At 38.2% G+C, this 143539-nt stretch overlaps 9 protein-coding genes across 9 annotated transcripts; 7 read left to right on the forward strand and 2 right to left on the reverse strand.

Annotated features, from left to right (window-relative positions):
• Positions 1–9478: 9478 nt before the first annotated feature.
• Positions 9479–13349, forward strand: LOC131854758 (pupal cuticle protein G1A-like). The gene is made up of 2 exons (XM_059205902.1): positions 9479–9493; positions 12840–13349. The coding sequence occupies exons 1-2, from the start codon at positions 9479–9481 to the stop codon at positions 13347–13349; spliced, it is 525 nt and encodes a 174-aa protein (XP_059061885.1).
• A 9885-nt stretch (positions 13350–23234) lies between these two features.
• Positions 23235–25736, forward strand: LOC131855733 (uncharacterized). The gene is made up of 2 exons (XM_059207035.1): positions 23235–23284; positions 25329–25736. The coding sequence occupies exons 1-2, from the start codon at positions 23273–23275 to the stop codon at positions 25602–25604; spliced, it is 288 nt and encodes a 95-aa protein (XP_059063018.1). The 5' UTR covers positions 23235–23272; the 3' UTR covers positions 25605–25736.
• Positions 25737–35583: 9847 nt separating this feature from the next.
• LOC131854767 (uncharacterized) lies at positions 35584–37037 on the forward strand. The gene is made up of 2 exons (XM_059205914.1): positions 35584–35595; positions 36588–37037. The coding sequence occupies exons 1-2, from the start codon at positions 35584–35586 to the stop codon at positions 37035–37037; spliced, it is 462 nt and encodes a 153-aa protein (XP_059061897.1).
• Positions 37038–46338: 9301 nt separating this feature from the next.
• LOC131854775 (uncharacterized) lies at positions 46339–47842 on the forward strand. The gene is made up of 2 exons (XM_059205926.1): positions 46339–46350; positions 47363–47842. The coding sequence occupies exons 1-2, from the start codon at positions 46339–46341 to the stop codon at positions 47840–47842; spliced, it is 492 nt and encodes a 163-aa protein (XP_059061909.1).
• Positions 47843–49023: 1181 nt separating this feature from the next.
• On the forward strand, positions 49024–62154 carry LOC131854782 (DNA repair protein XRCC1). Its single transcript, XM_059205938.1, is given in 12 exon segments — positions 49024–49224; positions 49867–49977; positions 54065–54151; positions 55343–55507; positions 56407–56575; positions 56957–57493; positions 58763–58898; positions 60594–60814; positions 61205–61350; positions 61352–61470; positions 61509–61542; positions 61987–62154. Coding segments are annotated over 12 exon segments (1944 nt in total). The 5' UTR covers positions 49024–49173.
• Positions 62155–70539: 8385 nt separating this feature from the next.
• On the reverse strand, positions 70540–76731 carry LOC131855169 (eukaryotic translation initiation factor 3 subunit F). Its single transcript, XM_059206415.1, has 6 exons — positions 76601–76731; positions 76200–76346; positions 75747–75970; positions 75162–75287; positions 71521–71673; positions 70540–70775 (listed from the first exon to the last, which is right to left on the reverse strand). The coding sequence occupies exons 1-6, from the start codon at positions 76707–76709 to the stop codon at positions 70701–70703; spliced, it is 834 nt and encodes a 277-aa protein (XP_059062398.1). The 5' UTR covers positions 76710–76731; the 3' UTR covers positions 70540–70700.
• Positions 76732–77106: 375 nt separating this feature from the next.
• LOC131855592 (bolA-like protein 3) lies at positions 77107–78385 on the reverse strand. The gene is made up of 3 exons (XM_059206876.1): positions 78199–78385; positions 77822–77995; positions 77107–77322 (listed from the first exon to the last, which is right to left on the reverse strand). The coding sequence occupies exons 1-3, from the start codon at positions 78244–78246 to the stop codon at positions 77188–77190; spliced, it is 357 nt and encodes a 118-aa protein (XP_059062859.1). The 5' UTR covers positions 78247–78385; the 3' UTR covers positions 77107–77187.
• A 510-nt stretch (positions 78386–78895) lies between these two features.
• Positions 78896–95775, forward strand: LOC131855159 (ribosome biogenesis protein BOP1 homolog). Its single transcript, XM_059206407.1, has 15 exons — positions 78896–79109; positions 79200–79325; positions 80071–80148; positions 80345–80648; positions 81193–81355; positions 81745–82069; positions 82477–82632; positions 91225–91392; positions 91694–91868; positions 92318–92536; positions 92884–92987; positions 93077–93250; positions 94687–94832; positions 95144–95293; positions 95606–95775. The coding sequence occupies exons 1-15, from the start codon at positions 79023–79025 to the stop codon at positions 95757–95759; spliced, it is 2529 nt and encodes an 842-aa protein (XP_059062390.1). The 5' UTR covers positions 78896–79022; the 3' UTR covers positions 95760–95775.
• A 24625-nt stretch (positions 95776–120400) lies between these two features.
• On the forward strand, positions 120401–138692 carry LOC131854788 (rho GTPase-activating protein 4-like). Its single transcript, XM_059205951.1, has 14 exons — positions 120401–120442; positions 121417–121690; positions 130515–130698; positions 130786–130964; positions 131053–131249; positions 131332–131460; positions 131538–132261; positions 132335–132459; positions 132817–133357; positions 133889–134048; positions 136708–136750; positions 137149–137360; positions 137811–137865; positions 137908–138692. The coding sequence occupies exons 1-14, from the start codon at positions 120401–120403 to the stop codon at positions 138112–138114; spliced, it is 3072 nt and encodes a 1023-aa protein (XP_059061934.1). The 3' UTR covers positions 138115–138692.
• Positions 138693–143539: the final 4847 nt, after the last annotated feature.

Raw genomic sequence — 143539 nt, forward strand, 5'->3', positions numbered from 1 at the left:
CATTTATACTGTCATTGTTTGGTGATTTTTACCCGCAATGATAAGTCTATTACCCCATCAAAGGGAGATATATAATATATATAGTTATATATATCAGTTATCTAGTACCCATAACACAAGCTTTAGCTAGCTTAACTTGGGTCTAGATGGCGCTGTGTGAATTGTCCCGAGATTATTATTGTTATATATATAAAATAAAATAATAATAGTTGCTACAATTATACATCAATATATAGCACATAAACATAAATCCATAGAAAGTAAAGTTCCATATTACAAATACAGCCCTATTAATGTATTAGAAAATGATCACTGTAAACTGTACTGGGTTAGAACAATAATTACTGACAAAACCGTATATCTCAATAGACCCGACATAACATTAGACGACAAAATCAACAAAAAAGTATATCTTGTAGATATAGCCATCCCAAACACACAATATACAAAGCAACGTCAATGAAAAAGTAACAATGTGTTATCTAGCAATAGAATTAAAAAAAACAATGAAAAGCACACACCATCCACATAGTTCTGTCATCCAGGGAATTGTACCAAGAAGTCTTAGCAAACACCTAGACACGTTGCAGATCCTCTACAATAGAACTATTACAAAGAGCCGTCATACAGGGACGGACAGACAGCGACAGCGACTTTGTTTTATTCTTTACGTAAAGAATATTTTTTATTTCTATCACATTTTTTGTATTTAAATTCATTAGGTTCTAAGTCCATCTAGTCCTATATGTTTACCCTAATATGGTAAAGTGTTGTCAGAATTGCTAATTACCTATATATAGTTAAAAGAACACGCTCCTACATTTCAAGTGTCGCAAGCGGAAACTGATATTTGCAGCGGAAAATTGCGAAAGGTGATCGTGTATTGACCGCCACCGCACCGTCGCACCGTCGCACCGTCGCAGGCTGCCACACAACGCTACATTTTGTAGTATTTTTAAATAGTGATTTGTATTGGTGAAATAGATTTTATTTGGTAAATAGTAATTTACTGTAAATAAAATCTATTCTAATCACTAAATATTCAATTAATTCCAGTTGTGAGTAATATAATAGGATTAATTGAGTTTCCTGAGTAAATTACTATTTACCAAATAAAATCTATTTCACCAATACAAATCACTAAATATTCAATTAATTCCAGTTGTGACTGATATAATAGGATTCATTGTCTTCCTGAGTAAATTGCTATTTATCAAATAAAATCTATTTCACCAATACAAAATATATTAAAGTTGTGAGTAATATAATATTCATTAGTTAATGAATCCTATTATATCACTCACAACTGGAATGAATCCTATTATATTACTCACAACTGACGTGGTCGCAACTATGGGCCCCATAGTAATTCTAATAGTAATAAATTTTCATAATTTTAATTAAATTTTAATAGTAGGACAGAATAAATCGGAAACAATATAAATAGTAATTTAATCAAGAAGATCTTTGGGGGACGCCTATGTCCAGCATGGATCCCTGCGATTATGATTGACTCACAGCTGGAATTAATTGAATGTTTAGTGTTTTAAAGCATGGCCATATATTATTTATATTGTGCATTAATTTTGAGAGTTATATGAATCTTTATCTTTTTAAAGTATAATAATCTTTTTATTATTATTATGTACATTAAATTGAAGAGTTAGGTACATAATTATGTCCATAACACTGCTTGAAGTTTAAACTTATAGACCCAGTTTAAACTTCAAGCAATGTTCCTAAACAACCACAAATGTTATATCACTTTTTAAATTCTAATAAATTAAATAAAACTTTATTGACTATTGTTTAAATGTTAAAATAATATTTAATTTTGCATACTATATCATTGGTACATTAAAAAATAACTATATAAATAGTTATGAAATCATCCGAGCATTTTATACATGGGTACGATTACCTACTGATGTTAGAAATTGACCAGTGCTAGTTTTATATGATCACTCCATGTTGGTAACTTACTCCTGTTATAAGCTAGCAAAACATTAATTCTTGACGGCCTCGGTGGTCTAGAAGTCTAGGCACACTGCTTTACTTCCGATAGTTGCGGGTTCGACTCCCCGTACGGCACAAATATTTGTATTCATGCGTAATATGATTGTTTGTATCGGTCTGGGTGTTTTCTATGTATAATATGTATTTACGAAAAAAAAATTATCTATATATTTGTATCAGGTATCTAGTGCCCGTAATACAAGCTTCAGCTAGCTTAACTTGGGTCTAGATGGCGCTGTGTGAATTGTCCTGAGATTATTATTATTAAAAAGGTTGCTCACCCCTGGTCTACATGATTGTATGAAATTATTTGATATCAGCGTTATCACAGATAACGGTTATCTATAATTAGAGAGGCACTGGTCACACGATATTGCGCTCTTAAAATAAGATTTTATTATTAATCATACTATAATATTTATTTAGATTACTTGCAATATTGACCAGATGTTCAATTATAATAAAAAGAAGAAAACAATTATACCATACCCATAACACAAGCTTTAGCTAGCTTAACTTGGGACTAGATGGCGCTGTGTGAATTGTCCTGAGATTATTATTATTATTATATGGTAAAACAACGTTTGCCGGGTCAGCTAGTAGTATATATACACAAAAGGTACATACTGTTACCTATAATAGTATCTGTTAATTACATTACATTTAACCAAATGGTTATGCCATAAAATAGTTTTCCTTATAAAGATCATGGACCCAGTACGGGCGACTGTATTAGTCAACGTAACAAATATAGTGTAGTTAAAAAGCTAGACACATTGCAAGAATTTTCTGTAGAAATGTCGCAAACGTGAAGTAAAAATATAATTACTTCATATACGAGTTATGTGCGAGTAGTTCCCTGCGACTTATTGTAAAAAGCAATTAAATTTCTTTTCTATTATAACATGTTAGATGGGGTCGAGTGGGACTTCGGCCTCGAGGTCTTTTACCCTCTATCTTCCCTGTCTTTCCCATTAGTCTCTCTACCTTTTATATATATATATATCTAGACATCTAAATAATACAAAATCTAGACCGCCACGCGGGGGGGAAGGGGATTGTTAGTAATGTGGTCTCATGACCCCATTGCTAGCAATGTACCGTGTCAGGTTGATCTCCACGCGGTTCCCCCTGGAAACCATCGTGATAAATTCTTGGTGAATTTGTCACGATGTGCTAACTGACCTGACCTCATGCTAATCTTATCATCCTCCACTGGTGCCCCGCCAGCGTAAGCCGTTAGCGCAGGCGGGAACATCATAGCATTATCATCCATAAAAAAAAAAAAAGACCGCCACGCGTAGATTTTCTTTTAAACGTAAACTGTGGGACTGCTATCTAAATTTGTAAGCTATTTATTTTTCTCTCATTTCTCTTTACCCTATATTTTGATTTTCTGTTGTTTGACTGTCAGATTGTTTAGTTTGTGTATTTATATAGTATATGTTCCCGCGACTTCGTCCGCGTGGAATTTAACTTTATTTTTCTAAAATCAAAGGAGCCTAAGTTACTCCTTATTACATTAACTGTCAAGAAAAGTCCCGTCAAAATCGGTCCAGCCATTTCAGAGATTAGCCGGAAACAGACAGACAGACAAAAATTGTAAAAAATGTTATTTTGGTGTATGTACCTTATTTGTATTAATAAAAAACTGTTATTTCAATATTATCTAGAAGCAGACACTTCAATTTTATTTATATGTATAGACTACAATATTAGACTATATATGTTATTTAAATGAAATGGTATTATTGTAAATATGTACAACATTAAAAAAAAATACGAGCTGAGTTTCTTGTCAGTTCTTCTCACCTCGAAATCATTCCGAACTGACGGTAGATTTGACAAATAAGAGTTTGTAATAGACATACTTGAATAAAGATATTTTGAATTTGAATTTGAATTGAATATGTGTCCCTTATATATTATCATATATTCATACGTCTCTCCTATATACATACAAGTGTAACAGTTTACGTCGATTATATACGTACGTACAGATAAGTAATTAAAAGCAACGTCTAGAGGTCATTTTCACTTCAAGTATGTTGATGTTAACAATGGAGGGGTAACAGATTTCGAAAAAAACAGCGGGACCACTGCGACCTCTACACATGGCGACATCTCGCGGTTACAACACCGCCATCAGGTAACATAATTATTATTAATTACTGTCACACCAGTTTATTACATTCGGTCTCTACCTGTTTCGTATAAGCACAGATAATATAATATTACATAGTATAAGTTATCTATCAAATTACCTAGCTCCATCTAGCGTATATTGAATGCGTCTATATATAATATAGATATATAATATATATAATATAGATCTTTTTTTTTTTATTGGGTTGTTTGGGCTATTGTCAGATGTTTGTAGCACCTGTAGCACTGCGACCTACATAGATCTATTGTGCTCGCCCTTTTCAGAGTTCGCTACCTAGACCCGTCAGGGACAAGAATTGAAGGATATTCTTAGGAGCGATCGTTTTTATCTCCTCGGGAAAGAGTGTAAACTTTCCAAAGGAGATATTTCGTTTATGCATGAGTGGGCTACAACCACATAGGATGTGATAATATAGATCTTGGGCATACATAGTGTTGGATTACAATCCAGTTTTATACTGAACTACACGCTCCTAGTTAAATTATTATATTTATTGTAATCTGTTTTATACGCTGATAAATAAATACTTAAATTTGCTATTAAAATAGATATATAATTCCAGTTTTTTAAATAATCCTTGTAAGTTTACATGTACAAGTCGAAACGTGTGAATACAAACTACCAACCAGCACTAATTTTTTTGGGTCAAATATAAATATACAATATGATTAAATCAGTCGTAGTGATAAGAGCAGACCAGTCCCCTACAAACAGCATTCGTCCCTACAAACAGCATTCGTTCACGAGTATGACGGATGAGCCAGCCATCACTGCGCTCGACCATATTTTAGAGAGCCCAATGACCTTTCGTTTTCGCCCAATTACATTCCGAATGAGTGGTAGAATAAAAAAAATATGACTATTCAAAAGTGTTATTTGTATTGAGTTTATTTGAATAAAAATTATTTCTATTTCTCTCAACCTCAAACGATAGAATAAAATAATATTACAAACGCGAAACTTTGTGAGTATGGACGGATGGGTGGATGTTTGTTTCTCTTTCACGCAAAACTACTGAACGGATTTAGATGAAACTTTACAGTAATATAGATTATGCATCAGCAATAGGATATAGGATAGATCAATAACACATAGGCTAATAACAAATAGGGGGTGCTGGAAGGGTAAAAATTTAGGGTTGTATGTATTTTCTAATTCTAAATAACAATAAAATGAAAATAAAATATTATGTCGAAAAAAAAACATATTTAGGGGTGGATATCCCTTATCACTTAGGGGTATGAAAAATAGATAGTAATCGATTCCCAGACCTACTGAATATGCATATAAAATTTCATAAAAATCGATCAAGCCGTTTGGGATACCATACTCCGATAACTAACATTTTGACACGAGAATTTTATATATAAGATATAACGGGTGAAACTGCGGCACAGCTAATAAACTATATACTTGTACGGACTGCAGTATATAGTAAACTATGAACTACATTTAGTGGACATAACTCGATACAGTATGGGAACAACATTTGATACCGTATCTACTTGCGAGTACACCTGCACCTTATATAATGCAACCAGCTCTCGACTGACATATGCTACATACGAGTATGTGTTATGTTGCTCTCATTGATATTAGATATATATACCTAAAGGTATTAATTAGGTCCTTGCAGGGGCGGATCGTGAATTTGTGGGGCCCTGGGCTAAATCTACTTAGGAGCCTACCTAAGTATATTACTCAACTAAAAGTATACACCGATAAAAAGAAGCGAAAGAAATTCCCCGTTCCTTTCGATAGACGCGCACTTGCGTGGGTTGATTGATCTCAAGGTTGCCAACGTTATGATACGTTTTTTAACATTCTATTAGATATTTTTTTATATTCTAAATATCGTTTTAGTGGGCACTGAGGCGATTTGTACCTTTGGGGCCCTGGGTTGCACCCCAAAATGCCCTTAGGTAGATCCGCCCCTGGGTACTTGACTGTAAAGGGCTGCCAGTATCTTAACACTGTCTCGATGTGGCGTTTGTAATAATTATTACCCATAACGTTGTTTTTTTATTGTATGTTATTAGATTGGATTAAATACATAATATTTACTAGCTGTGTCTGCGGTTTCAGACGCGTTAAATTTCAATGAAAAATATAGCCTGTATATTATTCTGGTGTATAAGCTATAATACTGTAAAGTTTCATCAAAATCCGTTAAGTAGTTTTAGCGTGGAAGAGTAAGAAACTTTCACTTTCCTATAATATTATTAAGATTAAGATTTGTTAATGAAATCTTCCAACAAAATTTTGTAACAATTAAAAAGACTAATAAAAATTAAACAAATAATTTTAATTAAACAATTTTTTTTGTCTCGCACATTGTGGAAAATATTTCAGAACCGATACGATATTGAAACCTTCAAGAAAAGAGCTTATTCCTTTTTAAAAGGCCGACAACGTACTTGCAATTCCCCTGGTGTTGCGAGTGCTCATGGGCGGCGGTAATCACTTACCATCAGGTGAGCCGCAAGCTCGTTTGTCCCCTGTGCTATAAAAAAAAAAAAACATTATATACACTGAAAGAAATTTGATTAGTAAATTAAATTAATAACTAATAGTCGACGGATGTTTATTTCTTTCAAATGGGCAGAGCACATAGCTCGTGGGACAGATGGCCGTTCAAGATCGCTGGAAGGCATTGGTTGCGAGCAGCGCAGGACCGATCGTCGTGGAGATCTTTGGGTGAGGCCTTTGTCCAGCTGTGGACGTCTTCCGGGCTGCGATGATGATGATGATGATGATTTTCCTTAAAAAATAATTAAATTATAATAATAAACTGTCCTGCATCCCGCTCTTCCATATATAACACCATTATATGTTTTATTCATGTTAGTTTATGAACTATCGTTAAGGTTTTATTAATAAAAACAATGAAATTTATAGAAGGCTTGTATATTCCTGCATTCACATCGCCGTTCCGTTGCAAATAGAGAAAAATGTTGCCATGTTACAGAATAAAAAAATATCTAAATAAAAAGTTAAGGTTTCCAATCACCACATATGTGTTTTAAAAAGAAAGTTTTAAAACATTAATATAAAAATAGAACTACAAATAATTCTAATTAAATTTGTTCTTTAAGAAAACAATCAAGAATAATACATGCCAAGTACACAATATACCAGTTGTGTTTCTTGCCTTCTTCTCGACTTAAGTAGCTACGAGAACTGGACGGTAGGGATGATAGTGATAACAGATATGACATGCACAAGAGATCAAAAGGTCCTACAAGAATAAATGAGTTTAAATGAGTACCGTAGAAACCTTACCTGAATTAGATGCACAAACTTATGGTGTACTGTATATATTTGTATTATAATCATTTCACATTATTACCTCTTTTCATGACAACTGGCCGCTTACAGACAACACAGACACGTTCCATATTTCAATTCTATAAAATTCCCTAATATACATTTTATCATTAGTTGAGGGTCTCTTTTATTTACATTACTATTACTACCGACCCCACAAACTCATCGTCATCTGCTTCATCTTTATCCCATTTATTTGTGGTCGTCGTAATATGTTTTTCTCTTCCATTCATCCCTGCTCTCAGTCATCTCGTTATTTACACCTTTTCTTATCATATCATCTTTCACACAGTCCATCCAGCTCCTTTTTTTTTATTTTTTTTTATACATAGACTGTAGTCAAATATTACAAACGTAAAATATGATACGAGGGCAACAGTTATTAGTAATAATTCAGTTTTAATTGCTTTCATTGTACGTGTAGGCAAACTTCCATTAATGAGAAATAATTGTTAGGATTCTGTCAGGCGTTTCTTGAGAAATAACATACAGACATATACAAATCGCTTAAAATGAAAGGCAATATTATATAAACTAACTAACACTTAAAATTTAATGATTCTTTTTGTAATTGATAGTGATTAGTTTTATGTTTATTTCATACTAGCTTTCGCTTAATTTATCCCCTTAGGGGTGGAATTTATCAAAATCCTTTCTTAGGGGATGCCTACGTCATGGTAGCTTTATGCATGCAAAGGCTCAGCCCTATCAGTTTAAAATTGACAAAGTTTCATCCCCTATTTCTGTCTGCCTGTTTGTTCCGGCTAATCTCTGAAATGGCTGGACCGATTTTGACGGGACTTTTATTGGCAGGTTGCTAATGTAATAAGGAGTAACTTAGTCTACTTTTATTTTAGAAAAATAAAGTTAAATTCCACGTGGACGAAGTCGCGGGTTCAGCTAATAGTAAATATGACTGGATACAAAGACAAATTTTTCTTTATTGGGAGTGTAGAAACGGGTAGCGCTTGAAAAGACATCAACGAGCGCACTATATCTACTGCATTGTAGTTTTAATTTTATTTAGTTAATTATTTCTTAAATGTTTAATATATATATGAAATAATATGATTATACTTGAATTAAATATTTATATAATAATAATAATAATCTCAATTCACACAGCGCCATCTAGACCCAAGTTAAGCAAGCTAAAGCTTGTGTTATGAGTACTAGATAACTGATACATATACATAGATATATTTTTTTGTAAATACATACATATTATACATAGAAAACACCCAGACCGATACAAACAATCGCACTCATGAATACAATTGTTTGTGCCGTGCGAGGAATCGAACCCGCGACCATCGGTCGTAAAGCGGTGTGCTAAACCGCTAGACCACCGAGGTCGTCAATATAATAATAAATATTAAAATATCGGACCATCAAAATTTAAATAATATAATTATACCTGAATTAAATATTAATATAATATAATATATTGGACTTTAAAAATGTATACCTGTACAGGTAAACTGATTACAACTGTACATAAATACTAAACTTACCATTAGTGAAAATACAATTTAAATTAGATAACAATATATCATTACATAGTATAACACAAAATCGCTGTCGCTGTCTGTCCTTATGTATGCTTAAATCTTTAAAACTACGCAACGGATTTTGAAGCGGTTTTTAATAGATAGAGTGATTCAAGAGGAAGGTTTATATGTATAATACATGTACATCCGGGTGAAGCCAGGGAAGGTAGTAAAGATTAAAAAATACTGGTCCCTATGTGAGAAATAAGATTTTTCAATGCGGTCTTCGATGTGCTAATAACGTTGAAACTTGTGATTGAAATAAATTTTTGTCGAATTTCGATCACTGAGCGACCACTAGTTTTAACAATGATTTATCAACTGTTATTTTTATAACACATTCAGAAACAGATCGAGGTTGTCTCTCTGGGTTGTCTTTCATCATAACTTTACTGACGCGTCCAAAAATTATTTGAAAATGCAAATGAGAACAGTAAGTATCATTTAACATTGGTCCATAAACGTACTTATGAGTTTATGATATGTCACAATGTGTTTCTTAACATTACCAGTTTGATGTGGTACATTGTGATCATCACAGAGTACATCTGAGGGACGGGATTACGTAACTGCACCTTTTTTAATTAATCAATGTGGTATAAATGGGATCGATGTTATGGTCCATCGCAATATCTCCGCAGCATCCACGGGTCGTACCAGCACCGATTCACATATCAACGAAAATAACATGAAATTCTTCGTAAGTATTTTATAACTGTTCACATTTTATAAAGTTTAAGAAGTGCAAATTTATGATCTATTTTTTTATGGTTCAACTGCCTGCGCTGTCGGTTTACGCTGGCGGGACACCAGTAAAAGCTTTTTGGCTGACATAGGTTTCTTTTCTGATAACTGATGATACTGTCTCCGATCGATCCCCCGTCCAATTCCAACGAGGACCGATGTTACGATGGCCTGAGCCGAATTTCGAACCCCTAGCGGTGCCCTCAGACGAAAGTCGTATCCTCCATAAGTCCTTCCTTTGGTTTGGAGTGCCATCTGCACTCGCCCCCTATCGTCCGGTGAAGCTGTAAAGGCCAGCTGCGGCCAACAGCTTTAGAGTAGTCCGAAAAAAAAAGTGGAGTATGATAAAATGAGCATGAGGTCACGTCAGTTAGCCCATTATGGTAAATTCACTAGTAATTTATCAAGATGGTTTCCAGGTCCACGTGAAGGTCAACTTGACATGGTACATTGCTAGCATTTGGGACACTAACCCCATTACTAACAATTCTCTTACCCCTGACTCCAATACTAGCAATGTACCATATCAGGTCCACGCGGTTCCTCCTGGAAACCATCATGGTTAAGTCCTGGTTATTTAATCACGATGGTCAAACTGCCCTGACCTGATGTTCACCTTATCATCCTCTACTGGTGCCCCGTCAGCGTAAACCGTTAGCGCAGGCGGGTGCACCATTCCATTATCATCCATGAAAAATATAAAAAAAGTAAAGTAATGGGGTCATCGGTCCACATTATTAACAACTACCTTCCTTCTCTTCGTTTTTGAGCATTCGAGATTGGTTATCTGATGCTGCGAGCTCGTGTTGTGTCGGTGAGGTCATAACAGAAGGTGGTGATCTTGATTAGGACCTGAATTTTGTAAGTTTGCTACCGTAATGAAACTGATAATGTTGCGAATGTATTTATGAAGCAATTTAGTTCAGGAGTTATCAGTAACAATATATACGTATCGCTACGACCGTAATCTCAGATGAGGTATGAGTAGCGCGACGTATCCTAGTGGTAAACATACCATCTCCCAAATTTAAATTAAAATTTAATCTGTATTATTGTAAACATGCACAACATTTATTTGAAAAGAATACGAGCTGAGTTTCTTGTCAGTTCTTCTTATCTCGAAATCATTCCGGTAGATTTGACATATCATATAAGTCTGTAATAGACCTACATGAATAAAGATATTTTGAATTTGAATTTGAAACTGATATACTGTCACATCCCTGAAACTAATTCGGTAGCGCTATCAGCGAGCCAACCTGCCGCGCCGTCACAAGTCCCTGTTTTTTTTATGGATGATAATGGAATGGTGCACCCGCTTGCGCTAATGGTTTACGCTGGCGCAGTACCAGTGGTGATAGGATAAGCATGAAGTCAGGTGAATGAGTTCGTCGTGGCAAATTCACCAGGAATTCATAACCATGGTATGAAGAGGGAACCGCGTGGAAGTCAATTCAACATGGGACATTGCTAGCAATGGGTACATTAGTCCACCTTCAAGCAGACACCTTCGTAGTCCTTCTCCCTTCAAGTACATATTAGTTTGATTAACTAACGGTGTTTATTATATGGTTCATAACCAGAGTGTTAGTTATAAATTTAAATAATTACTTAATGTTGTTGCATGTGGGAAAATTGAATTTGTAAATTAGGGTAGTTAAGATATTATAAACCTCAATATTATTAATTATTTAACTTCAAAATAAACAGGTCACAAGTTATCAAAATACGAGAATCTTAAGAAATATTTTATTAGGTACATGCGATTCCTCCGCGTGGAATTTTCCTTTATTTTTCTTAAATAAAAGTAGCCTAAGTTGTTCCTTATTATATCAGCTACTCGCCAAAAAAAGTCCCGTCAAAATCGGTCCACCCATTTCAGAGATTAGCCGGATCAAACAGTCAGACAAACATTTTTAAAAATATTATTTCGGTGTATGTCCCTTATTTATATTCATATGCATGTAGTAAAAAACGGTTATTTCAATATTACAAACAGACACTCCAATTTTATTTATATGTATAGATGAATAGATTGGCAACCATAACTGGTATAAGTGAGTACATTCCGTTGATGTCTGTATTAAATTCAATGTTTATAGTCGAGTTGTGTAGTCAGAACATCTCGTTACGTTTAATGATAAACCGATCGACTACTCCTCACGTTGAATTACATAAAATTGAATGTTAAAGTAATATAAGAGTATTTATTACAATTAGATGATACGGTTTCAATTATAAAGGTCAAAGGATCCTAAACAAAATACTTACACGCCCACTTTTTATACACACAACACAAGTGTAGTGGCGTGCTGTTTTTCTTTTTTCATAAATTATATTATTTGTTTCTTATTGTGGCAAATCTGTATTTATTAATAACTTTATATAAACTATCTGTCTGTCTTTATTAAATCCTAGGAGATGAGGGATTGTTAATAGTATTTCAATTATTTTTAGTTAATAAACATACAATGTCTCTGTAGGCGATAGAATGAGTGGACTGTATGTGCGATGTAAATCAAACAATGGATATAAAATGGTAAATACTTATAATGAAAATACCAGTACAAATGGTTGTAAAATCACTTTTACAACACTATAATAAAAATATGTGACAATTCTAAAAGAAAATACATTTAAAATTGGTATAAAAATAAATATATAAAAAAGTTCGCAACAGTCTCGATAACCTCTGTTAAAATTACTTCTTTTTTAACTTCTTTATTATTATGTTTTAAGCCTGGCAACACATATTTATAGGCTGCCAGTTATAATTTTATTTTTGTATATAATGTACAGTCTTTTTAAATAAAATCATACGTACTCAGTAATAATATTTATTTTACTAATCATTTTTCACAAGTTTTATTACTTATTATTATATATTTATATTAGTAACTGTTGTTCTTAACCAAATTGGGACAAAACGAAAATCTTTTAAATTTTTAACACGGACAAGGTTAGAAATTTACTCCACATTTAGAAATGTTCATGAGAGTCGAATCAACTAATATTAATATTATGTCATTATACAGATTGTGACCTTGGCTGTGGTAGCGGTGGCGAGCGCGTCACAACAGGTCCGAGAGAAGCGCGGTCTCCTTGGACAACCTCTAATCAGCTCACATGCACCACTCCACACCGCTCCTCTTCTGAGCACCCACTCTCTACAAGCTGCCCCATTGTTGAGCTCCCACTCCCTGCACGCACCTCTAGTAAGCTCCCACTCTCTCCATGCCCCCCTATTAAGCTCCCACTCTCTCAATGCCCCCCTATTGAGCTCCCACTCTCTCCACGGCCCCCTTATAAGCTCCCCCTCTCTCCACGCTCCCCTGTTGAGCTCTCACATCCACGAGCCTCTGCCCCTCGCGCACAGTTCCCTCTCAGCCCCCCTGCTGTCGGCTCCATTGCTCAGTTCCAGCCTCCACGCTCCCCTGCTCAGCTCTCACGTGCATTCAGCCCCACTGCTGCCCGCCGCTACCATCATAAGAGCAGCACCGATAACGAAATACGTGTCTGCACCCAGATACGCCGCTGGTTGGTAAATGCTCGTGTTATTGTTTGAACCAAATAAAATTAAAGTTTAAAACACAGAAGGTATTGTTTCACTCAACAATGTTGATGGTTATCTTGAACATTGTACTTCAAATAAATCCATATTCGTATAGTTTGAAGGTCGCAATTAGTATGTATCAGCGCAGTGCGGTGGAACGGATCCCACGGCGTCTGTGTCCATATCAAACATTGAAACTGTATATTTTTAATGCCAATGTTATCGATAGATATATAAATATTAAAAAACCATTGTATAAATTATCATAATATAATAGTAAATAACTATAATATATAAGTTAAAATTTTTCAAGAACTTATTATGGACCTATTTATATTCATTACTAGCTGTACCCGCGACTTCGTCCGCGTGGAATTTAACTTTATTTTTTCTAAAATAAAAGTAGCCTAAATAGACTTCTTATTATATCAGCTACAAATAAAAGTCCCATTAAAATCGGTCCAGCCATTTCAGTAATTAGCTGGAACAAACAGCCAGACAGACAAACATTGTAAAAAATGTTATTTCGGTGTATGTACCGTATTTATATTCATATGTACGTAGTAAAAACGGTTATTTCAATATTACAAACAGACACTCCAACTTTATTTATATGTATAGATGTATAGATAAGTTAACATGCGATGTTACGAAAGTTAATACCGAGGGAGGACACACTGTTATCGGTTTGACTAAAAGTGTGTCAAAATTTATTGAGGAAACTGAACCAAGCCAATATAAAGTTACACTGTGACTCTCAAACCATAACGTTCGCAAGATCACCCATCAAAATTGTGACAGCCATTTAAACTAAAGGAGAAGAAGACTTAAAGAAGAAAAATTGTGACGTACATACACACGAATCTATACATGTAAATAAAATTGGAGTGTCTGAGTGTGTTCAATATTACAAATATTGAAATAACAGTTTTTTACTACATGCCTATGAATATAAATACGGTACATACACCGAAATAACATTTTTTACAATTTTTTTCTGTCTGTCTAACTGTCTGTTTGTTCCGGCTAATCTCAGAAATGGCTGGACCGATTATGACGGGACTTGTTTTGGCAGGTAGCTGATGTAATAATGAGTAACTTAGGCTACTTTTATTTTAGAAAAATAAAGTTAAATTCCACGCGGACGAAGTCGCGTGTACAGCTAGTATTAATAATGAGATTAACTATATTTTGTTAGAGTTAATTCGAGTTTGGGTCACTAAAGGTCCAAGGTTTAACACTTCTGACATAACACTCGACCTTGCCATCCAAATAGGAGCATGTGTTGCGTACATCTGACCGCAAGACAACTAGATGGACTCCAACAGATATAAACAAGTATAGGGTAATTTATGATGCATAAAAATGCTAAAGATCCGCATCCACTGGTATTACGAAAGCACGCTGGAGATACATATGTTTAGAACCACAAGAGCTAGGGTTGCCAATGTCAAAAATCACTATCTTGTATAATAATAATAATAATTTCTTTTATAATTGTCAATGTTCGGTGATATTCACCCGCAATGACATGTTTAACAGCCCATCAAAGGGAGATATATAATATATATATATATATATATAAAAACAATAATAATAATAATAACTATTCATCCGTCATACTCGTGAACGAGTGCTGCTTTTATCACTACGACTGATTTAATCTTATTGTGTTTTTATATTTGAGCCTAAATAAATGAGTATAATAAATGAGGTAGTTTGTATTCACACGTTTCGACTTGTAAAATGTGAACTTACAAGGATTGTTTAAATGAGCAACACACAAGTTTCTTGCTTATTCTTCTTGTGATGAGACAGCTTTCCGGATAAGCGGTAGATTTAAAAAAAATTGTTGTACATTCAAAAATGTTTAAATTAAGTTTATTTGAATAAATGATTTTCTATGCCATTCTATTCTACTACAGGATATAGTAAATGAAAAAACTTATCTGATAGACATTGCAGTTTCTAATACCCATAATCTCCAGAAGACAATTCCTGAAAAAATAAACGAATATGCAGAGATAAAGAAAGCACTAACGAGAATTTGGAAACAGGAAAAAGTCTATATAATACCCATAGTCCTCTCATCCACGTCGTCTGGGTCGTCGTCTATGTATACTATGTATGTATTTAGAATGAAATGTATGAAAAAAAATATTTCTATATATTTGTATCAGTTATCTAATACCCATAACTTAAGCTTTTGAGGGGTAATAATACTATGTTGTTGGTAGAGACGATGTATATTATAGATGATAATAGACTGACAATATGTACATAAATATATTGATCTTATATACTAAATGACAATAGGAAAATGTAAAGTGAAGTGACACAGTTTAGACACGGCAGTGCTTAGTACACAATATTGGATTTGTCCTACTAGTCTGTTCAGGTTGCAAAAACTGATTAGATTTTTTGTTTTTTGCAATAGCATATGAAGGTAGTCACGCTTCTCCGAAATTTTAATTTAAAAATGAGTCTGTATTATTGTAAACATGTACAACATTTATTAAAAAAAAACGAACTGAGTCTTGTCAGTTCTTCTCATCTCGATATCATTCCGAACTGATTGTATATTTGACATATCATAAGAGTCTGTAATAGACCTACATGAATAAAGATATTTTGAATATAATTTAATTTGAATAGCCATTATTAAATGCAATATTTATATATATACTAGCTGTCCCGGCAAACGTTGTTTTGCCTTAAAATAAAAAAAAATTAGGGGTGGACTACCCCTAACATTTAGGGGGATGAAAAATAGATGTTGGCCGAATCTCAGACCTACTCAATACGCTCACAAAATTTCATGAGAATCGGTCAAGCCGTTTCGGAGGAGTATGGGAACGAAAACTGTGACACGAGAATTTTATATATAAGATTTTGATGCATCTAGGTAGTGTGTTCCATATTATCTATGCATAATAAGTAAAAAAAAAATGCAGTGTCAACCCTGCTGCGTTCTCCATAGCATGGTGTTCGGCGTACGGCGTGACATCGTCCGTCGTATTCGACTATTGAGGTCTCGGGTCACTAAATCGCTCACAAACATGGTTATTATTTATTAAGAGGCGAAAAGGTCATTACCACTCTTCGATTGTGAATGTAATTACTTATAATTTTAGTACGAGTTCAATATAGAGGTTTCTAGAATAAACTTATACATACCTATTTGTTATTGTTGTTCTTTTACATTTATGATATTTGCTGTTATTTCTGAACAATCATCTGCAGTATTCTTAATATAATTTGAACTTAATACATAATTACTGATGACAACATTTAAATTTATGAACACATGTTAGCATTGTGCAGAGATGAAAGCCGCGACTATCGATAAAATGCGACATTATTATATACTTTTACTAGCTGACTCTGCGAACTCCGTTCCGCCTCAAAATTAAATATGTTAGGTTAGGTTTTTTTAAGTTTAGTTACGCAATAAATTAAATTGAGTTTCTTGCCAGTTCTTCTCAATTGGATCTATATACCAACGGACTTTCATAAGTTGACCAAATTGACATGAATAAATTATTTTTGAATTTTGAATTAAAGTATAACCGTTAGCTTATTTTAAAATAAATAATTAAATGTATCAGATTCTCAGAGAATTATCGCATGCCTCTTATTTGTTATACTGTAATTATTTATATAAAAAAAAAACATCTATTAAAAAGAGCAACACACAAGTTTCTTGCTCATTCTTCTTGTGATGAATCTGCATTCCGAATGAGTGGTAGAATCAAAATATGACTATTCAAAAGTGCTTGTAATGAGTTTATTTGAATAAAGATTATTTCTATTTCTATTCACATCGGAAGAGATCTTTATTTTTTTATTGCAGTATGATTTTTTTATTTAAAAATAACTTAAATCTTTTGTTTAACGAAAGAAGTTGAAACTCAATTCATTAACAGCGGCGAGTGTTGACCGCCACCCGCCGCTCGACCCAACGACCTCCACCCACGGCTGCCACATTATAAATCTATTATAGATAATGTCTATTTATATTTAGAAATACTATTTCTATTTTTAGATACATAATCGATTTATAGACAGATAGACTGAGTAGTTTCGTAACAAGTAGGATTGATAATAACGAATCATCATTATGTTCTTCCTAAATTGCGTTGGGTATATTAAGTTTCCTTCATATTTTTTAATCATTACATAGTATAAAAGTCGCTGTCGCTGTCTGTCCGTCTCTATGTATGCTTAAATCTTTAAAACTACGCAACGGATTTTGAAGCGGTTTTCTTTAATAGATAGAGTGATTCAACAGGAAGGTTTATATGTATAATACATATATATAAACATACACAATACACCTGTGCGAAGCCGGGATGAGTAGCTAGTTACATAGTATAATATAAAGTCGCTGTCGCTGTCTGTCCGTCCGTATGTATGCTTAAATCTTTAAAACTACGCAATGGATTTTTAATAGATAGAGTGATTCAAGAGGAAGGTTTAAATGCCTATAGAACTAGCTACTCGCCCCGGTTTTGCACGGGTGTACATGTTTTACAACATTTTCACCCTTCTTTCCACCAACCCCTATTTTTATAGCTATTTTATACACTTTACTTTCAGCTAATATCTACTATATGTATATATAAACATATAATTGTGCAAAAAGTTGGGCAATCATTATAAAGTTCGAAGCCCATTCGCTTCTTTTATATCGATGCATAAAATTAATGGAGTCATATGAATTAGTTATATATAGTGTTTCTAAAGTAACATCTATACATATAAATAAAATTGGAGTGTCTGTTTGAAATATTGAAATAACATTTTTTTACTACATGCATATGAATATAATACGGTACACACACTAAAATTACATTTTTTACAATTTTTGTCTGTCTGTCGGTTTGTTCCGGCTAATCTCTGAAATGCTGGACCGATTTTGACGGGACTTTTATTGGCAGGTAGCTGATGTAATAAGGAGTAACCTACATTTATTTTAGATTTTTTTTTCTTTTAGAAAAATAAAGTTAAATTTCATGCGGACGAAGTCGCGTGTACAGCTAGTATACCATATGCATAGATGTATCAATCAATGATATTAACTGCATCTAAATGGATATTTGATAGAATATTAAATTTTAAAATATCTCCACAATAGAAACCGAGTCGGTATCCTTGCTTCTAAAACCGCATTGTAATAAATTTCAATAAAGAGAAGATAAGCATAAGATTATGGATTCTAAGAAAATAAAAAACAAGGACGCGCTTTGTTGTGAGTTGCCATACACAAATTCGTGGGATTGTACATAGTAGTAAGTTCAATTCTTCTTCTGATTAATTTATATTATTTAGAATGAATTTTGACTATAATATATGTCTGTTCGTTCTGAGCCGTACAGTCACAGCAAAATATAGTGCTGTGTATTAAAAAGAAATTGTGTATTAAATTAAAAATATATATATTACATGCTATAATTAGATGATATAAAAATGTTATTTTGGTGCATGTACCGTATTTATATTCATCTGCAAATTATGCATATTTATATAAAAAACGGTTATTTCAAAATTACAAACAGACACTCCAATTTTATTTATATGTGTAGATTTGCTGGGATGCAAACGTTATTTAGAAATGTACATTGACACGCAAAACTTATTAGTGTTGGCCAGACTCGAACTCGCGACCTTTCTAGCCACGTCTAGGCAATAAACCACAAATCCTTGACGCTATCAATGCTCTCAGAGTCTCAATATAGCATTAACGGACATTTCACGTACAACTAATTTACACAAAAAATAACAATTGCATTGAGAAGCAAACATGGGGAAATCAGTTTGTGAATGGAAACTTCCACTATGAACATTTGTTACATATCCCATTATTAACAAATTCATGTTATTAAAATGTTATAATTCGGAAAAGTCTGTTAAATGTTTTGTAATGTAATTATAGCGCTTTAACACAGTTTCTTTGCCTGTAGAGTCTATATTAAAAAGTTAAACCAACTTTGGCGCCAAAAATGTTGACACATAAAAAATAAATAATAAATTCATGTTATATTTTCTAAGTCGCTGTAAAGTTTTTAGTAATATGAATATAGCTCTTTAACACAGTTCCGTTGCCTATAGAGTCTATATTAAAAAGGTAAACTAACATTGGCGCCAAAAATGCTGACAAATAAAAAATAAATAATAAATTTATGTTATAATAATGTTATATTTTGTAAATAGCTGTAAAGTTTTTAGTAATATGAATATAGCTCTTTAACACAGTTCCGTTGCCTATAGAGTCTATATTAAAAAGGTACTCTAACACTTTACTTCCGATGGTCGCGGGTTCGATTCCTCGGACGGTGTAAACATTTGTATTCATGAGTATCATTGTTTGCATCAGTCTGGGTGTTTTCTATGTATATTATGCATGTATTTACAAAAAAATACCATCTAAGTATTTATATCAGTTGTCTAATTCAATTGAGTTTCTTGTCAGTTCTTCTCAATTTGATCTATATATAAAATTAAAATTATAATATAGATATATAATAGAATAAATGATTTTTTAATTTGAATTTGAATTTAGTACCCATAACACAAGTTCTGCTTACCGTGGGACTAGACGGCGCGGCACTGTGTTAATTTTCCAGGGTTATTTATTTATTTATTAAATTAAATTAGTGCTAGTTGGTTGTTTGTATTCACACGTTTCGACTTGAAAAATGTGAACTTACAAGGATTATTCAAAATAGCAACACAAGTTTCTTGCTCGTTCTTCTTGTGATGAGACAGCTTTCCGAACGAGCGGTAGATAAAAAAAATGTTATGACTATTCAAAAGTGCTTAAATTAAGTTTATTTGAATAAATGATTTTCTATTCTATTCTATTCTATTGCATAGGGTGAAAGAAGAAAGGCAGATATTGAATGCTATAGAAAGTAGAAGAGCAAAAATGTTAGGGCACTTGATACGGCGCGATGAATTTATGAAAGTAATTATTGAGGGAGAGATAGAAGGAAAGAGGGGGAGAGGAAGACCGAGGCACAGCTACATCAAGCAAATTAAAGACAGAATTGGAGTCGTGTCGTATCAAGGTTTAAAAAAAATGTTATGACTATTCAAAAGTACTTAAATTATGTTTATTTGAATAAATGATTTTCTATTCTATTATTGCTTTAAAATAGGATTCCTATTAATCAACATTTAATAGTTAATCTCAAGATATATATTCAGTGAATCAAATACGTCACTACTTAATGGAAAGATATTTATCATAACTAATTGATTTATGTTATATGTCGCAACTGGCAACTAAAATACTGACATCTACACTTTTATTAATGGAATTAATTCAAGTGTGATACATTAGACTAGCTATTGCCTGTGATTTCGCCTGCTATTTGATGTAATATAGCCTTTGTTCTTCCTCTTGATACACTTTAATGTGAATATACCAAGTAGTGGTATATTCAAATCAACGTAGAAGAGGATGAGCAGGTGCGGATCGTGAATTTGTGGGGCCCTGGGTTAAATCTACTAAGGGACCTAATTATATTATTCAACTAAAAAATACACCGACCAAAAACAAGCGACCAGAAATTCCCCGTTTCTTTCTATAGACGCACACATGCATGGGTTGATTGATCTTAGGGTTGCCAACCTTATGATAGGTTTTTTAACACATATATTTAAAATATCGTTTCAGTGAGGACTGTAGACCTATTGTATCCTCAGGGCCCTGGGCTACAGCCCAAAAAGCCCTTAGATAGATCCGCCCCAGAGGGTGAGCCTACCTCGGTCTTTTAAATTAATTGATTTATATTCAGTGTTTGAACCCCTAACGTTACTTAGAAATGCACATTGACACGCAAAACTAAGTGTTGGCCAGACTCGAACTCACGACTATTCTATCCATGTCTAGGCAATAAACCACTAAACCTTGGTGCTATCAATGCTGTCAGTCTCAGTATATACCACTCTATCTTCACGCCAAATTTCAGGGAAATACGTTCAGCTGAAAAGAAAACAAATATACGGACAAACAGCACTTCCATATTTATAATATTAGTATATATGGAATAAAAACTCGACCCACTGGCTTTAGGTCGAGATATCGCATCTTTATGCATTTTCTACCGCATATATCACGGGGAGTGTTCTGAGGAATTGTTCGGATTAATACCAGCTGCTGAGTTTCACCACCGTACCACCCAGAAACTAAAACACCATCCTGATCATCTGGATGAATGGCGGTCCTCCACAGTGCAGTTTTTAGAAACTTTTTGCCACGCACAACCGCATTGTGGAATCACCTTCCTGCAATGGTATTTCCGAATATTTTATGTGATAATGTATCTACATAATTATATATCAGTAATCTAGTACCCATAACACAAGCTCTGTGACTGGATAGCCCTATGTGGATTGTCCAGGGTTACTATTATCATATATTATGTTATCTGTGCTTTTATTATTATTACCTATGTCACACAAAAACAGCCGTTTTTTAATCCAGGAGACAAATTTGACGTTTACGATGTTGCCAGATTTTTGGTTAAATAGGGTTGTGGCACTACCGGAAATTAATATTAATTACCCGTTTTAATAGGTTATACCGTAATAATGTGTGTGTTTATATAAAACACATTAACACAAAATTAACAAAGTATAGGTATTCATAAATATATTATTGTTGTATCAAAATTGATTTTTTTAGTTTTCACTAAAATATAGACTGACTGCCTTTTTTATAAACAAATGACCTATTTTATGTCGTAAAACAAACGCCTATTTAAAATATTTTGCTGTTTGAAAGAAAAAAAATGTTGGTTTGTAGCTTAATACAGTAAAAATTACTATTTGTACGGGAACGACAAAAATGTATTTTTATGTTGTATAATACGACGACAGTAATGGAAACACTAGTAGATGTATGTACATTTTAAATGCTGTTGTGGAAACGTCATGTAAAGCTTTAAAACTAATATGTTAAAATAAAAGTTTCCGATTAAACAAATCGGTATCGCAGGTACACCACTACTCCGCTATAGATGGTAATATTATTTGAAAAGTTGACATTTACACCTGTCAGTTAGTCTCCTGGATTAAAAACCGGACTTTACGTCCTGCATCCAGAAGACGCGTGGCCACTCATCCGCATCACTATCCCGCTAGAGGTCGTAATCGTAACATTATATGAAAATTTGACATTTACACCTGTCAATTTTGTCTCCGAGATTAAAACCCAAACTATAGTGAGTTAATTTTTTAAAAACAGTGGCATTTTATTACATGTATGAAATCACTACCCAAATGTCACGTGAACAAGTAATTATCTATACATATAAATAAAACTGGAGTGTCTATTTGTAATATTGAAATAAACATTATTTACTGCATGCATATTAATATAAATACGGTACATACACCAAAATATTTTTCTTTACAATTTTTGTCTGTGTCTCTATTTGTTCCGGCTAATCTCTGAAATGGCTCTACCGATTTTGACGGGACTTTTATTGGCAGGTAGCTGATGTAATAAGAAGTAACTTAGGCTACTTTTATTTTAGAAAAATAAAGTTAAATTCCACACGGACGGAGTGGCGTGTGCTAGTTTACAATAAAATCCGTCGATATATTGTGCAACTAAGTTAATCATAAATTTTAATATTAAATAAATAACAATAATGAATATTTGGACGTGACTCATACGAAGTGGGAGAGCCTTGTTAACCACAGTGTAACTCTAACACACGAAATATATATGAATCTTGAGCAGTATACTAATATTAGTGCACTGGTGTCGAAAGCCTCATTCTTTATTCTGCGTCATATAGAAGTCACTATTGATGCGGTAATGAGTTGATATATAAGGATGAAGCAGCGATATGCAGTTAGTATAGTGGTCGCCTGTCCTGCAGTTCACTGTTCACTAACAACATGAAGCTTCTTGTAAGTTCACTTTATTATTATCATTACATAGTATAAAACAAAGTCGCTGTCGCTGTCTGTCTCTATGTATGCTTAAATCTTTACAACTACGCAACGGATATTGAAGCGGTTTTTTAATAGATAGAGTGATTCTAGAGAAAGGTTATATACGGTTATAAAGGTTATATAAGGTATAATACATGTACACCCGTGTGAAGCCGGGGTGGGTAGCTAGTAATCTATATATTCGGCGGTCTCAGTGGTGTAGCGGTTCAGTATACTTTATTTTCGATGATCACGGGTTCGATTCCTGGGGTACAAACATTTGTATTCTTGCGTATGATGGTTTGTATCGGTCTAAGTGTTTTCTATGTATATTATGTATGTTTAAAAAAATATATCGAAGTATTTATATCAGTTGTCTAGTACCCATAACGCAAGCTCTGCTTACCATGGAACTAGATGACGCTGTGTTAATTGCCTAGTTTTATTTATTTTTTTATATATTTTAATACATAAAGCATTAGTATAGTACCCATAACACAAGCTTTAGCTAGCTTAACTTGGGTCTAGATGGCGCTGTGTGAATTGTGCTGAGATGAGATCAAATCATTATATCCTGTAAGTGTTACAATCGTTTCTTTGTCTTGAATAGTGTAAATAATTAAGCTTGGGAACTTGTTTCATTATTACTCTGCGCCTAAGTTAATTTGGAAAACTGCACGATTACAATACTATTTATGCAATTATATTTATTATCACACTGTGTACAATATAATTATAATGTATTTTACATTTTTTTTTTTTTATAAAAAATATTTAGTTTTTTTACAATAAATAATGCGTTATATATGCAATATACAATTTTTATTAATAAACTGATACAAAGACAGATTGATAAGATATCTTGCACATCTATACATATAAATAAAATTGGAGTATCTGTTTGTAATATAGAAATAATCGTTTTTTACTACATGCCTATGAATATAAATACGGTACATACACGAAATTTAACAATTTTTGTCTGTCTGTCTGTTTGTTCCGGCTAATCTCTGAAATGGCTGGACGGATTCTGACGGGACTTTTTTTCGCAGGTACCTGATGTAATAAGGAGTAACTTTTATTTTAGAAGAGTTCTCTAATTAACTTATTTGTTAAATTCCACGCAGACGAAGTCACGGGTACAGCTAGTTTAAAATATAAAAAAAAACTAGTGAATCTTAAATTTGACATATCAATAAATCAAATAATTAAAAACAAAATGAAGATTCAAATATTTATAATTGAATATACTCATCATTATTCCAATCCCAAAAGAGCTGCATGCCCAGATTCTCTTTTAACAGAAGATAGTACCGAGTTTCTACTCAGACCACACTACCTTCTTCTTTCAAATACACCTCTTTTTTAAGTGACCACATACAATTTAATAATCAAACTGCATTAATTATTAAATTAATAGTAATAAAATATGTAACGAGTTCAATTCAAACAGCGCCATCTAGTCCCAAACTTAGCAGAGCTTATTTAATGGGGTACTAGACAACTGATATAAATATTTTTTTTAATTGTAAATATATACATATTATACATAGATAACACTCAGACTGATACAAATAATCATACTCATGAATACAAATGTTTGTACCATGCAAGGACTCGAACCCGCTAGACAACCGAGGATGTCCAAAAATATACATTTTTTTGGAAATTATAAAAGGACATACAGGAATGACAATTTATAATAATGTCAGTAGGTAATGGATTTAAAATAATAATATTTAAATATATAAACATTTTTTTTAAAACATATTGGTGCTAACATGATAGGGAAAAAATTATAATATAAAAAACTTGACGTTCATAAGCGGCTAAAATGTCCTACATGAGTAAATGATTTTTGAATTTGAAAACCTGAAATTTACTTCATGTACGTAAAGGAACCTGTACTCAATGACATATGTACAAACATTATATCTTTTTTATTATAGGTAATCTTATAATGTTATGGAAGTTAGTAGCAGGCCTATATATGTTTTTAATTACAATAAAATTGTTGCAGACATTCGTGGTAGCTCTTTGCCTAGCCATGTGCGCAGTAAGCGCCGGCTACATCAGCCGCGGCTGGTCGTCGCCCGTCGTGGTGGTCAGGAGGAGCTACGGCGGCGGCGGCTGGCGAAGCGGCGGTGGATGGAGTGGCGGATATAGCGGATTATCCGGCGGCTACGGCGGATGGTCAGGCGGATACAGCGGCGGCCGCGGATGGAGCGGATCCGGACGCAGCAGTGGCTGGAGCGGCTACGGAGGTAGCGGTTGGAGCAGCGGTGGATGGTGGTAGACTATTCAACACAACACCGGGTGACCTTGGATATAATTTTCAGACAGTACTATCGTAATTAATTAATCCAATGGGGGAAAGTCGGGTAGCCCGTGACATAAGGTGACATATTGATTTCTAATAAACTAAAATCGCGTTTTGCTAGATAAATGTTATTTTCGGATGTGTTCAATATTTGGAAACTCCGTAACAATAATGTTTAGTATCTTAGAATGCGATATATCCGCAGTTACCCCGCCGTCCGGGGCTACCCGATTTTCCCCTACTGAGTCAAACCAGTCGTGTTATTCCGCGATAGCATATCAGACAGGTTGCTCATCTACTATTTTATTATCTATAAATATGTATATGTTATTTATATTCTCCCCTATATTATTTATGTAATGAGACTACGATAATTACTGTCTGAACGATATGTCTACAACAATAATCCAAGGTTCCCCCAGTTACCCGAAGTATCAACTCGCATTCGAGTTTCGCGATGTCGCGAGTGACAACATAACGAGATCTTGTCTGCAGTGACCGTCGCCGTCCATGAATAAACCCGTGCCATTATTTTGCAAGCCACTCCTCGAATCAGTAGGATAAAGTTATAAAATTACACATTTCTCATAACTAACGTGACGAAAATAAGAGATCGTTATTCAAATTAGATTTAGAGCTATTTCTACATATTTATTCAATACACGTATGTATTCTATTTCTGCTTTAACTGTGATATTGTAACACTAAGTTTTGCGAGAGCCAATAAAACTCTTCAATTAATTTTATATGTGTTTCTTTTAAACCTTTTCTTTTGAAGGGCCTGTGATTGGAGTCGATTATTAAATATATTATGCAAAGACAGAACAACGTATAATCAATACACAGTCGAAAAAAGTCTTTCTAATTACTTTTACTAAATTTGAAAGTTTGCCTAGGATATTTAAATATTCGTATAAAAGGATATACCCAGATTTAAACTTATAGAAATTGGCTAACATATGTTGATACTATACTACCTATACATATAAATAAAATTGTAGTGTCTGTTTGTGATATTGAAATAACCGTTTTTTACTACATGCATATGAATATATATACTGTACATACACCAATATAACATTTTTACAATTTTTGTTTGTCTGTCTGTCTAGCTGTTTGTTCCGGCTAATCTCTGAAATGGCTGGACCGATTTTGATGGGACTTTTTTTGGCAGGTAGCTGATGTAATAAGGAGTAACTTAGCCTAAGTTACTTTTACTATGTAATATTATGTTATCTGTGCTTTTACTTTAGAAAAATAATGTGTAACTCCACGCGGACGTAGTCGCGGGTACAGCTAATCACAGATATAGACACACTTTTTACTCCAATTCACTCAGGCAAAGTTGAAGAAAATAGCTTCTGTATAATGTGATTTATGTAGTAGTACATAAATCCGTTATAAAATGTGCTAATATCTATGCCTTCACACAGATGTCTAGCTACTATTAATAAAATATATTCCTATTATAGGTCACAGTTACACAAAAGAAGCAACAATAAAACGAAACTGTCGTAATAAGATACGTGTATTTATTTCTGTCTTAATTATAAAACATAACAATATAATAACAATAGTAATCCACAGTGAAACAATAAGGAATGGTTTTTACGAGATATGCATAGGTGTTAATTGCAGGTATTAAATAAAAACTAAACATTTAATTTAACATTATGCATAAATTCTCGTTGCTGTATCCTCTGAAATAGTATTTCCCAACTTTTTAAAAAAAAGGATCTATGGGAAAAATGTTCAAAAATCCTATAATACATAAAAAAAGCAAACTTCTCGCACTAAAAATACAAAAAAAATACGAAATTTTATAATACAATATTGAGTTTATAAAGAAATCATTTACATAAAATAATAAACAATTGAATGCGAAATGAAAATATTTGGCTCAAATAAATATAAAAGTAAGTGTTGAATTGCATTATAATTATATTATAGACCAATACATATCCATACCACATAATAATTATTTCATTAACCAAGATGTTTTATTAGATATCAACAAGGTTATAATATTCTTATTTACATATTATCTTATATATACCACATGCACTCAAAACCTATTTATATAAATTTATAGAATAGAACAACATAGAAAACTTAATGTCGTATAAATAGAAGTTTTTGTTAATAAAAATAATATTATAATAATAATAATCTCAGGACAATTCACACAGCGCCATCTAGACCCAAGTTAAGCTAGCTAAAGCTTGTGTTATGGATCCTAGACAACTGATACAAATACATAGATATATATTTTTTTCGTAAATACATACATATTATACATAGAAAATACCCAGACCGATACAAACAATCATACTCATGAATACAAGTGTTTGTGCCGTGCGAGGAATCGAACCCGCGACCATCGGTCGTAAAGCGGTAGACTAGACCGCTAGACCACCGAGGTCGTCGTCATATTCGAATAAGCTTATAGACGTTGGTTGCGAAATGTTGAGACTGATCGAAACAAGAACAGTGAACGGAACTGATGCCACAAGGCTGTCCGGGGCGCGGCTCCACGCTCCACGGGCGCACCCGGGGCGGAGCTCAACGCACGTGCCTTCTCGTAACCACCGACATTTAATGTACCGTACCTTGACGGCCGCCTCACTAAATGGCGCGATAATTATTGTTGTTTACAAACATATCGGCGGTTTAATTATAAACAATATTTTAAGGACGATTCTACGCATCGTTCAGATAATGGAAAACTACCTGACGGGCCATATCGTAGTAATATATTCAGATGAATACGCTATTGCTTCGTCAGTGGCATCTTTAATTTACTTGATGATGCCACTACACTATATACACATATCTACACTCGGGCAATATATTGTAGAACTAAGAGATTTGTCCAATATTTATTATAGACAATCATATCATAATTTGTGGGTTAGGGTCAGGTTAGTTATCTAATTTTCAGAGATTTCGACTTCTATAAAGAAATAGCTAGAAAGCTATCTGTAGGCTTCATGTTACTCTATGAAAGATAATACTGGTAGCTACTAGGCATTAGACGGCCTCGGTGGTCTAGCGGTTTAGCAGACCGCTTTACTTCCGATGGGTTCGATTCCTCGCACGGAGCAAACTTTTGTATTCATAAGTATGACAGTTTGTATCAGTCTGGGTGTTTTCTATGTATATTTTGTATGCATTTAGAAAAAAATATCTAAGTATTTATATCTGTCGTCTAGTACCCATAATGCAAGCTTTGCTTACCGTAGGAATACATGGCGCTGTGTTAAATGTCCAGGTTTATTTATTATTTATTGTTCTAGTTCTCATATACCAATTATTACTTTCGATTGCTAGTTACTACTAATAATAAAATAGGAACCGACAAGTAACATGTTTAGAACTTGCGAAGGATACAGTATATTTCGTATATGAAAACTCAAAAATTTATTTATACGTATAGACTAGTAGACCAGCGCAACTTCGTCTGCGTTTAATTCCCCCACCATTTTCAATATTTTTCATTGCAACTCCGCTCCTATTGGTCGTAGCGTAATGTTATATAGCTTAAAGTCTTCCTCGACAAATGAAATATCCAACACAAAAATATTTTTTCAAATCGAACCAGTAGTTCCTGAGATTAGCGCGTCCAAACAAACAAACTCTTCAGCTTTATAATATTAGTATAGATAGTGTTTCCTGTTGAGATGTGTGTTGGTGTGAACTTGACAATGACCCACGTAACAAGTAGTTGGTGTACGAGTGTGTACGCAGTGCAAGACGACGCGCCGGTCAGCCGCCGGTCGGAAGTTCGTTGTGTAATAATGTGAAGAAATCAAATTAAAACGCATACTGTATAGTATAGTAATGTTATGTTATCTGTGGTATAGGAAATATAATGAAAAATACATACCTATATATGTATATAACATAAAGCATAAAGTCACATATCACTCAACACAACACAATATACCACTTGTCCATCAATTACAATTTACAGTGTAATGAAACTGAATCATACATTTATAGCACTCGTTTGTGATTACAAAATAACAAATAGAATATAACACTTGTCCCTCAATTACAATTTACAGTGTAATGAAACTGAATCATACATTTATAGCACTCGTTGCTGTTTACAAAATAACAAATAGAATATAACACTTGTCCCTCAATTACAATTTACAGTGTAATGAAACTGAATCATACATTTATTGCACTCGTTGGTGTTTACAAAATAATGTAACAATGTCATAAAATGAGACACTTGTTTACTTGGTGGGGTATTGCGCAAGTGTTGCCGGTTTTATTTGGATTGTCGCATTGTAAGGATATCAAGATACTGTTTGCTTAATAAGTAAAAGTGAATTCTAGACGTTTTACTGGCAACACGTCATATATGTGGTGCTGCAGAACAAATATACCAAGAGTGGGGTCTTGTTCCCATTATTTATTCACATTAAATTGTTTTTATACGACTGATTTAATCTTATTGTGTTTTTATATTTGAGCCTAAATAAATTAGTGCTGGTTGGTGGTTTGTATTCACACGTTTCGACTTGTAAAATGTGAACTTACAAGGATTGTTTAAAAGAGCAACACACAAGTTTCTTGCTTATTCTTCTTGTGATGAGACAGCTTTCCGAATAAGCGGTAGATTTAAAAAAATGTTGACTATTCAAAAGTGCTTAAATTAAGTTTATTTGAAAAATGATTTTCTATTCTATTTCTATTCTATTCTTATACAATTGACTAGTTCCTTTTCTTTTTTTATACTACTATGGTGGCAAACAAGCATACGGCCCATCTGATGGTAAATGGTTACCGTAGCCTATGGACGCCTGAAACACTAGGGGTGTCACGTGCGTTGCCGACGCTTAAGAAACCTTAATTCTTGAAAAACCTCATGCTGTAGTCTGGTGAGAAAACCTCGGCAGGAAGTTCATTCCACAACCTAAGTGTACGCGGGAGGAAGCTCCTCTGAAACCGCACTATCCGAAACCACTTAGGTTCCAGCGTGTGGTAATGAATTCCCTGTCGATGGCGAGCGGTGCGATGGTAAAAGTTCCTAAACTGTTAAATTGCATAATGTGTCATTACTGAGGACTGTTCGTGTGTGTATAGGCGATGTCTGCCTGGAGGATGGACATCCAATATTACTCGCTAATACTCACTATTTACAGATGGACATATTAAAAAAAGTACCGTATTTTTTTAAGTCATTCTTTCATCATCATCATCATCTCAGCTCGGAAGACGTACATTGCTGGACAAAGGCAATTATAATATACAAAACATATCTTTCCTAATTATAATCATCGTCATTGCCTTGCCTTTATCCCATTATTTGTGGTCGGCGTAGTGTGTGGTCCTCTTCTTTCACTGATCGCCATCGGCCATTATACTTGAGCTTATTCTCTCTTTATACATATTTAGGCTGTATATGGTTATTCCGTTGCCGTGTAGTTATAAAAAGAAAATATGTTTGTTCTTGAATCAATTATTGTGGGTAATACACGGAAATTTTAATTTTATATCTTATCCCTTTAGGGGTGGAATTTATCAAAATCATTTCTTAGGGGATGGCTACGTCTTAGTAGCTTTATGCAAGCAAAGTCTCAGCCCGATCGGTTTAAAATTGACAAAGTTTCATACAAACTTTCATCACCTATTTTATCCTCTTGGGGGTAGAATCATAAGTCTATAAGATCTACCTGCATGGCAAATTTCAGCCCGATCCGTCCAGTGGTTTGGGCTGTGCGTTGATAGATCACTATGGCAGTCACCTTTAAGTTATATAGATTAGTATATCCTTTATTATTATATCCGCCTTCTGTACCAACAGTATGCTCGATAAAAGATCAAAACTAATTAAATATATTTGTATTTTAATATACCCGTGATATAAGTTGACACCTACACAAATAAATAGGAGAGTCAAAGTCAATGAATATATGTAGTTCGTGTGCCTTGTTTATATTATTAATGGATCGGCCGTGATATAACATTAGAATATCGAATTATCTATACATCTATACATATAAATAAATTTGGAGTGTCTGTTTGTAATACTGAAATAACACTTTTTTACTACATGCATGTGAATATAAATACAGTACATACACCAAAATAACATTTTTTACAATTTTTATCAATAATTTTACTACATGCATATGAATATAAATACGGTACATACACCCAAATAACATTTTTTACCATTTTTGTCTGTCTGTTTGTTCCGGCTAATCTCTGAAATGGCTGGACCGATTTTGACCAAACTTTTTTTGGTAGGTAGCTGATGTAATAAGGAGTAACTTAGGCTACTTTTATTTTAAATAAATAAAGTTAAATTCCACGCGGACGTAGTCGCGTGTACAGCTAGTATTAAAATATATTGGTGACATATTATGTATAACTGTGACCTAGTGTCACATAGTTATTAGTAATCGACTAGTTATTCCAATGACATGGTGTTTCTTGTTTGATAATCTTCTTCTCTGTGTGGGTTTCCAGCTATACATTGCATATTTAAATAAGGGACTATTTGCTTTTCACAAAATTGCAATAGCACTGGTCACTATATTCTCCCAAATTTGAATTTAAAAATAAATCTGCATTATTATAAACATTTACAACATTTATTTGAAACGAATACGAGTTTCTTGTCAGTTCTACTCTTTTTTTATACTACTATGTTGGCAATCAAGCATACGGCCCATCTGATGGTAAATGGTTGCCGTAGCCTATGAACTATATAATGACAAAAACATTCTTATTTTATTTATTACTAGCTATTCTCGCGACTTTGTCCGCGTGGAATTTAAAGTCATTAATCAATAAAAGAATTTTTCATAACTAAAAGCAGTCTAAGTTACTCCTTAAATGAAAATTATATAAATAACTAGCTTTTGCCCGCGGTTTCGCTTGCGTGAGGTCAGTTAGCCCATCCTGACAAATTCACCAGGAATTTATCACGATGGTTTCCAGGGGGAACCGCGTCAACCTGACACGGTACATTGCTAGCAAAGGGGTCATGAGTCCACATCACCAACAATCCCCTTCCCCCTCATAGTAGCTTTAAGCATGCAAAGTCTCAGCCCGATCGGTTTAAAATTGACAAAGCTTCATACAAACTTTCATCCCCTATTTTATTCCCTTGGGGGTAGAATTAATCAAAATCCTTTCTTAGCGGATGCCTACGTCATAACATCTACCTGCATGCCAAATTTCAGCCCCATCCGTCCAGTGGTTTGTGCTGTGCGTTGATAGATCACTATGTCAGTCACCTTTGAGTTATATATATAAGTTATCTACTCCAGTTTTATAGAATACATTTATGTCTACAAAGAAGTCCGTGATACAATACGTCTAACTATTATATTTATGTCATAATAACTATTTTTCATGTTAAAATATGCAATAGTAACGCCGGTACAAACTAGATCACATTAATTGTAATTTAAAAAAACTACCTTTGTAATAAAATCTTAAAGTTCATTTTTGAAATCTTTGTTAAATACCCGATTACGTGCGAAACTCTGATATATAGTAAATAGTAGTTCTTAATAGTTGTTTTCAAAATTATTTAATTTTATATACTTTATTGCAATCGTAACAATCTATAGATGTGAATAAAATTGGAGTGTCTGTTTGTAATATTTAAATAACCGTTTTTTTACTACATACGTATGAATATAAATACACCAAAATAATATTTTTTTCATTTTTTGTCTGTCTGTCTCTTTTTCCGGATAAACTCTGAAATGGCTGGACCGATTTTAACGGGACTTTTTTGGCAGGTAGCTGATGTAACAAGGAGTAACTTAGGCTGCTTTTATTTTAGAAAAATGAAGTTAAATTCCTCGATCAGCTACCTGCCAAAAAAAGTCCCGTCAAAATCGGTCCAGCCATTTCAGAGATTAGCCGGAACAAACAGACCGACAGACAGACAAACGAAAATTGTAAATGTTATTTTGGTGTATGTACCGCGTATTTATATTCATATGCATACAGTAAATAACGGTTATTTCAATATTACAAACAGACACTCAGATTTTATTTATATGTTTAGATAATTTTATTTAACGTAAGAGTATATACTTACTTTTTTAATTTATGGATTTTGGTCCATTTTGTACAGACTAAGATTATATCGAGAGACACACATTGAGAGGCGGCTAAGTTGAGGACTTTCACGCTCCGTATGAGAGATAGCACTAATGCTTCTGACACTGATACTACCGGCTGGGGGCTAGTGAGTTAGTGACCCATCCGAACAGATATACATATAACGTGTTTGCGAAACTGTAACGTTACACTTACAATGCTTTACTATCGCAATCCGCGACTTCGTTCCCGTGTAACCTATTTGTTTGTAAACAGTTACAAATTTATTGATTTACTGGCTGTTCGACTACTACTAACGAAGAAATACTATACAGGGTAAAAGAAAAAAGGCAGATATTGAACACAATAGAAAATAGACGAGGAAAAATGTTAGGACATCTTGACCTTTGACCTTTACCTATAACTTGTGATCGTGTTAAATCATCGTAAATTAAAAGTACTATTTGCGTATATAAATCTAGTATTTTGTTGAGTAGGTATTTATTAATAATTAATACATTTTAATAAAAGTTATAAATGTATCATTGCATATTAGCGTAATGTATTGATATAAATTATACGGCACGATGATTTCATGAAAATTATTATTAAGGGAAAAATAGAAGGAAAGAGGGAGAGGGGAAGACCAAGGCACAGCTACATCAAACAAACTGAGGACAAAATGGGAGTCGTGTCGTATCAAGAATTAAAGAGCATGATGGAAGATCGCGGAAAGTGGCAAGAGCTCCACCGACAAGAGCGTAGCTCTTAAATTATGAATGAATGAATGAACTAGCTGTTCACGTACTGACTTCGTCCGCGTGGAATTTAACTTTATTTTTCTAAAATAAAAGTAGCCTAAGTTACTCCTTATTACATCAGCTACCTGCCAAAAAGTCCCGTCAAAATCGATCTCGCCGCTTCAGAAATTAGCTGGAACAAACAGACCCACAGATAGACAGATTAAAATTATAAAAAATGTTATTTTGGTATATATACCGTATAAATATTCATAGACATGTAGTAAAAAACGGTTATTTCAATATTACAAACAGACACTCCAATTTTATTTATATGTGTAGATTTAAACCTCCCTCAGTGTACAGTTGGATGCAGTCCTGACTCCCAATTTAGCGTAGGCTGTATATCAGGAGTCAGTTCCCTACCAAAAACAATTACAATTAAAGTTATGAAGGAAATTTTGAATGAAGTTTATCACAAGGTGTTAATAACAACCGCACCCAAATCGTTCAATTTTTATAGTTCCCAGATTGTAATTAAATTTATGCGCTAAATTTTAATGTGAAACTTATCACGAGGTGTTCGTGACAATCGCACTGAAATTGGATGAGCCGTTTCTGAGATTCACGCACAAACACAGATAGTCAGACAAAAATGTAACAATGATTTTTACTATTCCGTTGAGAAAGTCCAATAATACCTAATTGGTTATCTTTTATATCTTTTGTCTCACAGACAGCGAGAAGTTATATTTTTATTGTTTATTTCGATAACTGCTGTATATTTTTTACTAAAATATCCAGTTTAATAATTTTAACCGTCTGAGTCCATACCGACAGATAGAAAAGAGACAACCAACTGGAACGATCATATATAAAGCTGATATATGTATGATGAAATGATTGTAACAGTTTCATCGTATCGGCTACACGTCACAAAATTTACTGTCACATGGCGTGAGATGCGAGCAAGGCAGCGGGAGGGAACTAGTCGCCGAGTCCATCGCAGGCTCAGCTCGCGAGGACACTTGCGTAATGTTATCACAGAACGTGAGTATATATGGTCCGGGGGAGGCTTCCACAGCATCACACATCATCAGCTCGTCTCTCAGACACCAACCAACACAACAACAAAAATGAAAACATTTGTAAGTATTTACCACAACAAGACTGAGATCTAATCTAGAATATAAACCTATTTTTTATAATGAATCAATTAACTAAATTTTTTTTTTAAACTACATTATTAATATAAATTCGTGCAGTTTTTTTTACAATATCATTAGCTTCTTATTAAAACTCTAAAACAGGTTTCCTATTTTGAAGAGTCATATAGAAATTAAAACATACTTTTGCATCTTATTTTATCCATAAAATATTTACTATTCACATCTCTTGGACTGTTTTATCATTTAATTGTACTGAATAATGTTTTTAACTATGTATACAATTTCTAATGGTATATTTGCCCCTTATTGTTAGCATTTTTACAAATTTATGAATATTTTTTTAGAAGAATAATAATAATCTCAGTACAATTCACACAGTGCCATCTAGACCCAAGTTAAGCTAGCTAAAGCTTGTGATGGGTACTAGATAACTGATACATATACATAGATATTTTTTTTTGTAAATACATACATATTATAGATAGAAGTAACAACAATCATACTCATGAATACAAATGTTTGTGCCGTGTGAGGAATCGAACCCGCGACCATCGGTCGTAAAGCGGTGTGCTAAACCGCTAGACCACCGAGGTCGTCATCGTTTATTATCTCTAAAACATATTTTTATTATTATCTAATTCTTATAAAACTCTATTTATGTCATGATGTATGCATATTAATTTTTTTCTAATTTTTTCTTTTAATCTTAATTAAATCTTCGTTTGTAAGCAATAATAATATTTTTGCAAATGTATTTGCATTCAGTAATATAACTATATGTCTTTATTGACATGTTTTACTGAAATTCAAATTCAAAATATCTTTATTCATGTAGGTCTATTACAGACTCTTATGATACGTCAAATCTACAGTCAGTTATTCGGTACTCTGCAAGGTGTATAGAAATATTATAGCCTTTGCAATTGTTACAAATGTAATACATACTCTAAAGTGTTTCTTCCTCGTCACAGGTGGCTATCTGTGCTCTGGTGGCTCTGGCCGGCGTTGCCTCAGCTGGGGACAGCCGCGAGAAGCGCGGAGTACTCTCAGGTTATAGTGGGCTGGGGTACAGCAGCTATGGCGGAGGGATCAGCAGCGGAGTTAGACTCGGTGGTTACAGTGGCATTGGCTACTCATCGCCAGTGATCGCCTCCGCCCCCATCGTGTCCGCCCCCATCGTATCTGCACCCATAGTCTCCGCCCCCAGGGTGGTCGCCGTCAACAGGGTCGTCAGCGTTCCGAAGGTGATCAGCGTACCCCAGGTCGTACAGGTCCGCAAAGTGGTGAATGTACCACAGGTGGTGACCGTCAAGAAGGTGATCCCTGGTGCCACCTACTCCGCCCCCGTGGTGTCCTCGTACGGCGGGTACGCCGGCGGCATCGGCGGCATCGGCGTCAGCTCTGGCAGCGGCTGGTGGTGAACAGCCAGAGATGCTCGAAGCTAGTCACTATATAGATAATTATCTACATTTAAACTTATGGTTTATTTAAGTTTTATTTTTGTACATGCATTATTAATATATATGATTTGATATAAATCCTTCTTGTATTTTTTGCTATAATAATACCTATACATCGTCGTTGTACCATGAAATGATTAGGTATATAAACTTAATATGAAAATCTTATTGATTTAAATCAAAGAACCAGTTATTTACTAATTAATTTTTAATTAAATATTTTGAGATTTCCCAAAAATATCAAAATTAACCAAAAAGAGTTATGCTAAGTAACAAGTACACAAATCTACTAGAAGTAGTGTAGAAACTATTAAATACAAATTAACTGCAAATAAATTAAATGGTTAATTGGCGAATAACAATTTAATTTACACTTTATATTAACAAAATCATTAAACAATAACAAAAAGAGATCTCTCAAAGAAAATCACGAGAGCACCATTCTGCAAACACATCTTAAACTCGGTGTGCGGGCTCCTGTGTCCAAAACACATATGGTACCATGCCGTGTGGTAACAGTATCAATAGTGCATAGTAATTATGCTTAAATTATATAATTTTGTTCCTCGTTACTAAGAATCGAGACTGCAACCCAATCTTTTCACTGCTTACGGTGATCTTTTACGATTTACTCAAATATATGAATATATTGTAAAATATTCAACCATTATTTTTTCAAAAACTCTCTAACGAAATTTATAAAAGACGGACCGAAAACTTGGTTGTTAGTTATGGCTTAATTTAGATAAATTAAACCATAACTAACACCCAAGTTTTGAACTTTTATATGCAGAATCCATTTTAAATCTTGCGTCTACATCTGAAATCTTGAACATCTCAATATTGTCATCGTATGTTAGAGTTACATGTCTGAAATATTTAAATTACCATTCAGTTGTGTTATACGAAAGTGTCTCGTCAGTTCTTCTCATCTCGAAATCATTCCGAACTGACGGTAGATTCGACATATCATAAGAGTCTGTAATAGACCTACATGAATAAAGATATTTTGAAATTTGAATGTTTTTTTTAGTGTTAATTAGTGTCAAAACTGCTGTTTTTCGGCCCGTCCGTGAGGACCGCGCTGACTTTACGCAATTTGTAACCATTAATCGGTTAATTTAATTTAAAACTGTCTCAATGTCAGCCATGATGGTCGAACAAGAACACTATTTCTTCACATAAATGTGATTTTTTAATGAACTCATTCGGCCTTCGTTATTATGTTATCAAACTGTATAATTAATATGATTCAGTTTGCAATTTTTTTACGTCAGTGGAATGATAACATACATATGAATATAAATACAGTACATACCAAAATAACATTTCTTACAATTTTTGTCTGTCTGTCTGCTTGTTCTGGCTAATCTCTGAAATAGTTGGATCGATTTTGACGGGACTTTTATTGGCAGGTAGCTGATGTAATACAGACTAACTTAGACTACTTTCATTTTAGAAAAATAAAGTAAGTTCCACGCGGACGAAGTCGCGTGTACAGCTAGTAATATATGTATAACCACGAAAGTTTGTAAGTATGGATGTTTGTTACTCTTGTACGCAAAAACTACCGAACAGATTTTGATGAAATTTTTTTCCCAAAGCGGTCTATATCGACCCGCAGGGGCTATGACAAACTGCAAGGGGTCTACGACAACGGTCATCTTGTTGTTTTTACTTTATGTTTTTAACACTAAACTTTACTACAGTATAGGTACAGGAAAGAATGAGGGTTCTACCTAAAACCATAAAATATGGCAAGGGGTCTACGACACAAAAAGGTTTGGGAACCTCTGATCTAGAGCATTAAATTCTCACAGGTAATTATTTATATTACAAACTAGCTTTTGCCCGCGGCTTCGCTCGTGTTAATTTATCCTCTTAGGGGTGGAATTTATGAAAATCCTTGCTTAGGGGATGCCTACGTCATAGTAGATTTATGCATGCAAAGTCTCAGCCCGATCGGTTTAAAATTGACAAAGTTTCATACAAATTTTCATGCCCTATTTTAACACCTTGAGGGTAGAAATAATCAAAATCCTTTCTTAGCGGATGCCTACGCCATAGCATCTACCTGCATGCCAAATTTCAGCCTGATCCGTCCAGTGTTTGGGCTGTGCGTTGATAGATCACTATGTCAGTCACCTTTGAGTTATATATATTTAGATGTTCATATTCACAAACAGGTGTGGACTAGTTCCCAGAGCGGCGACCAAATCGTATCTGTTCATATGTAAAACTGTTAATATGTTACAGACGTGACATGTACATATTTGGTCGTATATTTATCCCAAATATAGGAGAGCATTGTTTATTTATTCAATTATATTATTTAGCAACTTTATACCCCAAATATTAATATAATAATAATCTCAGGACAATTCACACAGCGCCATCTAGACCCAAGTTATGCCAGCTAAAGCTTATGTGATGGGTACTAGACAACTGCTACAAATACATAGATATATTTTTCGTTAAAACATACATATTATATATAGAAAACACCCAGACCGATACAAACAATCATGAATCAAATGTATGTGCCGTGCGAGGAATCGAACCCGTGACCATCGGAAGTAAGGTGGTGTGCTAAACCGCTAGACCACCGGGTCCGTCAGAAAAATCACTGTGTAGAAATAGTTTTAAATAACAATTGGCAACAACAAAAAAGTGCTTGATGTGCAATATCCCAGTGACAATAAATCTTATTGTTACAGTTATTATTACAAAAATAAACATGGATTACAGTCAGTAATTTATATGTTTCTTTCTTTATTAATAACTTGAAAACAAGCTGTACAATAATAAAACAAAATCAATAAAGTTCAAGCCAAATTTGCAGACTAAGGATTATGTCAGTTATCTACTAAGCGGTTCTGTTTACTTCAAATATGTTAATTATATTATATATGAAGTAATTCCTTAACATCAAATATATTATAAACTAGCTGTACCCGCGACTTGGTCCGCGTGGAAAATAACATTATTTTCTAAAATAAAAGTAGCCTAAGTTACTCCTTATTACATCAGCTACCTGCCAAAAAAATCAGTCCACCCATTTCGTTGATTAACCGGAACAAGTAGACGGACAGACAGACTAAAATTGTAAAAAATATTATTTTGGTGTATGTATCGTATTTATATTCATATGCATGTAGTATAAAAAGTATAAAACGGTTATTTCAATGTTACAAACAGACACTACAATTTTATTTATATGTATAGATGTATAGATCAAATGTATTACGTTATGCTTTAGGAAATGCATACTACAAGTTGAGGTCATTTAGATTTTTGTTAGATCAAAATATGTTTACAAAATTTGATCGCATAATCGATTTCTGCGAACTGATTTGTGACAGAATTATATTTAATTTTCCAAATCTCTGCTTATTAGTAATATTTATATAGTACTGGCTACTCGCCCCGGGTTCGCGCGGGTGTACATTATTACATAGTTTAAAACAAAGTCGCTGTCTGTCCATCCCTATATATGCTTAAAGCTTAAATCACTTAACATCAGGTGAGATTGCGGTCAAACGCGCTCAAATTATGATATAAAAAAAAAAAAAGCTGTCTTTTTTAATAGTAGAGTGATTCAAGAGGAAGGGTTATATATATAATACATGTACAACCGTGCGAAGCCGGTAATATATATTTAATAATCCTATATCTATTTAAAAAAAAATCAAAATCATAGAAAATGTCTAATACCATGCTTAGACTATCATTTATTCATAAACTTAAGAGTAACGCTCTTGTCGGTGGAGCTCTTGCCACTTTCTACGATCTTCCATCACACTCTTTAAGCCTTGATACTACACGACTCCAATTCTGTCTTTAATTTGCTTGATGTAGCTGTGCCTCGGTCTTTCCTTCTATCTCTCCCTCAATAATTACTTTCATAAATTCATCGCGCCGTATCAAGTGCCCTAACATTTTTGCTCTTCTACTTTCTATAGCATTCAATATCTGCCTTTTTTCTTTCACCCTATGCAGTAGAATAGAATAGAATAGAAAATCATTTATTAAATAAACTTTATTTAAGCACTTTTGAATAGTCATAACATTTTTTTTATCTACCGCTCGTTCGGAAAGCTTTCTCATCACAAGAAGAACGAGCAAGAAACTTGTGTGTTGCTCTTTTAAATAATCTTTATAAATTATTAAAAAGAGCAACACACAAGTTAGAATACAAACTACCAACCAGCACTAATTTTTTTGGGTCAAATATAAATATACAATAAGATTAAATCAGTCGTAGTGATAAGAGCAGACCAGTACCTACAGACAGCACTCGTTCACGAGTATGACGGATGAGCCAGCCATCACTGCGCTCGACTTCGTCATTTCTTACTTTATCCTTCTCACCACCACTACCACATTTTAAAAGCTTCCAGTTTGTCTAGCTTACACTATACTCATAATAAATATGTAACTAATCGCTGTCTGTACATGGAACGTATATATAAAAACTATAAACACATGCGTTTGACCTCTCTAAACTCAGAAATGGTTTAACTAACTTAAGCGCGGATTTACTAATGTAGGTATAGTGTTTATTTATGTTGTAACTGGCTACTGAAGAAATGTGTTTTATATTCTAAATTTGTATTTACATTTATATTTCCTTTTATTAAAATCACTAGTATCTTGATGACTTAGGCGTAATGCCGGTTGGTCAGGGAGAGAAACACCTCAATGCCTACAATATTCACAATTACCTATCTCTTATTTGTTTTTATAATAATACTAGCTGTCCCGGCAAACGTTCTTTTGCCTTAAAATAGATAAAAAAATTAGGGGTACCCCTAGGACTACCCCTAACATTTAGGGGGATGAAAAATAGATGTAGGCCGATTCTCAGACCTACTCAATACGCTCACAAAATATCATGAGAATCGGTCAAGCCGTTTCGGAGGAGTATGGGAACGAAAACTGTGACACGAGAATTTTATATATAAGATAAACACTCCAACGTTTTCGCTCCAAAAACTCCTGCTGTCTACGTTCAATCATCCATCAATCTATCTGTCAATGTCACATAGATTACTTTGGCTCTGGCCTCTGACGTTCCGTTTCAGGTTACATGATTATTGACTTTACCATTTTTAATTAATGGTGCGTCACACGATAGTTAACACTTTTCTTGTTTTGTAGCTTCAATTCATTCTGTTTATATCAGTAGTCTATCCAAATATATATTTTTTCTTCGTCTTTTTTCCTATTACCTATACATGAATAAAATAAAACTACAACAATTTATTACAATCCGTTTATAAACAAAAAAGTTACAAACTATAATGATTCCGAATACCACGAGTACAAAAAATTGGAGTATCGGTTTGTAATATTGAAATAACCATTTGTTACTACTTGCATATGAATATAAATACGGTACATATACCAAAATAACATTTTTTACAATTTTTGTCTGTCTGTCTGTTTGTTTTGGCAGGTAGCTGATATAATAAGGAGTAACTTAGGTTACTTTTATTTTAGAAAGATAATGTACTTTGGTGTTATTTAATGCTATGTTGGCTAAACCTGGTCTTTCAAAAATGGCTCCAACTTTATATTTATTAATTCTCTTGAAACGTTTTATACCCTTGCTTTGGCGCTTAAGACAGGCGCCAAGGGACATAAGGTCTCTGTCGCCTAAAGGCCTCGTATCGGTACTTTCATAAATAACTATATATTCAAAATTTCCTCCATCCTCAGGATATTAGCGACAGTAATTATCAATTTTAAAAATTTATACTTATCCTCATCCATTGAGGAGTCAGAATCTGGACTGTCGACATCCCTGGAATTTTCTGGGGAGCAATTATCATCGGATTTGCGCTTTTTGCGCTTACTTCCCATTTTGGGACTGTAATTAACTACAAATTATGTTAGTTGTACCTATATATACAAATTATTGAATATAAATAAAATATAAAATAAAGGAAAAATATTTAAAACAGCCGCTCTATTTGACTTCCCGCCAAAAAGTCCAGAAAAATAATGTTAAATTCGACGCGGACGAAGTCGCGAGTACAGCTAGTTCATAATATAAACAGAATCAGTTGCTAGCATATCACGATATTGCAGTCATTAAAGTTATCGATATTGGTGTTGAAATGTAATATATCCGATTACTTATCTCACTAATAAATAAACACTCTAGCTTGTTATAACACCACATTATGTGAATTGGAGTTGTTGATTGTAGGTTACAATAAATATTAAACAAATAGAAAAGAGCAACACGCAAGTTTCTTGCTCATTCTTCTTGTAATGAGTCTGCGTTCCGAAGAAAACAAAATGAGACTATTCAAAAGTGCTTATATTAAGTTTATTTCAATAAATATTATTTCTATATCTATATATTCTGTGAATGTTGTCATTAAACACTTTACTGTGTAAATAATTATTTAAAATTTGGAGCTTAGTTTGCACATACAAAATTATACAAATCGTCTTGTAGAAGTAAGTGGTATAAAAATTTTCAAATCAAATAGAAGATTTTAGCCGCTTATGAAAATCATTTTTTTTTATTAGATTAGGATTTATACCGTCCAGTTATATATATATATATATATACATTAAATTGAGAAGAAATGGCAAAAAACTCAATTGAATTACTTTTTCTTTTAAAAGCCAGTTTATTTATAATGTATAGTAGTTATATAGATGTCTATGTCTAACATTGAATGAAAATCCCGTGCATGAACAACTATTGCCATGCACGCTCGTCATTCAAGTAATCGTTTAGTGAGTAATAGGCTTTGCTCAATAAATATGATTAAACAGATATTTGGAATTTATTTAAGGGTAATTCCAATATATCCTTTAGTATCGTAGAACAAAAAGTTATTGTAAATTTTTATACCTATTCCCATAAATACTGCTGTACTATTTCCAATGGAATGGTGATTTGTATATTGTTTTTACATTTATATGTGAATGTATTTTAATTTATATTTTATTTTAATTTATGTTAATATTAATTTTTGATATTATTTGTATTTTATTTTTGTGTGTGTTTTTTGTGTCGGTACGTACGTAACATTAATTATAAGAAATCTGTAATTATGTTATCTGTGGTAATACTAACAAAGTGAGCAAGTAAGCCTCATAATAAATACATTATTATTATTATTATTATTATTATTATAAAAGACCTATTGACTTTGTCTAAACGATACTTGGGGACAGCAAGTTTGTCTTTAATTCTAGTATCTTCTGTTACCTGTTAATATTAGGGGTTATTATCAACAGAAAATGAAATGTAAAATGTAAATACTGTATATTCATTAGAGTGGGTATGCGTAGGTATATGTTGTGCATAGTAAATGATGCACGGCATATGCATTGTGAGTTTCCGCACTGCACCGGACTATATGTATATGCATGCGTGGGTGACAACGGCGCGGCGCACGATAACATGCACGCCTGCACACAGCAATCATTAACTTCATTAATAAACACTATTACCTTAATGTCATTCAATGTTTGTACTGTACAGTTTTTGGAAATATTTTACACTAGCTTTTACCCGCGGCTTCGCTCGCTTTGAATCAAAAATAATTGTTTTTTTTTTTAATAAAAAGTATCCTATGTTAATTCTAATTCCTGCAAGAACATGTGCACAAAATTTGATAATGATCGGTTCAGTAGTTTTTGCGTGACAGCGGAGCAAACATCCCTACTTTCATCCATAACAATTACATTCACAAACATCCTTACTGACATTACTAGCTGTACTCGCGACTTCGTCTGCGTGGAATTTAACTTTAAAGTAATCCAAGTTACTACTTATTACATCAGCTACCTGCCAATAAAAGTCCCGTTAAAATCGGTCCAGCCATTTCAGAGATTAGCTGGAACAAACAGACAGACAGACAAAAATTGTAAAAAATGTTATTTTGGTGTATGTACCGCATTTTTTATTCATATGCATGTAGCAAAAAACGGTTATTTCAATATTAAATACATACAGTCCAATTTTATTTATATGTATAGATGTATAGATTAAGGATAAAGGATTTGTCTGAGACACATCCTGTTATATATTGTGACAACACTAGGATCATTTGGAATGATATCCATCAGACCATAACGCGTTGAATGCGCTGGACCGGTTCTAAGAAACTTACCAAAACCAAACCGTTCACTCAGCCTGACTGACTTACGAAGTTTATTTTACTAATTTTCAGGGGATGCAATTAATTACAACTAGAAAGTAAACAATATAAGACAGCCTTGGTGGTCTAGTGGTTTAGCATACCGCTTTACTATCCGATGGTTGTAATATCCGATGGGTTCGATTCCTCGCACGGCACAAACATTTGTATTCATGAGTATGATTGTTTGTATCCGTCTGGGTGTTTTCTATGTATAATATGTATTTACGAAAAAAAATTATTTATATATTTGTATCAGTTGTCTAGTACCCATAACACAAGATTTAGTTAGCTTAACTTGGGTCTAGATGGCGCTGTGTGAATTGTCCTCAGATTATTATTTATTATTATTTAATAACCTCCCGAAAGCTTATTACGTTCATAGACTAATAATGTGTAATATTCTTTAGTCTGTGGCTAACTCTTGTTTTATATAATTTAAAAAATATTTTATTTAGTGGCATAATAGGCAAAACCAAAGAAAAAAAATATTTTTCATTGATTATTATTATTTAATATTTTTACATTTATTTATCTGTTTATAATATTTTATTTTCATAATTCATGTTAAAAATAAGAAAGCACTGAATCATTTTGTATTTTGTGAGTATTAATTATTATTTTTTTTTATTTCTTTTGATTATTATTTTAACAATAGATAGTGATTTTCTTGTTGATATATTAATTTAGTCTAGATTGCAGTCAATTAAACTAGGTATAGACGTAAAGTTGTATTCGTGTGCCTTACAGTCTTGCAAACTTATTTAGTTGTTGTCACCTTATTTATTCTGATCGTGACTGCGATTAAACAGGCATACATGATTTTTAGCAACTCCAACATTAATTGATAATTGCCAAGCGGAATGCGAACCACAAATTTTTTTCACTGTGATGATATTAACGAATAAATATCGAACTATCGGAAGCTAATGCGACAGGCAATGCAGGGGCGGAAGTCGCGTGCCATGTCTTCGGACACAGCATTACCAGCCCGCTGAGGTGTGTCGAGCGCCACCACGCGCCACCGTTGACCACCACCCGCCACCATCAGGCAGCCAGTCGCTCCGACAACCACGCGCCGCGCGGACACCGACATGGAATCACTTGTGAGTCCCAATATTGTTATACACTCATATTAGCTAGTGATATAGTCTATTCAACTCTTGTGAGATGCAATGGAAGCGTGGAATTGGAAAGATAGGCCATTTCTGAAGAAAAGGTGTGGTGCAATATTTATTGCACTTTTAAATACAAGTTTCGAATATATGATACAAATTTTGTTTGCAATTGCAATCTTTAACAGTTTAAAGTAATAACGCTTTTTAAAAAAAAGGCAATTAATATAATATTCTTTGCATTGTATATGTAGTAGTTAATAGTCTATATAGAAGTAGAAACCATATATGAACACTCGATTGTTTTTAATACAATTGCGTGAATATTGCGAGGAATGGTTTCGACTTCCTTTTTTTATTTTTGTCTATTAACTATCAGCCCTCTGACTATAATCACGTTTCGTTATTATATCATCTGCTTCTTCCTTATCTCATTTATGGTCGGCGTAATGTCCTCCATTCATCCTTGTTCGCTGTTCCATTCATTCCATCTTTCACATAGTCCATCCATCTCTTTTTCGGCCTTCCTCTGCCCACGTTTCATTATTATAATGAGCCACATATCAGGAGTGTTGCTGTTCATTAACATGCCATTCTTTCCATTACATCCTATTGAATAACTATCCTATCACGAACTACGGACATTTAGGAATAGTACAAATTCAAATTGAAAATATCTTTATTCATGTAGGTCTATTACAGACTCTTATGATATGTCAAATCTAGCGTCAATTCGGAATGATTTAAGATGAGAAGAACTGACAAGAAACTCAGCTCGTATTCTTTTCAAATAAATGTTGTACATGTTTACAATAATACCGATTCATTTTTAAATTTAAATTTGGGAGAATAGATTGAGTGTTATGTAATTAAGAAACTACTACGGTTACTCATTGAAACAAGGCGGAAAGCGGAAGTCTTTGCAAACACACATGAATATTTTTTCCGTGATATATTCGGAATATATCTAACTTTTTATTGTACTAAAATGTAACCGTTACAGACTCCATTGCTGCTACTGATCATCAGCGCGTGGTCGCACGGCGAACATCTGAGCGTGGCAATCCAGCGTCGCAGCAGCCCGTTCGGCGTGTACGCGAGCGAATTCGCCGACGAGTACGAGCCCATCGCGTTCGCTGCCATCCCGCTGCATTCGCCGCTACCTGTCCTCCACATCTTATCCCCAGCGCCGCTCAGAATGCCCCTGTACAAGCATCACCGAGCGCCAGCCAACAAACCTTTACCACCACCTCACCAGCACGTTTACGCGTCTTCAATGAACCATCAGATTTATGCCACACCTCTCCCAGAAAGAGATGAGGGGTTTCTAACCCCGGAGACGATATTGTACGCGCGGCCCAATCCCAACGGTGGATACACCTACCGCCGACGACCTGTCCATAAAAGAAACGCGCCCAAGAACAATACCCTGAAGGAGCCGGTTATCATCAGGGTGCATAAATACAGAATTATCAGAGATTAAGAATTGTAACGGAACCAGTATATAAACCTGTGAAAACTTTATCATTCATCGTGTCTTACTGGTCACGGTGGAAATGAAAGCTGTAATGCGTTTTTTGTGCGTTCTTAGATTGTGAATAATACGGTAGAATCTAACTAGATTTGTCTTACATGCTTTAAAAATGGTGGCTAACTTTTAATAGGATTTTGTTAAATTATTATTTCTATTTCGCTAACGTGGAGAGCAGCCTCGAAAAGCAGATGCAGTAAAGCAATCTATATAAGTTGGAACTGAGTGATATTTTTGACAATTGTAAATTTTCCAAATTCAATCAACTTCGATTTGGGTATTCGAGTATTCGATAACGTTTATAGAACAAGTAGATACTTAAAATACTTAATTAAAAGCAATTACATAGTCATAATGCATTTAATAAATGCTATGGTAGTTGTGTTGATGCGTTTATGTAAACTATAAGTATTAGATGCACGAAGAGAATGAAGCCCTCGCAACCTAACGTCATTCAGTTCATAAAAGACATCCAAAGACTGAAAGAAACTGTTCCAGATCATAAACTCAAAAGTCTGGTACGTGCACCATCTGTGTACCATAGTGTTGCGGAGTCTACTTCTCTTTGTCCAAAATATTTATTCATTTATTATTTTTATTCAACTTGTAAAACATTGTAAACATTTATTTGCCAAAAATCAAAAGTTTATTTTTTATTATTATTGCGTAGTCTCATTTTTTCCTCACTACCTAAAAAAATAATGACTGTGTGTAATTGTAAAAGTGGATAGTGTACTATTGTAATCAATTTTTTTTGTGGATGACTGTGAAATATTCCTGCCTGTGCTGACGCTATACGCTAATATATTTTATTATATGATACACAACTATTTTTAATCTACTACTTTATTTCTATTATAGCATCTGTCTGAAATTGCTATTCTTTTATGTTTCATTGGCAGTACAGTTATTAGGCGAGCTAATTCTTCCGGTTTCTTGTTACTCCAAATAGAAGAACCTAAGAAACAAAATAGGAACTCAAAATAGATTAAAGTCATTATTATTCCTGACTATTTTTTTTGTTTGTGTTTATCCTTTAAAGGAAAGGTAAAGAGAATTGTGTCCATACTGCCATACTACGAATACGTTTCGAAATGTCATATTGACATTGACATTGAACTGTCTGATACAAGTTTATTTTTAGGTTATGTTATTATTTTGATTTGTTTAAAATAATTACGAAAGTAATGCGAACTAATTATAATTTTAAATTAACTATAAACATATATCTGCACACAGTACTACCTCAGTAATATTTAGGAAAAATATAAAAAGGAAAAAACATGCCGCGAGTGAAAATTGACTATGTCGTGAGTTTCAGTAGTGAAGATCCGGTAAGGTTTAAATGAAAACTAATGCAATAAACAAACAAAATATAATTTATCTAGAAATAGAAATAGAAATAATCTTTATTCAAATAAACTCAATCTGTCACTGGATAGCCTTCATTGGATAGTCAGTATGATGTACACTAAAACTAGATGTCATACGCAACAACAATTTTTATCTTATCATTAAAGGGAATAACAAACTTACTGACAAGAACTGCACCAAGGACGTCACACACTCATGCGTTGTCATTCCTGATAACTAAGATGTCATACGTCTATGACCAGTCATTATATTGCCATATCTACCTATCCACATCAAACTCAAATACATATTACAAAACAAGCTGTTTGTTACCAGAAGGTGAGGCAAGAATACCTATGGTCGAGTTCATATAGTTCTTACTCCACTTTGAGATGAGAAGAACTGACTAGAAACTCAGCTCATATTCATTTACAATAATACAGATTCATTTAAATTCAAATTTGGGAGAATAGAGTGACCACCAGCATATACTTTTGCAAAAAACAAAAAATCAAATCAGTGTTAGCAACCTAAACAGACCAGTCCCCACAAGCAGCACCCGTTCACAAGTATGACGAATTAGCTATGTGAATTCGTAATGGTAAATTTTATATTAATTATAGGACAACCAGGCTTCAAACCTACTCAGCTGGGAAGTAGACAAGAAGAGATGGCTGTGTGGCAAATGGGAATCTTCATGTTCTGTAGTGCTGCAGCTTGTTCGAGCTGTTCAGGTTTGACTTCCATATAATAGAAGGAGTATTGTAATGAGGAATCATAAGGTAATAAAAAAGAAATCAAAACACCAGCATACCATGAATGATGTCAAAGAAGGAGAACTAAAAGTAAACCAATATACTTAGCCATAAGATTACTGTTGTTGTTGGAAGGACTCAAATTACGATCACTTTAAGTAGTCATTCCAAAATTAACACAGAAATTTACATTTAGACCAACATTCTTCATTGAAATTTTTCAATTACTAACTACCCTCCACGGCTTCGTTTGGGTGTACATGTATTATATATATACTCCATTTTCCGCAATTGGCCTCTCATCTAGGCCGTTGTGTGTGTAGAATCACTCTATCTATTAAGAAAAACTGTTTCAAAATATGTTGTGTAGCTTTAAAGATTGAAGCATACATAGGGATGGACAGACAGCATCAGTGACTTTGTTTTATACTATGTAATGATTTTAAAATTAATGCCACCAAATCTTTTAGTTTTTATTTTAATAAATGTTATCATCTATACATATAAATAAAATTAGAGTGTTTGTAATTATAACGGATCGGTGGACTGTATGGGTGTCTAAATGATGAAAACACGTAGTTTGGAATAATAATATATTAATATGTACAATTGTGAACTATATGAAAGACAATGATAGAATAATAAAATAAATTGAAGTATATCAAATAACATGACATATAAAAAAGAACTCTTCAAAAATATAAATTTAAAAATAATAAAAATATCAAAAGAGTTCGGCGGTCGGTCGCCAACAAACCGGGCCCCCAGTGGAACACTAACTACCGGTGGTGACCGGCCGCGCTTCTATTGTAATTAAAATTAACCTAGCTATAAGCACCACATCGCCCTCTATTGCAGTCGACGACGTCACTTTGTGTAGTCCTCTTGGGCGAGATATCGGCAAGTATTTGTGCGGCTACCGTGCCCAGAAGTCAGCTAAGTCAGCCAGCCGGGCGCAACACCCTTGTTTGGTCGTGTACCAGCCAGTCGCAACAACCTCCTCTGGTCTCGTACTGAGGTAATGTTGATGTACGGTGATAGCAATAGCATCAACGTAACTGAGTTATACGTGTGTTGCCTTTTGCTGTGATCAAGCTGTAGGGCTAGGTCGCTGGTCTTTGGCTTGATAAACCCGCCTTTCCATCGTCGGCGCTGTATAATTGTGTCACACGTTGACACTGGTTACTGCGTAGACTAAGGGCAGTGCAGTGTGAGTAATGGTGTATTTGTAATAATTTACTTGTGATAGCCCGCTTTCCTCCAGTACTGGTGCGTGTTGTAATTTAACTGTTGCTGGGCACGGGCTACGGCTTTCAGCTCTTCAGGATAGGTGTCTATTCCAGCTCGTTGAAGCAGCATCTTCTCGGCTTCTGTGACGTCTCTTGCACAAAGTCGTGAGGGAAATGTGGTGCCATCTAAAAACAATTTAGAATTTAGGGCTATTGGCCGAGACAATTTAAGCCGAAATAGACCTACACCTTGGAGAACGCGGAGCCATGGAGGATCGGGTAAGGGGACGCAGGAGAACAACCCCACTAGTTCCGGTTTTAATCCTAGCGCGGTCTCCTCTGTGTTGCTGGCGTTTTCAGTCAACCCAAAAAGTGATGGTACTAAAAGGAATAGTGCGCCAGCCAACCATCTCAATTGAGGTATAAAATGTGGTTGTTGTAGTGCGATGCGTACCTCAGTACTTACAAGGGAGGTACAGTCAAAACCATAGTCATAAGTCATAAGCAACGCAGGTTTGTAATTTGTAACCAATGCTTGTATAATTTGTAACCAACGCGGAATTATACTGGCACGCGGAATGTTGGTGGCACTCTGTGATCGAGTGAACCAGTTCTCTTTGTTCTCAAAATTATAATTATGAGATATCTTAGAAGAGTCCCTGTAAATACTTATTTCACACATTTTCTGCAATACAATACAACTCGAAATGACAATTAGCTTTAATAAGCCATATGGGTCATATAGTTTTAAGGCATTGAAATATAAGTATTTTGTCCAATGCATGCTATCTTTGTGGCAAAGCTCATGGGTTGGTCTGATAGTACTGTGAGACTTAATAAGGTAATCTTGTACAACATTATAAAGTAGTTGCTTGTTTTCATTTAGTAATGAAAGTTGAGATAGCAACTTTATTTTTGTCACAGATTGAAAATTACGTGATTCAGGAGAACTTAACTCAGGGGTTTTGCGTAACTTCCCGATCACGTGGGTGGTGATATATTGTGATCGGACGTATGCCTGCTCCAGTGCGCTCATGACGACCCAAGGCTCTCGGGAGGTCCGCAGGAGTGACGCCACGATCTCGTACGCCGGTCCCCGAAAAGCGTTGTATAAACGTGTTAAGTTTTCGGCTGTGGAATAATTACGTTTAATTGTCTCGTAACTATTCTGGTTGGGCTTTTTTGAGTAGTTAGAACTACTACTGATTTTGGGAGTAAGCTGTGGTGCCGGGTTCGCTAGTGGAAGCTCAACTGCCGGAAGTCGCACTAAGGTTGCGCAGTTATCATCTTCAATGATACGTGTAGGTTTCAGTTCGTTTGCATGGTTGACATGTGGTACATGTGACGGGACCGTGTTGGAAAGGATGGCCGGCTGTAATGGGGTGCCTTGGAAATCATCCAAGGTGACAGTCGGTTCCTTACCAGGTATGTTCACATGCGTTACCATGGTCATGGTTGCATTGTGTTCCGAAACCCATGTCGCAGTACGTTTTTTAGTATCGCGAATAGAAGGACGAGAACTACGATGTGCAGACTTATCTTTGGCATCCAGTGCGGCGAGCTTCGCTTCCAACTCTCTCTGCTCAGCCTCGAACTCCAAACGAGCTATTTTCTGCTCGCGTTCTGCCTGTAGACGTACGAGTTCACGTTGCCGTGCCACTCTGCATCGCAGGAGTTCTGCTTCGACGGCGAGCTTCTGAGCGCGGAGAGTCGCAGACGACCGCGAAGATCGCGATCGCTCGTTTCTGTAACAGCTTTTTGTCTTATGAGAGAGAGGTATATCGGCATCGACTCGACATGAGCTAGTGGTGTCGCTAGAACGCTTGGTACAGCAAGAAGATGCTTGTACCGAAATGGAGGCGTCCGCCGTATGTGCAACTGTTCTAGCCAATGATGCCGAAACATCCTCAACTGTGGTTGTAGAAGCCGGCCATACGCGGCGCGATTGTTCGGAGTGATCGTAATACGGCCGTCCGACTTCTACAGCCATTAGGTTCGCAACTGAATTGGTTTTGCTACGTGTTTCCACCATGTTAAACAATGAAAAATTATGACGGAAAATAGAAATGATAGAAGATAGAATGTAATGCAATATGAAAATGAAAATTTGGAAAATAATTTAGGTCGATAAATTTCAACTTACGGTAGCGAAAACAACCAAAAGTATGAAATTTCAGTATTACGGCGACGAAAGGACCAAAATATATGAATGATGAAAACACGTAGTTTGGAATAATAATATATTAATATGTACAATTGTGAACTATATGAAAGACAATGATAGAATAATAAAATAAATTGAAGTATATCAAATAACATGACATATAAAAAAAAACTCTTCAAAAATATAAATTTAAAAATAATAAAAATATCAAAAGAGTTTGGCGGTCGGTCGCCAACAGTAATATTGAAATAACCGTTTTTTACTACATGCATATGAATATATGTAAATAATATTTTTTACAATTTTTGTCTGTCTGTCTGTTTATTCCAGCTAATTTCTGAAATGGCTGGACTGATTTTGACGGGACTTTTGTTGGCAGGTAGCTGATGTACTAAAAAGTAACTTAGGCTACTTTTATTTTAGAAAAATAATCTTAAAATCCACGCGAACGATGTCGCGGGCACAAATAGTTATAAATAATTATAGAAAATGGAATCTGTATTCTAATGCTTAATGTTAGAACCCAAAGTAGATTTAAAAAAAATAAAAAAATAAAATAAACTTACTTTTTAAAATTATCTTTTTTAATTATTTTTTTATAAAATTATATAAATATTTACTTTTTGGATTGTTCATGACTTCTAAGATTGTATTGTTTAATATTGTCACATAGATATCAGCAATACACATAGGGGCACATCATGCAGCATTAGTGGAAGTCTTGGTCGGTAGATCTGAGACGCCCAACGAACCATTCCAAGTGAGTCTTATTTTTTTTCTAATTTAACACAAGAAACAAGAAAGTATATTCTATGGGGACAATCCCTGTATATCACAAAAATATTCTTTGTCCTGGTAACACTAATATTATTATGATATATAGATTGTGTAATATTTATTAGAAACATATTAGTGCCTACTCGGAGCAGATAAATCATTCACTGGGGGGGAAAGGCGATTGTTAGTAATGTGGACTCATGAGCCCATTACTAGCAATGAACCATGTCACGTTGACCTTCACTCGGTTCCCCTGGAAACCATCATGATAAATTCCTGGTGAAATTGTCCCAATATGCTAACTGACCTGACCTCATAACCCATTAGTGCAGATGGATGCATCATTCCATTAACATCCATAACAAAAATCATTCACTGATTCTGTTCCAAGTAGACAACTCATACAAAGTTTTTCGAGTCAACCAGTATCAAAATAATGATATTAATCCTGAACAATGCATACAATGCCCTCTAGTCGAGCAAGTTAAGCAGAGCTTGTCTAATGGGTGCTGGGCAAATAATAGAAAAAGTTAAATATATTTTTTAGTAAATACATAGAAAACATAACAGAATATATATAGAAAACACCCAGAGCAATACCTGTAATCAAATTCATGAATACAAACATTTGTATTCCATACATGGAATTGAACCCCTCTATCTGAAGTATGCTGGTATGCTAAATTACTAGACCACCGGCTTTTAGGTCTAAGTCGCGTAATAAACAAATAGGCAATGAGACTTTCTGCCATGTATATTTTATAATAGTATCATTTGTTTTAATTAAAGGATTTGGGCCAATTAGCTCTGAAGCGAAACACAACCTGCATAGCTGTATTGTGCTCACCCTTTATTTTAGAGTGCGCTATCAAGGCTCGTAAGGACAACAATTGAAGGATATTTGTTGTGGGATAATAATACGATGTTGTTGGTTGAGACGATGTATATTATACATGATAATAGACTGCCAATATGTACATAAAAATATTGATCTTATATACTAAATGACAATAGGAAAATGTAAGGTGGGGTGACACAGTTTAGACACGGCAGTGCTTAGTACACAATATTGGATTTGTCTTACTAGACATTATTAAATGCAATTATTATTTTGATGTATTTAGGTAACTGTGTCCCATAATATTGTTAGGAGTGATGGTCATAATGTGGTTAGGTGTTGGTGCCGAGCTGCGTGTTCCTATCGCCCGCTGAGTCCCGGCGGGATCCCGGCGCCGGCCGCGTGCGGAGCTTCACAGCCGACCACCTCGCGGCCGCCGCCGCCCAGCGCTGGGACCGCGTGCGGGTCGTCTGCTCGCAGCCCTACAACAAGCACTGCAAGGTATTCCACGCTGTCTCTTCACCTTCCGATCGCTCAGGCCCGACTGGTTAGCACGAAAAGGTTGAACTCGCACTTTCCTGAGTAAGAAAATACTAAAAGAAAATGCACATTCCTTTCACAAGACGGTGAACAGTAAACGCACTAACAGTATACTCTGATCCTTCGATCGATCCCTTGTCTAGTTCCATATAGGGATCTAACTTACGTCGGCCCGCGTCGAGATGCAGACTGTCAGTCAGTTAGTTTTTAGTCTCTCCATAAGTCCTACGTCCAGTTAGAAGTGTCACCAGTCCTTTGGAGTTTTTTTTTATTGGGTTGTTTGGGCTATTGTCAGATGTTTGTAGCACCTGTAGCACTGCGACCTACATAGATCTATTGTGCTCGCCCTTTTTCAAAGTTCGCTACCTAGACCCGTCAGGGACAAGAATTGAAGGATATTCTTAGGAGCGATATTATCCTCTCGGGAAAGAGTGTAAACTTTCCAAAGGAGATATTTCCTTTGGTGAAGCTTTTTATTTATTTTATAATGGATGATAATGACACTATTGCCTGCGCTAACGATATTCTTTGCCGGACACCAACGGTGGATTATAAGATGACTATGAGGTCAGGTCAGTTAGCCCTATCGTAGCAAATACATCACGAATTAATCGTGATAGTTGTCAGGGGAATCGCATCGCATTGGACAACCTGACATGGTACATTGCTAGCTATGGGTTTGTTTATCCACATTACTAACAACCCCCTTCTCCTCTTTGGTGAAACTGTAAAGGTCGCGCCATACATCAATAGATTATGTAGTTCTAAAAAACGGTACATTCTGTCAGAGCAGTGAACAATGATAGGATGACGATTCAGTCAAATTAATTAGTCATTAATCGACACGTTAACGTGCACAGTACGGGCTGACGTTCGTGCACGTGTACGAGCCGGAGGGTGCCCCCGCCGCCCCCTCCCCCGCCGCCCCCTCCGCCCCCGCCGCCCCCGCGAGCCCCTCCTCCTCCTCTGAAGACGAGTACCGCCCCGGGCAGCTGTTCGCGGCCTCCTCGCAGCCCAACACCGACACAGGTCGCTACCATTGTCATTTTACTCAAATGCATATAAATAAATATTTGCTTTGATATATAACTAATATAGAGTAAAAACGAGACACTGATATACAAAAATTGTCTTTTATATAAATATATAAAAGGAAATGTTATCCCTAGAAATTAAATATAAGTGATTTTCTTGATTTATCAACAATATTTCGACTGTATTAATATGTCAATTCTTTTAATCAAGACAATGAGTCAGACTAAGTAGCAAATAGCTGAGGCACTGTCGCATCGTGTAATGAAGTATGTGTATCGTATGTACTAAATACAAATGTTTATGTCTTGCGAGGGATCAAACCTGCGACCGTTGGAAGCGAGACGAAACGATTAGTATAATATTGTTTATTTCCAGGTGCACAAATAAGAAAAGCTACCTCACAAATATTAAAAAATATATCAGATTCCTCAAAGATAGTGAAGTCACCTATAATTAAGAATAGTTCTAAAAAACAAAATGCCGCCAATGACTCACCTGGCGCCAGTCGAGACAGAGACATTCTCATGTACACCGATGAAGACAAACCGCACACTAAAATAGACCAAGTTGTAGAACGACACCGACATGAAAAGAAAGAAAAAGATGCAAGTAAACCTAATGTTAGAGATAGTGGAGAAAGTTCAACCAAAACTAATTTGAGAGATGGTGACAAGAAACATAATAAGAATGATAGTGATGCAAATGAAAATAGTAAAAGAAATATACAGGATGCGCATCGCAGTAAAGAGAAAGAGTCTAGTCACAGTAAACGTGAGACGAAGAAAAGAAAACATGACGATGATGAATCTAATACAACGACACATCATAAGACAGGTAGAGATAATTCATCTGCTAAGAGAAGAGAAACAGATGCCTCTGATAAACACAGACCGTCGACTAAAGATAACAATGGTAAGTATTCATATTTTTTATTAATTTATACTGGGTATTGGCCAATGTTATTTTATCATATACTTGGGCTAGGTAGGTAGCTGTGCCCGCGGTTTCACCTGCGTCAAATTTCAATAAAAAATAGCCTATGTGTTATTCAGATGCATAAATGAAATTTTATTGCATAAAATGTAGTACATTCGTTGTGGTATTTTTAAATCTTAAATTTACTTCCGCACGTTTAGTAATTTCTGACATGCAACAGACAACTGTTAATTTGAATGGTATATGGTAGTTTCATCAAAATCCGTTCAGTAGTTTTGCGTGAAAGAGTATCAAATACCCATACTCACAAACTTTCCCGTTTATAATATTATTAAGATAAATTAAGACTATTTTTTAATCTTGGAGATTAAATTGATAAGTGTAAATATTAAATTTTCAAATAATGGTATGTAAATATTTATGCAGAATTGGAATGAAATTCTCACAAAATCAGCTTCTTTGACTTGTAGAGGTATAAACCACTAGGCCTCTCATTATATGCTAAATTCGAAAGTGTGTAGTGACCAACTTTTACGAGCTTTTTCTATTGAATTTTCGCTACATCTGTTCGAGCGCTATCGAACATGAGCTATTGACAGCCGCTAGGCCGGGACACCTTTCACTTTGCCTTGCGCCTACGACGTCACCGCACGCGTACCTTATTAATTAGATAATGTTCCTTGTAATATTATAACTCCTCGTATTAAATATAATAATTTACAGTCCACTACTCATTTTATTTACGAGTCAAAAAAGTACAAACTGGTCCTTCGAGCCGGATTATCCTATATCATTATCGTATATCATATCTGTCATTTATGAAAAATAATACACAACGAACGATTACTATACAAATATTGTGGAATCACCCGCAGTGGTATTTCTGTATCGATACGATATTGAAACCGTCTAGAAAAAAGCTTATTCCTTTTTAAAACGCTGATAACGCACTTGCAATTCCTCTTGAGTTGCTCAAGTGAGCCACAAGCTTGTTTGTCCCCTGTGCTATAAAAAAGTATTCCGACAAGAATTGAAACATTCCACTAAAATATCGTTAAATATTCAACATATACATGTATTAATATTGACTTCATATTTCGCTCTTGAAGTTTGTGAATAGTTTATATTACAGAACATTTTTTTTTACTTAAATTAATTTCTTGTCGTAGGACTGACGGTCTAGTAACAGAGTTATCGGGGTGTCTTAAGTAATCATTAGAACATAATATATTTATTGTGGTGTAGCGGGCGCGCCGCTGGCGGGGGCGGGCGTGGTGTTCAGCGGATACGTGCATCCGCGGCGCGGACTACTGCAGCGAGCCGCCGCCGCCCTCGGGGCCCGGGTGCTGCCCGCCTGGGGGCCCGCCGCCACCCACCTCGTGTACGTACAGCCAGCGCGGCCGGCCCGGGGCCCGCCGCCACCCACCTCGTGTACGTACAGCCAGCGCGGCCGGCCCGGGGCCCGCCGCCACCCACCTCGTGTACGTACAGCCAGCGCGGCCGGCCCGGGGCCCGCCGCCACCCACCTCGTGTACGTACAGCCAGCGCGGCCGGCCCGGGGCCCGCCGCCACCCACCTCGTGTACGTACAGCCAGCGCGGCCGGCCCGGGGCCCGCCGCCACCCACCTCGTGTACGTACAGCCAGCGCGGCCGGCCCGGGGCCCGCCGCCACCCACCTCGTGTACGTACAGCCAGCGCGGCCGGCCCGGGGCCCGCCGCCACCCACCTCGTGTACGTACAGCCAGCGCGGCCGGCCCGGGGCCCGCCGCCACCCACCTCGTGTACGTACAGCCAGCGCGGCCGGCCCGGGGCCCGCCGCCACCCACCTCGTGTACGTACAGCCAGCGCGGCCGGCCCGGGGCCCGCCGCCACCCACCTCGTGTACGTACAGCCAGCGCGGCCGGCCCGGGGCCCGCCGCCACCCACCTCGTGTACGTACAGCCAGCGCGGCCGGCCCGGGGCCCGCCGCCACCCACCTCGTGTACGTACAGCCAGCGCGGCCGGCCCGGGGCCCGCCGCCACCCACCTCGTGTACGTACAGCCAGCGCGGCCGGCCCGGGGCCCGCCGCCACCCACCTCGTGTACGTACAGCCAGCGCGGCCGGCCCGGGGCCCGCCGCCACCCACCTCGTGTACGTACAGCCAGCGCGGCCGGCCCGGGGCCCGCCGCCACCCACCTCGTGTACGTACAGCCAGCGCGGCCGGCCCGGGGCCCGCCGCCACCCACCTCGTGTACGTACAGCCAGCGCGGCCGGCCCGGGGCCCGCCGCCACCCACCTCGTGTACGTACAGCCAGCGCGGCCGGCCCGGGGCCCGCCGCCACCCACCTCGTGTACGTACAGCCAGCGCGGCCGGCCCGGGGCCCGCCGCCACCCACCTCGTGTACGTACAGCCAGCGCGGCCGGCCCGGGGCCCGCCGCCACCCACCTCGTGTACGTGCCATCGTCACCAGCCGACGGCCATTCTAACGTCTCGGTTACACTGATCGAATCTAAAAGGAATGCGCGCTGAAGAGCACGCATTTTCTTGTAGTAACAGCTTCTACATGTGCCACTGTCCACTTCCTAGAATTCTTATCGCACGGTGAGGGCACGTGTAACATTAGAAGCGCAGCTGTGCGACCTTCGAGTCGTCGTTACCTGCAGCTGCGCTTAAGAGCGACACGTATAAAATGGTATATAAGGCTCGAATATTTTTACAAGAAAAACACTTATATTCTGTCTCTCGACTGTATCATTGCAAACTCCTAGGTTCTCAACAAAGTAGGTTATAAACGTTTGGACATCACTGGCCTTTTATTCAAAAACAATGGGCGATACATTTTTTTTTTAATACAGCGCAGTTGCAGCACAGCCGCAACTGCGCTGTTGTGGTGCAGCGGTTCGAAGGTCGCGCAGCTGCGTTTCTAATGTTACACGTGCCCTGTGATAAAGATTCTAGGAAGTGGACAGTGGCACGTGTAGAAACCGTGTCGCTATACTCTTGACCTTTGTCGCACTCTCCCCTTTCTGGGGTGGCGAACGAAACTATAACGACTTCGGTTACGGCTCGTGTACAGCGTCGGGCGTACGTCGCAGGTGCGCGTTCCCGGACACGCCCAAGCTGCGCGAGGTGCGGGCGCAGGGGGCGCGGGGGGCGCGCGCCCCGGCGGCGACGGGCGAGTGGTTGGAGGCGATGTCCCGCGCGGGCCGCGCGCTGCCGTGGCGCTGGTTCGCGTCGGAGCCGCACAGGCGCCGCGCGCCGCCGCCGCCCGGGGACGCCGCCTGGCTGCCGGCAGCGCCGCCCGCCGCCACACCAGGTCGCAGCCGCACGCATTCACCTGACACACTTTTTTTTTACACGGACGAAATCCTCATAGACCCGCTCCCCACTTTCATTCACATTCACTCGAAGAAAAAAGATAAAGTCGTAAACCCCCCTCCACGACGAAAAAAATAAGCGAATACTTTGAGACTTCCACTCGGCAAAAATTCCAAGATGTCCTCCATCCAATACTATATACCGGAGTCGCGAGATCGATACGAGTGCACTGCAACCCATTTTAGCAGTAGACCCCATGGGGACCATCTCTGCAAGTTCCCTCGTAAATCAAAATACACTACTTCCCCCTTCTTTCCCAAAAAGACGTGAATTCGATCTCTCTCTCACCAGAATATTAGAAAGTAAATCAGTATTGATTCGGTTGTAGATGACGATGACACTGACGACGAAATTGAGAGGGTGCTGCAACAGAAGAAAGCTCAGAAAAGTAAATCCAATAGCCCCCGCACCTCCCCTACGGCCACTTCTGAGGAGGGCGGGGAGACGGAGGAGGAGCAGGGGGCGGACAGTGACGGCACGTGGCCCGGCTCGCCCCCCGCGGCGGGGGAGGCGGGGGAGGCGGGGGCGGGGGCGGCCCCGCGCGGCGCGCTGCCCAACTTCTTCGACGGGTTCACGTTCGCGTTCGCGGACGACGTGGAAGCGAAGGAGTTCGACAAAACTCTACTGAGCAGATACATACAAGCGTACGGCGGAGTCATTGTGGAGGTAAGGATCCTGTGTTTACAATTAGCTGTTCAGTGGTATAGTATACTGTGAAATTTAAAAGATGTTTAAACGGCCTCTCCAAGTCCCCGACTCACAGCATAGGCTATCTTGGAAACGAAGACTAATCCACCCATCCTAATAGCATCTGTGTTAATTTCAGTGCACCAGTATTTCTATGTAGTCGCATTAAATTTCAATAAAAAATATAGCCTGTGTCATTCTGATGCATAAATTATATTACTGTAAAATTTCATCAAAATCCGTTTAGTAGTTTTTGCGTGAAAAAGTAACAAACTAGTTAAGATTATGATTGATATGAAATTATGTTTTTATTAAACAAATAAGTATTCTTAAATGGTAAAATGATACTATGCCATCATCATAATTACGAATGTATCTACTTTTTGTCCATACTAGTGTTAACATTGTGGTACGTGTCTGCAGATGTCGCACATGGAATCGGAGAGCGACGTGGACTACGTGGTGTGCGGCGGTGCGGGGGGCGGGGGGGTGCAGGGGGGCGGGGGTGGGGCGCTGGAGGGGGGCGGGGGGCGACGGGTCCGGGCCGACTGGGTGTGGCGCTGCCACCACGCGCAAACACTACTCGGGTAGTGGCGGAGGAGGTCCACTACAAAGGAACCAGTTTCAACAATTTGTCAAATGATAAAGTACAAAATATATTATTTTTTACGTTCTATAATGTGTGGTGTTATTGAACAAAAATAAACCCTATTTCTACCGATCATCTTTACAATTATACCGACCGATTGGCAAACAGACGTACGGCCCTTGTGATTATAAACGACTAAAACACCAGACGTGTCACGTGCATTTTGGCGACTCTAAAATCTCTTTATTTTTTCTTATGACAATCGCATTATTAATGTTACAACCCTATTATCACTTGATTTACAACATTTATACAATTTTTGATGTTAAAGTAAAAGCCTACTACATCCATGCTAATATTATACATTCGAAGGTGTTTGTATAGTCCTGGATAGCCAAAGAAACTAGTGGACTGTGTTTAATAGATATAATATAAAAACTATTATGAAATACAGACAGATGCACATTAAACTTAGAATGGGGGATGATTATTAGTGAAGCGGTAAGTATCGATGCCGGTGTCCGCCACCGGCCGTAGTTGCCGTTGGGTGCGTAGTAATGTTAATTTTGTTTCTATCGGTGTTGTTCGCGCCATCTATTGACGACTGGGCGCAAATAAAGTTAACGGCGTGATGTTGGCAACAAACGGCTTCACTTCGACACAATTCAAATAAACGCAACATCATTTTGTACCATTGTAACAAAAATTATAAAATATAAAAATAATAAACGATACCGAGAGGAAAGGAAGGGTCATTTCAATCATTTGGACCTTCTTCGCCGGAATAATACTTCAAGATATCAAGAAATAATAAAATCGACTACAATAATTCTTCAAGATACCACGGAAGTCGATCGCCGGTGTGTATCAAGAAGACGATATCGAGAAGAAGAATCAGCTCAGATTATACGGTCAGGCCTATTCGTTCCATTCCTCTCCTACAGGACTATTCTATTTGTGTTAATACTGTGTTATTTGTGTGAAATTCCAGTTGCAAAAGCGGTCACAGTGCTATTACCGAGTCAGGGTTCAAAGGTCGGGGTGATCTTAAACGATTGTAAGTACGCTTTATTTTCCATTTACTTTCCGAAATGAGTGATAAAGATAAAGGTGACACTTTAAAAATGCGTGTTTCGTCTGAAATTCAGGGTGGTAGTAGATCGCCATCCAAAAAAAGTAACGGTAATTTTGAATTTAAAACTGCTAGTATTTCGAACCTTAACAAACAAAGAGGTATTTTAAAGGCTAGATTAACATCATTTGAAAAATATATATCCAAATTCGATAATATTCCTTTAGATAAAACTCTTAAAATAGAATTAAACTTAAGGATATCCACATTAGAATCGGTATATAAAGATTTTGATGACATTCAAAGTAAAATCGAACAATTAACAGATGATGATGATCTTTCTAATCAAATAACATATCGTGAGAATTTTGATGAACAGTATTATGGATGCATTGCGGTAGCTAAGTCTTTAGTTGTTGATGATAGTCATAGTTGTGATTCTCATTTACATCGTAACCGAGAAGGCTCCCAAATAAAATTACCCGACCTAAAATTAGTATCCTTTGAAGGATTTTATGATCAGTGGCTAGAATTCAAAAATTCCTACTGTACTATGATTCATAAACGTACTGATTTGGATCCTATACAAAAATTCCATTACCTGCGGTCGTCACTCAGCGGTAGTGCATTGCAGGTGATCAGTGCATTAGAATTCACAGCTGAAAATTACACACATGCGTGGGAATTGCTTCTTAATCGATTTCAAAATGATCGACTTTTAGTACACAACCATGTTAAGTCTTTATTTTCTATGCCATCTATTAATAAAGAGTCGCCTTCGCAAATCAGAAAATTAATAGATTGCATATTACGTAATTTACGCGCTTTAAAGACGTTAGATGAGCCGACCGAATCATGGGATACACTTATAATGTACTTAATAGTATCAAAACTCGATCCTTGTACCGAACGCGAGTGGGAGAATTACAAAGGTTCTCTTATTTCTAATATACGTAATGATGACTGCAATAAACGTAAATTAAAACTGGATGATTTGTTAACTTTTCTTAAAAACCGTGCAGATCTATTAGAAATGATAAACGCAAATAATTCGAATAAAAATACTAATGTCACTAAATTAAATAATAAATATGTTCACGACAGTAAAATTCAAAGGTTACAAACACACACACATAGTTATTTAGCTAATAAAAGTAAGCCTATTAAACGTATACGATCTTGTATTTTGTGCAATTCAAATCATGCATTGTACTTATGTAGTATGTTTTTAAATCTACCTGTCAAAGATCGCATTAAATTAGTAAACGATAACAATCTTTGTTGTAATTGCTTGCGTGCTGGACACTCGGTCAGTGATTGTTTCTTTGGCCCTTGCCAGCAATGTAAACGCAAACATAATAGTTTGTTGCACACCGATGTGCACTCTAACGGCGAATCGTTGCCGAGTAATAATGAGCTCTCCGCAGTAAATAATACGCACCATACAACATCTACTGTGTTGCATTCATCGCTACCTATAGATATACATAGCAGCGATAACAACTTCACAAGTACGTCACGGGCTCACCTGACCGCGCGACCGGTTTTGCTATCTACTGCACAAGTCGAAGTACTCGATAGTAATAACAGACTACACACGGTTCGCGCTCTCTTAGACAACGGCAGTCAACATTGTTTTATGTCCGAAGCGTTATGTAAACGATTAAATTATACGAATTTTATACAGTCCACTATTCAAATATTAGGTGTAGGACAATCGGTCTCACACTCTAATAAATTATGCGATTTAACTATACGATCTATATTAAACGATTATTATACGAATATTAAATGTTATGTTTTACCTTGCATCACTTCAAACTTACCGTCTGTGAGTATCGACGTTGGTTGCATATCGATTCCGAATAATATTCAACTGGCCGATCCGACTTATTATACACCCTCCGAAATCGATTTATTAATAGGCGCGGAGATATTTTGGGAATTATTAATCGATAATAAAATTAAATTAAAATGCGGTCCTTATTTACAAAATTCGCAATTGGGATGGTTGATATCCGGTCCTATTAATTGTAATAATCCGCATTATAATAACAATGTTTTGTGTAATTTTACACAGAATTTAAACGATTTGGAACTAAGGAAATTTTGGGAAATAGAGGAGATTCCTCATGTAGGGAATATTCTAACTTTTGACGACCGTAAGTGTGAAGAAATATTTGCCAACACAACAAAACGCGAATGTGATGGTAGATTTTCTGTTCGTATACCGTTAAAGGAATCAGCTGATTTATTAGGTGACTCATACACGACAGCTTATAAACGATTTATTTCTTTAGAACGCAGATTAGAGCGTATGCCACGTTATAAAGTAATGTACAGTGATTTTATGCGGGAATATCGCGAACTTGGTCATATGTCCCTAATTAAAAAGTACAGTTGGCCACATTATTTTCTTCCACATCACGGGGTATTCCGTGAGGATAGTACCACAACTAAATTACGAGTTGTGTTTGATGCTAGTTGCGTTACGACAACAAATAAGTCATTAAACGACATTCAATATACAGGAGCCAGTCTTCAAAACGATATATTGTCAATCCTATTACGTTTTAGGCAGTATCAGTTCGTAGCGTGCGCTGATATTGAAAAAATGTTTCGACAAACATTAATTCATTCGGATCAGCGTCATTTACAACTTATACTCTGGCGAGAAAATCCATCAGATCCTGTAGGTATTTATCAGTTAAACACAGTGACATATGGCACCGCGTCAGCGCCATATCTCAGTATACGCTGTTTAAAACAAGTTGCTAAAGAATGTAATGATGAAAATGTCGCGCTCGTTATTAATGACGATTTTTACGTGGATGACCTAATTACAGGTCATGACAACCCTGAAACGTTATTAAATATTTGTGCAAAGACGTCGCGTATACTTGAAAGTTATTGTTACCCTTTGCGTAAATGGACGTTTAACTATGACGTCACGGCTACGTTTTCTTCAAAGGAGCTGGCAATAGGTGAACATGCGCAAAGTAAAACACTCGGTTTAGGGTGGTATAATAAAAGCGATGAACTACATTTCACGACCAAACTGGAGATGAGGAATACATCTGCTGAACCGTTAAGTAAACGAAAGATATTGTCGGTTATATCTCAAATATACGATCCTCTGGGTCTCCTAGCTCCCGCAATAATAGTGGCTAAAATTATTTTACAAAAGTTGTGGCTATGTAAAATCGATTGGGACGATCCTGTTTCTAGTGACGTCACAAAACTATTTTTTAAATTTATAAATTCTATACAACAACACTTACATAAGATAAAAATCCCGCGATTTGTAAGATGTACTCACGCTTGCCGTACAGAGTTACATATTTTTTGTGATGCGTCACAAGATGCATACGGGGCTTGTGCATACATACGGACAATAAATAGGGATTCAGTAGTTTCAGTTAAATTATTATGCGCCAAAAGTAAAGTTGCTCCTTTAAAAATAATTACTATTCCAAAATTAGAACTCTGCGCCGCTTTAATAGGTGCACGATTATATAAAAAAATAATTAATTCACTTAGATTACAAATTAATTGCAGTTACTTCTGGACTGACTCGACAATCGTGATGGGTTGGTTACGTATGTCTCCGCATTTATTAAAACCTTTTGTACAGAACCGAGTAATAGAGATAAACGAATTAACAGGTGATTTGTTATGGTTACATATAGACGGTAATAATAATCCAGCGGACCTAGTGTCGAGGGGTCTTTATATAGATGCGCTTAAGGACAATCGTCTGTGGTGGGACGGGCCGTCATTTTTACACTGTAATGAATGGTTAAACAAACAAAATGTAAGTATTTCAAATGATTTACCTGAATTGAAAAATAAAACGATAAATACAGTTTGCATAAATTCGGAAATAATCATAGATTTTACTAGGTTTTCGACATTTAACAAATTAAAGCGAACGGGAGCGTATGTGCTTAGGTTCATTCACAATATTCGGAGTAAACAACAACGTAAAACCGGTTCTCTCACAGCTGATGAACTAACGTCATCCGTACAGGTGTTATCGAGGATTGCACAAATGCATTCATTCCCGTCCTTATATAATAGTTTAGTTAATGCGATTCCTATAAAAAGGTGTAAAGAAATGAATAAGGTTTTAGGTTTAAACGTATTTTTAGATAATAATAAATTAATTAGGGTTGGCGGGAGACTTAATAATTCTAATTTTACCTATAATAAAATTCATCCGATTTTGTTGTGTAGTAAAAGTAGATATACAATTTTATTATTCGAACAGGAACATAAGAATTTACTTCACGCTGGACCTCAGCTCCTGCTGTGCACTATACGAGAGAGTTGGTGGCCGCTGGCTGGTAGAAATCTCGCTAGGAGAACAGTACATCAATGCGTGACTTGTGTTCGTATGAGAGGTAAAACTTGGAAGCCGATAATGGGGAATTTACCCGCAGAGCGTCTGGAGGCTAGTTTTCCTTTCATGCGCACGGGAGTAGATTATGCTGGACCAGTTTTCATATTAAATCGTAAAGGTAGGGGTGCTAAATTAATTAAAGGTTATATTTGTTTATTTACATGTCTTGCTACGCGATGCATTCATTTGGAATTAGTAACTGGTTTATCTACAAGCGATTATATTTTAGCATTAAAACGTTTTATTTCCCGACGTGGAAAGCCAGCGGAAATATTTTCCGATAACGGGAAAAATTTTGTGGGTGCTGAGAGAGAATTTTCTTCAATCTTACAAAACGGATTAAATACGATAAATGATTTCTTGGCTAATGATAGTATAAAGTTCACCTTCATCCCTCCATATGCACCTCATTTCGGGGGTTGTTGGGAAATTTGCGTCAAATTGTGTAAGAATCATCTTAGACGAATAGTAGGCAATGCTAATTTAAATTATGAGGAGTTCAGCACGGTATTGACACAAATAGAGGCCGTCCTGAACTCCCGTCCCCTCTCAGCTATGTCCACAGATCCCGCCGATTATTCACCTTTAACTCCTGCTCATTTCCTCATCGGCCGACCTCTGACCGCTCCTGCTTGCCACGACTTCACCAACACGCAGAGCAGTCAACTCATTCGATACAACCGGGTGGAACAGATGAGACAACATTTCTGGAGAAGGTGGTCGACGGAGTATGTGACACAGCTACAGAACAGAATCAAATGGAAAGAAAATAAAGGCGATATAAAATTGGGAACTCTTATCTTAGTGAAGGAAGATAATCAACCCCCTCTTAAATGGCGTTTGGGAAGGATTATACGAGTTTATCCAGGCAAAGACGGAATCTCACGAGTTGCTGACATTCGCACGGCGACTGGCCAAATACAGCGTGCATTTACAAAAATTTGCCCGCTGCCACTATCTACTGATGAAAATAAATCATCAGCTCCTACAACATCGTCTACAACCTATACGACAAATTCTGATAATTGATATATATTTCAATAATGAATTGAAAGCAGCGGCTTCCAAGGCGGGCGGTATGTTCGCGCCATCTATTGACGACTGGGCGCAAATAAAGTTAACGGCGTGATGTTGGCAACAAACGGCTTCACTTCGACACAATTCAAATAAACGCAACATCATTTTGTACCATTGTAACAAAAATTATAAAATATAAAAATAATAAACGATACCGAGAGGAAAGGAAGGGTCATTTCAATCAGGTGTGCTATATGTTGCATTTCGTCGAATGTTGTCAGTAAGTGTATAGTGGTGCCTGCGGCGGCTGCTGTCCGTGTGTGGCCGGCCGCCGACCGCCGCTCACCAGGGACACGCTCGTCGCCTTCTCGACCTTCTTCCGCAAGGTACTCTGCCTCCACTCGTATGTCTCGCCCTTCTTCCGCAAGGTACTCTGCCTCCACTCGTATGTCTCGCCCTTCTTCCGCAAGGTACTCTGCCTCCACTCGTATGTCTCGCCCTTCTTCCGCAAGGTACTCTGCCTCCACTCGTATGTCTCGCCCTTCTTCCGCAAGGTACTCTGCCTCCACTCGTATGTCTCGCCCTTCTTCCGCAAGGTACTCTGCCTCCACTCGTATGTCTCGCCCTTCTTCCGCAAGGTACTCTGCCTCCACTCGTATGTCTCGCCCTTCTTCCGCAAGGTACTCTGCCTCCACTCGTATGTCTCGCCCTTCTTCCGCAAGGTACTCTGCCTCCACTCGTATGTCTCGCCCTTCTTCCGCAAGGTACTCTGCCTCCACTCGTATGTCTCGCCCTTCTTCCGCAAGGTACTCTGCCTCCACTCGTATGTCTCGCCCTTCTTCCGCAAGGTACTCTGCCTCCACTCGTATGTCTCGCCCTTCTTCCGCAAGGTACTCTGCCTCCACTCGTATGTCTCGCCCTTCTTCCGCAAGGTACTCTGCCTCCACTCGTATGTCTCGCCCTTCTTCCGCAAGGTACTCTGCCTCCACTCGTATGTCTCGGCTGCGCTGGAGTCGTTCCTGCGGCGGCTGCTGGCCGTGTGCAGCGTAATTTAATTGCTCCATCGTTCCGCCACCGTGCAACAGGACATAGGGAGCAGCTCTACCATTTACAGTTCACATCCCTGCTGCTCGTACCAACCGATTTGCACCATCTTTCCATATGTGAACGGCTAAGGAGTGGAACTCTCTCCTAGTGTTTTCTGCCTCTTACGACATTGGTTCTTTCAAGTCAAAAGTGAATAGGCACTATTTGAGCTGGTATGTGAGCGTGTTTAGACCACATTATCACTTAACCTCAAGTGAAATTGTAGTCAAACACGCTATAGCGTGTAACGACAAATCTTAATGTATGATGTGATGATATATCGTATCACGAGACTTTAGCAATTTTTTGTTTCAAAAAGCTGACAAAGCCGTGGGTAACAGCTTAAATGTGAAAGTAACTGTATGTCTCGCTTTCAGTCTAAAACTAAAAAACCGATTTAAATGAAATTTAAACTTTATACTCAGTCTAGACCCTGCCTCATTTTATAATGCAAAAAAGGATTGAAAAAGGGGATATGAAAGGTTGTATAGAACTATCGTCATTTTTAAAGCTAGAAACTTGAAACATATTCTCTAGGCTGTAGATTAAATATACATAAATAAGACATTCAAAATTTTTAGAGAGTTTACCTTAAGCCTAACTTTTTAAAAACTTTGGGGGTAAAATAAAAAAGAAGACAAAAGTTTTTATGGAATATCTCCTTTTCTGAAGCAGGCTAAAAAAATTTTGAAATTTGTTTTTTGGGTTAGGTTACTAGGTATACTTTCTTTATTTGGTGAAGGTCACTATTCCACACAGACGAAGTTGCGGGCATAACTAGTACTAAATAAAAGATAATTAAGATTTCTGACCATTTTAATCAAAATAATCTTATAATATGCAATACGGAATATTATCCAACTGAATCACTTGTGTCACATGTTTATGTTGGACAAATGGTATAGATGTATTATCATTGATGGGAAACGGAGCACTGCACCACTGCACTGCACTGCACTGTACTGCTGACTTTATTGTGACGTAAGCAGCGTCAACTTCTCGTTCAGCTGCAACTGTGTTTTGATCAACTGCGCGAGTGTCACCACCTGTGAAACGTAAATGAAGTTGTAGTTACCTCAGCATCTAACTATATGTTAGAAATATAAATAATATCGAGACTAAATAAGCATATTATGCGGAGGAGCGACGATCATGTCTTGTGGAAAGTGTATAATATGAATGTAGATGGATGGAAAGGGAGAGGACGCCCTAAAAAAAGATGGATGGATTGTGTGAAAGATGATATGAATAAAACAAGAGTATGCTCAGATATAACGGCCGATAGAGAGCAGTGGAAGAGAATGACATACTGCGCCGACCACAAATAATGGGATAAAGGCAAGGCAATGATGATGACTAAATAACCATGGCCAATCAACACAGTGCCGTCTAGATTCAAGTTAAGCAGAGCTTGTGTTATTGAAACTAGACAAGTGATATTATTTTGTAAATACATATATAGAAAACACCCAGACCAATATAAAATATTGTACTCTTGATATAAATGTTTGTACCGTATGAGGAATTGAACCAGTGACCATAGGAAGAAAATTTGTATGCTAAACCGCTAGACTCCCGAGGCCCTCAGAAGTTTTTTTTTTTACAACACGGGACAAACGAGCTCTTGATGGTAAGTGATTACCGCCGCCTATGAGCACCCGCAACACCAGGGGAATTGCAAGTACGTTGTTGGCCAAAATAAATTAACATTATTATAAACCATTCAGCAGTCTGGTGGAGCGGAAACCAGTGCACCAGCTGCAGCAGCTGTTAGTGTCATAGTGTCCGTACCATGAGGAGGTCCTTGACGCTGGAGGCGAAGGCGTCCGCGAAGGTGTCTGCGGCGAGGTTGGGCACGGCGTGCACCAGCTGCAGCAGCTGCCGCCCGGCCGCGTTGTCCGCCGCCACGCGCTCCGCCAGCACGTCCTCCACGTACTGCAGCACCTGCACACACACCACTCACACATCACACGCTCCGCCAGCACGTCCTCCACGTACTGCAGCACCTGCACACACACCACTCACACATCACACGCTCCGCCAGCACGTCCTCCACGTACTGCAGCACCTGCACACACACCACTCACACATCACACGCTCCGCCAGCACGTCCTCCACGTACTGCAGCACCTGCACACACACCACTCACACATCACACGCTCCGCCAGCACGTCCTCCACGTACTGCAGCACCTGCACACACACCACTCACACATCACACGCTCCGCCAGCACGTCCTCCACGTACTGCAGCACCTGCACACACACCACTCACACATCACACGCTCCGCCAGCACGTCCTCCACGTACTGCAGCACCTGCACACACACCACTCACACATCACACGCTCCGCCAGCACGTCCTCCACGTACTGCAGCACCTGCACACACACCACTCACACATCACACGCTCCGCCAGCACGTCCTCCACGTACTGCAGCACCTGCACACACACCACTCACACATCACACGCTCCGCCAGCACGTCCTCCACGTACTGCAGCACCTGCACACACACCACTCACACATCACACGCTCCGCCAGCACGTCCTCCACGTACTGCAGCACCTGCACACACACCACTCACACATCACACGCTCCGCCAGCACGTCCTCCACGTACTGCAGCACCTGCACACACACCACTCACACATCACACGCTCCGCCAGCACGTCCTCCACGTACTGCAGCACCTGCACACACACCACTCACACATCACACGCTCCGCCAGCACGTCCTCCACGTACTGCAGCACCTGCACACACACCACTCACACATCACACGCTCCGCCAGCACGTCCTCCACGTACTGCAGCACCTGCACACACACCACTCACACATCACACGCTCCGCCAGCACGTCCTCCACGTACTGCAGCACCTGCACACACACCACTCACACATCACACGCTCCGCCAGCACGTCCTCCACGTACTGCAGCACCTGCACACACACCACTCACACATCACACGCTCCGCCAGCACGTCCTCCACGTACTGCAGCACCTGCACACACACCACTCACACATCACACGCTCCGCCAGCACGTCCTCCACGTACTGCAGCACCTGCACACACACCACTCACACATCACACGCTCCGCCAGCACGTCCTCCACGTACTGCAGCACCTGCACACACACCACTCACACATCACACGCTCCGCCAGCACGTCCTCCACGTACTGCAGCACCTGCACACACACCACTCACACATCACACGCTCCGCCAGCACGTCCTCCACGTACTGCAGCACCTGCACACACACCACTCACACATCACACGCTCCGCCAGCACGTCCTCCACGTACTGCAGCACCTGCACACACACCACTCACACATCACACGCTCCGCCAGCACGTCCTCCACGTACTGCAGCACCTGCACACACACCACTCACACATCACACGCTCCGCCAGCACGTCCTCCACGTACTGCAGCACCTGCACACACACCACTCACACATCACACGCTCCGCCAGCACGTCCTCCACGTACTGCAGCACCTGCACACACACCACTCACACATCACACGCTCCGCCAGCACGTCCTCCACGTACTGCAGCACCTGCACACACACCACTCACACATCACACGCTCCGCCAGCACGTCCTCCACGTACTGCAGCACCTGCACACACACCACTCACACATCACACGCTCCGCCACCACGTCCTCCACGTACTGCAGCACCTGCACACACACCACTCACACATCACACGCTCCGCCACCACGTCCTCCACGTACTGCAGCACCTGCACACACACCACTCACACATCACACGCTCCGCCAGCACGTCCTCCACGTACTGCAGCACCTGCACACACACCACTCACACATCACACGCTCCGCCAGCACGTCCTCCACGTACTGCAGCACCTGCACACACACCACTCACACATCACACGCTCCGCCAGCACGTCCTCCACGTACTGCAGCACCTGCACACACACCACTCACACATCACACGCTCCGCCAGCACGTCCTCCACGTACTGCAGCACCTGCACACACACCACTCACACATCACACGCTCCGCCAGCACGTCCTCCACGTACTGCAGCACCTGCACACACACCACTCACACATCACACGCTCCGCCAGCACGTCCTCCACGTACTGCAGCACCTGCACACACACCACTCACACATCACACGCTCCGCCAGCACGTCCTCCACGTACTGCAGCACCTGCACACACACCACTCACACATCACACGCTCCGCCAGCACGTCCTCCACGTACTGCAGCACCTGCACACACACCACTCACACATCACACGCTCCGCCAGCACGTCCTCCACGTACTGCAGCACCTGCACACACACCACTCACACATCACACGCTCCGCCAGCACGTCCTCCACGTACTGCAGCACCTGCACACACACCACTCACACATCACACGCTCCGCCAGCACGTCCTCCACGTACTGCAGCACCTGCACACACACCACTCACACATCACACGCTCCGCCAGCACGTCCTCCACGTACTGCAGCACCTGCACACACACCACTCACACATCACACGCTCCGCCAGCACGTCCTCCACGTACTGCAGCACCTGCACACACACCACTCACACATCACACGCTCCGCCAGCACGTCCTCCACGTACTGCAGCACCTGCACACACACACCACTCACACATCACACGCTCCGCCAGCACGTCCTCCACGTACTGCAGCACCTGCACACACACCACTCACACATCACACGCTCCGCCAGCACGTCCTCCACGTACTGCAGCACCATCACACGCTCCGCTCATCACTGCATATTTTTACTACTAGACAAGGATACCGTGAGTTCTGTGTGCTGTGATTTTATCTTATCGCGACGATCTAATGATGGTAGTTGACCAAGCTGCTTAGTACTCCAGTCAGTTTATGACCACAGCTAATGCAACCTAGTTGAAATGTCGAGGTAAATACCTTTATTTACCATAAAATTATTCCTGTTAAAACCCGTTTAACTATATTAATAATGAGCTATAAACGCGGAATTTTAAAAATAAGTATTCTAATGCTTCTATTCCAACTGCCCTATCCAGCTTTACCAGACAAGCAAAAGAACTTATGGAGAGTCTGATTTCTGTCTGATAGATAGAGCATTAGTTTCAGAGCACCACAGAGACAGTAGAAAAGGAACAGACGTTCAATAAACAGATAATTGGGATTCTGTTCATATATTTTCATAACTTTCCACCGATTACATTGAAAATTAATTTTTCATCAGGTTTTCTTTTTACATTATGTTAATTAAATTTTTATTACTAATTAAATTTTTATTAACATAATGCTATTAGTATTTTGCTGAATTATAACTATGTAGGACATTCTTTTAAAACTGAAGTTTCTTGGCTATTTCTCAGTTAAAATTGCCAAGTGATAGTTGATTCGATAATTTAATTAAATTTTTTTTATTACAAAGAATAGTGAAAAGTACCTGATCAAGTAGAACTGACAGTCTGGACGCAGCTTCAGCTACCTGCGCGAGATCCATCATTGGTTGTACTTGCCGTGACCGTCCACCAGGCCCCATAGTTTTCTGACATAATTGTAGTCCTACAATCTGCAAATGTCCCCATAAAGTAACTTTTATAAAATGTTATAAAACGAAGTGAAAAGAGCAACAGTACAGTGATCTGTACAACCTTAGAAAGATTATCAGCCCACTGTGGCTCCGATTGACACATAATAGGAACACATGGAAAACTCTGGAGAAGGCCTTTGTGTCTAAAGTACATGTTGACTCAGATACTGATGTGCAGAATCAAAAGTATATAAATATAAGTAATATTTCTTTTATCTTTTAAACTTTTAATTAAATTACTTTTATATTTTATTATTTTTTCTCTTTGTCACCCAAATAGTAGAAGTTATGCAAACATAAGTTTATTAAAAAGAAGGGAAATGACTTACTACATGTAGTACAATTATAGTGCTACCCAGTAGTAAATAATGAATAAAGTCATACATAGACAACCTTAATATATTGATATTTGTTAGTGACTTCTAAGAATGTACTTACCTCAGGCTCATAGCTTGTGAGTGAGACATCAATGGGTGTGAACATACAGCCCTGCTTGCCACGAGGCACTCCCAGCGCCACACAAACATAAGCGCGCAGCCCCATGCGGCCGCCAGCCAGCGACGTATCCAGAGTAACATGCACTGGCTCACGGCACTCGCGAGAGTAGTATTCGTGGATCACTGATGAATGGTTTGTCACCTCATTACCTGTTGCCCACCAGCCTATAAACATATTGAACGCATTATTATGAACGTTCATTTGTGAACAATTAGCAGGCTGAAGATATAACAACAGTTCAATATAGAAGTTTAAACAGTAATAGAATATTACTATGAAATACATTAGCATATGCTAGACCACCAAAGCTCACAATAAATATTTATACTATGTAAATAATATGTGAACGGGAGTCTGGATATTTATCATGTTTGTTTGTAATGTCAAACTTACCAACAATATTTTCGGAAGCATTTACCCTTCGATTTAGATCGTACACATCCATGGCATAGTTAAGCTCGGCTTCCACTTGGTCTGCATGTTCCTTGTGAGGTACGCAAAAGCAGTTCGTTACTTCCACGACTCCCTTGTCCGACGTGCCTATGAATAAAACAACATAACCTATAAATACAATTTCAATTCACGAAGTTATGTTTTTGAACTTTGTAATAAAGAACTTTAAATATAAGCATTATGCTTATTAAAGGAATTTTATATCCAAAACTATTCTCAAACACAAAAAAGACAGGTTAAATCAAATGATGTTAGGAGTTTCAAAAAGTTGTGTGGCATGACGTAGGCGTAATATCATGTATTTGTTGATATTACAAAACGTATATTAAAATAATATATACCGAGCAAAGTGCCAATGACTCTGTGTGAATCTGCATTTCGCCGTTCGTATGCATCAACAATTTGAAATAAAACAACAGGATGAACCTTGACAACTAAGTTAAGCGCCATTTTGGCCCGGAAGACCGATTTTTGTTTTTTATTTTATTTATTATGCTTTAAGGCTCTGGATACAAGTCAAGAAAGTGTTACCATTATATATATTTTTTTGTTATTACATGTGTTTGTAATTTTAAATTAACATCCTTTCACTACATATATATTAAAGTATATACAGTATTTACATAAAAAAATTGTCTATCTTTTCTTCCGGTTCTAAATGGCAGGACCGATTTTGACTAGACTTTTACTCGTAATAATGTATAAAAGCATTAGCCACTTAGTCTACTACTTTACAATACTACCACTACTATTTAACAAATTTTATGTTTTTAATAAAATAAAAGATAAACCCACGGCACAGGATTGGGTAAGTTTTAAAAAAAATATGATAATGTTATTTATTCATATTTAATTCTAAAATGTACTAATTATTCAGCCTAATTTTTATTTACAAAATTTAAAGCTAATAACAAATTAAAACTACACTTCATGTTGCCTTCGATGGGGTTGTGTGGATACGGATGCCGTGCATTTCTGCTATTTCACTCTTAAGCGAGTCAGTCACCAAGCGATGTTGTTTCACTGTTGATAATCCTATAAACTCTTTGGCTTCAACACTAATCTGCAACAAACATAAATTGAGTGTATAATGTTTAAATTATGACAACTGATATCAGAATATCCACCATCATTACAACATGGACTGATACATCTAGCTGCCCTTAGTTACTTGTACACATCCAAGTATCCCACCACTTTATAAGTTACTATTACAACATTATTTGTAATAACATTCAATTTGACAGAATATATAAATAAGTTCATGTAGAGATTACTCTTAGTAATATTTTAAATTGAGTAGAGTTAGGCGATATTATTATGTACTTTTATTACTGCTTCTAATTGTTCCATGGCTAGTTGCTATTCTAAATTTATTCTTTATAAAAACCAAAAGGCGAAATTAAATGTATTGATGAAATGTGCATCAGAGTTTATTATTGACAAATTCCATTGTGTCCACTACGAGACATAGGTTATAATTAAAAAAAAAATATATATATAATTAACTGATGAACTAACATTTATGAACACAGTTTGATTCTTCTGAAGTAAGTACAAACCTCAAACATTGCACCACATCCTCCAGATATGTCCTCCACACTGATGTAAGTGATGCCAGGCAGTGTTCGCTTTAGGGCAGCTGACAACTGTTCTTCTTTGCTCTCACAATTTCGCTCAAATGCAGATGACCCTGCACTGGTTCCACTGCTACCAGCACCACCCACTGCTCGTGCCTACCAAATAAACCAATAAAATTCTCCTAGTATATTATAAAACATTGCTGCAGGAAATCTATTACAGGTCCGCGAAGAGGTTAATCAGAAAGGATAAATATTTTACTAGTAATACAACCTCTAATAATAATAACATCAATTTGCTTTCTCTGCTTTCTTCCTAATGAAAACAATTTAGATAGATCAAAAGAAAACTGACCTACCAATTTATTAGTTACAGGTTCTAAAGTTTTGAAAAATGTACGAAACATGGTTTTGTTTAAGTGAGTACAGATATTTTTTTTAATAGTCTAATTTTTTGACATTATAAAAAACACATTAATAATGTTTTTAGTAAGAATAAAATATTTTAAAAATTATAAGGTTAGGATTAAGATGACAATGGGGTTGACAATCTGACATCTGACAATCGACATGATCGTTTCTTCGATTTTTTTAAATAGAATTTAAAAATGAATATATCACCCTAGAAAACCAATATCAGATTTTTTGTGTTGATAAGAACCTAATAAAAATTATTTATAATTACTTTAATATAATCATTCCAAAACTCATGAGATGGATCCGTGCTCAATTTGTATCGCCTCTCTTTCATATATAAACAAAAAAAAAAGGAAATAAAAATAAATAAATTATATAAAGAAAGTTCATGTTGATATTGATATTGTGAAATCGTTATCGATATGGTTGCTTGCACTACGTAGACTAAAAACGAAAATGGCCTTTTACTTTTTGACATCTAAAGTGTGTCAGTCAAAACTTCAGAAGTCATTCACAGAAGTATAGTCATCGTGTTCTTTGTGTTACGATAATTTTAAGTTTTGATGTTAGCAACATTATGGTTTGCCCGTGTCGGAATGTCATGATGGTGTGTCAGTCAAAACTTTATTTTGTACCACAGTGTCCCACGTGTGTTTTTGATTTGAATTTGAAACTTAAAACAATTTAATATATTGTTCCTAACCTACGTAAAAAAAATAGTGGCAAATGGTTACTTGTTAAGTGTAATTACGTTCTTTTATTAAAAATGCCACCTTATAAAGAAGGACTTAAAAGAAAAATTGAGTCTGAAAAACCAAAATCGTCTGCGTCGAAAATTGAAGATAAAGATGAGGTAAACATCTTATTTTCTGATGAATATTATATGTATTATCAAACGATTCAGATGTGATGGTTTAAAGTTTATGAAATCATGTGTAATTAGGATGGAGGGTCTGAAAACGACGAGGACCTAATCCGAGGCGTGTTAGACGGCGACGACGACGACGGCGACTCGACGGACTCTGAACACGAGGAGCAACAGGGAACCGCCTCCGACAATGAACAAGATGTAAGGGTGTTTTTATCAAATCACTTTACTTTTGAATCTATTTATAAAAGTCTTTATGTTGAGTTTGTGAGTTTTGGTTGAAGTCACTGTCGCTGATCCTGTGAATATAGAAAAAGAAATAGAAATAATCTTTATTCAATAAACTTAATATGAGCTCAGATAATTGTCATAATATTTATGCTTTAGACCATAATTATCTATAGTAAAAAATGCTTAATTTGGGCTTACTGTTGACCACTGAAAAAATATATTGGCTACTAAACTACTACAAAGCTAAATGGCACAAGTACTAATGGAACTGATGAGATATATTTTATTGTTTATAAATTCATATTTTTTACTTGGTTTATTATAATGTAATCTGTACACATTATTAAACTTGTTTAAAATACTCTAATAATATAAAAGTCAATGTACCATTCTGTTATTTATAAATTGTAAAGCATGTTATAAATTGTACTTGTTTTGTATTTATTCATATAAAAACTAGCAGACCTCCCCACACATTGCTGTGGCTAAGGCAATAATATTGCGACTATAAATTGAGATGTAAGCTATCATATCTTTCAAGTTGAAACAAATTGCACACAATGTGCAAATCAAATTTGCAATCGGTTCAATAGTTTAGGAGTCCATCACAGATAAACAATGTAACATGTAATTTTTATATACAAAGGTAGATTACAATATAAGTTGTCTGTAATAAATATAGTTGTAAGTTTAATTGGAATCTATATGTTTTCAGGAAGTTTTGTTTAACGATAGTGCTGACTCCACTCTAGGTGAAGATGTGTCCGCAGACAGTGTCTCAGGTGAATCCTCGGTAAGAGCAATTTCTGCTACATCTTTATCACTACACTAAATGAAAGGTGACTGTGAAATCATGTTCAGAGTGAGTGTACTAGTTGTTCTTGGTGGCGAGGTTAGAAATGTCGGTGCCTGGGTCGGTGCTATTCGCAATTTTATGAATATCACTAACAATGTTACAGTATATACATATATCGTTACTGATTCTCTAGGAACTGACAGATTCGGAAGATGATGGGACCAGTGAAAGTGAACAAGATGACGATGATGATGATGAGGAAGGAGATAGTGATAAAACTGAAACAGAAAGTGTTGACAGTGGAGCAGAGTCGGGAGCCAGTGGCATTGTGCAATCTACCAATGAGCCTGAAAAAACTACAGAAGTTACAAAAACAAAACACAAACAGAAACAAAAAGTGAAGCAAGCAAACAAACACACTACTAAAAGCAGCATAGATGTATTAGCTGACAAGATTAAGGAGACATCTGTTACTATTAAACCTGTCGAACAGAAAGGTATGTTTGAACGTTCCATTATAGTTATGAGTGAAAACCATTTTGTAGCATTTATTAATAATTATAGTGTCACACACACATACACATTTACATGACATACGTATACTAATACTATAAAGCTGAAAAGTTTGTTTGAATGTGCTAAGTACTGGTTTGATATAAAAAATATTTTTGTGTTGGATAGTCCATTTGCTGAAAAAGCTATATAATATTACGCTACAACCAATAAGAGCAAAACGGTAATGAAATACGTAGACAAAGTTGCACGAGACAGCTAGTAGTAATATGAATGTTTTGTGTTCTGTTGGCATCAATAAGTTAGGCACAGAAACCAACAGGTTTATCCATTTTTTATGAGATACTAGTATTATGATTATTGTCTTTCTTTACAAGAATATTTTTAATTTAAACTCGTTCAAATGATTGACGTTTTGGATTAGTGTTCTATATTATTTTCATATTATAATCTTACTTAAATTATTAATAGTTAATATAGTTTTTAAGAACTGGAGAAAGCGATAAGTGTGGCGGTGCAATTTGGCAGATGAGTACGAGGAGGGCGACTCGTCCGACGAGGAGGGCGGCGTGGTGACGACGGGCGCGGTGCCGGCCTGGTGGTACCGGGAGTACCCGCACCTCGGGTACGACCTCGACGGCCGCCGCATCATCAAGCCGCCCCAGCGGGACCACATCGACCAGTTCCTGCAGTCAGTACCACACCATTCTACTATCTTTTATACTTTATCTTACTACTTACTTTAATTTACATGTATTTAAATGTTTAGTAACATAAATGGATTTAAAACATATGCACTGCAAGATTTCTAAGCAGTGCCTACAGTGAATCCATTGGAAAGAAAGATTCCAAATGTGATTGGAATGTAAATAAGTGTGTAACAAAATAGAATATTGTATACTAGCTACTAGCCACGGCTTCTAAATTCGTTGCATAGTTTAAAGATTTAAGCATACTAGGGACGGACAGACAGCTTCCGCGACTTTATTTTATACATAATAATAATAATGATCCCGAGTCTACGGGAGCGAGAGCCTACGACATGTATAGAGTGGAGAGTTGGTATGTGTGTGGATGCAGGCGGTGCTCGGACCCCGAGTTCTGGCGCACGGTGCGGGACCCTCGCACCGGACAGGACGTGCGGCTGGCGCCCGACGACCTCCGCCTGCTGCAGCGACTGAAGGACTCCATGCTGCCCGACCCCGGCCGCGACGACTACCAGCCCTGGGTCGAGTGGTTCAGTCGCGAGGTGCTGGCCGCGCCCGTGCGCGCCTTCCCGGAGCCCAAGAGCTCCTTCCTGCCGTCCCGCAGCGAGCAGCTGCAGATCTCCAAGATCGTGCACGCGCTCAAGATGGGCTGGACCAAGACCAGAAGAGAACTCGCCAAGGAGAGGAGAAAGAGGAAAGTGAGTGGCTTACAATGGAACTTATGTGGGCGGGTTTTCTATATAAGTTAATTTAAGGCAAGCTTTTTTAATGATCAAATTCAAATTCAAATTCAAAATCATTTACTGATGTAGGACATTTTAGGCGCTTATGAAGATCAAATTTTTACATTACAATTTTAATTTTTTTCTACCGTCTACCAAGTAGTCATTAGTGAGTAATAGGATTTGCTCAGTAAATATGATTTAACAGATGTTTTGAATTTATTTAAGGGTAATTTCAATATGTTCTTTGATTATTGTAAATTTTTTACATATCATTTCGATTTTCGACACCATATTTCGATCGGGTAACAATTAAAATTTTAATGAAATCTTTCATAATTAAATTATTTTACTGATCATCCTTTCAATACATTTATGTATAGGAAAAGAAATTCTATAATCTATGGGGATCGACGACGAACGAGGAGGAGGAGAAGCTGCGCGGCATACACAAGCACATCCCGGCGCCCAAGAGACCGCTGCCCACGCACGCAGAGAGCTACAACCCGCCGCCCGAGTACCTGCTCGACGACGCAGAGGTATCTTTTTATACTATGGTGGCAATCAAGCATACGGCCCATTTGATGGTAAACGGTCACCGTAGCCTATGGACGCCTGAAACACCGGGGGTATCGTGTCAAAATTGATCTTATATAAACTTATATACAAATTCTACTTATACTAATTATATATATTTAGAGCAATAAAAGACACCATCATTACATAGTATAAAATAAAGTCGCCGTCGTCGTCCGTCCGGGACGGACGCACATCGGGACGGAGCCGGGGCGAGCAGCCAGCATTATATATTTGATTAGAATAGAATAGAATAGAATAGAAAATCATTTATTCAAATAAACTTACATTGAAGCACTTTTGAATAGTCATTACATTTTTTAATATTTCGGAAAGCTGTCTCATCACAAGAAGAACGAGCAAGAAACTTGCGTGTTACTCTTTTAAATAATTTTATTATTACTTTACATTTTTAAGTTTAAGTGTGTGAATACAAACCACCAATTAGCACTAATTCTATTAAATACTCAAATAGAAAAAATATTGAATATATAACCTACTGGTTAAACAATTAATAAGAGGAAATCAGTCATAGTGATTAGAGCAGACCAGTCCCTACAAGCAGCACCCGTTCACGAGTATGACGGATGAGCCAGCCATCACTGCGCTCGACCATATTTTAGGGAGCCCAATGACCCGGCCCACCACGCCGCCACAAGTCTGAACATTTTAGTGAGCATGACTACTCAAAACACTAGACTACGTCAAAGCTACTTACAATTGCTGTCTGATAGTTATAGCACAGATAACATAATATTACATACAGATACCCCATCCCATACAATAAAATGGTTCCTTCCTAACTCGGGCTATTCTTCGGGCTATTTTATTTCGCCGCCGTAGCTGCTAGACGTCTCTAGATCTGAAGCAGTTCGGATTACTAGTGGGTGCTTAGTAACAAAGCACGAAAATAGATGGCGGTCAATTCAGTCTACATGACATCTGTTTTGCAAAGATAGGTATATACAAGATATGTAGGTAACTGTATCGTGTACCTCATTAGGGACGATTCAAGATTCAATGTAAATGTGTAGGTATAATATCGTTAGCCGATACCCTGCAGATATGGCTTATGTGCCAATGTATATATTATGTTATAGTTTATTCTACATTCCATGCCTATTTTTTTCTCTCGACGAAGATATGTTGTAACGCGTCTGCGCTATACGTATAGCCCGATTTTGATACGTTTATACTCGTACGTATCAACATCGGGCTATATGATTTTTTATTTCAATCGTTATGTGTAAGAGACTGGTTTTAGCTACAATGAATTTACTGGTATATACCTCATGTATTCTACGATGTACCCCTCTTTTCCCTAATGAGAATTCCGCTATATCTTATATATAAACTTCGTATCACAGTGTTAGTTGCCATATTTCTCCCACATTTTGATGAAATTTGATATGTATACTTGCTAGGTCTGAGGTAGGGTTGTTATCTATTTTTTATACCCCTGACTCATAGGGGTGGTCTACCCTGATTTTTTTTTTTGTATTATGGACAATTTTTTATTTATTTATAATGTTACATACCGCCTAAATTTTGGCCCGTCTTTCACCAACCCCTATTTTTAATAGCGATGTTCTTACAAATATTATAAATGCTAAAGTAACTCTGTCTGTTTGTCTTGCTTTCACGCCCGTTACACGTTAGAAATGTGTAACGGGGGAACACGTTACTTAGTACGAAATTATGTATATTACAATAAAACTTAACGAGAAAATATTATAATGATGTCACTGGAACACTCATTGCTTTACTACTATACCGTCCATTAGTCGCGAACTTTCTGGATGCGCGAGAGGCGCGCTCCTATTGGTCCGTCAGTGCGGTTACCGCACGACGCGCATGCGCTGTACGCTTAGATGAGTCTCACGGCACGGGCGTAAGTACTTACTATGTAATATGTATACATATGGGTGTCACAAATGTTTTTATTACAAGTAATATTACTCTATTATCTAAGCCAGTAATGTGTGCTTATTTTGAACTTGATAATATTCAGAATTACTTGTATACATAACTTTCGATATCTACAATAATAATATCTTTGATGTATGAAAGAAATGTATGTACCTACATTAAAAGATAATTTTTGACATGTATGAAATGTATGTACCTACATTAAAATATAATTTTTGAAATGTATGCACCGTACAATAACAATACACGTTAAACATCATACCACAGAGTCATACGCAAGTTAAAAACAAACTGCTATGATATTAATGAGAAAGGAAAATCAACTTTATGGTATTCGAGTTAGGGTCGATTTCTCTTTTTTTAAATACTATTTTAATCTTGCCAGTATTCAAAGACAACTACGATTCGTACTCGATATTTTAAATTATTATGTAATCGATTTTTAGTACAAATGTAAATAACCAACGACACTAATAATGTACTACTATATTCCGTTCTTTGAAACGGAACACTGCTATAATACAAAATAATGAAAATTTACTGTTCACAACGACTCATTAAAAGCATCATCGAATAATGCGCTGTAATAAAATCCTGTTATCGATTATTCAAAAAAATCGATAATACATGTATTTATTTTTAATATGACAACACTTCATACATAAGTATTATTGGAAATAGTATTACTTGCTTGTTCGGCTATTTTTAATTTACTTAAATTTTTTTTATATGTTTAATTTACAATAATGATATATTAAGTGCTTATTATTGGAAAATATAAAAAAGACATTTAATTAGGCCGATACAAATGACAACAATGCCATCTATGAAAGCATTTTGAAAACATTGAGCCCCATATTAGCACTGATTAAATTAATTAAGTACTGGAAAATAACAAAATGAGTAAATATATGAAAATTACTTTTCTAAACGCATTATTTCATTTTAACATGTATATATAACTTTTTAAAAATTGATTAAACATTTTTGTAAACACAGTTTTGTTTTTTAAAACGTTTGCAAAACTATGAAGAATTCCATCGATACCAATCACGCCATCTATATGCAACTTTTAGCAATAATAATGGCTACTTCCTCACGGATTGCCACTGGTTATAGTATACACATTTTACATAAGAATGCATGCGGTAATCAATACAAAAACCGCTACGCTTTCATATTTTTAAAATAATTAAATCAAGAAAGCAATGAGAAAAATAAATTATAATGTTGTAGGCTAATAAACTATGTAATTATTTACTTGATATGTTGTCGTATATGAATTCGTCTATCCTGTAATAGGCTTTCTTACACAAAAATTGTTTAATATAAGATTTGAATTGCCTCTCTGTCAGATTTAGTGCAGATTCTGGCAGTTTATTATAAAATCTTACGCAATTACCATAGAATGAATTACTGACTTTGTGCAGGCGGCATTTAGGTAAAATTATTTTTATTGCGTAAGTTTCTATTTGTAGTCTTTAAGTTTTCTAAAACTCTCTAAATTCTTCCGTGTATACATGATATTCTCATAAATGTATTGTGAAGTAACGGTGAGGATATTTGAATCTTTAAAACACTGACGTAATGACTCTCTTGAACCCATACCATAAATAGAACGTATGGCTCTCTTTTGTAAAATAAATATAGTATTTATATCGGCTGCTTTACCCCACAGTAGTATACCATATGACATAATGCTATGGAAATAACTAAAGTATACAAGTTTAGCCGTCGCCACGTCTGTTACTTGCTTAATTCTTCTAATTGCATATGCAGCTGAACTGAGTCTATTGGCCAATTTTGAAATATGGGGCCCCCATTGTAATTTCGAGTCCACTGTTATACCTAAAAAAACTGTATCATTAACAAAATTTACTATTTCATCATTAAGCAATAACTGTGTATTTATTGGTCTTACATTAGGAAGTGTAAATTTTATACACTTTGTTTTGCTGGAATTTAATAATAGGTTATTACATGTAAACCAATTTAATATAGCAGACATAGCACAATTTACATCGTCTAATTGATTAGTTTGACGTCCAATTTTAAACACTAACGAAGTATCATCCGCAAACAGCACTATATCTGCAATTTTCTCTACCATAAAGGGAAGGTCATTTAAGTAAATTAAAAAGAGAAAGGGGCCTAAGATTGACCCTTGTGGAACGCCCATCCCAATATTAGCTCCCTTAGATTTTATACCGTCAATATCTACAGTTTGGACCCTATCCTCTAAATAAGTTCTCATTAATTTTAGATCATTATCTTTTATACCATAATGTTCGAGCTTGTACAAAAGTATTTTATGATCCACGCAATCAAATGCCTTTGATAGGTCACAAAAAACTCCGAGTGCATCCTGTGACTTCTCCCATGATTGGAAAATATGTGTTATCAGCGCTACACCTGCGTCAGTGGTAGACTTGCCGGCGGTGAAACCATATTGTTGACTGTGAAGCAGTCGGTTATCCCTGAAGTGTTGTAACATTTGATTTAACATTATCTTTTCAAACACCTTACTTAGAACTGGCAAAATAGATATAGGTCTATAGTTCCCTGGCTCAAATTTATCACCTGATTTAAATAGTGGGATTAATTTGCTAAATTTCATTAATTGTGGAAAAGTGCCATTATCAATACATTTATTAAAAATAGTAGCTAGATATGGAGCAACAATATCTATGAAAGAACTAACTACTTTTACAGACATGCCCCAAAGGTCTTCTGTATTTTTTAGATTTAGATGTTTGAATATTTTTATGATATGAACGGGGCTAACATGTGAAAATTTAAATCTTAAAGCACAACAACCGATATTAGACTCTAGTAATATTTTTGCTCGAGATGGAGATGAGTCCAGAGAAGATGTAATGTTAATCGGAATGTTAGCAAAAAAATCTTCAAAAACATTAACTACATCTTTTGTTGCTGTTATTAATTTATTATCATAATTTAATGCAAATTGATTATAGGTTAATTTAGATCTTCCGGTTTCTTTATTTATAATGCCCCAGATGGTTTTAATTTTGTCAGAAGACTGGTTAATTTGTTTATTAATATAATTAGATTTAGCCGTAATACAAACTTTTTTAAAAATTTTTGAATAATTTTTCACATAAGTGGTGAATTTGTCATCAAATCGATATTTTTTTTGATCGTATAAATCAAACAAAGTATTTCTACTTTTAAGTATACCTACTGTTGCCCATTCCGTGAATTTAGATTTAACATAAACTTCTTTTTTCTTGAAAAATTGTTCATATTCTCCTGATAGAATAGTAATTAGCTTGGTGTAAAGATAATCCCATCAAAAACATAAATGTGAAATGATAGCCGAGTTTAATATTATGATATATGCCTTGATTGTTGACTTCTACGACAAAAGAGATGAGATCTAAATGGGTGCCAAGTTCAATGGTCTGTCCTGAAATGTATTTATAACAATATAAAATATCATTTCTTCTTATAACTTAGGATAATATACTGTAGCCTAAGGTCTAACTTGGCCAGTTCTCATATACCAATTATTACTTTCGATTGCTAGTTACTATTAATATTAAAATAGGAACCGACAAGTAACATGTTTAGAACTTGCGAAGGCTACAGTATATTTCGTATATGAAAACTAGCCAAGTTAGACCTTAGGCTACAGTATATTATCCTAAGTTATAAGAAGAAATGATATTTTATATTGTTATAAATACATTTCAGGACAGACCATTGAACTTGGCACCCATTTAGATCTCATCTCTTTTGTCGTAGAAGTCAACAATCAAGGCATATATCATAATATTAAACTCGGCTATCATTTCACATTTATGTTTTTGATGGGATATCATTACTTTTTGTACATAAATTATACTAGGTACATATTTATAACTAAATTAATACCAAATTATTTTTGATAAATTACTGTATTTTCGTATATTTACGGGGTATAATTCTCTTTTTTTTGTGTTATTTTCTATATTTTCTTGTAACTTTTAAATGTTGAAGTCCAAAGCCAATTCAGTATCAGGAATTTTTGGGCAAATCGGGGCGGTATAACGTCCACAGATGGTTGTACTCTCTCTACAATAGAGCTCTCGTGACTTGGATCTAAATTGTTAAGACGTACCCTATCTAAGGTTTTAACTCTGGAGAGTCCAACGTAAACCTGCCCTTTATTAAATATGGAGGAGCCTATGTTGAGAAGAGGACTGCCAAAACTAAGGCCTTGTGATTTGTGGATAGTAATAGCATATGTTAAGCAAATACGGAATTGTTCTCTTTCAACATATACATTATTTAATATCTGAAACTTCGTATTGACACGTTATAGTTCGTAAAGACGATTATGTAACAAATTGACTGTTATCTATTGAATTCTCAAGAAAACAATTTGTTACCAATGAGTTCTCATTCTCGAGTTAACTATACATTCCTACTTATAACTATACTAAAATTGTTATTAATTTTTGGTTTAAACTACTGTCTATACCATACGTATTTACTAAAATAATGTAATAATAATATAATCACAAATATATAAGTATAATTTAAGAAAGCTATAAATTTCGTAGCATAAATCGCAACCTAATAGGTTAGATATCCAGAAACAAAACATTGAGTTTTATCGTACCGCTCCCACACGGCGCCACCGCGGCGCCCTATACCGAAATGCCTATTATTTAATAATTATTTATAAAAATAATGATTTTACACTATCGATGTGCGCTAAATATTGAAACAATAATTAATACCAAATCTCAGTTAATAACATAATAAATACGAAATTCGACTATACTCCTAGTTATAAGTACGAGTATATTTTAGACAGAATCTAAATTATAGCAACTAGTGTTTACCGCTCAATGCAATATTTGAAGTTTGCTAGTTATCGACACTGATGTGAAGGGGTCAATGTAAATTGGTAATGATCGACGTTTTCATACAATATTACTTTCGGTCCAGTACAAGATGAGATTTTTCGCCAGGGATCAATGTCAATTGGTGGCTATCGACGTTTTCATAGAATTTTAGTATTCGTCCAGTATAAGTTGAAATAGAATCAATTAAAGTGAAAAATTGTAGTAAAATGATAACAATTTACCAGTTTCAGATTTTTTCCTTTATATTCACCTAATTACCTATCTGCATACCAAATTTGAACTTCCTAGGTCATCTGGAAGTGGGTTATAATTTTGATCTATAGTTGATCAGTGATAAAAATGACGATTTTTGGACATTAATATCTAAATAACCGTTTGAGATATGTTTATGAAATTTGGAACACATATTTATCTCGCAAGTCTCAATATATGAACCAAATTTAACAGGTTTGTGTGATAGAGTTTTAGAGTTATGAGGGGGTCAAAAGTGGCTCCAAATGGTTCGTGTAAATATACACACGGTGCTGCTTGCCAGTTTACTTGAAACTCGGCTTGACACGCTGCCGCGTGTCTAGATCAGGATTATTACTAGATTGTAACAGCAAATCCAATATATTTTTAATCGCGCTTTTGTATTTATTAATATTGTAAACATTTATTTGTCTTTTTGATTTTTTATTATTGTTGACTTTATTGATCTGACTGTTAAACTTAACAACTTGACCACAGTGATCTGAAGGAAGTTTATTTATTATGAATTTTTCTGTATACTCACAGTTACAAAAAACAAGTAGCAGACGTGGCAGTTACACGAGTGGGTTCATGAAAGACATGACTTAAATCAAATGATTGAAATAAACTAATAATGTTTGTACATGTGGGTGTGTTACAAAGAATATCAACGTTAAAATCTCCACATACAATAATTTTTTTAATACTATTAAATATTTTTTTTAATATATCCTCCATCACCCCTTCAAATACATTGTAATCACTATTAGGAGGCCTGTACACACATATAAGGATATAATTTTCTAGTTCTATACAAGATAATTCTATACAACACTCAATAGAAAGTCTAACAATGTCAGCACGTTCCTTTACTTTAATATTATTTATCTCTCATATTGCTCTCTTTAAGCCAATGTTCTGTGAAACAGACAATATCAATATTATACTTTTCTAAAAATAATTGTATAATTAACTCGCTGCCGGGAAAACTTTGTATGTTCTGATGAACAATTATTAATTCTGATTGCTTTCCCTTTGTCTTTGTGAGCAGTTTAAATCTGCAGTCATAGTATTTATGTCACAAATATTAATAGAATTATTTGTTATGTCAGTATTTTTATGTTTAAGTTTACCATGTAAACTGTTCATGTAGTCAATATTATAAGCCACTAAAGTGGCTATTTTATTTTTAGATAATTTAGAGAGATACATTGTATCTTTTGTCCAATAAAAATCACTAATAAAACTATTAGTATCAAAAAATGTAAAAATGTCACTATGACGACATGTCAATGTATGTAATAAGTTGTTCAGGTAATGTACCTTACTGTTAATTTTTTTATGAAGATGTCCTTTTGTGTAAGGAAAAGCGCACAATACAATCTTATACACATTTAATTGTAATAAATATTCAATTCCTTTAATTATATCCTGATTAAGGACGAGTTACAGTAATCGCGGGTACGAGTCGCTCAGTAATGAATTCCGCGTCGTTAATGTGATGGGGTGCGGTCGCAGATGAAGGAGTGGTGTGCGCTGAGCGAGACGCCGTGGAAGCGCAAGTACACGTTCCTGCCCACGCGGCACGCCAGCCTGCGCGCCGTGCCCGCATACGAGCGGTTCCTGCGGGAGCGGTTCCTGCGCTGCCTCGACCTCTACCTCGCGCCGCGCGCCCTCAAGATGCGGGTGAGCACTACTCGCCGCTCATACCATCTAAACTCTTACGTGTCAATTGTTACGTGTAAATATCCAATTTTCATATGATGCTACGATTACGACCTCTAGCGGGATAGTGATGCAGGTGAGTCGCCACGCGTCTTCCGGACGCGGGATGTAGTCTGATTTTTGACCTCAGAGCTACTATATTGACAGGTTGTAAATGTCAAATTTTCATATAATGTTACGATTACGACCTCTAGCGAGATTAAATAGTAAACTTTATCGTAGTGTGGATTTTATTAGTTTTTTGTGTTAAAACTGTCCGCAGCTGACGATCAGCGCGGCGGACCTGGTCCCGAAGCTGCCGTCCCCGCGCGAGCTGCGTCCGTTCCCGACGGGGGAGGCGCTGGTGATGCGCGGCCACGCCGGCCTCGTGCGCTGTGTGGACCTCGACCCCAGCGGACAGTACGCCGTCTCCGGCGGCGACGACGCCACCCTCAGAGGTCAGCATACCCCATGCACCCGCACTACCGGACCCGGCCACGTCTACCTGTGCCTAAAGTTTTTGAATAAAATAATATTACGACTATAAACCGATGTAAGCTATCAAGATGTTGGATCAAATTGCACCAAAATGAAATTTGTAATCGGTTCTATAGTTTAGGGAGTCCATCGCGGACTAATAATTTAATATAAATATATATACGTCAGTAGTGAAAGGCGTGTGTGGATCACTGCGTGATCTGGAACTTCACATTACACTATTTACTATAGCATTGACATAAATTTAAAATAAATGTACTAATCGAGTTTCTCACTGATGGCTATCGACTGGAGCGGCTAACCGTGGCAATAATGCTAACTTTATTATTTAAACTTTGATTTTGAGAATTCTATTGTCGAATGCCACGCTCGAGTCGATATCATGACGGCGAACAAATACTACGTACAGTGTGGGAGACGAGCACGGGGCGCTGCCTGCACACGCACGCGGCGGGCGAGCCGGTGGTGAGCGTGGCGTGGAGCCCGGCGCGCGGGCTGGCGCTGGTGGCGGCCGCGGCCGGCGCCAGGCTGCCGCTGCTGGCGCCGGGCCGCCGCGTGGGGGCCGGCCGCGCCGCCGCCGCCACCGACCGCCTGCTGGCCGCCGCGCCGCCCGCGCACGACGTGCTCAGTGAGTACCGCGCTCGTGTACAGTCGTGTACAACTTTTACAGATTGCACTGCAGACTCCCAAACTCCACCGAATTATGACAATTTGTATGGACATACTTCTGAAGTTACTTATGACATTGGAAATCTTTGGTAAGTTGTACCATCATGCATGTATGTCGTAATAACAAGGAAATACTTTTAATACTTAGTCATTCATTGGTTCTAAGTTCTGCCATCTTTCTTCATCATCGTAAAGTATATCTGAACTCTAAAATAATTATCTATCCTCGCAATGTTTATCATTTACAATACCACTTACTATATATATATTTCCTGCATTGTCGGTGACGATAGTGACTGGTTACAGTGGACGAGCGTACGGCGGCGTGCGTGCGCTGGGAGACCGTGACGACCGAAGACTGGGAGCGCGGCGTGCGCATCCTCGTCACGCACTTCAAGCCTCTCGTGCACGTGAGTGATCGGCTACCGACTTCCTAATTTTATTCCACGAGACGTTAAAAATGAAACATTGGAGTGAAAGTGCGTGTGCGCGTGCGCAGGTGTGCTGGCACGCGCGCGGCGACTACCTGGCGGCCACGCTGCGGGACGCGGGCGCGCGCGCCGTGCTCGTGCACCAAGTGTCGCGGCGCCGCTCCCAGCTCCCGCTGCGGCGCGCGCGGGGGCTCGTGCAGTGCGCCGCCTTCCACCCCGCGCGGCCGCTGCTGCTGGTGGCCGTGAGTACCGCCCCCGCCCCCCGCCGCCCCCCGCCCCCCGCTCCCAGCTCCCGCTGCGGCGCGCGCGGGGGCTCGTGCAGTGCGCCGCCTTCCACCCCGCGCGGCCGCTGCTGCTGGTGGCCGTGAGTACCGCCCCCGCCCCCCGCCGCCCCCCGCCGCCCGCTCCCAGCTCCCGCTGCGGCGCGCGCGGGGGCTCGTGCAGTGCGCCGCCTTCCACCCCGCGCGGCCGCTGCTGCTGGTGGCCGTGAGTACCGCCCCAGCCCCCCGCCGCCCCCCGCCCCCCGCTCCCAGCTCCCGCTGCGGCGCGCGCGGGGGCTCGTGCAGTGCGCCGCCTTCCACCCCGCGCGGCCGCTGCTGCTGGTGGCCGTGAGTACCGCCCCCGCCCCCGCCCCCCCCCGCCCCCCGCTCCCAGCTCCCGCTGCGGCGCGCGCGGGGGCTCGTGCAGTGCGCCGCCTTCCACCCCGCGCGGCCGCTGCTGCTGGTGGCCGTGAGTACCGCCCCCCCCCCGCCCCCCCCCCCCCCCCCCCCCCCCCGCCCCCCCCCGCCCCCCGCTCCCAGCTCCCGCTGCGGCGCGCGCGGGGGCTCGTGCAGTGCGCCGCCTTCCACCCCGCGCGGCCGCTGCTGCTGGTGGCCGTGAGTACCGCCCCCGCCCCCGCCGCCCCCCCGCCCCCCGCTCCCAGCTCCCGCTGCGGCGCGCGCGGGGGCTCGTGCAGTGCGCCGCCTTCCACCCCGCGCGGCCGCTGCTGCTGGTGGCCGTGAGTACCGCCCCCGCCCCCCGCCGCCCCCCCCCCCCGCTCCCAGCTCCCGCTGCGGCGCGCGCGGGGGCTCGTGCAGTGCGCCGCCTTCCACCCCGCGCGGCCGCTGCTGCTGGTGGCCGTGAGTACCGCCCCCGGCCCCCCGCCGCCCCCCGCCCCCAGCTCCCAGCTCCCGCTGCGGCGCGCGCGGGGGCTCGTGCAGTGCGCCGCCTTCCACGCCGCGCGGCCGCTGCTGGTGGTGGCCGTGAGTACCGCCCCCGCCCCCCCGCGCCGCCCCCCGCCCCCCGCTCCCAGCTCCCGCTGCGGCGCGCGCGGGGGCTCGTGCAGTGCGCCGCCTTCCACCCCGCGCGGCCGCTGCTGCTGGTGGCCGTGAGTACCGCCCCCGCCCCCCGCCGCCCCCCGCCCCCCGCTCCCAGCTCCCGCTGCGGCGCGCGCGGGGGCTCGTGCAGTGCGCCGCCTTCCACCCCGCGCGGCCGCTGCTGCTGGTGGCCGTGAGTACCGCCCCCGCCCCCCGCCGCCCCCCGCCCCCGCTCCCAGCTCCCGCTGCGGCGCGCGCGGGGGCTCGTGCAGTGCGCCGCCTTCCACCCCGCGCGGCCGCTGCTGCTGGTGGCCGTGAGTACCGCCCCCGTATGTATCGAGTGTACCTATGTAGTATCTATAGCGACAGTATGTGTGTTACAGACGCAGCGCGCGGTGCGCGTGTACGACCTGGTGAAGCAGGAGCTAGTCCGCAAGCTGGAGCCCGGCGCGCAGTGGATCAGCGCCATCGCCATGCACCCCGCCGGAGACAACCTGCTGGTCGCCTCCTACGACCGCAAATGCATGTGGTCAGTGCACCCGCATTCTTATATGCATAGTACAAATATCACAATACAATATACTGATGCACGCACACGAATACGCGCGAACAAAACCCACATACACACATCCAAACACAACGCACACTATGAATGAATGATTTTTTTATACTATTGATTTATATTGAGATACAGTTTCTTGCGCTCCGTATATATGCTGTATAATGTGACCGCAAGTAGTGTGTAGCGACTGGTAATTCGGTAACGAGTTGCCTGCGTACACACGTCCCGTAGGCGACGAGGACGGTGTGTGCGTGGTGTAAGAGAGTGCGCGTGCGCAGGTTCGACCTGCAGCTGTCGGCGCGGCCGTACCAGACGCTGCGGCTGCACGGCGGCGCGGTGCGGTCGGTGGCGTTCCACCCGCGGTACCCGCTGTTCGCCTCCGCCGGGGACGACCCCCACATCGTCGTCTCGCACGGCATGGTCTACAGGTACGGACGTCGCGCCCCTACATCCACCTCACGTCTTTGTGTATGCATACCGGTCACCAGTTATCATCTGGTAGGCCGTCGGCTTGGATACTATTACAATTATAAGTGAAATCTTATACCCTATTTTCTCTTCTGCTCACTGTTCAACAAGATTCATAATTAATATCATGATAAATTTAAAAAAATACAAATTATACTTCGTCGTCGAACTATTGAAGACGATGAAACATTAACTTTGGCATGCAAATGAAATATAAAGAGAATATATGAGTATTGGCGTACGTCCGCGTAACTGTGCATGTGTCGGTACAGCGACCTGCTGCAGAACCCGCTGCTGGTGCCTCTGAAGCAGCTGCCGGGCGGCGCGGTGCGCGAGGGGCTGTGCGTGCTGCAGGTGCGCTTCCACCCCACGCAGCCGTGGCTGTTGGCCGCCTGCGCAGACTCCACTCTGCGCCTCTACACCTAGACAATAAACCATCTATTCAGTCGAACCTTGTTTTATTCCTATACCATATATCTTATTGTATTAAAAAACCATTCTACATTTTTTAATGCAATTTATAAATGTGTGTAATAAATACTTGTAATGATATTTATTACACACATTTGTAAATCGCCATATCATACGATAACAAAAATTAAAGCACAGAAAAAAAGCCTTTATCAAAGAATAAATTACAAACACGTCTTCAACCGATTGATTTTCGCAGCTCGCAATGAAGAATATTTAAAGAAAAGATACTTGAACTATACGTATTTTATCTATGACCAAAAGACAAATTACTACTATCATATGTTATCTGTGCTACTATAATTCTCAACGTCAACAGTTACTGACGTACCGCAATGACAGTGACGTTTCGAATTATAATTGCACAGGTACTTACAGAACTGAGTAGTGAGTGCTCTGTGTTTTAGTTTGTGGACGCTACTTCTTTCTTGTTAGTCGTTTTTTTAGTTCTTTTTGAAAATAAATTTATGTATAAATGGATACAATTCCATAAGTTTTATTCAATTTTAAATAAAACGTGGACCACTTGTGAGTTCTAAATTTATTGATAAGTGTTTGTTGGTGAAAAGAGATCTTGAATTTAATCCAAGACGTACGACAGTCGTTATTTTCGATCGGAGTTACTTATAAATGAAAGAATGCTAAAATTTAATTCAAAAATTTTTGAATTGGCTATGTAATATTATTGATACAAATCTTATTAAATAATGTGACAAAGGATTTCCATAACTTCATTTAAAAAATTACTGGAAATTGACGAAAATGTCTGAAGCGACGACTCCAACGGCGACGGAGGCTCCGGCAGCGCTGCCCGCCCTCGACGAGCGCGATATGGAGCCGCGCACGCCCATGAAGCGGCTCGGCTCCACTAGGAAGCTTGCAGCTTTCAGCAGTAAGTTTCACTCAACATTCCTAAATAAATGCGATCTAAATAGTACGGGGTGCATTCTTGTAGCTATGCTTGAATGTCGTCTTAAACCAGTACGGTGTGCAATTACCCACTGACCAGCATTTCAGTCGGATTTACCATATAAATAGTGTATGAAAATATATAATAAATATTAACTAGTTTTGTACATATTATTGTATTGTACCTACTGCAGTGCAAAATCAACCAAGTACGTAAAATAACTTGTGAATTATATCACTGCCATGAATGATACACTGAGTCACCTCTGTCCATTCAATTAATATTATTTTGTAGCAGTTGTTCACTTGTTGTCTGTGTGAAAATTAACTTTTAATTTTCTATTTAAATATAAATAAAATTTCTAAAATAAAGGTAGCAAAATGACTCCTTATTACATTAACTAATTGCGAGTGAAAGTCCCATCAAAATGGTCCAGAGATTAGCATATAAAACAGACATACAGACAATTTTTTTAAAATTATTGTGTGATGTAAATACTGTATATACTTTCATACACATTTTGTGAGAAGTTAATTTTAAATAACAAGCAGATACTTCAAATTTATTTAATGGCATAGATTTACTGCGGGTGAGTACATATAATGCAATGTGTATGTTTGTCCATAACCAGAGCACTTTCTTTTTATTTAAAAGAAAATATATGTTTTCTACACTGTTTTTAAGTAACTTGTACAATACTGTTGTATCCATTTGGTGTTTCTGTATCAATATCATGAAATCTTTTCCTAGTAGATGTCTCCATAATACTATACATGTATGTATGTTTCATACTCTTTAATAGAAACACTTTACTTTGTAATAAATTAAAATTGCTCCTAAGAATATCCTACAATTCTTATCCCTTATGGGTTTATATAGCGAACTTTGAATGAGGGTGAGCACAATAGATTTATACAGATAGCAGTGTTACAGGTCTTAACACTGAACAATAGCCCAAACCCCCCTATAAAAAAAATATAGATTTAGAAATAATTTCATGAACTAACTAAGAATACGAATACAGCTTCTGAAGCTCCTAGCTTGTTAACTATATTGTTTGGATGTGCCAGTGAGTGTATGGGGTCTTGCAGTGAGCAGAGACATGACACCTTTGTCATCAGGAGTCAGTCTGCATCAGAGTATGTCTCACATTGCATCAAAGAATTCATCCAGCTGTTCTTACTTAACATCTTAACACACAAACAGATAGTTCTCACCTCTTCGATTTTACATTTTTATTATAATAATATAGATTTTAAGATTTGTAGAAAATAAATATATTTTGAAACTATTAATAATAAATTATCACATATCTGATATAGCTATATAACAACGGCAACACAGTATAAAAACTATAACATTTTTTTCGATACTGCTCACATACCAAATAAACAAGTCCCTTCTCCTGGGGAAGTCAAAAACACGATCAAATAACATCTACTAGACAGAGACGAACATCTTAGGGAGCCAAGTCCATTGTGTTGCAAGCCGTTTGTGTTGACAGAGAGGGCCTTCTAGGACAGCTTTAGATAAACGTGAGAATCAAAACATACTAAATAAACAGGTCCCTTCCCCTGGGGAAGTCAAAAACACGAACGAATAATGTGTACTAGAGAAAGGCGAACTTCTTATCACTCCATGGATTTACCGGACCCGTCCGGCTCCGCTCCCGAGCAGAGTCCATTGCGTGGCAGAGAGGGAAACTCCGAGCAGTTCCCAGGTGTAGATTTAAGAGGGCCCTTGCCGGCGTACGTCGACACTCACCTTCACTTCTCGTATTTCTCACCCTGCCCAGATACATCTGGTAGGAGCCTGCTAGTGCAGGTTTAGATAAACCTGAAAATCATAACGTTTCTCCGGCTAAAGATAAGTAAATTGTTTAATTTGGTCTGGCTCCGTTAATGTTCCCCTCATTTGGACTTCCTGCCCGGATAATGAATAAATGATGTAGAGTGATGTAGGCAGCGGGTACGCGGCAGTCGTCCACACACGCAGCATTGGTTACATCCTCTCTCCTCCCGTCTCGGAGTGGAGGCCCGCCGGCCCGCCCGGTGTGCCCACGCGCAATCATTGCTTCTGTTCTCATTAACGAAATGAACATTGCTTATATTGATGTACTTATATCTAAAGTAATATTATACAGAGCAAAGATTACAAAGACGTTTTTTTTGTAATGGTAACACAATGGCGAGTACTATTTTTTTTTAATTATATTTTGCTATGTTACATGATCAGCGAGTAACATCCAGTGTATTTCATTCGTGAGAATTAGAGTTTGGAGGGTTGCTATTATTTTATATATTTTATAAATAGATCTTATTGGTATAAATATTTTTTCTAAAATTAAAGTAAGTAGTATTTATAACATCCTATCTATCTAGCTATCTGCGAGTGAATGTTCCGTCGAAATCGGTACAGCCATTTCTAAAATAACACTAACAAACAGACAGACGTACAAAGATTTAATTATTTTTTTAATGTGTGTACCGTATATATATATAGGTGTGCATTTAGTGAAAAGGTGTTAATTTGAAATTTAATTTTATTTATTTGCGTAGATAGAATAGAAAATCATTTATTCAAATAAACTTAATTAAGCACTTTTGAATAGTTATAACATTTTTTTTAATCTACAGCTCATTCGGAACACTGTCTCATCACAAGAAGAACGAGCAAGAAACTTGCGTGTTGTTCTTTTAAATAATCCTTGTAAGTTTACATTTACAAGTCGAAACGTGTGAAGACAATAATTATGAAAGTAAAGTAAGGGAGTGAATTACATGCCGTGCAATTATTTCATCTTTTGACTTTCATAATGCTGGACGACCTACAGCTGAAGTTAAATTCAACATTATACATATCATATGGCGAGCTATTTAAAGCGCATTGGTATTCAGAAATAATAACAACAATACCGGCCACCGATGTAGAGGCACGACCTGTTCATAATAACGTGAGCAGAGGAAATAGAAAATCTGTGCCGTATCATTGTGGGAAAGAGTGTTGTTTGGTTCGCATCGGTTATATGTATATACTAGCTGCACTAGCGACTTCGCCCGCGTGGAATTTAACTACATTTTTCTAAAATAAAGTAGCCTAAGTTAGTGCTTATTACATCAGCAACCTGCAAATAAAAGTTCCGTCAAAATCGGCCCAGCCGTTTCAGAGATTAGCCGGAACAAAATAGACAGACAGACAAAAAATTATATTAATATGCATGCAGTAAAAAAAAACGGTTATTTCAATATTACAAACAGACACTCCAATTTTAGTTATATGTATAGATGTATAGATTACATCAGCTATTTGTCAATAAAAGTCCCGTCAAAATCGGTCCAGCTATTTCAGAGATTATCCAGAACAAACAAACAGACAGACAAAAATTGTAAAAATGTTATTTTGGTGTATGTACCGTATCAATATTCATATGCATGTATTAAAAAACGGTTAATTCAATATTACAAACAGACACTCCAATTTTATTTATATGTATAGTTGTATAGATATACGCCTCTGGAAAATTCCGAGTGAGCTAGTATTAACCTAACCTGAATATTAAACAAACATCACGAGAAGACGTAAGCCTTACTGATACGAGTGCGGCGCGGCTTCTCAACGCAGATTTACACTAGACAATGATTTTATCACACGTGATGTGTGGATCTCAGCGAGGTGCGTGGATGTAATCGTTGGAAATCATTATCATCATCACTACATAGTATAAACAAACTCGCTGTCGCTGTCTGTCCGTCCCTATGTATGTTTAAATCTTTAAAACTACGCAACGGATTTTTCAATCGGTTTTAATAGATAGGGTGATTCAAGAGGAAAGTTAAAAAGAATTAAGTTAAAAAATTAAAAAATTAATTATTTAAATATATATAACTCGAAGGTGACTGACATAGTGATCTATCAACGCACAGCCCAAACCACTGGACGGATCGGGCTGAAATTTGGTATGTAGGTAGATGTTATGACGTAGGCATCCGCTAAGAAAGGATTTTGATTAATTCTACCCCCAAGGGGATGACAGTTTATATGAAACTTTGTATGAAATTTTAAACCGATCAGGCTGAGACCTTCATATACGAAATATACTGTAGCCTTCGCAAGTTCTAAACATTTACAACAGTTACTTGTCGGTTCCTATTTTATTATTAGTAGTAACTAGCAATCGAAAGTAATAATTGATATATGAGAACTGGCCAAGTTAGACCTTAGGCTACAGTATATTATCCTAAGTTATAACAAGAAATTATATTTTATATTGTAATAAATACATTTCAGGACAGACCATTGAACTTGGCACCCATTTAGATCTCACCTCTTTTGTCGTAGAAGTCAACAATCAAGGCATATATCATAATATTAAACTCGGCTATCATTTCACATTTATGTTTTTGATGGGATTAATTATTAGAAATAGAAATAGAAATAAACTTAGTATAAGCACTTTTGAATAGTCATATTTAGTTTAGTTTAGTTTTTTTTATTCTATCACTCATTCGGAATGCAGACTCATCACAAGAAGAATGAGCAAGAAACTTATGTGTTGCTGTTTTAAATAATTATGTTTTTTCATAAATATAGTTCCCGTGACTTGTATCGTAATTATGTTTATTACATTGGTGAGGGCCGCTAGCGCTGCACATGTGGCGCACAGATGCCAGGCCGGCCTGGGACGTCCACTGCTTCCTGTATTTATGTATTTGTTTGGTTATGTTTATATTATTTACTAGCTGTACATGCGACTTCGTCCGCGTGGAATGAAAAATGGATTTAACTTTATTTTTCTAAAATAAAAGTAGCCTAAGTTACTCCTTATTACATCAGCTACCTGCCAATAAAAGTCCCGCCAAATCGGTCCAGCCATTTCAAAAATTAGCTGGAACAAATAGACAGACAGACAAAAATTGTAAAAAATGTAATTTTGGTGCATGTACCGTATTTATATTCATATGCATGTAATGAAAAACGGTTATTTCAATATTACAAACAGACACTCCAATGTTATTTATATGTCTAGATGTATAGATTATAATATGACTCGCCGGATTATATTCACGAATGTCTTACAATACATAGTGTTCTTGTTACAATAATATTTATATTAGTGGTTCCCGGGATATCGTGGAATCGTTGAATTATTAAAATTGAAGGCGGAGTACTGAACATTTTCACTATATACGTAATTGTCACACTTTGGGGTGTATTAATCTGAATTTTTCGATATACGAGTATAGGCACCGCCGTCTTAAACCAGGCTGGGGTCCTTGGGCACACAAGAATTCGGGGCCTTATTGGAAAGTAAAAAAAAACTCATTAGGTATAAGAACATAGGAATAGGCGAAGAATCTGTGTAATGGCGTATATGCTTTGTAAATATCTTTTGATAACATTACTGATCTGTGAAAAGAGTGTAGTGTGCCCGACAAAAATCTTTTGAGAATAAGTGTATGAGAAAAATTGTGAGTCCTTCGGGGGCCCCTGAGAATGGGGGCCCTGGGCACGGGCCCCGTGTGCCCTTATTGTAAAGACGGTATTGTATATAGGATAAAGAAAGTTAATCTAGACCCAAGTCAAGCTAGCTAAAGCTTGTGTTATGGGTACTAGATAACTGATACATATACATAGATAGTTTTTTGTAAATACATACATATTAATACATAGCACTGACAATATTATCTAATTACACTAATAATGAGTGCGTAGCGATTTCTATGTTGATTATCGCATGCCTCTTACTTGTTACACTGTAATTATTTATATAAAAAAACATCTATTAAAAAGAGCAACACACAAGTTTCTTGCTCATTCTTCTTGTGATGAATCTGCATTCCGAATGAGTGATAGAATCAAAATATGACTATTCAAAAGTGCTTGTAATGAGTTTATTTGAATAAAGATTATTTCTATTTCTATTTCTATTTCTATTTCTACATACATATTACACATAGTAGTATATCCCGCGACGCTGCGATACATACATACATATGTTATTATTTAACTGATAATATATGTAGCTGTCTGTAGGTCACGTGAAATGGTGAAAGTATTTTCTAAATCGGTGTTGTATGTTTTAAGTTTATCCATTACGAGCAGAACGTGTGAGTCTGCATCATCATTGCTGCCTGTTTCATTTTGTTGAACAATATTTTTTTAAGATTAATATTATCAGTGTATTTCAATGACGTGCATTTATATGTACACTGAATATATGAGGACACACGACGCAGAATAAAACACTAAAACTGTGACTGTTAAGGCAAGAGGCTAATTAATATCGTTTTATGGGAATTGCGTAAGGTTTTACAATAAACAGCCAGTCTGTTCTAAATCTGCCAGAAAAAGATACAAATGTACTTACCAAACACGGTCTTTGTAAAAAAGCTGTTTTGTAAAATTGAACTGTTTATAAATGATGATATTGTTTTTGTAGAAGGAAATGTATCTTATATTTATATTAATAGTGCTGACAATGTTATCTGATATCAGAAAGATTGAGTGCGTAGCAGTTTCTATGTTGGTTGTCGCATGCCTCTTACTTGTAAGATGTATTTACTTAGATCAGTTTTATTTAAAATAGCAACACGCAAGATTGTTACTCATTTTGTGATGAGCCTGCGTAGTGCGTTCTGAATGAATGGTAGAATAAAAGAAATAGAAGTAATATTTATTCAAATAAACTTAATATAAGCACTTTTGAATAGTCACATTTTTTTTATTCTACCACTCATCATCATCTGCTTCTTCCTTCCTTTCTTTTATTTACTTCCTTTCTTTATATATCATTCACACAGTCCATCCATCTCTTTTTCGGCCTTCCTCTGCTCCTTATAACCATCCACATTCATATGTAAAACCTTCCTTAAAATACATATTATCTTCTTATATAATTTTATTTAAAAAAATAAAACTATTCAAAAGAACTCATCTTAAAGGTATTTGAATAAAGATTATTTATATTTCTAGTAATGTCGAGTGTAACAAAAGATAATGTTACTTCATTATTGGTTTTTAGAGAAAGATAAATGTGTGGTATTGAGCTGTAGGATACATACAATATGTAACAAAGAGTTCTTGAATGTATAGCAAGCACAGCGCCTCCGCCCCGCCCCGCCCCGCCCCGCCGCGCCGCGCGGACTGCCCCCATACGGCCATACGGTAATGCGCTTCGATTCCCATTGTGCCGTTTCTGTCGCAGACAATATTAGTAATGGCAGCAATTAGTCGCCAATCCTGTAAGGTCGCCATCTTTGTTTGAAATCTATTACGTACGTGCCTGTAGAGTTTAATTTTCAGTAACAACCTGGATACCTGCCGGTAACCACCTCCGATCGATCCCCCGTCCAATTCAAACGGGGATCGAAATTACGACAGTCTCTCAGCCGCTCCATAAGTCCTTCCTTTGGTTTGGAGTATCATCTGCACTCGCCCCCTATTGTCCAGTGAAGCTGTAAAGACAGCGGCCAAAAGCATTAGAGTAGTCTGAAAAAAAATATAACCTGCCGGTAATACCTGTCCCACGCGGCAGCGGTAGGTGTCTCCCTGGAAATTGTAATCAATATAGATCGAATCTATTTAGAATACCTTACATGTCATGGTTGGTGAGCAAAATCAACACAACCACTGTGCCGCCGGCGGCGCGGCGGCGCAACTGTGAGTTAATTATCATAGGCCAAAAGGCACTTCCTTTGATTGTGCTTCATGGTAGCACAAAGCAAGCGCTTTATTTTAAAGAATTAACTTTTTACATAAAGTCTAGCTGTCTCGGCAAACGTTGTTTTGTCTTATAAATTAATAACGCTATAAAAAATAGGGGTTGGTGATAGAAGAGCGAAAATTTAAGGTTGTATGTATTATTTAATGCCACATAATAAATAAAATATATTTTAATAAAAAAAACATTGTCGAAAACACGAAAAAAAATTTTTTGGGGTAAGTCATCATCATAGTCATAACCTATAAACCTATTCTCAGACCTACTGAATATACATATAAAACTTCATCAAAAACGGTCAAGCCGTTTCGAAGGAGTATAAACACGAAACCTGTGACACGAGAATTTTATACATTAGACTAGCTACTCGCCTCGGCTTCTCCCGGGTGTACATGTATTATACATATAAACCTTCCTCTTGAATCGCTCTATCTTAAACCGCATCAAAATCCGTTACTTAATTTTAAACATTAAGATTAATCATATATAGAGACGGACAGACAGCGACAGCGACTTTGTTTTATACTATGTAATAATGATTTCCCACACTGATATTGGTGATGAACATACCAAGTATGTATTATATTGTGATGGCATGTTGTAAAACCCACTTAGTGAATGACGTCCCCGGGGTCGGCTGGTGATAACACCATCCAAAGCATGTTATCTATTGCCGACTCCCAAGTGCTGACATGCGTATTATCGTCTACGAATAGATATGTGGTACTGACTCTTGTGACATATACCGTCTTTACCATAAGGGTACACGGGGCCCGTGCCCAGGGCCCCCATTCTCAGGGGGCCCCCGAAGGACCGACAATTTTTCTCACACATTTATTCTCAAAAGATTTTTGTCGGGCACACTACACTTTTGTAACAAATGTTATCAGAGGGCATATACCTATCGCCTATTCCTATGTTCTTACCTAATGAACTCTTTTTACTTTCCAAAAGGGCCCCGAATTCTTGACTGCCCAAGGGCCCCAGCCTAGTTTAAGGCGGCGATGCTTGTGACGTATATATTTTGAATTAGCGTCCAGTGATTACAAGAAATACAAGTAGATTCATAGTGGCATTTTCAGTTATTATCATATGTTAAGTAGTACATAGTAGTCAATCAAATATATTTCGATGAGTATGTAATATTTTTTAACTATTTTCGAGAAATACAACAATAGAATCTTTGAGATGATATCAACGAAGGATTGCATTTTTCATTGATGCTAATATTATAAAGCTGAAGAGTTTGTTTAAAGGCGATAATCTCAGGAACTACTGGTTAGAATTGAAAATTTATTTTTGTGTTGGATAATCCATTTGTCAAGGAAGGCTTTAAGTTATATATCATCACGCTACGACCAATAGGAGCGGAGCTGCAATGAAAAATATTGCAAAAGTTGGGGAAATGAAACGCAGACGAAGTTGCTAGTAGTTGATACAAAGAGTCGTCCTGGCAGTTCGGGCTGTGGTGATTCAGATAGTCGGCAGTAGGCGGGTGGGCCGGTGGCGGAGTGCGGCTTCTATATTTAGCTTCCCGACAGTTCCGCGCCCGCCGCCGCCGCGCCGCCGCCGCCGCCGCCGCGGAGCCGCGCGCTGCTGCTTCTGTCCGCATGTCCTACACACACCACACACATCTCCGTAACACACCATCCAACCATGTCAACGTTACATACTCGTACTAACAACAGCCGATACACCACTTAAAGAATCCGTCTGCGCCCTTTGAAAATATTTGTGTATACATACTACCCATTTTGATTATTTCGACCTGACGATTTGCTTCTGTTCATGAATGTGGTCCGTACTAGTTGTGTCCGCGGTTTCAATCGCGTGAAATTTATAGCCTACTAGCTACTCGCCCCGGCTTCGCATGGGTGTACATGTATTATACATATAAACCTTTCTCTTGAATTACTCTATCTATTAAAAAAAATCGATTTAAAATCCGTTGCGTCGTTTTAAGGATTTAAGCATACATAGGGACTGACAGCGACAGCGAATTTATTTTTTATTCTGATGTATAAGCTATATTATAGTAAAGTTCCATCAAAATCCGTTCAGTAGTTTTTGCGTGAAAGTGTAACAAACATCCATCTTTCCATTCATATTCACAAACTTAGGCGTTTATAATATTGGTAAGGTTGCTATAACACAATTAAAAGTACTAACGAAGTCGTAGAATACAAAAATAAGTAATCAACATAAACCAAGACATAGACTAGAATCTAGTCCATATGCAACAACATATAGTCACTAGATATTGTTGCATATGGGGATTGTACCATGACAAAGTCCCATAAGTGCTCCCTCGGACCGATAACAGTGGGTTACAGTTCTTTTTTTAAATCAAATAGAATATGTTGTAACTGGCTAATCAGACATTTATTTTATATTCTAAATTTGTATTTAAATTTATAGTTTTTTTATATTACATTCTTATTTTTGATACTTCATGTTCTGTTGTCAAAAGTCTTTCTAAATATCTCCGTATACCAATATTTTCCTTTTACCTATATACAACAGAATAGAAAATCATTTATTCAAATAAACTTACTTTAAACAGTTTTGAATAGTCATAGTTATCATTCTTTTAATTTACCGCTCATCTCTAGACGACCGCGATGGTCTAGCGGTTTAGCACACTGCCTTACTTTGGTCGCGGGTTCGATTCCTCCCACAGCACAAACATTTGACTCATGAGTATGATTGTTTGTATCGGTCTGGGTGTTTTCTGTGTATTTTATAAATTCTTGATGAATTTGTCACGATGGGCTAACTGACCTGAACCCATGCTCATCTTATCATCCTCCACTGGTGCCCCGCCAGCGTACACCGTTAGCGCAGGCGGGTGCACCGTTTCATTATCATCCATAAAAAAAACCAATGTCTAGATTATACCATAATAGCTACGTCTAATATATTCAATTTATTTATACTTAATACGATCTCGGTGGTCTAGCGGTCTAGCACACCGCTTTACGTCCGATGGTCGCGGATTCGATTCCTCGCACGGCATAAACATTTGTATTCATGAATATCATTTTTTGTATCGGTCTGGTTGTTTTCTATGTATGTATTTACGAAAAAAAGGATTATTTTATCAGTTATCTCATACCTATAACACAAGCTTTAACTAGCTTAACTTGGGTCTAGACGGCGCTGTGTGAATTGTCCTGAGATTATTTTTTTATTATTACATGTATATTATTATTGTTTACACAAAATTTTCTCAACCTTTGCTGGTTTTCTACGCTTTATAGCGTATACCACACTTACGGGCCGAAACCAAGTGAATAAGTGCAGTGTGTGTGCATGTGTGCGTGTATGCATGTGCGGGTGTATGAGCGCATTCTTATATGTACATTTTTACTTATTTATTAAAGGAAAACCAAGGCTATTTACGTATATCTTAAATAAAATCAATATAAACGTCATACTAAGCCACTGACAGGCTTTCACAAATAACAACAGACTAATTCTAAAAAATTACATCACTACGTATAAAGTCAACAACACATTATAAAGTTAACAGAGAATATGAAATTAATTAACGAGAGTACAGTAACAAATAATGAATATATACATAATCTTCAATAATAATTAATTGTTATTTAAAGAAGGGCTCACTTAGTTGGTGTCTCACTGATTTAATATTATTACGAAATAGATCTATATTAACCGTTTTAGATAATTTATTACACATGTTGCTAGCTCGCCAGAGAAATAAATTCTGCTTATAGTTCGATGACACTAGGGGAACAGATAGGAGAGGACTGTGTATTGTTGATACTCCTGGTACATTAATGCATAATTTACCCAGGAGATTAGGCCAGTCGACAGCACCAGAGGCTGTTCTCATGAGATATTGTGAGCTTTTTTATTTACATGATAGGTGTTTTGTCATTGTATATTATTATCTCTTTATAATTAGTTACATGAACTAATTGAACAAGACTAGGTACTAAACAATTTATATCACAAATTGACATTATTACATTGAATGGCGTTGTGTCGGTGAGCATTACAAAACTGGGAGCGTGTTGTAAGAGGAGGTATATTTACAACGCCGGGAAGGGAACTCGGGAAGCCGTGATTACATTCCAGGAAGAGTTGCTCACAACGCCTCTTTAAAGAATGCCAAAGTGTTCCCTACACTTACTATTCTGTTTACAAAAGTTAACACGAGACAGTAACTCCTTTAATCTTTGTTCTTAGACTATATTTATAGGTTTTGGTTGCGGTGTAACTATACTGTACATTCATAAATAAAGGTTCTAAAATAAAGAACAATAATCTTAACAACTCACAGGAATCATTACAATATTATTTATAACTAGCTGTACACGCGACTTCGTCCGCGTGAATTTAACTTTATTTTTCTAAAATAAAAGTAGCCTAAGTAACTCGTTATTACATCAGCTTCCAGCCAAAAAAAGTGCCATCAAAATCGGTCCAGCCATTTCAGTGATTAGTCAGAACAAACAAACAGACAGACAGACTGACAAAAATTGTAAAAAATGTTATTTTAGTGCATGTACCGTATTTATATTCATATGCATGTAGTAAAAAACGGTTATTTGAATATTACAAACGGATATTCTAATTTTATTTATATGTATATATATATGTAATAGTAGTAGGGCGATGCTATGTAAGCACGCTGGTAACTTTGTTTATTCGCAGCTATTGTTTACCCCAGTTTCTCTTGTTTATGTTAATTTGCTGGATTCGTGTGAATGAATGAGTCTGCGCTCTCGATCTCAAATAAACTGCGCGCTACTTATTACGGCCTCCGGACGGACGTGGTGCATTTGGGTGTTCCTGTTAAAAATAAGGTTGTTCAGAAATATTATATTTCAATACACTTTGAACGCCCACGACTGTGCACAGAAATCGCCTTGTTTTTACTATCTTGTTCTGATGTAAATGAATATATCTAATTCTGTTGCAATTTGACTCTCATGAGTAATGAATAACATGTTTAAATCTGATAGTTCTGTAATTTTTTTATGTAATAAAGTACAGTTTACTGTAGAGAGGTTGCATATTCACTGTTGGCAACCGACCGCCGAACTCCTTTAATATTATTAATCTACTAGCTGGTCCCGGGACTACGTCCGCGTGGAAATTTCTAAAATAAAAGAATATTTTTTAAAATAAAAGTAGCCTAAGTTACTCCTTATTACATCAGCTACCTGCCAAAAAAAGTCCCGTCAAAATCGGTCCAGCCATTTCAGAGATTTGCCGGAACAAACAGACAGACAAAAATTGTAAGAAATTTTATTTTGGTGTACGTACCGTATTTATATTCATATGCATGTAGTTAAAAACGGTTATTACAATATTACAAACAGACACTCCAATTTTATTTATGTGTATATATTTTTTAAGTAATAAAATACAATTTACTATAGTGAGGTTGCATATTCAAAGTTCTTTCTTTTTTATATGACAGTGTCCTACCCAACCACACCCCTACTGGTAAATACAAGGGTAGATGTATAAAGTTGACTGGGGGTATCGCCATCCCCGTATTTCTGCAGATAATGGACATGCTTATGTTTATTACTATTTCTACTCCAGTGTCAAGGGTGTATAATAATAATAATAATCTCAGGACAATTCACACAGCGCCATCTAGACCCAAGTTAAGCCAGCTAAAGCTTGTGTTATGGGTACTAGATCACTGATACAAATACATAGATATATTTTTTTCTCGTAAATATATACATATTATAAATAGAGAACACCCAGACCGACACTAACAATCATACTCACGAATACAAATGTTTGTGCCATGCGAGGAATCGAACCCGCGACCATCGGAAGTAAGGCGGTGTTAACCGCTAGACTACCGGGGCCGTCAAATGTGTGTATGGCACTGAAGTGATAGAGTGCGGGGTTGCTATAACATCTCAGACATAAGTACTGCCAACGCTATATAAGTATTATATGTATATACAACGTCCTACCCACTGAGTAATGGTATATGACGTGCCATAAATATATATATGCAAATGTATAGGGGGGAAATGGGATTGTTAGTAATGTGGACTAATGAACCCATACTAGCAATGTATATATATAGCTAAATTCCTGGTGAATTTGTCACGATGGGCTAACTGACCTGACCTCATGCTCAAATGTATATATTCAAATGTATATATTTAATATTTAAAAAAAAATTACCATGTTTGTAACGGTCGCTAGATTAGAACGTATTAATGAATGCAGTAGGGTGGAGGCGCATCCCCCGCCTGCCCACACACACACACACACACACACACGCACACACACACACACACACACACACACACACACACACACACACACACACACACACACACACACACACACACACACACACACACACACGCACACACCGTGTAGTGTTGTGTTGTGTAGTGACCGGCATGACGCGACGCCTACGGACGGTCCCGAGTGTGACGGAGGAGGACATGTGGCTAATTAACTGATTAGCTTGCACTCACCACCACCCGGAGGCCAACCCTCATGAGTGTTGGCGTGGTGCGGCGGACGGCCACCGCCCTGTCATTAATTAAGAAATCACTCAATTACTTGAGTGGAGGCCATATTATATGTACTGCACATATATATGTTGGTGGTCACTATATACTCACTAATTGAATTTAAAAATAAAACTCTTTTTGTCTCTCATTTACAAGCTCATTTGAAAACTATAAGAGCTTTCTTGTCAGTTCTTGTTGGAAACTCCAACAAAAATAAGTATTAAAATCTACAGACAGACAGACAGACGGAAAAAAATCGTAAAAAATGATATTTTGGTGTATGTAGTGTACCGTATTTATATTCATATGCATGTAATGATAAAAATAATAATAACACGGTTAAACAATAAAACGGTTATTTCAATATTACAAACAGACACTCCAATTTTATTTACATGTATAGATGTATAGATTAAATGGATATATCAATTTTATTTGTTAATTTTTGTACGTTTCATTACAACATAATTATAATAAATAAATATATAACCGGGGGACTTCAGTGAAAGTGAAATGTTAATATAACCTTTTGGTTATTTGTCATTTGGTCTTTAATTAGTTTAAAATTACTAGTTAGGGACCTCTAAACCTTTGCAGCGTTCCGTTTCCATTAACAAATTAGTATCAATTGGCTAATTTGTTAACTTGTAAGTACATAGCACAAGGTAATAATGGAGGACACAACGGCGCTAACGTTGATAATTACTCATTGATTGAAGTTGAGTAGATGTTAAATATCCCACTTTTAATATTATCTCAATATTATAATTTGTATCGGGTACATGTACATGTATTATACATATAGACCTTCCTCTAGAATCACTCTATCTATTAAAAAAAACCGCTTTAAAATCCGTTGCGTAGTTTTAAAGATTTAAACATACATAGGGACATAAGTATCATTAAGAATCGTTTGTATGGGATTACAGAAAAGTGTTAAGTAAGAACCATCCTCGTACCTCAAGGAATATTCTAAAAAAAAATTATCGAAATCGGTTAAGTAGTTCTCGAGATTAGCGCTTACCAACACATTTAGCGATTCATTTTTATATTATAGAAGATATATTATATTTATTAATTGCGTATAATTTTATTGTTGGAAGCACAGATTTAAAGATACATAATAAAAACATTGTATTTTTATACTGATTACACTTTTCATTGATTTCATTCGACGGCCTCGCTCGAGTGGTTTAACACACCGCCTTACTTCCGATGGTCACGGGTTCGATTCCGCGCACGGCCCAAACATTTGTATTCATGAGTATGATTGTTTGTGTCGGTCTGGATGTTTTCTATGTATAATATATATGTATTAATAAAAAAATCTATGTATATGTATCAGTTGTCTAGTACACATAATACAAGTTTTAGTTATCCTAACTTGGGTCTAGATGGCGCTGTGTGAATTGTCCTGAGATTATTATTATCAAATGAAGAAAAATACATTTATTCGGCGCATACAAAACGCCCTTTTAAACAGTATATATGTATATATTAATTAGTACATTAAGTACGGCTACATACAACTGAAACACTCGCCGCACTACATTCTAGATGATATAAAAACATGGTAATTACTCTATAGCACTGACGCTACTGCTGACAATAAATTATATCGTTACAGTGAAGCTTACATCCTATTTATAACAGTGTTACTCTTTTTTTTATTTATAACTAGCTGTACACGCGACTTCGTCCGCCCAGCCTAAGTTACTCCTTATTACATCAGCTGTCAATAAAAGTCTCGTCAAAAATCGGTCCAGCCATTTCAGAGATTAGCCGGAACAAACAGACAGACAAAAATTGTAAAAAAAAAATATTTTGTTGTATCGGTATTTATATTCATATGTTTGTAGTAAAAATCGGTTATTTCAATATTACAAACAGACACTCCTGTTTTATTTATATGTATAGATTTGTTATGGTGTGTTTGTTATGTCGTGTAATGTTTGCAATGGTGCACCTGTATGCGATTACGGGATACTGTGGTGGGGCACTAGTCGAAAATAAAGTCAGGTTAGTTGGGGTTAACTAATTACTATAACTAGTAATACATTTCATATATATATATATGTTGTTTAAGATATAAAACTGATTCCCAATGCTCGTAACCAAATAAAATTTGTGTGGCAATCGACACTCGTAGTTAAAAATGAATCATAGAACTTTCGCGTTTATAAATATTAATAATCATTATATAGTATAAAACAAAGTCGCTGTCGCTGTCTGTCCCTATGTATGCTTAAATCTTTAAAACTACGCAACGGATTTTGAAGCGTTTTTTTTAATAGATAGAGTGATTCAAGGAGAAGGTTTATATATATAATACATGTACACCCGTACGAAGCCGGGGCAAGTAGCTAGTATTGTATATAACGTACACAAAAAATACAGTATACATACATACCCCGTCATTTCGTTAGGTATTACATTCCAGCATTATTATATGAGAAGGAAAAATATCAAAAAATGAAAAATCAGCGATCGGTGCATTGTAGGTTAGCGTACAGACACCGAGTTGTAAACAAATATGCATGTCATTACAATAAGGTGATGATATAGTGTAGTAGTCACGTAGCGATCAGTCGATGAGTCGGCGTGTGTCCACTGACCACTGATCACTGAGTACGATAGATGTACGCACAGTTTTATTTATTTATTAACTGTTCCCACAACTTCGTCCGCGTCGAATTTAATTTAATTTTTCTAAAATAAAAGCAGCCTAAGTTACTCCTTATTACATTAGCTACCTGCCAAAAAAGTCCCATCAAAATCGGTCCAGTTATTTCAGAAATTAACCGGAATAAACAGACAGAGGGACAAAAATTGTAAAAAATGTTATTTTGGTGTATTTAGTATTTATATTCATATGCTACATGCATATGAATATAAATACTAATCAACTGTTATTTCAATATTACAAAGAGACACACCAATTTTATTTATATGAGTCAATTAAATTAACCACGCCGTCTTAATCATTATCTAAATACTTTTAAAATGATATATATTACTTCTGTGTAAATTTAAAATTTTAAAGGAAAAATAATAATTTAAATAAATTTAAAAACTTTAAATGCTTGTCTTGTAAAAAATATACATTTTGAATTTATTTATTCATTTATTTCAGGCAACTAGGCCCATATTATAAATACCTTATAATCTAACATACATATAATATAATATTTAAAAACTAATACATCGATATTGTCTATGTGATTACGGCACTGAAGACGGCAATCTGCCACGGTAGCGCCGATATACCACACCTTTCGGCCAGTAGTCCTCTTTCATGAAGGTGAGCAGCAAGTCGGTGGGGACCAGGGCCACAAACGCTTTGAAACTCGCGTTGTGACGCGCCTTCAGCTGCGTCACCCTCAATGTCAGGTTACTCTTGGTACGAATATAATCGACAATGTCCTGCTCCTTAGTGGCGTAATGTAGACGGGACAGGTACATTGTCGTGGTCGGTGTAGCAGCACGCAGCAGAAAGTTGGGCCCAGTGAGTGCAGTGCCACAATGATTCCTATTGACCCTGTTTGTGCGCCTCTTCTTTTGTACCACGACGAAGCCATCATCGTCGCGGTTACCAGTGGCAGCACACGTAGGGTCAATGTTCAGTGCCGTTTTTGGCATACGCCACTGTACTGAAGCAGTCAGTTTGTTAGCGACGACGGCGGCAAAATCTCGACGCTGTGGTTGCACCGAGGATTTTGTTAGCGCTGCTTCCACATGCAGCGGTATCGGCGTATCAAGCGACGACGTGTGAATCTAATTGTAAAGACCTTAAAACCGCGTATGTACCACATTATGATAAATATTTATTTAATTTCATCATTAAACAATTTTACACATTGATATTTCGTACTGTGTGTAACTATTGTGACTTTAGAAATTATTTGGGACTGCAGACCTCCTAGTACTTTCACGGATGAATCTTTCCTCGTTGGCCTCTATCTGAGTTAAGTTTTTCATCAAATGTGGTCGTGATCCGTACTGTACACGCGGGGAGCCGGCTGGCGCGGCGTGGCATCCGGCCGGAGGTCTTGTGCAGCAAACTAATGAGCCAAGACCACTTGAGCATTCTCAGTCTCCCCACTAGACCCTGCTGTATGACTCACGAGCCGGCCGATGCAAATTATTATGTTTTACCTTCAATGTAGTACCTACTCGGTGATACACAATTAAACGTAATTAACTGTAGCTAGATATCGTTTGACTACCATGAAATATTGACTAGGTAACTTGCTATAAGAACATATAAGTGTACTAAACCGATTTTGACGGGTCTTTTATTGGCAGGTAGCTGATTTAATAAGGAGTAACTTAGGCTACTTCTATTTCAGAAAAATAAAGTTAAATTCCACGCGAACGAAGTCGCGGGAATAGCTAGAATGGGTATAAAGTAATTTTACACTATAATATTGCAATTAACTTTGACTTCTAACAATGGATAAAGACATAACTCTCGTGATTGGAATTAATATGAAGCAACGTCTAAAATTAGCAGCTATCACAACTTCACGATAGAGTAGAGCAAGCCAGTAATATTTTTACTTCGAGGTCATTATTGTATGCGAGCGGGGCGGGGAGACTTGATTGCAACTGCTGCTGGCTAGTAACTGTTGGTCAGCATTGCACCACCACGGGGCGGGAGTGCACAGAGATATTTTCTCTCTATTATTCATTTATTTATTGACATCAAAACTAAGCGAGCCTTACAGCTTCCCAATATGCTCCTTAGGATAAGTGAAGAAATCGATAAACGACACCATTGAGTAGACCGAGTGCAAGAGTAATGGGAGCCTGCTTGGCCAGCTCTGTTTTTCTCCAAGGAATATCTAATAAGTGCCTTCGACGTGCTTGTACTTAATTATTGGGCGCTCGTATGGATATTGATGCTAATACCGTTTGGTATTTTGGACCAGCCAGAACTATACAATAGCTGTATGGGAAACTGGATCTGCCAATATTTCATGGAATACATCTATGTCTAACCTATGTAACTTCAGACTATATCATCCAAAATCTCTTTTAAAATCCTTACGAGCACATTCCACAGAGTTACTAAATGCAACGATCACCAACTAGTATGTATACTTAGCGCGAGTGATATAAAGAAAGTAAGTTGCAAAAGTAGCAAGCGTTGCGAGTGGTAACTGGAAAACACTTTAGATGACGTTGTTATATTGATGATTCATTATTGGGCTGCTCCAGTTTGGAAGCGCCTTTTAAAATATTGAAACTATAAAATTTACAGACTAAACATTGCTTCGACATGAGCTACAGGCGCAAGAACGAAATTATTGACAATTAGTTCAGTACGTACCTCGTCGTATTCAGTTCATGATCATCATCTCAGCCTGGAAGACGTCCACTGCTGGACATAGGCCTCCCCCAAAGATCTCCACGACGATCGGTCCTGCGCTGCTCGCATCCTTCGCCGAGGCGTATTCAGTTATAGCTTTTAAAAATGGAGTAGTTTGAAATACACAACAATTGCAATGTTTGCCATTTAAATACCAATTTTCATGGATGACCCTTCAATTAATATGACCTGTACTGGTCGTACACCAGTTTCATTACGACTTGAGGATTCTGAATAAAGAATATAAATAATCTTTATTGAAATAAACTTAACATAAACACCTTTTAATATTCATATTTCTTGATTCTACCACTCATTCTTATGGTGTGGTCTAGAAAATCTTTGGGAGTTTCAGACGTTTTTATGTTGCGTTAAACGAAAAGCCATATTACCCCAAATGAATGGGATAAGGTAAATGATGATGGGTAAAAGGAACCCTTTTACCCATCAGATGGGCCATATGGTTGTTTGTCACCGTCATCATTATCATCTGCTTCTTTCTTATCCCATTTATTTGGGGTAATATTGCTTTTGTCTTGCATTTATCCTTGTTCGTAAGTCTCGTGTTTTTTTTTGTCACTATTGTGGCATAAACAAAATTAAATTAATTTTACTACATTATTGAAAAACGTACTTGGTAATGTGTCCACGGAACCCTAGAAGTAACAATAAAGTGTGTAAACAGTTGGGTCGCTGTATATGTATGTATGTATGTATGTATGTATGTATGTCCGGAGCGTGGCGCGCGGATCTCTATTTTTATATGGCGGGCGGTGACTGCTCCTTACCGGTTCACGTTTGTTTCTGTCTATTTGTGTTATGTGCTCTTATAAACGTGTGGCCACATCATTGTATAATGTCATCTTTACTACTCACTGTGGGAACACGGCATACTAGCCGCCGCCCGCGACTTGGGCTGCGCGTGGCCTGGCAGTGACATGTTGAATGACACGTATGAGTATAAATGAAATGCGAAAGTAACTCTGGCTGTCTGTCGGTCTCGCTTTCAAGCCAAAGTTACTGAACCGATTTTAATCAAATTTGGTACACAGATAGAATAGACCCTGAGAAAGGACATAGGCTACTTTTTAATGCGAATACAGGGTTGTAAGGGGTTAAAAGGGGAGATGAAGGGATCAATGAAAGTATCGTCATTTTTAAAACTAGAATCTTGAAACTTATTTTTTAGGCTGTTCATTAAATAAGTATGACTAAGTTTGTAAAATTGTTACCCTTAAGGGGGTAAAAAATAGGGGATGAAAGCTTGTATAGAAAATCGTCATTTTTGAAACTATGCGAGGAATCTTTTTTCTTTGCCTTTTTGGATTAGATTATAAATATTTTTTCTATATTTGGTCAAGGTCACTATAACACGTGGACGAAGTCGCGGGCATAGCTAGTGTTTGATAAGCAATGTTTTAAATATTAAGAAATTAAATGTTTTATTTGTGAAACTTTACTGTAAATGTGGTTTATGCACTGGAATAACACATAGTATAGAGTGTAATTGAAAAGATATTGATGAAGTATAAATGTTTGTATACGGATGTACTCTATTTAATTATATTATGTATGTCTTTACAATAAGGAATCGACAATTCATTCCCACACGCTGGAACCTAAGTGGTCTCGCACAGTGCGGTTTCAAAAGAGCTTCCTCCCGCGTACACTTAGATTGTGGAACGAACTACCTGCCGAGGTTTTCTCACGAGACTACAGCTTGGGGTTTTTCAAGAAGGGTATATTAAGGTATCTGAAGGATCGGCAACGCGCACGTGACACGCCTGGTGTTTCAGGCGTCCATAGGCTACGATAACCATTTACCATCAGATGGGCTTGTATGCCACCATCGTAGTATAAAAAAAGAAATATTTATCTATTAAAAAAAAAATTTAAGTATTTCTATAAGTTGTCAAGCACCCATAACACAAGCTCGTCTTGCCTTGGAAGTAAATGGCGCTGTGTGATTTGTCAAACAAAAAATATATATAAATTGGATACTGTAATAACAATACCAATACTATAATTGTTTAATTATTATTTGCATTCAGCCTATTTTGCTATTGCTCTGTGCCAGTATTAAAAAAAAAGTCATTTTTTTAATCTGTCAAAATTCATGTGATTTTTTAGTTGTTTAAATAAAAAAAAAAATTTTGTTCGCTTATCGCTGAAAGTAATCGTTACAAAGCGACCTAGAATAATGGATTTGGTTGTACAACACAAAGAGCGGCACATAGACAAGGAAAACAAAAGTAATAATAAGAAGAAGGAAAATAGTGTTAAATATAACATGAGTTATATATATATATATATATTTGACGGTCTCGGTGGTCCAGCGGCCAGACCGCCTTATTTCCGATGGTCACGGATTCGATTGTGTGTTTGATGTATCTATGTTTGTATTTACAAAAGAATATATATGTATCAGTTATCTAGTACCCATAACACAAGCTTTAGCTAGCTTAACTTGGGTCTAGACGGCGCTGTGTGAATTGTCCTGAGATTATAGATTATTTATTTATATATATATATATATCTCACAAATACATACATAAGTTAGAGAAAGCGGGTGCACCATTCCATTATAATCCACAAAAAAAATGTAATAGTATCTAAAAAAATGTAAAGTAAAGTAAAGTAAAAGTAACTATTTAGTTTTGATATCGTGGCGTAGAGAGCATGCAACGGGCGGGGCGGGTTGAGGTGAATGTTGCATCGGATGTGCAGTAAGGACCGGTTGTGCGGTCAGCGCCCGGCACCCACACCAGGGACGCCAACTGTAACAGAGTCTCCTCCGGGAATAGGGCGAAATATGATTTTTTTTCTTAGCCAGGTTGTACGTCATTGTACAGCCGCCAGCATCCGCGTCCATATAACTTGAACTGTGAATATTAGACATCTAATCCATACATCTATACATATAAATAAAATTGGAGTGTCTGTTTGCAATATTGAAATAACCGTTTTTTACTACACGCATATGAATAATATAAATACGGTACATACACCAAAATATTTTTTTTTTACAATTTTTGTCTGTCTGTTTGTTCCGGCTAATCTCTGAAATGGCTGGACCGATTTTGACGGGACTTTTTTGGCAGGTAGCTGACGTATAAGGAGTACTTTAATTTTAGAAAAATAAAGTATTTTCCACGCGGACGAAGTCGCGTGTACAGCTAGTAAACAATAAGAGTAATAAAAATGATGACTGTGCGGGTGTCGTACGTGGAAAGTGTTTAATAATATAATAGAAACTTTGAATATAAATCGTAGTATAATATAACGTAATTTAAAATTCAATCGATATCTTACTTTGATTATCTTAAACTGTTGGTGTTTTCCTTTTGGAAAAAATGTGTATATGATCAAAAGAAATAAATAATAATAATCATGTTTGCTGGAGGAATATTGCAATGTTTAATTTCTTTTAATTGAAATAAAAAAAATATTTTGAATGTATTGTACACTGATTTTAATAAGACGCTATGGAATGTTCTAGAAGAAGCGCAAAATGTATATAAAATAACGTTCGTTCGTTGTTCCTGACGTTCCAAATTTGAATTTTTATAATTTTATTTTACATTAAATGGCTATTTGCGATCACAAACAAATCATTTCGCTAGTTTGCAACCGATACGCTTTTTGTAGAAAGTGAGTGTTCAGAACTGTACACAATGGTTGTGGTCATATAGGTTGTATGTTTCTCAAAATTCAAAATATCTTTATTCGTGTAGGTCTATTACAGACTCTTATATGTCAAATATACCGTCAGTTCGGAATGATTTCGAGATGAGAAGAACTGACAAGAAACTCGGCTCGTATTCTTTTCAAATAAATGTTGTACATGTTTACTATAATACAGATACATTTAATTTCAAAATTATGTTCTTTTTTATAAAAAAATAAGTGAATTACAAGTATTATGCAAGACTTATGTTCTTCCGGTACAGTTACCATAACCGACCGGTTTTAGTTCGGCATTCATATTACAATCCACTTGGATCTAGCGAATATTGCTTTTTCAGACTTCTTGCATTTTACTTTTGGATTCCTGGTCCCGTGACAATGTGCCCGGTTGACCTGCATGCAGTTCCCCGTAAAGATCATGTTAGTTAAATCTTAGTGATTTCACCATAATGTGCTACCTGATCTGACTTCAAGCTCATCATCAGCTCATCCTCTATTATTATCGACTGGGTTTCTGTCCGTGTATATCGTTCATAATTTCTGTATCATCCAGTAGAAATAAAGTTGTCGGGAGGAGTCCTGTAGTGGCCAACCTTTTATGAAGATATATTATCAACACTATATGTCTTATCACTTCCACTTATTTAATCTTATTGTGTATTTATATTTGACCCTAATGAATTAGTGCTGGTTGGTAGTTTGTATTCCCACGTATCGACTAGAAAAATGTAAACTTACAAGGATTATTTAAAGGAGCAACACACAAGTTTCTTGCTCGTTCGTCTTGTGATGAGACAGCTTTCCGAATGAGCGGTAGATTAAAAAAATATTTTGTCACGACATATTTTTTTATTACTATTCAAAAGTGCTTAAATAGTAAATCATTTATTCAAATAAACTTATTATTTGAATTGATTTTCTATGATATGAATGATTTTCTATTCTAAACAAAAAAAATTATGTAATTTTTTGTTATTCAATTAAAATGGTCATGTCGTTATTTCTAGTATTCGCTATTATAATGAAGGCTAAATATAGATCGCTTTCCATAACACCTTAGCGGCAACCGATCGATCGATACACACCGAACCTTAAGTACTTTCGTCCTATAAGGTTTGCCTAATATCTTACCGTGTACCAAAGTGTGCGATCTTCGTCTTCCCTTATTATTTATATACTATGCGGATTGACTTAAAAATAAATCTTAAGTAAAAGTTTCACAATTAGTGTCATTATAATTCGAGTCGCAACTTATTAATTCCCTTGTTGCTTGCATGTAAACAAACCTATGATCTTGCTATTTCCCAGTAACGTTTTAGTTATTACTAAAACGTTATTTTTAGTGTCGGAGAACTATGATTGTGTGGTGATGGTGCGCGAGATGACGTGCGGAGTCGGGAAGGGTGCAACGTGCTGGTGGGGAGACGGCGACGGCGCGAGCGCGAGACGAGCCAAGGGGTGCATGTGTCGGGCGGCGGCGGGGGTGGGGCGGGGCGGGGCGCGGGGCTCCGGAGGCTGCGCGGAGGACCCGCGGCCGGCGCGCGCCGCCAGTTCAGTTCACCAGCCGACTGGACCGCCGGCGGCTGCGGGCCGCCTCAGCGATGTTCCATTGCATCGTGCAACCACGACATGACTGGGGAACTTCCGACCTCGCCAATGCACACCCCGGTACGCTCCCGTCACGTTACAACCCCGGCGGCCGCTCGCTGGCCGCGACTAGTTTTATTTTTGTTGTTCTTCTCCGTGATTCTCCATACTTTGGCTGCGTGGTGTACCGTTATGATCTATTAGTGGTCACAAAAACGTCGACACCTTGTTATATGCCAATAACTAATTATAACACCGCTAACCTGTACGTTGGCGCTCGTGATCTTTTTCTCGTTTCTCCGCGGACGTCACGTGTGTCGGTCGCCGGTGCATTTGTTTACACGAATCTTGTTTTAAATTTGTTAACGGTATGTGCCGCGGTATGGTCGAAATGTGTTAAGTGTGCAGCGGGATAGAGTAATGCGTGCTGTGCACCTGTGTAACAGTAGAGCCGAGTGTCGCAACGCCACTAGTAATTGCGGTGTAAACAAATTGTGTGTTGTGCTTTGTTGCGGCGCACAGCGCTGGAGTGCGGGCCGGTGTAGGGCGCCGCCGCAGGTGCGAGTGAGTAGGTCGTATGTAGTGCTAACTACATGCAACACAAAGCAAGTACTCGCAGGTAGCGAGGGGGCGCAGTCTCCACACGACGCAGCCGACGCACCGTCAGCTGCACTCAGCCGAGCGAAACACCCATCCCGTTCCTTTCACAGTTTTTGCATATTTTCTAAAATATCCCAGAGTATTTATTACACACAACACATGTTTTGAGGCAAAATATTTCCACGTTGGCCTCGCTGGTCTACAAACATTCGCACCGTTTACAAACATTCGTGAGTATGATTGTTTGTATCGGTCTGGGTGTTTTCTATATATTTCTATTGTATATTTAAGTAATGTGTTATTATTATTCCCACGATTTTGACATCAATTTATGAACTGGTTACCTACTCGTTGACTCATGCAGGCAAATCAAAGGGGCTGAACATTCGATGGGGTTGCATTGTTTTATTATAATATGTACTAGCGGCAACTTCCCTCGGAATTGAACACTGCATAATGTATGTATTGTATGCGTTGTTCAATGGTCCGATCATATGTACATTATGAACATATGCAGATGTGAGAACATATGCTAATCCTGAACGACCGTGACTGATTTGATACATCCAAACTATGTCATTTTTTTTTAAAAGTTGCACAGAGTTCTTCTCGACATACATACAAATTTTCTCACTGTATTGATGTATATTGGCACAAATAACATAATATATATTGGTATAACTCGGTGGTCCAAGTTATACCGTTGTCAGACAAGCTCTTTGTTGATTGATACGTTGTGTTGTCATCGTGGTTCCTTCAGTGAGCCAACGTTCTTTAGTTACTTGGAAGATAATTATTTTTTGTACAGAAAAGACGAACAGACATGTGTATAGCAAGTAAAATATTTAGGTAAAAACAAATGTTTCCCGGTGGAGAAATATGTATCCTACAGAAGGATATTATTTTTTTGTATTTTTTTCAATCGTTGTGTTACATTCTTAAAAATTTTATTCGATCCCATTTTTAAGAAAATATTCTATCACTTAAGGTCATCAGGGAATAATGTAGGATTCTGATCATTGGTTTCGGAACCTATTCAATGCTAACAAATAACCAAATCTTTCCTCGTAATAATGTTGGTACAGATGTCTATGTGGCTCTCTAACCTCAATCATCCTTGTATTATAACAGAATCCCGAAAGTCAAAATCTCGTATGTACTTCATATTGAAGACCAAGAATCTGGTGCCTGTACTAGGGTCTTCATACGGTTGGCATTCCTGTGTGTAGTCGCGATGACCGACGAGGCATGGCAGCTTTAATAGAGCCCTATATATTATTGTTATATATTATTTTATTACTATGTACATAAACCAGATTCATATATACTTTTATAATTGATCAATCAGTACTCTAAAAGAGATTGATCAATTTCCATGAATTTGTATCTATGTAACATTCGCCGATTCTAATAAGAAACAATCCGCAGACTCCCATTGCTCCCGTGTTAATCCCATTATAGGTCTTAATATGATTGATTTTGTCCCCAAATTATTATTTTAAATATTTTCTATGATATATAAAATATAACACAACACATAAAGCAGAAAAAGAGTCCGTACAGCGGACTCTTTTTCTGCTTTATGTGTTGTGTTATATTTTATAATGAGAAGTTAGAAGTTTGCTTTCGCCTTTAGTTAGCAGAGTTGTACACATGAAGCTTCATTCTCTCTACAATTTGCTGCTGACGGATTCTTGTCTTCCATCCAATCGATTTTCCGTCCAATTCAAACGGGGAACGAAATTACGTCTGAGCCGAGGTTCGAACTTCTAGCAGTGCCCTCAGACTAAAGTCGTATCCGTCAGGCGGGAGTTGGCCTTCAGCTGCTTCATAAGTCCTTCCTTTGGTTTGGAGTGCCATCTGCACTCGACCACTATCGTCCGGTGAAGCTGTAAAGGCCAGCTGCGGCCAGCAGCGTTAAAGTAATCCGACAAAAAAAAGGATTCTTGACATTTTTTGTCGTTGATAATTAATTAATCAATCGACTTAATTAACATGAATGCATAATGCATAATCTATAGTCATTATATATGCCAATAATTCCAATGACGTGTTTAATTTAATAATCAGAATGATATAAATATATTTAATATATAAAAATGTTCACGCCTGTATGCAGGCTGAATACACTGGGCGTTATATTTAATATTGTATACAACTATAAGTACTGTATTCTGCGAATAAATGATTTGATTTGAATCACCTTCATTTTCTTATCGTGGAATATTTATATCAGAAGGGTAAACAATATCATCCGGTATTTAAAGCATAAACTATAACAAACTGTGATTATCTAGTTACACTATTTATAATTTAACAACGAACAACTGAACAACTGTGTCAGACTGTGCCCATTAGCACAATAACAATTTAAATATGCATAGGAAGTATTATCGAAAAAAATATGTCTGTACTGGTGTTCTTATGGGACACAGTTACCTAGATACATCAAAATTATAATTGCAATTAAATTGCCTAGTAAGATAAACTCAATATTGTGCACTAAGCACTGCTGTGTTTAAAATGTGTCACTTCACTTTACATTTTCCTATTGTCATTTAGTATATAAGATCAATATATTTATGTACATATTGTCAGTCTATTATCATCTGTAATATACATCGTCTCTACCAACAACATAGTATTATTACCCCGCAACATTCTCGTATTGCTACTAGTTGTTCCGCGCGACTTCGTCCGCGTGGAATTTACCTTTATTTTTCTAAAATAAAAGTAGCCTAAGTTACTTCTTATTACATCAGCTACCTGCCAACAAAAGTTCCGTCAAAATCGGTCCAGCCATTGCAGAGATTAGCCGGAACAAACAGACAGACAAAAATTGTAAAAAATGTTATTTTAGTGTATGTACCGTATTTATATTCATATGCATGTAGTAAAAAACTGTTATTTCAATATTACAAACATACACTCCAATTTTATTTATATGTATAGATAGAACGACTGAACGAGAAATGAAAACTGTAAGGCAGGCTCGAATTATTATAGATTTTTAAATCCGTCAATATGTATGTAGCAGTTTATGTAATGAAGCTGGGAGATCATTTATTGTAATTCTGTGGTAACATAATATCCTGATAATTGTGACGCATGCTCGTTTCCAGAGATGTGTTTTGTTTGTTTGTGGCTTGGTCTGCGCTGTCACAGTTAAAACAATCTCATACCTACTCGGTGATATGTTAGTCATTCATAAACCGTAAACAAACAACACAGGGCATGCGAACCTGAACGGTCTGACCTATTTAATACCAACCACCACACCAACTGGTCTTTTTTATTTATCTGTCGCTTCCTTTGCAGCGGCATCCTTTTTTTATATCCTGTACATGTTTTCCTAAAGTTTTTTTATACTATCCTTATACTACTTATTGTATGTACATGTAATACTCTAATTAGAGGGAAAGGTGATTGTTAGTAATGTGGATTGATGTTCTTATTGCTAGCAATTACAATGTCAGGTCCTCCACGCGGTTCCCCTGGAAACCATCGTCATCAATTCCTGGTGAATTTGACACAATGGGCTAAATAACCTGACCTCATGTTCACCCTATCATCCTCCACTGATGCCCGTCCAGCGTAAATCGTTAGCCCAGGCGGGAGCATTATTTCATTGTGATCTACTAAAAAAAACCTAATCTACATCTATACATATAAATAAAATTGGAGTGTCTGTTTGTAATATTGAAATAAGCATTTCTTACTTACGTACATATGAATATAAATACGGTACATACACCAAAATAAGATTTTTTATGATTTTTGTCTGTCTGTCTGTCGGTCAGTTTGTTCTGGCTAATCTCTGAAATGGCTGGATCGATTTTGATGGGAATTTTACTGGGTGATGTTAAAGAAGTAATTTAAGCTACTTAGAAAAAATATTTTATTTTAGCAAAAAAAAAGTTAAATTCCACGCCTAGGAAGTCGCGGGTACAGCTAGTTATATATAAATATTTACACTACTTATTCTTATCACTTATTGTTGTTGTAAGGACTCCTGTTGCATACTCTAAAAATATTTGTCTATCATATGTACCTAATATTAATTTTGGGTAAATTTTCATAATGTAATCTTTTTCTGTTAAACATGTGTATTCCGTTATAACATGTATCACAGACTGCGGACACACCAAGTGCTGTAATGTAGCTTTTTTTCGAACTATTCCAATGCTGTTGGCCGTTACACTTTCACGGGAAGCTATGGCATTATTATTAGGACTCAACAAACAAAGGCAATTCGATTCATGTTACAATCTTTAACAATTTTCTTAGTATTTTATTATTTAACTTAGAATATTTATTGCTTTACACAATTACCTTATGTTTATCCTATTAGAATAGTCTGTTTTGATCCGTCATACTCGTGAACGGGTGCTGCTTGTGAACTGTGGGCTAATTATGTAACTTCGTTCGCAACGATTTTCGTATGTAACGTAGTGAAAATGACGTCAATAATGCGATCATATAGACGCCATTTGACGCTGTCAACTAGCATTGCAACGTAAACGCAACTTTACATATCGATAAAAATTATTTCTATCGAATGTCGATTTAGTAACCTCGTTGCAACGTCACGTAATCGCTATTTTGCCGAAATGACAGCGTGGAATTGAAACGGTTTTTACATTATGAGAAACAATTTAGAAGGTGTTTCTTTTGGTTACAATCTTTAAAATATCATCATTAGCAGCATTATTTATCTTGTTTTGGTAAATTTCAGTATTACATATATTTTTATTATATTAAATATTACGTAGAAAGTCGTGAAAAGGTTTTAAATTTATTAAAATGGGAAAATTGTCACGACTCACAACACGACATCAGTGTTGCCAATTCGATATTTTATTTTCGTCCCAAATCACATAGAATGTTGTATTAACTAGAGTAAATGTTTAATATAAAATTAGGGTTGATTATGATATTAATATAATTAAAAAACTATTTCAATGAATACGGTGCTCTGTGAACGGAATACAACGTTTATGATGCTCTGTGATTTGTTTAAAGTAAATAAATTTATTTGTTTAAAGTTTTTACAATTATGTACAAATTTAAAAAGATGTGCCCATATCATTTTAAATTTATATGGATACCTACGTACTTACCTAGGTATCTATAGCAGAAAAGAAAATTTAATTTGTAGGTTAGATTAATATTATTAATGATTATAAATAGTTTGTATAAAATATGCTTTTATATTCTAAATTATTAACCTTATTTTTTCATTAGAATAGAATAGACTTTCTTTATTTTATTTTATTAAATGTCTATTAATAAAATTAAAATAAAAGAACAAGTGAACGCTGCAGTATATTTTGTAATTTTTGAACGCAATAAAAATTGTTTCAAATCAACCAACTAGTGTAACAACCCAATAAATTAAAATGTATCCCTCTGAAGGTATAAGCTATCTAATGTACTGACTTTTTAAATTGGTCGGATTAACAATATTCCGCTGCAACTTCATAGTAGTGTTTTATCGATAGAAATGATTTATGTTGCGGTCATTCGACCTTACTTGATCGCATTTTTTAAATTGAAATGATTTCATATTGCATCACAACTTCAACAGAAACAATTTCATATCGTGTTACATAATTAGCCCACTGGTCTGTTCAAGTTACGAACACTAATTAGACTATTTGCTTTTGCAATGCTTGCTTGTGAGTATTTGGTGTACTGAAGAAATGGTATGTGTGAGCGTTATATGGACGCGGAGCGGTGGAAAATATACTTACGGCTGTACGGTGACATACCGTACAAAGGGTTTTATTTAAAAGAGTGTAATAAGGTTTCACACTTAATGTTTATGTCGACATACACTGCGGTCTTTGTTTTAAATCAGAGTGGCCCAGAGTTTGTCATCAGTGTTGTAGTGTAAACAATGTAAAAAACACAACTGACTAGTACTGACATGATCAGACTCTGTCTTACTGCTTGAATTAAAAAGAAATATATATTTATTCATTTACGTATGTATATAACTATAATATATATGTATTTATTTCGATAATTTAACATCCCCTCCAGAGGAACACATTATACAATTAAAACTTTGGCCGTATCAAATCGCGGCTGAAGTACTACATAATATATTTATAATACAAAAAAAAATGGGATAATAAAAACAGTAGAGAAACAAATAAATTTAATAAAAAAAAATTGCTAATTACGCGACTTCAATTAAGGAAACATATTTTGAAGCACGCTCTGTGCGTTCTATTGTGATACATGGGAACGCGCGGTGAGTTTATTAACTGCAGTAAGACGCAAAAAAACTATGTAATCGAGATTTACGATCTTATTCTATTGTAAGTCATACGAAGTAATTTAATTCAGAAATCATTTATTCATGTAGGACATTTTAGCCGTTGATGAACGTCAAATTTGTTACATTATAATTTTTTCCCTACCGTATACCTAATACACTAGAATACTAAAATAGAAGAAGATACTAAAATACTATCCATTTAGTAGAGTTGGAGATATGTTTCTTTGATGACGATCTCTTTCTCTCTCTGTTATCCTACTATTTAAAGATTTGTGGTGTCTGTGCTACATTATAAAATTTTATTAATTTAATAAATGCGAAAGTTTGTTAGTATGGATGCATGTTTGTTACTCTTTCACGCAAAAACTACACAACGGATTTTGATGAAACTTACAGTAACATAGCTTATACATCGAATAAGATATTATTATCATTATATAGTATAAAACAAAGTCGCTGTCGCTGTTTATCCGTCCCTATGTATGATTAAATCTTTAAAACATCGCAACGGATTATTATTATATTAAAGCAGTTATTTTAAATAGATAGAGCGACTCAAGAGAAAGGTTTATATATATAATACATGTACACCCGTGCGAAACCGGGGCGAGTAGCTAGTAGGCTATAATTTAAAAAAAATGTTACTTAAATTGGGCGATATATATAACGATAAATGTGATGCAGACGAAGTCGCGCAGGTCAGCTAGTCTTCTGTATTGCAATAAATGGTAGAGTATGTCCGCGGCGGCGGGGGGTGGCGAAGGTGCGGCGGGGGGGGCGCGGGGTGCCCCGGTGGCCGTGTCGGCCGGCGCGGCGCGGCGCGGCGGTGGTCTGCTGCTCCCCTCGCCGCATCACATCGGGACCACTTAACTAATAACGGACCACGGTGTATTGTTTTGATACGCTATCGCAGCTATAAAACGGTTTATATTATTACTTACTAGCAGGGCACGCGGTTTCACCCGCGTTCACGGATCGGGCTGAAATTTGGCATGCAGGTTGATGTTATGACGTAGGCATCCGCTAAAAAAGGATTTCGATTAATTCAAGGAGATAAAATAGGGAATTAAAGTTTGTATAAAACTTTGTCAATTTTAAACCGGCTGAGACTTTGCATGCATAAAGCTACTATGATTTTGAAAAAATTCTACCCCTAGGGGAATAATTTAATGTGAGCAAAGCCGCGGGCAAAAGCTAGTAAAAGGTAGCTTATGCATCAGAGTAACATAAAGGCTTTATGTTACTCTGGTGCATAAGCTATATTACTGTAAACTTTCATTAAAATCTGTGGTAGTAATTTTTGTGGGAAAGAGTAACAAATATCTATACATAGTCATAATATTTCGCGTTTATAAGATTACTACCTACTCGCCCCGGCTTCGTCCGGGTGTACATATATTATACATATAAACCTTCCTCTTGAATTACTCTATCTATTAAAAATCGCTTCAAAATCCGTTGCTTAGTTGTAAAGATTTAAGCATACATAGGGACGGACAGACAGCGACCGCGACTTTGTTTATGCTGTGTAGTGATTAAGATTAGATAGACTCGTACGTACTATGTACGGGAACGAGTACACAACTGTACGGGCAATTTCTATATAGGTAGCTGAAATAATTTAAGTTAGGACCTACTATTTTATTGTTATTTTAAACTTAAATTATTAAATGGAAATAGTAGGAAACTGAAGTATTCATGGGGATTGCATTACATCATTTAAAAAAATTGGACGGTGTTCGGGGATTGGGATCGAATTTCTTTTTGTCTCTTCGCAAATTGATAAACTTTTCAAAACTTTACTCAACTTCATTATATATAATGTTATCAGGTATCTCTGTATGTATGTAGGTCTGTATCGATCCATCGTGTCCATTAAAGCATGTAAAAATAAAAGCAATACTTTATGATGTTATATTTTGTTTGTTATGATTTTAATTCTAGTTTAATTTATAATTAGAAGTGACTGTAAGTACAATAGACTCGATCATTACCGTATTGTACCGTAACGCGTTGCAGACATCCGGCTGCAGCTGTCGGAGCAGACGCGCGTGCTGGAGGCGCGCGCGGAGGCGGCGGCGGGCGTGGCGGGCGAGCTGCACGACTACTGCCGCCGCCGCGCCGACCTCGAGCACGACTACTCGCGCGCGCTCGACAAGCTGGCGCGGGCGGCGCTGCAGCGGCACAAGGACCAGAGGCACAAGTACTGTATCCTCGTCGCATACCACGTCGATGTACGTAGACGACGCCGCGAGGTACGGACGCTAACGTGAGGTGTGTGCGGGCGCAGGCGGGAGCAGTGGCCGCTGACGGGCGCCTTCACGTGCTGGCAGGCGGCGCTGGACAACACGCGCGCCCTGTCGCGCGACCACGCCGCGCTGGCCGAGCTGTACGGCGGGCCGCTCGCCGCGCGCCTGCAGCGAGCCGCCGACGACGCGCTGCGGCTGCACCGCAAGTGTCGCGACATCGGTGAGTCGGGTCAGGTGCGGCGCTCGGCCTAGTGGTCGCGGTGGCGGTGACGGCACGACGGCCGAGCGCTCAACGTGTGCGTGTGCAGTGGCCGAGCGGCACGAGGAGCTGGGCGCCGCGCTGGCGGAGGCGGGCGCCGCGGGCAAGGCGCACGCCGCCGCCGCCGCCGACTGGCGCGCCGCCGCCGCCAAGCTGCGCGCGGCGCACGACCAGCGCGCGCGCCTCGCCGCCGCACACACGCCGCGCACCAAGAAGCTCAAGGCGCTCGACAAGGAGCTCGACAAGGTATCCGCCACCTCCACTCTCCTTTCGAGATCCAATACTTACATATTATATTTGTACTCTATGGATTTTGTTACGTTTCTAGCGACGAGCTCGACACAGCGAAGCTCGGGCCCGCGCGCTCAAGACGCGAGCGGATTACATTCTCAGTCTAGAGGCGGCGAACGCGACGCTCCAGAGGTACTATCTGGACGACATAACGGAGATAATGCTGGTGAGTGAGCATCCGGGGCGGGGACGGGAGGAGGCTCGGCGAGGGTCCCGGACTGACGGGCGGTGTTGCGTGCGCAGTGCTCGGAGGTGGGGTTCGAGGCGGTGGTGGGGCGCGCGGTGCGGGCGGCGGCGGCGGGGGAGGGGGCGCGCGCGCGGGCGGCGGGCGCGGCGGCGGGCGCGCTGCTGGCGGCGGCGGACGCGCTGGACGCGCTGGCCGACCGCCGCCGCGTGCTGGACGCGCACGCCGCCGCGTTCGCGCCGCCCCGCCCGCTGCCCTACCAGGGCGCGCCGCCCGCCCAGGAGGACGCCGAGCTGCGCGAACTGCTGGGCGGCGCCGACCGCGGGCCCGACCCGGCCGCCGCCGCCGCGCACGAGGAGCTCGCGCAGCGCCTCCGCCAGCTGGAGGAGGGCGCGCGGCGGCTGCGCGCCGAGTGCCGCGAGAGCGCCAAGACGCTGGACGCGGCCGAGGCCGAGCTGGTGCGGCAGATGGAGGGCGGGGACGCCGCCTGGGAGGCCGCCGCCGACGAGCCGGAGGCGCCGCGCCGCGACCAGGAGGACTACTACCTGCACAAGTTCCGCGCCTACGTGGCCAGCGCCGGCCGCCTGGCGCGGCTCGAGAGCAAGGCGGCGGCGGCGCGCGCGCGGCTGCTGCCGGCCGGCGCCGCGCCCCCCGCGCCCCCCGCACCCCCCGCCGACGCGCCCCGCCGCGCCGCGCGCCCCCGCCGCGGCCAGTTCGCGGCGCCGCTCGACCTGCGGCTGCCGCTCGTGCTCACCTCCTGCGTGCGCGTCATCGCTACCTACGGTGAGTACGCCCCGCCCCCGACCCCGCCCCCGCCCCCGCCCCGACACCCACTCACGGCCGCGTTCGCTTGCAGGGCTGCACCACCAGGGCATCTTCCGCGTGTCGGGCTCGCAGGTGGAGATGCAGGCGCTGCGGGCCGCCTTCGAGCGCGGCGAGGACCCGCTGGCGCACGTGCGGGACGCGTCCGACATCAACTCGGTAACGTTTATTTATTGTGTCGCTCGTGCAGCACTCGAGCGCACTCGGTGAGTCGTGCGACGGATACGTGTAGCCGCCTCAATAATTATTATTTAAGATCATGTATATGTATATATTTGTATAAATTCACTATTTGTTACTGTACTGTTATTTGTGAAAGCCTGTCAGTGGCTTAGTATAACGTTTATATTGATTTTATTTAGGCATAGTCAGCCTCGGTTTTCTTTTAATAAATAAATAAATAAGTATGGTCGAATCGCCTGTCACTCTCGTAGTCGAGCGCTCGGAAGGACTGATTCGTTTTAATTTATGAAGAGAATAGTGAGGTTGTAGCCGTGCGCGTGCGGGCCGTTGCAGGTGTGCGGGTTGCTGAAGCTGTACCTGCGCGAGGTGCGGCCGCCGCTGCTGTCGCCGCAGCTGCAGGAGCCCCTGCTGCGCGTGGCGGCGCTGCAGTCGGACGCGGAGTTCGTGCGGCGACTGCGCGAGACGCTGGAGACGCTGCCGCAGCCCGCGCTGCTGGTGCTGCGCTACCTGTTCGCGTTCCTGGCGCACCTGGCGGAGCACAGCCACCGCAACATGATGGACGCGTGGAACCTGGCCATCTGCCTCGGGCCCACGCTGCTGGCCGCGTGGGGCGAGGGCGGCGCGCAGGTGGCGGCGCAGAACCTCGTCAACGAGCTCGTCAAGCGCACCATCCTGCACCACGAGCAGGTGTTCCCGCAGGACGTGGCGCCGCACGCGCTCTACTCGCCGCCCGCCCCCTCGCCCCCCGCCTCCCGCCCCGCCACCCCCTCCACCCCCGCCACCCCCGCCGCCCCCACCACCCCCGCCGCCCCCGCCGCCGCCGCCGAGTCAGCAGACCAGGTCGACCTCTCGCTCTACGACGACGACGACGACGGTGAGTCGCGCGCGATCATTGCGCACTTTATAAATCGATAAACCATAAATAAAATACGGAAATAGACGACAACAGATATTGGTCTAATATGTAATATATTATAGACAGAGATTTTGACCGGATTGTTAGAAGGCAGCTCGCTCCTAACATTGGTTTAACAAGGGATGTAACGCAGCAAAATTACAAGGTACAACGACAACACTATAATGTGGCTAATAACAGCAACGCGCCAGAAATACTGCGGGCGTTACAAATTGCTATGTATATATCGACGAGAGAGATGCCTACTGTGGCAAAGATTTTTCTAACACATAGGAATATGACTCGATTAAATATACGTAGAAAACATTGTGATCCTGTCAAAATTTTAAATATCCAGACGTGATGCGACGGGTCATGGGGGTCCCTATAAATATGGTTGAGCGCAGTGATGACTGACTCACCCGTGAACTCTCTGCTCTGATGACTGATTTATTTTCTTACGATTATTTGTTTACTTACGTTAAATTTGCTATTTGGCAGTTTATTATTAAACGTGTAAAGCCGAACAACAGTTATTTAAAAGGGCAACACGCAAGTTTAAATCACGTTCTTCTCGTAACGATGTTTTCCGTTCTCAATTTGCAGATGAAACTAGTGAAGACGGCGAGAGTGGGGAGTGGTGCGAGCCCAACGGCACGGACCACTACAGGTCCGTATACCACCAACTTACACTGTTTTTTTATACTACGATGGTGGAAACAAGCATATGGTCCATCTGATAGTATATGGTTATACTCCATAGGGTTAACGCCTGAAACATGTTTTATTAGTGTGGGATTGTAATAGTAGTGGTAGTACCTGGCCGGGCGCTATATTACGACTATAGCAGAAGACAAATGAACCACAGCTAACATAAAGGATGCCTTTTTAATTATAGTCTGCTTTTTAATCCCGGAGACTAAATTGACAGATGTAAATGTAAAATTTTCTAATAATGTTACCAGCTGTAGCGGAGTAGTGGTGTACCTGCGATACCGATTTGATTAATCGGAAACTTTTATTTTAACATATTAGTTTTAAAGTTTTACATGACGTTTCCACAACAGCATTTTAAAATGTACGTGCATCTACTAGTGTTTCCATTACTGTCGTCGTGTTATACAACATAAAAATACATTTTTGTCGTTTCCGTACAAATAGTAATTTTTACTGTATTAACATTTTTTTTTCTTTCAAACAGCAAAATATTTTAAATGTGATATATGACACAAACAAATGACCTTTTTATAAAAGGTCATTTGTTTTATCAAAAGGCAGTTAATCGTTATTTTAGTGAAAAATATAATCCTATTTTGATACAATAATCATATACCTGTAATTTCTTAATTTCGTGTAAATGCGTTTTATATAAATACTCACACATTATTTCCGAATAACCTATAAAAATTGGTAATTAATATTAATTTCCGATCGTGCCACAACCCTATTTAAAAAAATGCAAAAACCTGGCAACATCGCAAACGTCAAATTTTTCTCTGGGATTAAAAAACAGATGTTAGTTGATATATAAGTGTTCAGTATTGTAAATTGTCTGCTGATTGTGTTAACGCTGCTTTTAGTTTGATTTGGCAGAAGTGGAGTTTTGTATTTAATTTTAAGTAAAACGACGTCGTCTCTACTGTTGTATTGTGGCACAACTGCACCTATGTTCCCATGTAGACCACTGTCTATATGCGGCTATTGAGATATTGAAAAGTAATTTTTTTTCTCCTTCATTTAAGTTATGGGACACAGTCACCTAGATACATCAAAATAATAATTGCATTTAATAATGTCTAGTAAGACAAATTCAATATTGTCTACTAGGCACTGCTGTATCTAAACTGTGTCACCCCACCTTACATTTTCCTACTTTTATTTAGTATATAAGATCATTATTTCTATGTATACATTGTCAGTTTATCATCATCAGTAATATACATCGTCTCGACCAGCAACATCGTATTATTCACCTGCAACAGTGGTGACCCCGACGTGATCTGGCCGACGTGGTCGAGACGATACCTGGGAAGACGACGAGATCAAACAAGAGATCTCTGTCTGACGGCATCCTGCGCACCACCAACGATTGCACATTTCCACCGGCTTCCCAGAAGCGGGTCTCACCGGCTCGGAAATTCAAGAGGCATAAAAGTCGTTGGCAATACTGCGCAACAAGGATCCTGCCGTGCTACTGACCCCCAGTAAACACAACTGCCTGCTGGATATAATCTCTGGACGAAAAATTGAAACTGGAAAAATAAAGCAAAAATGCTGTCTACAAAAGTACAACCAACAGTCACCGCCGACGTCATTGCACACCTGTCGTCACTAATTGCGACACTGCGATCAGAAATTGCTGATATACGCGAAAAGCGCTCGCCACACACAAACAGACGCAGCAACTACCGATCTAGGTCAAATTCGCACCTACGGTCATTGCGTAGTCAGAAAAATGAGTATTATTTATATTATATCATCGCAAATATAAAGAAAAGGCATACAAATGTGACATGCCGCGCTCCTATAGACAACCGTCGGAAAACTAGATTCGACGCAGAATAAGACGGAACGCTATGCTGTTCATCCGTCTAACCGCCTAGCTATAACCGACTCTAACAGTGGCTATAGAATTTTGGTGGACACCGGAGCAAAAATCTCGATGAATAAAAAACAAGCACAGACCAAAGAGAGCGCTAGCGAAATCAAACTATTCGCCGCAAACAATTAATATGAGCAAATGAGAGTTCTTCACAAATGAATGTTAGATTTTCTTGGTTATCATATAACGAGCCAAGGGATGAAACCAACGCAAGAAAAATGGCAAGCAATCGACGAGTACCCTAAACCCACGACAGTCGAAGATTTACGTCGTTATTTGGGTATAATGAATTTTTATTGTTACTAAAGTGGATAACGTCTTAAATTTTACAGTTAACTTTTATAATTTTTTTTTGTGTGTAATATATATACTTTTTTTCTCTCAAGGGGGAATATCTATGGGACACAGTCACCTAGATACATCAAAATAATAATTGCATTTAATAATGTCTAGTAAGACAAATTCAATATTGTCTACTAGGCACTGCTGTATCTAAACTGTGTCACCCCACCTTACATTTTCCTACTTTTATTTAGTATATAAGATCATTATTTCTATGTACACATTGTCAGTTTATCATCATCTGTAATATACATCGTCTCGACCAGCAACATCGTATTATTCACCCGCAACATAAGTCAAAGTGGACTTAAATGTTTATGTATGGAGAGATCCGTGTTGAGTATTACACAGTATTATTAATTATTTAATATAATGCATGTTTCAGAGCGGGCAGTGTGGAGCGACAGCAGCCGTCGGTCTCCTCGCAGGTGATAAGATTATTTAACTTAGCAACGTGTTTTTTGCATTATTTAAGTAATTCGTATATCGTATGGGCTAAATATAGATGATATTATGTTGCATGTAACAGTTATTAATTTTGTAATTGCTTAGTTTGTTGTCATAATTAGTACTTAAACTTCTAGTGTTATTATTATTATTATCGTTATTAATGCTCAAAATTGTATAAACTTTTGTATTTTCCAAAAAATGGGTTCTAAACATTTTAGTTGTCGAATAAGCGAATATTGTTATAGAATAATAATGCACCTAAACTCGATGGTTAGTTTTAATTTATAATCGTCGGATGAGACGTTAACCCTCTCGAGTTAAAGTTTGCATTTGATCGTCGGCGAAAGGTTTCAATGAACAAACAACGTGGTCGCAGGTTGCGAGTCCGGAGGCGGTTGCGGCGGAGGAGCAGGAGGAGGAGTCGGAGGAGGAGGAAGAGGACGAGGATGAGGAGGAGCAGCAGCAGCAGGAGGAGGAGGGCGGCGCGCGGGACGCCGCACCCGACCTGGTGCTGGGGCTCCCGGCGCGGACCGCGGACACGGCCGACACCTTCCTACACAACACACACACGCTGAGGAAGAGGCACAGGTACACCATACACGTCACTACACCGTACACGTCATAAACCTGATGACGACAATGATTCTTTTTGAGAAAATTACTATTATTTGTCTCTGGATCGATTTCGTCAATTCAAATTAAAAAATTATATATTCAGTTAGGATATTGTAGTCGCTTATGAACGTCAAATTTTTTTAATTATATATTTTTTTGTTTTTATGCAGTTCAGTATACAGATCCAATTTAAAAGGACTCGCAAGAAACTCAATTGAACTACTTATTTTTTTTAATAGTCAGTCGGTTTACAATGTATATCTTAATAAGTTATGACTTTCATATTTCAATGACGACAACGCCTCCATTGATATTTGCGTCTCTAGATTCTGCAATAGGAATATCTTTCACATGGAGCAGTAGTATATTTATCAATTATATAATGGTATCGTCGAATATTTATAGCATCTTCGTCGTGTGCAGGTCCGCGGAGGCGAGGGAGGCCCCGGCCGCGGCGGAGGCGGCGGGCGGCGCGGGGGCGGGGGCAGGGGCGGGGCCGGGGGCGGGGCCGGGGGCGGGGGGCGGCGCGGAGGGCGGGCCGGGCAGCCCGGTGCCGGCCCGCAACACGATGCGCGTGGCCGCCAAGTTCGCCGACCTCACGCTCACCGGCGGCTCCAAGCCCGCGCTGCTGCGCCGCCCCACGCCGCACCCCCACCGCCCCGCCGCCCCCGCCGCCGCCCCCGCCCCCGCCCCCGCCCCCGCCGCCGCCCTCGACGACTCCGTCTAGTCGCGCGCCGCCCCGACGACAGCTGCGTTGAAACTATTTTTGTCGCGCGACTTGGTCCGCCGCCGACGGCTCCGGCGAACGAGTCGACGCGATCCGAACCGACGCACGACACTTGTCCGTCGTTCGACTGTTCGATCGATCGACGCCGGCCCGGCGAGTGCCGCCCGAACTGAGATTCTATATACATAATGAATACTCTGTGGTTTTATATTCTATATACTGTATAAATACTATTATAGACGTGTTATTTTTATACGTGACGTAGTTCGCCGCGACGAGACGCAACAGCACAATAAATAAAATATATATAGACATATTGTAGCCGCGGCCCGCTACCGTCCCGCTACCGTCCCGCCGCTGGACTTGAATCTCCCGGAACGATTCGGTTCCCGACACCGTCGTACGATTTTAGTATAAAGTTTTTCTTTCTCGATGTATTTCCATTATATTTCTAAAATATGAGCCTGTTCTGGCATTAATTTGATCTGATGACGTTGCATTGCGTGGATTCGCATTACTTTAGGTATAGTTTTAAATAGTGTAACAAATACAACATGCGTAACATTAATTCAGAATTCATAAAATTCTATTAGTGTCCACATGTACTAAAACCGTAGCCAACATTACTTGACCAGGTGATGATATTGAGCCATTAGCAAAATGTGTTGAAATTCGACTTGATTCTTGAACCTCCTCTCTCTGCACATTTTCTTGCTCTCTGTGCTCGGATTCATTCGTTTGATTTAGTTCCATATTAGACGATGAACTCGAATTTCCCTCAGGGTGCAGTAAAGAGTGATGTCGCCGTCCGCAACGCCTACAAGTGGTACGTCTCTTACATCGGCTCACTGGATGATTACTTCCAAAACAGTTGAAGCATAATTTATTTTTCTGAATAAATTCATGACGACTTTCATAACTCTCATTACAAAACTTTTCACATTGGAATAATAGATGACTTTCTTTACAAAAGGAACAGGAGATTGCGGTGACACTAAAAACTTTTGGTCTCTCTACTTTATCATCATTTCTCTCGCTATTATGAAGACATTCCATAGCCAAAAACCTGCATTCTAGGAATTTATTGAATTCCTCTAACGTTGGTAATATGTCTGAGTGGTCACTGATTGATCAGTACGATCATTTACTTGATTTACTTGATATAAAGAAACTACAAGTTTTTGAATCGTTTAATGTTCACAACGTTTTTTCCAGAGAGAGATTTTGACAATGACGCAGAAAACAATGACAACACTTTTAGTGTTGCCAACCTTGTCTCCATTTTAGGCGTGAACATCCTCCGGCCATTGAAAGAGTTAACTTTCAATTTCTTCAGTGTCTTCCACAGGTAATTTTACAATGTAACGAACGGCTCGCCGTATCGTTCCTCTCGCAGTGTAGATATCCACCACTCGACAAATGTTATCTGCACCATGATGCAGCTTCGTTACACGACCCAGCCGCCAGCTCTGGGGTGGTATGTTTTCATTTCTTAACAGCACCATATCTCCTACTTTAGGATCTCCGGTTCCTGATTTCCACCTTGTTCTCTGCTGCAACTCAGCAACAAATTCTTTGCTCCAGCGTTCCCAAAAATGCAATCGCAGTTTCTCTATCATGTAGAACTTGGAATTAGCTTCCTCTGCAGCAGCATGAGGCAGGGACGCCAGTGGTCGACCGATAAGAAAGTGCCCCGGGGTTAAAGGATTTAGGTCCAACGGGTCGGAAGATAAAGGAGAAAGAGGTCGAGAATTAAGAATAGCTTCTATTTGGGTGAATAGAGTGGACAATTCTTCAAAGGTTAGGGAAATATTACCTGCAACTCTCTTTAAATGATATTTGGCTGCCTTTACGCCCGCCTCCCAGACGCCTCCAAAGTGTGGGGAATAGGCTGGACTAAATTTAAAAGAAATTCCTTCAGAGTTAGCAAAATCTATTACCGAATCACGACTGGAGCGTATAATCTTACCTAGTTCATTGTTTGCCCCCACGAAGTTGGTGCCATTGTCGCAATAAATTGTTTGAGGTTTACCTCTACGCGCAACGAATCTACGTAAACATAGGATAAATGCTTGAGAACTTAGATCGCCTACCACCTCTAAATGAACTGCTCTAGTACTAAGGCAGACAAATAGGCAAAGATAACATTTTGTAATTCTATTCCCACGACCCTTTTTACTCGATATCATGATTACTAACGGTGATTTGGGCTTCTTAATCCAACCCTGATATTGCTTCAGACTAATTTCTCCAGCAATTTGAATTAATAATTCTTTAGCAACATATGCCACAGTGCTGTAGTTAGTCGACTTAGCACCACGGAGGTCACGATTAAACCCATAATACACATTCCCGTTCACTATTCTGACTGCATCCAAGAAACGATCAATTTCGCCGTCTGTCAAACCATTAAGTTTGCTCCATGCAAATGTTGTGTATTTCTTGATTGCTCTACCACATATAATGAACGATGTGAGACCAGATCCTGATACTTGTTCTAAAGTTAATCTGAGACGTAGAGCATGCTCTGGTATGTCATCCAGCCATCTATCGAAGACTTCCGGAGCATTCTCTGACGTTATATACCTACCAAAATTAGTGTAGGCTGTCTCGATAACTTCAATGTCAAGAGATACTTCTTCGCCGATGTCATCTTTAATACCAGTGATAATTTTGTCCACAAACTTCTCTGATACTGTTCCTCTTTTGGCTGTACCTACATAACTTGTTATCAATAGTTGTAATGACGACATATATTTAGTCCTGGGAGTATTGTAGGTTATCCACAACAAAAACTGTTCATAATTCGGTATTGTCATGTTATTCATATCCGGAACTGTCACCCTATCATCTTCATCGACCTGAGCATTAAGTGCCTGGATATGTGCAATCCATGCCTGACCTGTTTTTCCACGGTTATATGGAGTGTCATTCAATAGTAGATATTTGCACACTCGCACAAACTCTTCATTTGCTCCTTGGCTGTCAAGACACATTGTAACAGGTAATACAGGAGCCATTAGCTCTCCGATCACCACAGATTTGATGTAATCCAGGCTCTTTTGAGGTAACCCATGTGCAAGATATCTGGCTTCGCATAATATCTGAACAGCTCCGGAGATATATGTGACAGGTTCTGCCCTAATTAGTTCTATTGAGGCATTCCTAGTTATTAATGTGGTCAGGAAAGTGTCAGCCTTGAGGATATCCTCCACATGTGCTCGCGTGTCAACCCACCCCCTGTTGTACATGCGTGGTGCAACCGCCATTTCTGTTAGTATTTAGCAGGATAAAGATACAACAAATAAGAAAATTAAAAATAATGTTGAAAATATTTTTAAAACAAAGAAGATTCTTTTAGTTGTATCTTCATGTATATTTTTCTTTGGTCACTCTTAAATGATATTACGTAAATGATATACCCGTATAAAATGGAGATTCTGCTTATAACTATAAGTTACATACATCTTTGATAGACATATATGATGTCATCAATAAGACACATCTTAATTGTACTTATCACTACTTAAATTTATATAATTCTTAAATATAACTGACAAATCACTTCTTATACATCATTTCGACGTAATCCACTCATTAATTTATCATACTTCTTACCGTTAGTGATTTCATTATCAGATAATGCCATACAGTTTGTTGATTCAACTGGTGCAGAAGGATGATGAGCATCTAACAGCGGGTATAAGTTTCCCTGTTAGTTTGGTCCTTCGTGTTGATCTTCAATGTCTTTTGGAGGCCTTTCTATTTGTATGTCCTTCTTTACTTTTGCTACTCTTACGGGAGATAATAAGTATGTAGTTGCAGCATCCCAAATTGATGCTATGATATGCCAACTACACCCGTAAACTTCATACAACCCTTTAGAATGTACAATTGTGTCAAATGCCCATTTAATTATCTTTGCTAATAACATTAAACCAAAGATGCCTGAAAAGAAATTTCCGAAAGTCATAAAACTGTCCCATGTATCATTCATAAATCCTTTGAATGATGCTTCTACTGCTTCCTTAGTAAGTAATTTGTTAAACATGGATGTATCGGATATGTATGAATCTTGATTGATTACAGCAGAGACTGTTTGCGATATTGCCTTCCTTTCTGACGGATACATTAGTTGAGACCTCAGAATATCAAGATCTTTATATGAGTATATACCCTATGTAGCTAAATCACCTGCATCTGTATACACCCACTTGGTATCTTCTACAGGAGATAATGAAGAAGGATTAGATGTCTTTGTTAATCCATTTTGGGACACAAACCAAGTACCTGATATTTTATATGCCGGTTGCATTAATACAGAGCAGGTAACGGCCCGCTACCGTCCCGCTACCGTCCCGCTACCGTCCCGCCGCTGGACTTGAATCTCCCGGAACGATTCGGTTCCCGACACCGTCGTACGATTTTAGTATAAAGTTTTTCTTTCTCGATGTATTTCCATTATATTTCTAAAATATGAGCCTGTTCTGGCATTAATTTGATCTGATGACGTTGCATTGCGTGGATTCGCATTACTTTAGGTATAGTTTTAAATAGTGTAACAAATACAACATGCGTAACATTAACTCAGAATTCATAAAAGATTCAGACTTAAAAATAAAAAACAATATATCTGATTATGATTAAGGCTGATGACAAATAGAGAGATAAAAGGAAAAAAAAAAAGAATTTCTAAAAGTGATCACTTTAAGTGACATATAAGAGTAACGATCGCCCCGCGCGGACGGTAGACGGTAGACTGTTCGTGAACATTCGTTCGTGAAACTAAACGGAGGTGCATATTTTAAATTAATATTAAGCCGACTACGAGTGACTTTTTATTTTAATGTACAACGACATATTTTTAGTGAGCGCGGTGCATATATTTTATTATAGCGTCGTGCGTATTTTATAAAACCAAACGCTATTTGGAATTTGATTAGTTGACATGTTGACATATTATATTCACGCTCGTAACTTAGCAAGTTAATGAACGCGACTGTATGAACCCGGTCGGTCGGTTGTCTCGTCGGCCCCCTTCATCCGTGGGTAGAGTAAATATTCTTATTACGCTATCTGTGATATAAATAACGGTCTTATTTTTTTAAAGCTTTAAACGTCGAGTCTTCGGTTGAAGGCTTTCATGACGAGATAATCGGTCTCGAGAGTGCCAACGCATACTGTACTCCAGGCCTCGGGCGAGCGACCACTACCCTGTACTATAGGTACTCGCACATACTCGTACTCGTACCACACACTACACGCAGTACGATCGGTACGAGTCGCGGCCGCTCGCTCGAGCCGCAACGTTCGCATGTGTTGTACGTCCAGTAACCTGTACTCATTAAATCAGTATTATCGATGCATTGTTTTATTTTGTTATTCTATCCACCTACCGCCTACCGAGCAGATAGCCAAGGTACAC

Source organism: Achroia grisella, unplaced genomic scaffold (assembly GCF_030625045.1).
Source record: "Achroia grisella isolate CSIRO2021 unplaced genomic scaffold, CSIRO_AGI_Agris_v1 utg1062, whole genome shotgun sequence".
NCBI lineage: Eukaryota > Metazoa > Arthropoda > Insecta > Lepidoptera > Pyralidae > Achroia > Achroia grisella.

Bases quoted from the DNA above. Each gene is read 5' to 3' on its own strand.
- LOC131854788 (XM_059205951.1), top strand. From the start codon at position 120,401: ATGTGCCCGGTTGACCTGCATGCAGTTCCCCGTAAAGATCAT. The intron at 130,965-131,052 runs GTGAGTCGGGTC...GTGCGTGTGCAG, and splicing joins CCGCAAGTGTCGCGACATCG to TGGCCGAGCGGCACGAGGAG. The intron at 137,866-137,907 runs GCGGGGGCAGGG...CCGGGGGCGGGG, and splicing joins AGGCGGCGGGCGGCGCGGGG to GGCGGCGCGGAGGGCGGGCC.
- LOC131855592 (XM_059206876.1), bottom strand. From the start codon at position 78,246: ATGTTTCGTACATTTTTCAAAACTTTAGAACCTGTAACTAATAAATTG. The intron at 77,996-78,198 runs GTAGGTCAGTTT...TTTATTTGGTAG, and splicing joins AACCTGTAACTAATAAATTG to GCACGAGCAGTGGGTGGTGC. The intron at 77,323-77,821 runs GTTTGTACTTAC...TGTTTGTTGCAG, and splicing joins GATGTGGTGCAATGTTTGAG to ATTAGTGTTGAAGCCAAAGA.
- LOC131855169 (XM_059206415.1), bottom strand. From the start codon at position 76,709: ATGGCGCTTAACTTAGTTGTCAAGGTTCATCCTGTTGTTTTATTTCAA. The intron at 76,347-76,600 runs GTATATATTATT...TTTTATTCATAG, and splicing joins AGTCATTGGCACTTTGCTCG to GCACGTCGGACAAGGGAGTC. The intron at 75,288-75,746 runs GTAAGTACATTC...GGACATTTGCAG, and splicing joins TCACAAGCTATGAGCCTGAG to ATTGTAGGACTACAATTATG.
- LOC131855159 (XM_059206407.1), top strand. From the start codon at position 79,023: ATGCCACCTTATAAAGAAGGACTTAAAAGAAAAATTGAGTCTGAAAAA. The intron at 79,326-80,070 runs GTAAGGGTGTTT...ATATGTTTTCAG, and splicing joins CCTCCGACAATGAACAAGAT to GAAGTTTTGTTTAACGATAG. The intron at 91,869-92,317 runs GTCAGCATACCC...TACTACGTACAG, and splicing joins CGACGACGCCACCCTCAGAG to TGTGGGAGACGAGCACGGGG.